This window comes from Cajanus cajan, chromosome 7 (genome assembly GCF_000230855.2).
Source record: "Cajanus cajan strain Asha chromosome 7, NIPB_CcT2T_4, whole genome shotgun sequence".
Taxonomy (NCBI): Eukaryota; Viridiplantae; Streptophyta; class Magnoliopsida; order Fabales; family Fabaceae; genus Cajanus; species Cajanus cajan.
The window spans coordinates 54,798,449-54,942,490 of NC_138523.1; the positions used below are offsets into that span (position 1 = coordinate 54,798,449).

The following is a 144,042-nucleotide window of genomic DNA, read 5'->3' on the forward strand; positions in this document are numbered from 1 at the left end:
TATCCCTACTCTTCTGTCTCTTGCTCTCTCAAGGTTATATATGATATAACCCTGGGCCTGCATTCTTCTTTCAATCACTTTCTTCACAAATTTTAATAAATACATACTTGCTTTCTCAGTCCAATAACTGTATTTGTACGTACAATAGAAAAATAAGTGAGAAATTAAATGAAAATAAAAATATCTGGTTTAAGAAAATAAAAAAATAAGAAAAAAAAGATAAAAAAAACAGTATTTTTAAAATCAATTTTATGTTAAATAATTATTTTTTTCCTTTGATTTAATAAACAAAAATAAACTATTTAATGTGTAAGAAATGTTGATAATCGATCATCAATCATCGAGAATTGATTATTAACGAAAGAAAGCATGTATGTTGTATAATTTTTGTGCTAAATTGTGAAAAATAAAGAGGTGGGCGACCCGTATTTTATTTATTTTCTTCCTCTCCCATTTTCCCCTAATAAATACAACCATGTTTTTTTCAAAAAAATATTTCTTCTCCCTCAACCTTATTACTTCAACCGGGATAGAGAAAAAAAAAAAAGATGCAATATGATTAATGAGGTGATAAAAGAAATATATGGAAATGAGATAATTATAAGATGATATAACTCTTGTCAATGAGTATGGTCGGAAGTCTCAAGAGTCAAGCGGTGGAGTACAGTATTTCACTGTTTTGTGCATGACACCCACTTCCTAATTATTTGCTCTGATCATGTTAATTTCCCTCCTGGTATGTTATTCGTGTTCTTTGCCATTTCTCAACATGAACACGAGCTTCTTTCTTTTTGTTTCATACTCACTCACTGCAAAAGACTTGCACTATTCCATGTCTTTTGCATCATACGTTTCTGTAAAATTTCTGTAATAGCATAAATCAAGCATTTTTTTTTCCCGTTATAAGTTGGTTCTTTAAATTCCTGTACGAGTCACCTTCTTCATTCCTGAGAGCTATATTATATTGGGACATTTAAAGCTGGTGTTTAAAGAGGAACAACCTCTTAAAGAAAAAAAAAACTCTGGATCTATTTTGCTACTAAGAAAATTTCAAGCCTAGGTTTTCAATTTTCACATTAAGAGTGATGTACAAGTCATAAATTATTAGAAAAGGAATTAAGCGATTATGTATTTTAGCATCTACATATATATAAAGATCTATTTACTTCAAAATTAATCATCTAATCATCGAATTTAAAATTTAGGATTTAGGATTTAAACTTAAGTTGATCATGATTGCTGCTGCTAATTAATGTGTATCAAAAATAAATAAAAATCTCTGCAATAGTATAATCACGTTTCTTGATCTCTTTTGTTATAAATCAACGTAAAGATCTTGAATGAGCAGGCAACGAGATAGCAAGCCTAAGCCATGTAAGATTTAACGGCGCTTCTGTCTGGGTAAGAACCATTTACCATTTACCTTTAGTTTTTATTTTTATTTTTTTTTGGATTTTCTAAACTTTTTGATATCTCTTGATTGTAATTAACATTTATTTAATATTATTGTTTTAAATTTTAGTCACTTATTCTGAATGGTATAATCGTGGCCTCTGCTGCTGGCGATATACTACTCTGAAATCACATCTTGGTAAGTCTCATATCTGAAATCTTTCTTCGTTTCATTGTGATGTCTATAATATATATTTTTATTTGGTCGCAACTTGCAACTCTATTGTTATTAAATTTTTGCTTGAATAGTTATTTTGAATAAGCATTTGCAAATCATAAATGTAAGGACTGCAATCCATAGTTTCATTGCCTGGCCAACATAAAAAATGTTATTCAGTTGACCGAGTTCATTTTGCTAATAATGTCTTATCAAGATTCTAATTCAATTTTATAAAATTAATTTGTAAAGTAAAAATCTGGTTTAAGATGTCTAATATATCTCTCATGCCGATAATTGAATATCTTAATTGTAAAATTTGCAATATTGATTCATATCTACATGTACTTTGATAATGATTGATAATAAATAATATAATACACTTTTCAACAATTGTTAGAATAGACATGATATCATTTTAGAATGTAAATTTTGGATCTAACATTACCTACCTTATAAAATCGAGTTATAAAGTGACTATTATTTTTACACATTTACACTAATTTAATCATAATAATTACTAGTTATCATGGAAATCAACAATAAGACTCAAACTAATTTAAGTCACCCTCTATGTCTTGTAAAGACGAATTGTTTGATCAAAACATGGAGACACTTTAAATTTCTTGTTGTCTTGATATAAACATGAAAAATTTATTCAATCAGTTTGAATATATTACTTAACACTATAAATTTCTATATTGTCTTCATATAAACATGAAATGTTTATTCAAGTTTGAATAACTTTCTTAACAAGTACTCATAAGAAAATAAAAGCAAAATAAAAAAGTAAAAGAAATCATTTTTCTTGTATAAATTAAAATTAACTTGCACAAACTTTTGTAATAACTCTTTCATTCGTTTACTGTAACAAATATTATATTTTAGCTCTTACATTAAAAAAAATTCATTTCTATTGTTAAGGTTATTAGGAAATTACTAATTTATCTTACATGTATGACTTTTGGTGTGCACCTACAGTAAAAGAAAAATGACTAATTAGAATCCTTTATTAATCTTTGTTTGATAGAAGAGAATTAAAACAAGTTAGAAATAGATATACAACGTTAAAGTTTGAGTGAAAACAAATGAAGAGTATAAAAGTAGCAATAGAACTATTTTTTTCCACTCTAAATTACATATTTAGCATGATTTTATATTGAATATACTAATAATAGATATTTAACACTATTTGCATATTTATTTATCATTGCATTAAACAGGGCATAGATTTTTTAATATAAATAAACTATTTAATATAAATATACTTTTAAACCAAAGGGAAAAAAATATTTTATTCAAACACAAACAATACAAAAAATTCTGTATTTTCTCTCAACCTTTCAAGTAATGGCTAAGAAATTACATTTATTACAAGTGTCGTGAAAAATCAAACAAACAGTTGATAAGATAGGATTCGGAGGACGTATGACTTTAGGGTGGGATCCATGTAGCTGGTGATGATTACTCTGGCAATAGGCACCTGCCCATGCTGGGATATGATATCATTCCTACTCAATGTCTCCATGACCATGCCACTATATGCACATCACATGCATTTGAGGTTAATAATATTTACCAAAATGAAATTTCTCACACCTGATTTTAACTAAAAAAAATTTATAGGCAAACAAATAATTCTATTGTAAAAAAAGAGCGAGTAAAGTACAAGATGTACTCGATATAATGATTTTAACCGTAATATTTTTAACCTAAAAGTTAGTATACGAAAACAATATATTTCTATATAATCTTAAAAATGACAGCCACTAATGTCATTCTACAGTAACACTTCCTCTCCATACATTCTGCAAATTGCTCCAATCTAGCTTGCTTTTTACTCCCAAATTGGAGCTGATATTTTTCAATTTGTTCTCAAGTACCTATTTTAAGAGCCTATTGAGGCTAGTTCCAACCCATGCTTACACGAACTCTTCTTACGCTTTGTTTGGTTGTAAAGAAACGGTAAAAACATAGTAAGGAAAGAAAAGAGATAGACAAAAAATAAAATAAAATTGGACAGTAGCTACTATGAACCATCCTTTCATGTAGTTTATGCATGGTGCATCAATTTTGAACCCTCAGAATAATCTCATACTTGTACTATTATGGTGCACTTTCCGCAGCATATTCCTTCTTTCTTCCACATCTACCTGCCACCAAATTCCCTTTTGGAAGCCCTTCTGTTGTCTGACAACGATTGAAACCTCTCAACCAAATCTCATCGCTGCTAACAACGACAATGCTTCTCCACTAGATCCATTACTACCACAGAGCCCTTCCACCAAGTCTGTTGTAGAGCAGACATTCGTGTTTGGAATCTAACAAGAGTTAGATGAGGAGGTGGCGTGTGGAGGGAGAGATGAGAGATGGGAGGTTTAAGGCTTCTGAGGCGAGACAATAGGAAAAGGGGGAGTCAAGGTAGATGAACTGGCTGAGTTAGAGGTGATTGGACCACCTATTATGATTCACCTTAAAATCGTCTACAAAGTGAGGTATATCTTATTAAAAAAAAATGATAGAGGAAAGAAATAAAACATACGAGTCTCACATTTTTTTTTTTAATTTTATTTCTTTGCATGTTTGAAGGAAATGAATAGTGTTTCATGTGAGAATGTAAAAGTAATCAATAATTGAAATTTTATAATCCATTATATCGAATAAAAAACCAGCGCCAGTGTGTATATAACATATCATTTAAGTTTTTCATAATCGATTATAACTTTTAGATAATCAATTATGAACTTTTGAAAATCTATTATTTTAATTTAAATATATTTTTTTCTTTTTTATTTCTCACTTTCCCATTTTCTTTTACTATTTCTTTTAAACCAAATGGCCTTATTTTTATTCAATTTCTTATTTATTTTCATACACTTTATTTTTATCTATTTATTTCCTTCTTATCCAACACGCTTTAATGATTTGTTTGGTAAAGATGAAAGAAATAAAGAAAAAAGATGAGAAATAAAGAAAATAAAATATAAAAAAGTGTAAGGAAGTAGGTAAGAAATAAAAAGAAAATAAAAATTATTTGATAAAAGAGAATTAGTTTATGATAAAAAAAATATTTTAGTTTATGATAATATTTTAGCAATGGTCAGTTCACTTAACATTACAATTTGATTCCTTGAGCCAACAAATTTATTGGCGGAGCAATCTCAGGAAGAAATGTTTTTCTTACCCAGCCCAAGGAAGATATGAAGCCGGATATTCTATAATGAAAAAAAATAATGCATGAAGGTAGCAGGGTAGCCTAATATATTTGTTTTAGGTCCTAAAAATACTTTTATCTGCTAATAATATTTTTAAAAACCAAAAATTACTATTACTTAATAAATAATATTCTCTCTATTACAAATATATTAACTTTTTAGCACAAAAAATAATCATATATATATATATATAATTGTTGTTTTTCAATTTTCAACTCAATATTCATTTTTTTTATAATGATTAATTTCCATATCAAAAAATAATTTAACATCTTTAAAAGTTCTAATTACACGATTTTCATCTATAAGGCTTTGAACAAAAATAGAGTACTCTATAATTGAAGAAAGACATGCAAACATAAGGATGATGAGTAAATCCGTATTTATGTGTAATATTTGAATCCGTTCTAACTTTAACAGAGAATATTCAGTTTGACTAGGTATGGCAACAAGTAATATCCGATTTATTAAATCAAGTATGAGACGATAATTAATAAGTATACACATTTTCGTCCTATATTTGTATTCGCTTTAAATTTCTAAAAACTTAATTTTTTTAAATTTATTTGATATTTATGTAATTTTTAATATATTTTAAATTTATGTCAAGTGAAAACTTAATTATTGTAATTTTGTTATTATTACTATGTGTGAAATTCTTGCTTTTAATATTCTTTTAAAATATTTAAATTGACTTTTGGATAGATACGAGTATATCCAATACCCAATAAGGACAAGGATGGAGATACGAATCTCATACCTATCATATAGAGACAAGGATAAGTATAATGGAAATGAAAACAGTAAAACTCGTATCCATCTCGTTGTCATTCCTAGCAAGCAAGCAAGGCGTTTTAAGTTGCAAAAACATTTATTTGTTAATTACTTAAGAAGTAATATTTTCTCCTTTTCAAATTAATTAACATTTCATAACTAAAAAAATCAAACATATATATGGTGTGTTTTCATTTTTCAATGAAATTTAAATATTTTTATTTATAATATAATCTTCACTGTCATTAATTCCATATACAAAATTCAACTTATTGTCATTAATTCCATATATATAATCTTGACAGTGGTTATTGAAGTCCAGTTACATATAATTAATTAATAACTATATAAGAGTTAATAGATCTATTTGAACGTTGGTTGGGGAGCAAGTTTATAAAGATTGCAAGGAGAACTAGGGTGTGCCAAGTTGGCGAAAATGGCCCTATTTAATTTGTTCTATGTATTAAAAGCTAGGCAAGTGCTAGCTCTAGTCTCTTTCTTGATGGCAGATGCAATGTGCTTTAAGACATGTCATTTTGGATGAAGAGGGCTAACGGATCTATTGGTGTGATGTGAGATAAGCAAAATGTTGCTTAAACTCTTTGAAATATATTGTCGGCGTGATATTTTTCTCCTACTGAAAAAGGATTGAGCAAGTTTGATCTTTCCTTGTTGCCGACGGGTCCTTGTAAGTGGCCAATAAATCCTAGACTTTTTAACATTTTATTTCCATTAGTCTTTTTGTTATTTGGTTCCTTGTCGTGAAATAGGTGTTTTATTAACCAAATGATATGGGTTTAATTATTTTTTTCAACTTCCTGAAGACTTAAGAGATGATCTTCAATGTTAAATGCAAGTTATTGAATGTGGATCTTTCGGAAAAGAGGCCAGCAGACTTGTAATCTATGCCACACAAGTCAAGAAGTATTCTCTAAAATAATGTTATAAATCCAGCAAAGCTAACACTCCTGAGTTAAGTGAGAGCTCGAAATTAATTATAACGATATATATTATATCATTTTATGAAAACATTTTGTGCTTAAAACATGAAAGGGGTGAATATAAGAATCCAAACTTAGACCATATTTATTTGGGACAGTGAAATTTGCGATCATTTAGATAAAATAGTTTAGATAACATGAATCAATTCATGTGTAAGAGGAAATCCTAGGAGGGGTACTTTGATAAACAATTTTGCTTACTAAGGTTAAGATCTACAGAATGCATATAACTAGGATTTGGTTAATTCTCCTCGTTTTATGTAAGTATGAAAGTGAGTAATTAAGTCAAGCTAAATAAGCCTAGCTAATTTAGGTTTAACTTGATAAGCATAATTTTAGTGTAGGTTCGGCTCATTAAAAAAGAAAGCTTGTTTTTGTTGTTTTCTGAAGTTTAATTTGGTTTACTTATAACAGTTTTTTTATTTAATAAATCTTAGAAAATTATATTACGGTCATTTTGTTATTTGTTTTACAAAATTAATAGGAAACAAGCCTTTGTACGTTTTTACGTATTTAATTTATACATGCATGAATTTTGTTTTTATATAGCTAGAGTTAAGAAATCGACTACCTAATAGGATGTTAAACTTGTGAGGCTCCTGCTATATGTTATCCTAATTAAGCTAAATCCCTACCCTGGCTTTTTTCACTCAACCAACTTTCAAACATGTTGATTGTTGTACTTGATTATTTCCCTTTCGAGGTTTTCCCTTTTGTTAGGATGCTTATCCCGGTTAAGTAATTGAACTAGGTTATTAATTGCTGCTAGCTTTGCTCGTCAAATGAGTTTCTAGAATTTGTTTTGGCCAATTGATCATTTACTAAATATAATTTTTGTTTGCCACGAAAAGAGCAAAGAAACTGTCACACGAGGTATAGTATGGCTAGTTGTAACATCGAAGTGCAGTTGATTTTTACTATGGTTGGATCTTTTGGTTGTATGAAACATTTAGACCATGATAGTACGAATAGATGCTTGGGCTTTACAAAGCAATGGATAGGGTAGGTAAATTTGAACCACTCCACTCGGCATCTGTCCTATGACGAGTGGGTTAGTTAATGCTTGACTGTGTTTCGGGGACCAACTGTGAGACAAATTTAAAGAATTGAAAATGATATATGGACACTCCATACAAAGATATACGTATATATGATAAATTATATAATGCTATAAAAAAAGATGAAAAAATAATAATAAAAGTGTTAATATATAGGGTTTGCACTTTGCACCGTTGAAGAGGTGGGTTCTACATATCAATACCAGAATTGAAGCCACCCGTTGTTTCATACACAACTTATTAGTGTTTTAAAATGAAAATATAAAAAAGAATGAATATAATGTTTTGAATGTTGATATGATTGCTTTAACTAGATCGCGAGTGGTTGTTGGTACAATACGAGGACAGGGACGAACCAATTGAATCTGTGTGGGGTTGGAGATAAGGTAACAAAAGAAATTTCCTTTCGAATATGGGGCATGAATGGGGAAAAATTAATTTTGGACTTACGCTTCCAGTTGTGGAGGGGAAAACAAGTATAATTGGAAGAAAAGAAGGAATTGATATATATTTCAGGAAAAAAGCCATTTCTGTGCTAAGAGAACTCTCAGTCAATATTTGCGTAGCACGAGTTCACTATTGTCGTACTAGAGAACTTACTCTGCTGTTAAAGCATTTATATCTCATTTTTTCTTCCTGTCAAAACATTGCAGTGTTGAACATGACACATCCTTGGCAACTCCGGAATTAATTAAAGATCACTGCTAGGATAAAACCATATATGTGTAGAGATAAAACCCTAAACATATGTATATGTTATGCTTCATTTTGTTTGAACATGTCTTAACAAAACACTATTTTATTATTTTAATTACCTGGAAACACCTGATATTGTAATAAGATTTAGTCATTAGTAAATACTATTGAACTAAATACTTAACCTAAGAGATAGTTCATAATTGTAATAATATAACACTTGGTCTTTCTAGCTAGTCAATGAGTTCAATGACTTCTAACATCACAATGGACCGTTGTTGATACTTTGTAATAATATGTTCTGACTTTTGAATGTCATGACATTATTTTTAGTTTCTCTTTATAAAAATAATGTACAGTTCAATCATTACAACATCAATTTCTTATAAATATATTTTTTTTATGATAAATTCCACTAAACGTTTATACCTAAGGAAAACAAAACCCATTAAACAAGAATCGATAACAAAAAGGTTTAGATGTTTGTTACTTTTCATTTTTGGTATATATAAGAGAGGAAAAGTGGGTTCGATTCAAAAAATCTTGTTACTAGTCACAATGACTGTATGTTAATACCTATAAATGATCATAGGAATCAAAGCGAAATCTTTTTTTGGCATCAACCTTATTCTTTTCTTTGTTAGTTTAACCAACCTGATTCGTTAGTCGTTTTTAAGTTTAACTGAATATTTTGACCGTTAATTTATAACATGGGTTTAGAAAGAAAGTAAGAATACATTTGTCATTAATTTAATTCAAATTAACGTTAAACGTACTATTATATTTTATATATCTTCTTTTTTCAAATGACCTAAATTTCATATAGGAAATGCATAGAAAAACGATGGGATGTGAAAACTGAGGTTACAGCTTGCAGAAATGGGTAGCAACCTTTCCAATGTTCAAGACAGCAAGAAACCCTACATTAGCAGACATTAGCAGAGAACAAGAGAAAACATGCTCCAACAAAACAAGTCTCTAAAGCTTCAAATCTAAGAATAATTAATGGGTAAGTTCATTTCTAATTTATATTGGTGTAACCCTTGAAATAATCTTGATATACTTTCATTTTCAAGTATATGTGAAAAAAATTAATTTAAAAAATTCATTCCTTACATAATTAGGGCCTGTGAGATTGTCGAGCTCTCCATTGAAGATGACATCAAAATATGTAAAATTCCAAACGAATATCCTGTCAAAATGAAAGCTCAAATTAAACATATATATCCAATATTCTGTGTGCTTGCTTATGATCATAAACTTCATCACATCTGTTCCTTTTTCCCTAAAACCAGTTCATTGAGCTTTAGGTTCAAGAAGACATTGTTATATAGAATCAATTGAAGTTACTTGTTGACAACTTGTTACACTGGACAGCATGGTTAATTATTAACCCTGTAAGTTGTCACAATACAACTGTAGAACAGTGACCAGGTTCAAAACACAACAGGAGATATCTCTTGTAACAATATTATTGAGCATGTATATAATACCAGTTTGTAGGAAGGCGAAGAATAAAAATTATACAGGATTTCCACCTACCCTGGGACATAGCTCAAGACTCAAGTGATTGTGATGGGTATGGAATTTAGATAGATGTCATATGCAAATTCAAGTTGTGGTAACAACTCTTTGATACAACAAAATAATAATTGCACAGGATTTCAAAAAGCTTAAAACACTGTGAAAGATCATCAGGTCATGAACTATTACACCACCACACTTCTCAAGAGATTATGTTCGGAAAGATACAGTCATGTTCCAATCAGAACATCAGTAATCCGCTGATCCAAGTTCCATTTCTTGTAAAATAAACCTAATATAAAGAGATGACTAGAAATGAAAAGAAAAACAGAAACTAAATAGAGTAGAAGTGAACTGCCGTTGTAATATAGATTGTATACATAGTAATAACAATTTGGGTGCATGATTTCCTATGCCCTAAGCACCCATTTTAATTATGTTCAGAACATGAAAACATCCTAGTTATCCAATGGATTGTAGCCATTTATCAATTACCTCTGAAAAGAGATCAACAGATCTATCCCTTTGAATATCAAAGCAACTTAGCAGGGAAATATTATGGATAAGTTATTATTCATAATCTTCTAAAAGCTAAAACTTCAAGCATGCATGAATATTTAACAGGCTCAGAGGAATCAATGCTTGGCATGGTAACATTGGTACATGATTAATAGTGATCTCAGTGTTCGTTACCCATAATTTTGTATTATGATGTAAGGGTTAAAATTTTCAATAGCTATATATCAAATTACGCACCAAAAAAAAAAAAAAGAATCAAGTTAATATTCTTGACCATATATATGTTCTGTGGTTATTACTAAATTAACATATTACTCACCAAACCGTCAGTTATAATCAGTAATATTTATTTATCCATTGCTTCAATGAAACTACGAAAATAAGAAGCTTTTAACTTGAAATTGCCACAGAAATTAAATTTTCTGATTAAAACAAAATAACACCTAGTGAGATTCTTGGTATGATTCATCACAGGGCTTCTGTGAAATACGTGATTGACTATTCATCCATGCTTGAATTCGTGAGCTGAAATATTGTCAATTAGAAAATCCACAACATCTAAAAAGATAACTGGAGACCAAAGCTGAAATTTTATAGTTTTCTCCTGATTCTTGTAAACCCTTGCACCAAAAGTACATCACTGCTTTTCACAAAGAAGGCAAATCAATTACATAAATAAAAAACTAAAAGCATAAAGCTGCTAGCGAGTGACTTCATCACTTTTGATAATACTTGTTAAATCACACTTTAAATATTGGACAGATATAATGCACGCAGGACGCAGCAAACCTTTATGCGAACTTTGACATGCCATTGGGTGATTATCAACAAGAATCAGTACAAACATTGTAAATGGGAATATAGGGCAGAAAAAGTTGCTGATAGAGAGAAGAAACACAGAACTATGGGATGATGATTACAAGGCAAAGCACACTCGAGGATTTCATTCTGATCAGATTTTACCGAAAACTAGCACATTAGTGTCGACTCTGATTGATGCACTCCTCCCAAGAATTTCCAAAGATTTGAATGAACCTCTACAAATCTGGACGCAAAAATCACTAAAATCATTGCAAGTTCAAAATCTGAAGCAGTGATTTGAGAAGAAGAAGAAGAATTAAAAATTAAAAACATACCACGGGTTCATGAAACATGTTGATAGATTCATGGAGCCTATTCCACAAAAGTTAGAGCATCCATTAACAAGGCCACTAGTATCCCAGTTTGGAGTGGAATAGGGTAATAGGGGCGCGCAGTACTCATTATTGTTGAAACTTGCATCCCTAGGGATCACAAGGTTTTGGTTTTGGTTTTGGTGATGAGAAGCCATCAAAGATGACGGCCTCATGTTCCTTTTTATCATAATAGATTCTTCAATGACGTTAAAGCCATCTCTCGGTGCTTCGCTATCGATGACATAAGGGTTGTCATAAGGTTGAACCCATCTTGCGCAAGCATCATCAGGTTCAGGCTGAATGGATGACCTCAATTGGTGCAGCATTTGAGTGGTTGCAGTTGCAGGGCACCTCTCATCAAACTCTTGCTGCACCCTTCTACTGCTACACATCTTGTAACAAGTCCTTTCTCTTGCTCTTGCTCTTGCCCTTTCCCTTAACTCCTTTTTTGTTTGAACACAAACATCATCCCTCTGTGACCATTTCAACTTCCTCCCTTTAGAACCATGACCCCCACTTGCCACCAATGATTTGTTGTTATTTGAATCCACAGAAGGGTCGCACGAGCACTTGTCACCCCCACTACTACTGCCGCTATTCTTACTTTGAGCTAGTTCTTTGATTGCATTCTCAGACTTTGTGAAGAGCCACTCAAGGGTGTTACTCGGTTTGTCAAACTCTAACATGTCCTGAAGATCAAAGAACTTGCGGGCTATTTCGCTTGATAATCTCACCCTGCGGTCCCTCAAACCCTGAGATGTGTGAATCTTACTGTGCCTGTCTTTCTTGGCTACGGCTGGTTTCTGGGTGAGAAAATTGGAAATGCTACCATAGTGGGAACCATAGTTAGTGTTTGCATCATGTTCAAGCATGGCAGTGCAGTCTGCAACTGCAAAATTGGCAACAGTTTCTTCAGGGAATGGAGGATCATGCGTAGTGGGAACGAAGGGAACAAGAAAAGGGTCATCAAGAAAGGTGTTGCTTGCAAAATCATTTTCAGGATCAATGAGAAAAGGAAGGGAAGGGTAAGAAGACGAGGGAAAGGTTGGGAAAAGGTTGGAGTCATATGTGGAAGAGAACATCTGCAGATTGGAATTGGAACCAATTTCAGTGGGTGAAAACCCTAGCTATTGTGCAATGAGTAAAAAGATCACAATTATAACACAGAGGTTGCTTCTCTGCTCCTACTTAACGGTCCAAGTACAGTCCTACTCTTATATAATCATTTTCTGAGATTCCCCATCTCTATCTTTGAAAGGAGACTGGCTACTACTAAGTACTAAGTACTATCATGACCATTAAAGAATTATTATAATTTATTTTTAAAGGAGTACTGTATGCTGTTGAGGAAAGTGAGGACAACGGAAAGGGAGATTTAGTTTAGGCCAATGAAGTACTTTGATCATAGTTTCATTTATTTTGTGAATACAACTATATTACTACCAATCTGGGTTAGGGCAGAGGCAGAAAATACGGCCCAAGCATCACGGCAGCACATCGATCAAAAGGACACAAATAACTTTTTGGTTTGTGCCATATTCAGGGACATCAATGCTACACAAAATTTAATTGCCATGCATTGAATAAGGAAGTGAGAAAAACGAAGATCGGTAAATGGAAAAATCTAAAAGGTGCTTAGTTAGATTTAGCTTTTAAATTAGAAATGTAGTTAATTGAGAATTAGATTTGAAAAAGTGAATAGCCCTAACCTTGTGGATATAGTTTTGATGGGTTTTATCCGAAAGGTAATGAACTTTTGAAGTTGAGCCGTACAGGAAGTGTAAAAGGTAGGTGAGAGGCTGTAATAGCTCACCTGTTTCTTCTGTATAAACTCAACAGCAAATACACAAACTCGTCAGGCAAAAAATTACATTTTCATTTTCTCAAAAGCTGAAAATAGTACAAATTGACTAAAAACTTAGTGTTCTTTTTGAATGCGCCCACATAACTTCATTTCAATCCCGAAAAAAGCTCATTCATCTCTGACAGCGATTGCGCAGCTTCCCTGGGATCGATACAGTGATGTTAATGTACTCGTTATAGTATTTAGTATATGAATACGTAGGTGCTTAAAAAATGTGACATTGCATATCATAAGTTTATATATCACTTCAATTAATTTGTTTAAGTTATAATTGATTTAGTTGGCAAGACTTCTGAATGATCTAGAAGTATTTTATAGTACTTTGATTTTAATATGGAAAACCAAGTGATGTAAATAAAAAATAATATGCAAATTGAATACTTTGCCACAAAAAAATTAATTATAAGCCAGTACTATTTATATGTAACTTTTATATATAGTTATTCTACTGAAAACATACTTACTTTGTAATATATCAGAGTTAGATTGTTAGATATTTTATGCATGGTAAGAGGTTTTCCATAAACAAGGCATTGTCATTGGTTGATTTGGGGCCAAACATAAGTGCATGTGAAATTGCTGTATGGTGTAGACTCAACGGCAAAGCCTATAATACTATGCATTATTTAGTCAAGAGTTTGCATGTTTCGGTTGGTTGAAAATGAGAGCACGAAACAATGGCACTCTTATTCTCTACTTTTCTTTCCTGTCAAACTTCCTTCTAAAAACTAAGTGCGTTGGGAGTGTTCGTAGTACACAATGGAATGAATGAGTTTACTATCATTTCTATTTTAGACTTAATTTTTTTATAAAATCATTCATTTCAATTTAGTTTCTATTGATTAACATCCAACAATATTTAGATATAAGATTAGATCAATCTAATTGGTTGGCATACAATATTCATGTATAATTAAATTGTAAAATTTAAAAAGTATAAACTATAATTAAGATGTAAAATCATTGTGTTATATATATAAAATGTCTTATTCATTAAATCAAGAAATTTGTTGGAATTTTTTTTAATCTCTTATCTAATTTAATTTTTCTTTATCATAATCACTTATTAATTAAATTTTAGTATTCTAAAATAAATTATCAATAAATAAAAAATATTTTTTCTACGATGCAAATTATTTATCATAAATTAAAAATATAATTTATATGTTTAAAAATATTTATGTATTCTTATTTTAAATATAATTTATATATTCAAATATAATATTTTTATATATAATTTATCATAAAATTTAATTATATAATATATAATAAATATGTTTGTACATTACACATGCTAAAATACTAGTTTCTTTTTAAAATACATTAGGTTTAATTTTAAAAACCTAAACTCTTCAAAGTTAACTTATATTATTCTTATAAATTCATGAGACGAAATAGATCATGAACACTTCTAATGTGTCTATTTGTTTTATTATTGTAAAAAAAATTTAACAATCACTAGTAGAAAATCAGTCTTTTACGTTACCGTTTTCTCGTTGGTCATAAAAATACCTAACATAAAAATATATACGATGACATTTTTGAAATTAATCTAAACTTTTTTACGTTGGATCAAAGGGGGTCCGACGTAAAAATTAAAATCGACGTCGAATATGAAGTACAGTTCGACGTAGATTTCAATTTTTACGTTGGACCCCTTTTGGCCCGACGTAAATTGGTTGTTTTATTCCCCCCAGCACCTTTGTCTTCTTCGTGCACGCAAGTGTTTTCACATTGTTTTCCTCTAGCGATTTCCGACAACGGTGGTATGAGACCTTTGGATGTTTTTCGGTCATGGTGAGCAGCGATAATAACGGCGACAAGACCTTTTTTTTTAATTCTGAACCTATCTCTCCGATTAGGTCGAAGCATTTAGGCATTTTCACGGATTGAGGTTAGTGCTTTCATGCGTGTGTTGATCTTTCTGTGTAAAAATATTGTTTTATTCCTGCACGCGAGTGTTTTGACACTGTTTTCCTCTTCAGCGATTTTTGGCGACAGCGGTGCGAGACCTTTGTGCGTTTTCCGTTCACAGTCCACGGCAACAAGACCCATTTTTTATTCTAGACCTATCTCTTCGATTGGATTGAAGTATTTGGGTATTTTTTGGACGTGTTCACGAATTGAAGTTGTTTTTTTGTTTGTCTGTCAACCATTTTTCGTCGAACGTGGAGGATGTCTGAAGTAATTTTAGTCGGCTAAAACACCTTACGTAAGTTTACGTCTTCCGCATTGACGTCAGACTTTTTTCCGACATAAAAAGTCTAAAATAACATATGTAAAATGTCTCTTTTATACTAGTGAATTATCATGTGAATATATATATGAGCATTTGTAAATTTTAGTAAAATGCTGAACGTCTTAAATATAAATGTTCTAAATAAAATTTTTTAAAATTATAAAAGGCAAAGAAATAAAATCTAAAAAAAATTATTTAAAACTATTAAAATATAGAAAGTTAATTAAAAATTAAAATTGAAAATTAAAAATATTAAAAACTGGCATATATCATGATCTAAAAGAAAGAAAACTAATAGATTAATCTTCTCTTAAATGGATGTAGATAATATATAAGTAAGGTGTACAGCGAAAATAAAAAATCAAGATTAAGATATTTTGAATATTTTAAAATATATTTAGTTTTATTGTTACAATTGATATTATATTGTTAATTGTAATAATAAAATACATTGATTTTCTAGCATGAATGGAAGATAGGACACACTTCATGTATTTTTGTGGCATTGAAGAATTACTAGTTTATTTTAATTTTATCATATTCAAATAAATTATCAACTCGAGCTATGGAGGGAGTTGGGGAGGGATTGATGTGGAGGATGCATATATTACTACAATAATTAGATGAATCTAATAGTAAAAAATGATGCTACACCATAGCCTTTATCGTTGTTATAAATATGAATATATATTATTAAAAAATATAGATATAAATTACATGACACGTCAAATATGTTGTTACATCACATTCAAAATTAATATTAAAATTATGTATAGTTATATGTCAATATATATATATATATATATATATATATATATAAACTTTTTATATATTACTATATATAATTTTTTATAGTATATCATTGATGCTCCATAGACAAGCTGCTAGCATAACTAAATGGAATCTTATATAGAAAAGAAGAAAGAAATAGACACACTAAACAACCCACATTTTAATTTGACAAAACAATCATATATTAATAATTAATAATAACAAAAAAGGATAAAAGAAATGGATTTGAAGGGACTTACCAGTGTCACTAAAAAAGATTGTCTTTCAATGACATGCATCCTATCATAACACAATATTCATTATTAAAAATTATTTTTATTTATTTTATAGATATAATATATGTTTATATATTATTAAAAAATGTAAGAATAAATTATAGTAATACATGATAAATATTATTAAATCTCATTTAAAATTAATATTAAAATTATATATTACAAATATATATCAAATATAAATATATAAATATATATATATATATATATATATATATTTTATAACAATACTTTTTACATATTACTATGTGTAACATTTTTTTTTTAGTGTGTCAGATAATGCTTGTGAAAGCAAAAGAGAAGAGGTTTTAGTTAGATTCAAGAGTGATAGAGTTGGAGATGATGACTTCTACTCTTGAAACCATAATTATTGCGTTCTTATTGAGCATCCAATCGCATAACCCTAATCGACAAGGAAAAGAGTGTATAGATTTGAAAATGACGATGATAGAATTGGGGTTAATGTTGCCGCCTTTTCATGAACTCGCATGTCTCTACCTCTATTCCTGAAACCCTTAACTCTTGCATTCTCATTGAGCATCCATTGCATAACCCTAACTTGTGGGAAAGGGAGAGAGGTTTGGGTGATGGAAGTATACCAACACGTCTTCAACAACAATGCAAAGTGGTTGACACTACTCAATCAACAATGTATAGTAGTCCATAGCTAGAGACATGGTTGATTTTAATATTTCATGGGTTGTAACTGAAACCATTAATATCGACCATTATATATAAATAATTTGAAATAATAAATATTTATAATATAAAAATATATATATGTGATTTAATTATGACTTAATATATAAATTGATTTATAATTTTTTAAAAATATTTAATTAGGTATTAAACTATTTCTTTTTTATAATTTGACTTTTCATCTTTTTTATAATTTAGTCCCTACAATTAGAGGTTCATTTATAATTCGTGATATTTAATTTTACATGATATTTTTTTATTTTCTTATACTTAGACAATCATATAATATTACTATTTAATATCATCATTCATGTACATTAGGTTTTAAATTCTACTAGTTAAAATTTCTTACTATTCTATAATTGTTATCATTAAAGAGATTATGAAAATATAAGTAAATTAAAATCCACTAGACATGTAGGAATAATTTTACAGGTATAAAGATATTGAAAAAAATATATCATATTTCACAAAATGTAAATAGATATCTAATTTTGAAAACTACATTCAAAAATAAAAATGATGAATGACTCAATTATAAATATCTTTAATTTAGAGACCTAATTAAAAAAATTCAAAAAATTTATAGACCAAACAATGTATTAAATTTTTAATTAAAAATAACGTATGTTTTATTATATTAAAGAAATAAGAATGTTAACATATCTAAAATAGGTATAGTATATTTTTTTTTATTAAATTTACTTTTATACTATCGTTTATTGTAAAATATTATATAAATAATTTTAAAGATCAATAGTAATGTATCTACAAATTAGAAGGACAAAAATAAATTGAGAAATTAGAACTAGATTTAAAAAAATTAGGATAAAAAAAATATTTTACCCTTTTATAAATGTAATACATAAAAAATTAACAATAAAAATAAAGAAGACATTATAATTGTATCATTTTATATTTAAATATTAAAAAAAAAGGAAATATATAAAGGGCTATAATTTTTATTTATTTTTAAAAATAATATAAAATTATAACAAAATTATATAATTTAAAAAAAAATGAGTTCATCTTAATCATGAATCTGGACGGTTGCCCCTACGATCAAGACACAAGAATTGTCCATGATCGACCTTGATTTGGGAGACAAAGAAATAAGGCTAAAAACTTATTTTGGTCCCTTATAATATTTTTTTGTTTCAATTTAGTCCCTCATTAATTTTTGGTCTCAATTTGGTCTCAAACTAATTAATTGGTTTTAATTTACTCCCAAATTAATTAATTAGTTTCAATATGGGACTTCCGTCCAAATTATTTAAATGGAGTTAACTTTTGGCCACGTGGATGCCACGTAGATGCATACGTGGCATCCACGTGGATGAGAATTTTTTTGAAAACACCTGGACCCGGAACGGCTCGTTCTGAAACCGGAACGGGCCGTTCTGGTTGCAAAATTAAAACACCACCAATGAAGCAGAACGGGACGTTCTGAAACCAGAACAGCCCGTTCTGCTTTCAGAACGGCCCGTTCTGGATTCAGAACGGCTCATTCCAAGACTGTGAATAAAATATTCTTTACTTAATTGTGTTTTTGATATTATGATTATGCAATTTTGATCTCTAAAGCTTTAATTGAGTAATTTCAGTCCTTAAAAGATTATAGTTGTGTAATTTTAGTCTCACAATTTTTAATTGAACAATTTTAATCTCTCAAATATCATAATTGTGCAATTTTAGTCTTTCTCATTAAAAATTTAATAATTTTAAAATTTTAATATATATATATATATAATGTTTTAAAACTATATAATTGTTTGTTTATTTAAATTAACGTATATTTTTTTTTTAATGTATCAAATGATATATTTATTATTACTAAATAAATAAAATTTATATATTATTAGTATTTTAATATTACTGATAAATTAATATCAATAATATTTTTACTATATTTATAAATAAACTAATAATTTGATAAATATAACTTAATATATATTAATATACTTTTACAAAAATATAAATATATAAGATCAGATATATATTTCTAATTAATATACTTATATTTTTGTAAAAGTATATTAATATATAACAAGTTATATTTATCAAATTATTAGTTTATCTATAAATATATTAATAATATTATTGATATAATATCGAAAATTATAATATACGTTAATTTGAATAGATAAATAATTATTTAATTTTAAAACATTATATATATATATATATATTAAAATTATTAATTTTTAATGGGAGAAACAAAAATCATACTATAATGATATTCGAGGGACTAAAATTGTTCAATTAAAAATTGAAGGACCAAAATCGCGCAATTGTAATTCTTTAAGGACTAAAATTATGCAATTAAAATCTTGGAGATCACAAAACTGCACAATTGTAATACTTGAGAGATAAAAAATGCAACTAAACCAATATTCTTGATTAATTTTATTAAAAAATATAATAATTTTGAAAAATATTTTTTTATGGTAAAAATTTTAAAATTACTTATTTTTATAAAATATAATTGTCTTATAAATAAAGTAATAATTTTTTCTTTTTCTCTTTCTGTTTGAAAAAATATTTAAATATCACTTTATAATTTTTTGCAACTTATTTAAGATTAAAAGAATAAAATGATAAAAATTAATAAGATAAACATAATAAAATAAAATATAAAAAAATATTAATATATTTATTTTATTAGATATAATAACATAATTAAAATATAATTAATAATATATATTTTATAAAATTATTAATATTTTATATATAAATAAAATAAAATAAAACCGGAACGGTCCGTTCTGAAACCGAAACGGGCAGTTCTGGTTGTATTTTCGGTGTGTTAATTTTGTACCCGAAACGGGCCGTTCCGGATGCAAAATTAACACACCAAAAGTGCACCTAGAACGGTCCGTTCCGGTTTCAGAACGGGCCGTTCTGGGCCCAGGTGTTTTCAAAAAAATTCTCATCCACATGGCATCCAAGTATGCATCTACGTAGCGTCCACGTGGTTAAAAGTTAATACCGTTAAAGCAATTTGGACAGAAAGTCCCACATTGAAACTAATTAGTTAATTTGGGACTAAATTGAAACCAATTAATTAGTTTGGGACCAAATTGAGACAAAAAATTAATAAAAGATTAAATTAAAACAAAAAAAAATTATAAGGAACCAAAATAGATTTTTAGCCAAGAAATAATGGTGATATACTTTGAAAGGTACGTAGTAATAATATGAATCTTATATTAATTCAACAAATAGATATTTTGGTGCATGGTGATTGGTGAACTTGTTTCATCCTAAAACCATCGAGGAGAGTCAATATATTTACTATACATAATACATTTTGGTTGGATGACCGTGTATTTTTTTTTTTAGATAATCAATATGCAAGCTATTTTCTAATTATAAGAAATATAAATTATAACTTGTAAATTTTACACTTTAAAAATTATCAGAAAAATTATAACATACAACACACCAATTCAAAAAATCTGCCGGATCACCTATTGACTTGGACCAATTTGACCCGCCAAGTCAACCTAATTTCTTAACATTTTCAATTCAACAATTGTTATTTCACCCATTCCCCTGTCAAACTAGTTTACTCACTAATTTGTTTAAATATGTCTGAATTGCAATTCCAAGCATTCTCTAATTACTTATTTAAAAACTAAGGTAGCTCTATAGTCTATAATCAATTAATTTGGATTCTTTTCATGTTTGATTTTCAAGGTACAATTTTAATTAGAAATGAGAATTTGTTACTTGTACGCCAACAGTAATTTGAATGTTTATACTCAAACTGCTTTACTTTTGAGTTTATTAAACAATTTATTCAAACAATAAGTACTGGTATCTAAATGGCGATGAGGTCAAATCTTTTTAAAATTAGTACTAACAAGGAGTTCTAATGTTAACTATATTAATAGATGAAACTTAGATAGGGTATGTTTGGATGTCCATTTAAGATTTACATTCAAGTCAGAATTATATTAAATGATGGAAAAGTACTCTTTATTATTTGTGTTGGATGTAGAAAAAGACCGTTGATCCACATTTTTTTTAGTTCTAAAAACACATTTAATTAGAAGTCACTAGCTCATTTGAGTGCTTTCGCATCTTCCAAAAAAGATTACTAATCTTGAAGAAACAACTGAACTAAACCCTGCAAGAGTTTACTTTGGAGCGAACAGTTATTTCTCTCTCTGTTTTTGGTTTTAAGAAGAAGAAACTAGCACACCAGCTGAACTAAACCCTGCAAGAGTTTACTTCGGAGCGAACAGATATTGGACCACTTTTTGCGAAATTTGCACAGAATCTAGATTAATTATAATGGGTTTAAAATAAAATATTGTGAAGAGAAGTAAAAAAAAAAAAAAAAAAAAAAAGATTAGTCATTTAAGATTTTGCTAAGTTATCTAAAAAGGGAATGAAGGGAGCATGGATGTTGGGCGATACAAACCCCACAATGAGCTATATGCAGGCTAGGGTCTCATAGTGGACCGGCTATTTAGCATAGCAATAATTGCATTGATAGCTAAGCCACAGTTGGCATACAAGAAACTAATGTTTCATATCTTTACTACAACTCGATCATCCGCATCTTTTTTCCAACCCTCAATCACAATCCTCTCATATGTACTTCCTCTGTTTTTTTATTTTTTATTTATTTTTATTTTTTATTTAAGATTTATGCATAGAAATTAAAAATGATTAATATTTTAATTTTTTAAAATATTTCTTAATTATTTTTTTTTTTATATTTTTTAGGTGATTGAAAAAAAAAATAGGTATATCAAAAATGAATAAACACATTATTCAGTAAATACACATTAATTATCAAGAATAAAAAAATTTAATAAGTTATTAATTTTAAAAAAATAATAATAATAAAAAATGTCAAAAAATGACTATAAATAAAAAATAGAAGAAGTATTAACATATCAGTCCCAACTCCCAAGTAATAATTAATTATTATTTTACTTTATAAATAAAATACATGTTTGAAGCCACAATTTACTTTTATTGCATGTGATCATCTTACTGATATATATTAAGCACAACCGATCATCATTAGAAAGAAAATTGATTTTCCATTGAAAGAGGTCCATATATTTGGTGTTTACATGCCTTCGAAACAAGATATTTATAGGGAAAGAAACATACATTATATTTTATAAATGATTAATATTTGTTATATTACATAAATGTAAAATATACTTTTGGTAGTTTGAAAATCTTTAATATTGTGTTTGGATAGGATATTTTAAAAATTTATAAAGGATTTAAATTTTTTAAATAAATTATTTTGATTTCAATTTTCATCATTTATTAAATGTTTTGTTTAAATAAATTAATTCAAATTCTTCAAATTTTAAATTTTTAGTTTGGATAAGGTAATTCAATTTAAAGTATAGAAAAAATTGATTTCATATATATATATATATATATATATATATAAAGTTATTAAGCAGTATAATACTTAGTAAAAATTACACCGGTGTAATTATAACCCCTTTATATATATATATATATATATATATATATATATATATATTAGAATATAAAATTAAATTTTATAAAACAAATAAAATGTAATTTTTAAATATTTGATAAGTTTTTTAAAATTAGATAATATTAATTATTTATAAAAATTAAATATTAAATAAATAAGAAAAACAATTCATATTTTTTTTATAACATTAAAAGAGAGGTAAGAAAATAGAAGAAAAAAGAAGAAGAGAGAATAGGGAGATGAAATTTTAAAATTTTTACTTTTTTTATGAAAATTTGAAATTATATTATTTTAAAGAATTTATCAAATACTTGAATTTTAAATTTTTAAAAAAATCTCTCATTACATTTCGTTCCAAAATATTTGAAATTTCTCAAAAAAAAATTATTCTCTTAAATTCCTCATCTAAATACACTATAAATATATTATAAGTTTAATTCCTATGCATCTAATAGTTTAATTTTATTCTCCAAATTTTACGATATATTAAAGTTAGGTACATTTGTGAGTTTAATATTCAAATTTTAATAGAATTTATTCATTTCTTACTTAATTGAAAATTTGACGTGTAACTAATTATTAATCACGTAGAAAACATTTCACATATCAAAATATTTTTAAAAATCTAAATAAAATATAGATTATAATTTCACATATCAAAATAATTTTTTGTGTTTTAATTTGTTGAAATTGTGTATTATTTTAAAAATGTTTTGAAGTGCAAAATGTTTATTATCAACCTATCAATTAAGTAAGAGACGATTTATCTCGACAAATCGCACTAAATTTGCATGCCAAATTAATGTTTGAGCTCATTTTTAGATATCATAAATTTTATAAATTAAAATTATTCAATTAAAAACGTGGCACTAAAATTACATAAATATAAAAGTATGGGACCAAATGACCAATGTTGTATTTAAACCTGTATTTTTAATTTATATAATCTTAATTTAACGATCTTTCAACAGTATTTAAAAGTTATTCACCAAATAAAAAAGTTTATTTAAAAGATAAATATTAATCAAAATAATTAAAGAAAATAAAATTAATTATCTCATTTATAAAATTGAAGACTTAATTAAATTTATTATATAAAGATGTGTAATTTATACTCTCTTCTATTGAGAGATATTTAAATTTGACGGACCCAATTTGATTTTAAAAATTACATCTTCCCCCTAAAATATTAATATAACCTATTTTTGATTTATTTCTAACAAAATTAAACAAGCTTGTTAAGGAATATTTTTCAATTCTTGATATCATCGACAATAATAATTAATTTTAATTATGTTCTAATAATTTTATGATTCTTGAAGATGTAATAAGGATTTAGAATTAAGTGCCAAAGGCAATGGTAGGAGTACGTTTAAGCTCTATTTCATTTGTTGAATTTCTATAAAAGAAAATCAAAATTAGTTATTATTAATACTAAAAGAGTTAGTCGGGGAAGGAAAAATATCTTTAAGATCGATGTTCATTCATAATGTTCATCACTGTTAATTAAAAGTTGATTCAAATAAAAAGAGTACAGTCTAATAATTTATTTGTAAAAGAAAAAAGGAATGTAATTTTCAAACAATCATTATAAATATATACTTTTTTTAATAAGCTCATTTCACATTTTTTTTCTTTTCCGTTAGATTACATATAGGTGTTATTTTCTACAATTGTTTTGCAAATTAGCGTCAATGAATTTCCGTCGGCGTCAACACCAGCGATACAATACAATAGTATAGTGGAATCTATGGACGAATCATATTGGTATCAAGTTACAATGTTTCTCATAGTGATGATATATAAAAAATGTTATTATAAAAATAATATATATAAATATAAATTTATTTAATATATTATTATACGTAATTTTAGTAATTTTGAATGAAATTACATAATATATTATGTATTATTATCATATCTATATTTTTTTTAATAATATATTAACATATAATATAGGTAAAAAATATTTTTTAGTGATATATTATACATTAATATTTGTTGTAACCTGATTAATCATTGTGTAATTTTATAATTTTATTTGAGATTAAATTTTTTTTATAAAAATTATGATGTAGGTAAAATGTGATAACACTTATAATTAAAAATAAGATAAGTTTTATTAGTGAATTTTTAGATCCCAACCTTGATATAAATTTTTTAAAATAAATTATTAAGAAAATGTGAATTTTCTTAAATAACTTAGAAAATATTATTACTAATGCTTGTTGTAAATAACTTATAATTTTTTTTTTTTTTGCTTTCAAGAGACGTACTCAGTTGACAATACTAAGACAAACAGTCTATACACATGTCTAGCGTTCAACCTTTAACGAACCCCAAAAAACTATATTTTAAGGGGGCAAAACAATAATATAGAAACTAATGAATCATAATTTAAGGGGGGTGTATTGGTTTAGGATTTCGTAGGATTTTAAAAGATTTTTTTTGAGTAAAAAAGTCCATTGGTATTCAATCAGGATTTTATGTCACTTAAAACCAATCCAGTGGTATTCAATCTGGATTTTCAAGATTTTTTAAAGAGTCCATTAAAATCCACTGGTATTCATTTGAGATTTTTTACAACTTAAAAACAATCCATTGGTATTCAAAAATATAAGGATTTTAAAGGATTGTTGTGTGAGAGGGATTTTGAAGGACTTTCTAGTGTTATCTATAAATACCAGATTCATAAAACAATCCCATCCAAACCCAACGGATTTTGAAGGATTGTTTGAAGTGATTTTTCAAGTGTTACAATAATTTTCAAGTGGGTTTTTCATCTTTTTTTTCTATGCTCCTGTCTTCTCCATTTTTTCTCTACTAATAATACTATACTATTATTCATTGCTCATATATAATATTGTAGTACTGTTCTCATCCCATTCTCCTATTTTGTGAAACTCTGATATGTAAATGATAGTGTCATTGACTTGCTCTATTTTTCTGTTCGTTCTCTTTAATTGACTTGCTTTATTTTATTCTATGTAGTTGAATTTGTTCCTTTATATAACAAAAAAAATGCTTGAAATTTCAACTTTTAAGTGGTAATTTTTTTTATAACATACGTCAAGAAGAAAAAAAGGTGAAAGGTGAAATTGATATCATAATCTCTAAATATATATATATATATATATATATATATATATATATATATATAAGATGAATTTGTTAGGGTTTCTGTGAGTAGAATGAGATGAAAATGGATCTTAGTTGGGGGAAGAACCCTCTCAGCATAAAAACTGCGAACTCTCTCATTCCCTTGAATTTGTTACTCTTATCCCTCCTTTTATGACTCAACAATTATTTTATTTTTTTTACTATGAATTTTTCTTTTTATTTTTATATTGTGAATTTAAGATTTTTTTATATTTTTAAAAAAGAAAATTAACATAAGACATTGCAGTATCTAATTTTTTAGGATTTAGGATTTATGTCTTCATTAGCTTATTTTTAAAAAATAAAATATTGTTAAAATATTTGTTAGAATAATTTACATTTATAAATATCGTTAAAAATTATCATATAATATATAACTAAAATAAATAAAAATATATATATATATATATATATATATATATATATATATATTCTCTATATCTAAATACTCCCATTTATATAAAAAGATTATATATCTAAATATTTTCTCAGTATCGAATATACTAATTTTTTTTATATAAAAAATTATCTTTTGTTTCTATATTTTCGTTTTTACATTTTTATTTTATAATGATTGAGATATTTGATCCATTTGGATAGCCAAGATATATTCGATCTTGTATAATTGGTGTGCTTCTAAAAATAATAATATAATTTTATTGATTTTGTCTCTTATCCATAATTATTTATATAACTGGTTTTCAACATATATTATTTTAGTAATTCAAATGGGAGATTCACATGAAAATAATAAAGAAAAAGGAAAAGAGAAAGAAAACTATGAAGCTTAGACCAAGGAGGATTCCGATGAATTGTTACAATTGATAGTGGATGCTATAAAAAGATGATAGAATATTATGGAGAATTATTATTATTATTTATCTAGACATTATTGTTTTTTTTAATTATTTTATCTTTGACTCTTTTTAAATTTGAATGTATGAATTTTTTTTTAAATCTTATCAAATGTCAAAACTCCACAAAATCCCACAGAATCCATTAAAATCCTGATTTAAAAGTCTGGTAGAATCCATTAAAATCCTGATTTTAAATCTTGTAGAATCCTGCAAAATCTTAAAAGTCATGAAAATCCTGCAAAGTCTTTTAAAATCCGCAAGATTTTTTTTCACTAAAAAAGTCCTTTAAAATCCTAATCCAATACACCCCCCTAAATGTTGAGCGACCAATTTATTTATTTTTTCTGAAATAAAATACGGAGGTGATTCAATTCCTAGGCTGGGTGAGAAGCTGGATACATGTTAAATGTACCTAACAATAAAAGAGAAAATAGCGTCAAATTAGATACTATAATGATGATTTTTAACTTAAAAAACACCAATACTTAATGTTTTCATGAAATTTTTTAATGTGTGTCTGTAAGTAGAGAATACAAAATTTAAAAATAGTTATTATATTAAAATGAAAAAAAAGAGTATTTAATACATATTATTTAAGTAATTAAAATATATTTCTCGGTACACTAAATAAATAAATTAAAATATATTTAATAATTACATTTATCTATTTCTTTACTTTTTTTACCACATTGTTTAATACGTTTATATATTTTTAATCACATCATCTCTTTTTTCCTTTTTAATAATCAAGCATTATTCATGCAGTCGTACAGATATAGTATACATAGTATGAAGTCGATTCCATGATAGGCCTTCATTTGCAGCTTATTTAATAATTAGTTTGATGAGAACAGTTCGTAGTGATCAATTACGTATCCTTCCTCCGTCCTAATTATCTCAATCTATTTTGTTTTTCTTAGTACTCGGTTATCAAAACACTGTGGATGATGCGCCAGAAAAAGCCAAAGAAATTAAAAGGGAGACGAATAAAAAGACAAAACATAGAGTATCCTCTCCAAAAACTATGTCCACTGTTTCACTACCTTATGATTAGCGCCGCGTCCATGGACCCCAAATGCCATGCACAACAACACGTACTCACCAATGTGTCCACCATGCAGCCCAAAGCACTCACCAGCCCACACAGTTTATGGTTTCTATTTGCCACCTCATTTTTGTTGATTTCAACACTCGTCAACATGCATGCCACCCCGAGGCCAAATGTCCATGCATACGTTAATAAGAGCCATTTTTGCTAGACCCATAAATACCCGCAATCTCGCTCCAAGTTTTTCATCATCAAGAGCGAGTGTAACATTCTAGTGCCGTATTTATTTAAGGGATTAAGCAATAACTATGATGAGAGCGCGGTTCCCACTGTTGCTGTTGCTGGGACTTGTTTTCCTAGCATCAGTTTCTGTCTCATTTGGCATCGCTTACTGGGAACGGGACAACCTCGTTCACAGCAAATGCCTCCGCAGTTGCAATGCCGAGAATGACGCCTACAGGCACGAAGCATGTCACGCTCGTTGCAACCTCCTTAAGCATGACGGAGCTGAAGCCCATCAATCACACGAGGAGACGGGACATCGCGAAAGGGCACGCCAGGAGGGTGAGAAGGAGGAAAAGAAACACCACGAGGAAGAAGGACACCCTCATCCATTTCCACGACCTCATCAGCAAAAAGAGCATGAGCATGAGCATGAGCAAGAGGGACAATCTCGTCCATTTCCACGCCGACACCAACCTCATCAGGAGCATCAGCATCAGCATGAGCCTGAAGAAGAAGAAGGTCAAGGTTCGGAGTCAGAGTCACAAACACATCACAACCCTTTTCACTTCGACTCTAACATGTTCCACACGTTTTTCAAGAACCAATACGGTCACATTCGTGTCCTTCCCAGATTCGATCAACGCTCCTCAAAACTTCAGAACCTTAGAGACTACCGGGTTGTGGAGTTCCAGTCCAAACCCAACACCCTCCTTCTCCCCAACCACGCTGATGCTGAGTTCATCCTTCTTGTCCTTAACGGTAATTTTCTAACTAAACATCATCAGTTATATGATTCTGTTAATGCTAATGAACTTGTTAATACATTTACAGGTAGAGCCATACTTAACATCGTGAGCCCCGACGACAGAGAGTCCTACGACCTTCACCAGGGAGATGCTCAGAGAATCCCTGCAGGAACCACTTACTATTTGATCAATCCAGACGACAAGGAAACACTCAAAGTAGCAACACTCGCCATGCCCGTTAACGAACATGCCAATTTTGAGGTGCAGTTTTTTCTTATTCCTTAATTGAATGTTTCTTATAATTTGTTTCCAATGGGAACATCAATCTTTCTCTTTTCTCTGTAGAATTTCTACCTATCTAGCACTGAAAGCCAAAAATCCTACTTGCAAGCCTTCAGCAAGAATATTCTAGAGGCCTCCTTTGATGTAAGCAAGCATCTAATTTGCATTGCCAATAAGTGGTTTCTGTAAATGTCACACTAATTAAATATAATGATCTTATTTGATTGATTTTATAGACTGAATTTGAGGAGATCAACGAGGTTCTGTTTGGAGAGGAGAAACACAAGCATGGTGAGCAGAGCCAGCAAGAGGGAGTCATAGTGAAACTGTCAAAGGAACAAATTCGGGAACTGAGCAAACATGCCAAATCCAGTTCAAGGAAAACCATTTCCTCCGAAGATAAACCATTCAACTTGAGAAGCCGCGAGCCCATCTATTGCAACAAGTTTGGCAAGTTTTTTGAGATCACCCCAGAGAAAAACCCGCAGCTACGGGAGTTGGATCTCTTCCTCAGTTTTGTGGAATTGAACGAGGTAACCACAAAGAAAACCATGCGGACAGACTCAACTAGACAATTGATTTCTATTTACTTTCTTCATAGTTAGAGAACCTAATCATTGAGATTTGAGACTATAAATAATGACTTTTTTTTTCTTTCCAAATTTAGGGAGCGCTTTTTCTGCCACACTACAATTCAAAGGCCATAGTGATACTAGTGGTCAATGAAGGAGAAGCAAACATTGAACTTGTGGGCATAAGCGAACAACATCCACGGAGGTTTAGAGCTGAATTGTCTGAAAACGACATATTTGTAATCCCAGCAGCTTTTCCAGTTGTCCTCAACGCTACCTCAAATTTCAATTTCTATGCGTTTGGTGTCAATGCTGAGAACAACCAGAGGAACTTCCTTGCAGGTATATGTGTGTGTGATATAAAACATTAAAATTGAATATACAGTTGTTACATTTATGTCTTATGGCACGTGAAACATAACTGATTGGGTTATTTATTTCCAATTTGAAGGTGAGAAAGACAACGTGATAATGCAGATACAAAGACAAGTGAAGGAGCTTGCGTTCCCTGGGTCCGCTCAAGATGTTGAGAAGCTACTAAAGAACCAAAAGGATTCCTTCTTTGTGGATGCTCAGCCTCAGCAGAATGACGAGGGGAACAAGGGAAGAAAGGGTCCACTGTCTTCAATTTTGGGGGCTTTTTACTGAATAACTTTGTCGTAAAATGTATGTATGCTGTAATAGCTCATAGTGAGCGTGGAAAGTATCGGGCCATGTAACTACTACTTGAGCTCCACCGCTATGATTAAATAAATCGAGTATGATGCTTTTTTGTTTTGTGTCCTTCAACTGTCTGCTCTTTCTTTCTTAGCACGTCCTTTTATTAGCTGAAGAGAAATAGACATTAAAAATATATATAAATATTGACGTACAAATGATATACAATATATAATGACATACAAATTATGGTGTGTGTTAAAGTGAATGATCTTATGTGATAGAATAATAAGAGAAATAAGAAAAATGAGGGGAGCTTTGCTCATCTACCCAATTTTGACCGCATACGCTGTGACATAGGATACAAAATTGAGGTTCCCCTTAGCTAAATTATATTGTGACCCGGTACTGATATGGTTACCAACCATCGAAAGTCAGAAAATTAATAAACAAAGATAATGATACATTTATACCCTTTTATCCTAAGTAACTCATCAACACTCATTTCTCTATATTTTCTATTACATCATATTAGTCCGCGTATCTTCTATTCTCTTTCTTCTACCTCTTTCTCATGACAAAGGTTAAGTACTTTATCTTTTCTATTACATCGTAGTAGTCAGCATATCTTCTATTTTCTTTCTTCTACCTCTTTCTCATGACAAGTGTTAAGTACACTACTTTCATATTATGGTTTACCACCATTAGGTTCATCTACTTTTTACAATAATATTGTGCATCACCACCCCCAACTCCCTCCAACAATTTTATTTTCCAAGGCTAGCTGGCTGGAATCGGTAATCTTGCGGATTAAAAGGCCCAACAATATTGAAATAATTAACTAGCAGGGGAAGTACTATCTGCACATCCCCCACTTGTGTGGGTGTCAGTGTTTTTTGGCTCACCAAGATAACAAATGTTAAAACACCTTGATCCCTATTTGGTTCTTGATTCCTATCCAGGCACAAAAATTGAAATCATATAAGCAAAATCAATTGAACAAGTAAAAATACAAATACACTGTGGATATTATATCAACTCATCCGTTTAAGTTTTTGGAAAATCACAAACTTCATCCTACAATTATCAATCTTAAAATAATAAACATAGACACAAACTTCATGCTACAATTATCAGTCTTAAAATAATAAACAGACACCTATCAGTTTCACGCTTTTTTTTTAATTAGAGTTAATTACTAATTAATAGACATCAATAATGTTTAAGATAAAATTATCTTTAAGTAAAAGCTCAAGAAATATTAAAAGAGAATAACACCTGATCAAAAAGCATAAAAACAAAAAATAAAAGAAAATCTGGCCTTCCAAACTAGGTTTGTTAGTCTCCAAAGTCAATTGCCTATGTTACATAAGCTGCATAACTCTAACTCTAAAGACGAATCAATAATATTTTTTTATTTTTATATATCTATTTTTTTTTGCTTAAACTAACAACATGCCTTGCTCAAGCAAAGGATTTCAAAAACCTTTTCTTCTTTTAACTAAATCACTAAGCAAGGAACTAAAAGAATCCTTATTGGAGAAATTAAATTCAGAAATTTAAAGCCTAAAATATCATCAAATTATAATTAATCAATTATAGGATGCAAGTTTCTAACACTATTAAATTATTAGACATTTAGCAAATGTAAAAATTGTCCTAAGTAATAAATGAACAAAAGTTCAAAATATCTAATTCACATAGATTTATTCTACAATAGATTAATCTAATTTTAACATTAATTAGGTGACTTCGGAAAATTGTCTCTTTAGAGGATAATAAAAATTTAAGAAATTTAAAAATTTTGAACAAGAAAATAAATTTAAATGATGATTGAAAATTCTATAATAAGAAATATTAAAGATTGATTAATCTTTTTCAGACGTTATTCAATTTCAATATTTATGTAGTTAATTCAATAATCAATAAATTTATTTAAATCCTAATTCCTTAATGAAAAATTCTAAAATCATTAATAAAAAAATTCAATTATTTCATAAAGTTTATTAAGACCTGCATTATCTAATGCCTCCATATTTTATTTAAGTTAGGTAATTATTGATATATATATATATATATATATATATATATATATTATATTTTTAAATCTTGTTTTTGACTACAAAATACTTAGTCAAGAGATAATTTCAATTTTAGTCTAATTTTGTAAACATTAGGTATTTTTTTATATTATTATTTTCTTTGTTGAAATGGAACATAGGAGAAAATAATTGAAAAAGTTACAAGTTTCAAAAGGAAAATATCACTCCAAGTTGCACATAATTGCAGCTCTAAATTATAGAAATTCGCTTAGAACTACCACAAATTCACTATAAACTACCACAAATTCATTGAGCGAATCAAGATAAAGAGCAACACTAAAAGACTATATCAACTCATTTAGAGTGAGTAACGTGGATGCTCTAAGCAACTACAATTTGCTTAGAACTATCATAAATTTGCTTTAAGCGAGTCAAGATAGAGAGCAACACTGGAAAATAATATCTGATTGATCAGAGCACACACCCTAGGCACTTAAGCGAGGGAATTCACTTAGAGCTTCCACAAATTCACTCTGAGATGGTGAGATAAAGGACACCCCTGGATGTATAACATGGACATTTTGAGCAATTGGACTCAACCTGAATGTCCATAAAAAATATATTATAAAATTAGAATTTCTAGAAGACTCTTCATTGATTCAGTTTGTAATACAATTTTTCTTAGTACAATTCTAGAGATATTAGAGATATTTCTATGAGATCAATACGGGAATCACAAATTATTCAAAGATTCATTTGATGTTGTAATTCTTAGTCATGAATAGTTAAATTTTCTATTGTTGGAGATCTTGAGGTAACTACTAGAATTATGTAAATTCTTCCTATTTTTTATTCAATAAAAATATTATTCAATTAATTATTTTTCTTTTGCTCTTAATGTTTGTTTTAATTTGATCACCCAACACATGATTTATTATAATTAATTAAGGTTGGGAATCATTTTTGAAACTACAATTTGAAAAAACATTAATAACATTTATTATCAAGGAATTAAGATAAACCTCATCAATTGACTTTTAGTCTCAAATCTTAATGCAAAATTATTTAACAAAAATTAAGAAATTGAGATTTTTCTTAAAAAAAACAGAATTTTTCACCTAAAAAAATAAGTTCTAAATACATATGTGAACTGTTAGATTAACTATTTAGTTACAAACCGAATAAAAATTTATAAAATTTTACATAAAAAAAGTTAATGAATCAATCTTCAACTATTTTTATTAAATATTAATTTTATCCAAATTATTGTTCTCGTTCAATTTTAGTGATCAAATATTTATTTACGTAATTCAATCTAAACACTTTTTAATTTATGCATTTAGTATCATAATTATATTTAATAATTATAAATAAAAATCTTTGTGAATCGATAACTTGAATTTTTATCTGTTCCATCAGTTGATATACTTCCTAAATACATATCATTAGTCTACATCGTAACGTCCAGTATAATAATATATGATATCCACTCCATCTGTGATCTTTAAGAGGCCTCCATAACTCCATAAACAACTTATATTTAGTTTGATGATAAACGATAATAGTCGGATAGTCCATACTGATCAATTACTAATATATCTGTTTATGTAATTTTGTATTTTCTGCGTACTCTCATTTCATCCAAGCAAGACAAAAAGACAATGAACTGAGATCGAGGAAGAGACGAAACATAAGGTATCTTGTCCGAAACAATGTCCAAGTTAATAAAATTGAGACAAAACGCAACCACACCCCACTTCACTCCATCTATACCTAAATAAGACGCAGCACTACACGTACTCACCATTCATTAAGGTGTCAACCATGCAGCAGAAATCGCTCACCATCGGAATCCGGAGGCCACAGTATCGTTGTTTCTAAGTGCATGCCAATGCGACCCAGCTATATTCTCTTCCGCCACCTCAATTTTGTTCAATTCAACACACGTCAACCTGCATGCCATCCTGTGGCCAAATGTCCATGCAAGTTAACAAGAACCTCCTCTTCTATAAACTATAAATACCCGTATTCTCAATCCCTGTTGTCATCATCGATCGAAGAGCGAGTGCAATATTCGATCGAATAGTGTAATAAGTTAAGAGATCCCTACTATTACTATAGTATATCATGATGAGGGCGCGGTTTCCACTGCTGCTGTTGCTGGGAATTGTTTTCCTGGCATCAGTTTCTGTCTCATTTGCCATTGTTTACAGGGAGAGAGAAGGTCAAGGTTCGGAGTCAGAGCCACAATTACCTAACCCTTTTCACTTCGGCTCTAACATGTTCCACACTCTCTTCAAGAACCAATTCGGTCACATTCGTCTCCTCGAGAGGTTCGACCACTACTCCAGTAAACTTGAGAAACTTCGAGGCTACCAGATTTTGGAGTTCAAGTCCAAACCCAACACCCTCCTTCTCCCCCACCATGTTGACTCTGAGCTCTTCCTCTTTGTTCTTGAGGGTAATTAATAATTAATTAAACACATCATCAGTTATTTGCTTCTGTTAATGCTAATGAATCTGTTAATACATTTAAAGGGAGAGCCATACTTAACATCGCGAGGCCCGACGACAGAGATTCCTACAACCTACAGAAGGGGGATGCTCAGAGAATCCCTGCAGGAACCACTTTCTATTTGGCTAATCCAAGCGACAAGGAAACTCTCAGAGTAGCAACACTCTCCATGCCCGTCAACGAAGCTACTGAATTTGACGTACTGTTTTTCCTAATTCCTAATAATTGATTCTTCGTCAAATTTGTTTCCGAATGGGAGCATCAATCTTTCTCTTTTCTCTGTAGAGTTTCTTCCTATCTAGCACCGAAAGCCAACAATCCTACTTGCAAGGTTTCAGCAAGAATATTCTAGAGGCCTCCTTTGACGTAAGCAAGCAAGCAACACATCATCTAATTTGCTTTGCCATTTAGTTGTTTCTCTAAATGTCACACTTATGATTTTATTTGCTTGATTTTATAGACCGAATTTGAGGAGATCAACAAGGTTCTGTTTGGAGAAGAGGAAGAGAAGCAAGAGGGAGTTATAGTGAAACTGTCAAGGGAACAGATTCGGGAACTCAGCAAACATACCAAATCTAGTTCAAGGAAAACCATTTCTTCCGAAGATAAACCATTCAACTTGAGAAACCGCAGTCCTTCCCATTCCAACAAGTTTGGCAAGTTGTTTGAGATCACCCCAGAAAAAAACCCGCAGCTACAGGAGTTGGATCTCTCCCTCAGTTTTGTGGAATTGAACGAGGTAACCACAAAGAAAAACCATGTGAACAGACTCAACTAGACAATTCACTTTCTTCTTAGTTATTCAGAACCTAATCACTGAGACTATAAATAACGACTTTCTTTTTTTCTTTTCTTTCCAAATATAGGGAGCACTGTTTCTGCCACACTACAATTCAAAGGCCGCAGTGATACTAGTGGTTAATGAAGGAGAAGCAAACATTGAACTTGTGGGCATAAGACAGAAACAACCGGTGAGGTTTAGAGCTGAATTGTCTGAAGACGATATATTTGTAATCCCAGCAGCTTTTCCATTTGCCCTCAACGCTACCTCAAATTTCAATTTCCTTGCGTTTGGTATTAATGCTGAGAACAACGAGAGGAACTTCCTTGCAGGTATATATATAACAATTAAATTGAATACATTGTTGTTACTTTTTTGTTTTATGTATGTCATGTGAAACCTGACTGATTGTGTTATTTATTTCAATTTCTTGGTGCGTGATTGAAAATTTGAAGGTGAGAAAGACAACGTGATAAGCCAGATACAAAGACAAGTGATGGAGCTTGCGTTCCCTGGGTCTGCTCAAGATGTTGAGAATCTACTAAAGAACCAAAAGGAATCCTTCTTTGTGGATGCTCAGCCTCAGCAAAAGGACGAGGGGAGAAAGGGTAAAAATGGTCCTTTGTCTTCAATTTTGGGCACTTTCTGAATAACTACGTTCTAAAATGTATGCAATAAGAGCTCAAGTGAGCGTCAAATGTATCTGGCCATGTAACTATAACTTGAGCTCTACAGAGCTTCTACTATGAATTAATAAATCGAGCAGCCTATAGTGCTTTTGTTTTAGATCCTTCAACTGTCTGCTTATCTAATTTGATATGGTTCCAACGTACAAATATGCTAAAGTAATTTACTCTGAAGCTAAATTATCAGAATTATGATGGGTATATTAAATGAAGGACATTAAATCAGATATATCTTAGGCAAAGTGTTATGGTCTAGCACAAAAGCATTTTATTTTGCTATCAAAAGCTCTGCCACCATACAAGTGTGAATGGGAGGAAAGATCAATAAAGCATTGCAAATTACATTTGAAGTAATCGTTTATTCAAAAGTATCAATGAATATGTATATGTAACTCCAGAACTAATATTATCACTAACATAAAAGACTAATTGAAGTTAACTAACAAACTGTTATAATTGAAACCGAAGAAAGAGCTTGAATTGCTTCATGGGACAAATAGTTGTTTACCGTAGAATGCATGGACATGTGAATTATAATTAGGACTCGTTAGGACATCGATCCAAAATTTACAACCATTAATCCATGTATGTAAAAAGTCAATAGGTGAATTTTAAGAGATAAAACTCTTGAAAAATCTCACAATGTAAGTGAAATGCTGAGACAAATATGAATGTAGTCTTGAACTTCTACTATAAAAGGGAACTTTGTAATAAGAGTAGACTCCACCCAGATAACAAATATTTATTAAAATATTTTTATAAATATAAACAAGAGATGTCAAACCACGTTAAATCTATATTTTTACTATTTATATTTGTGTTGTTATTTATGTTCATACCCTTTTGTCTTCTTTCTGTGAAAGAAATTTTTTTAATAATATAAACTCTTTCAATCTAATTAAGTACTTAATTAACACCTAATATTTTCCTTTCTATTACACCATATCACTTATTATACTTACAATAATTTCACTTTATCTCTCTTAATAGGCGTAAAATTGATTTGTAGTGTCTACAAATCTTTTTTGATAAACAAAATAGCCAATCCAACGCACATAACACATACATAGGTAAGCTTCTTGAGAGAACCTCCACGATTCACCTGAACTACTGTTATTGTCTTTTCAATCGTGCTAGCTACTTTCTAGTCTATGATCAAGGATGACAACAGGTTAGGAGTTAGGCATGAGCATTAATTTAGCTTATTATCACCTATCTCACTAATAAAATTTCACTTCATACTTCTCCCATATCAATACAAGTTGTAAAGTGAACGCAACAAATTTTATCAATATGTACAAGTATATACGGATATCCTATGTACTTACTAAAATATAAAAAATTAGCAACTATTCAACAATTTTTTTGTAATACTTTCAAATACATCTATTGTTGAACACAAAGAATGAAGTGCAAACAATTACATATTTACCTAAATCAATAATTTATGCAAATATCAATTGAAGTTCGTCAACACACTAATAGAAATGTTATCTCAACTTTAAAAGCTAAATTTAAATAAACTTTAATTCCAAAACTCCAAATAAAAATAAATATGCTAAAATGCTTCAATTCTATAAGTCCAAACCAAAGTTAATAAGTTAAGAACTTAAATTGTATAAGATCAAACGATAATTAATAAATCACAATACTTCAATCTCATGATTAAAAAAAATAAAGTTGAAAAGTTGTAATATTTCAATGTCGTAAATAATATATATATATATATATATATATATATATATATATATATATATCATTCAATTATTGTATTAGTCCAAACTACAAAAAATTATATAAAATCACACTTCACTCACCACACTAAAATAAAAAAGCATCCAAATATGAAAATCCTAAAATTTGATATTATTATTTAGTTTGGAATGAAATAGTAAAAAAAGAAAAACATCAATGTCCAAATCATATAATATATAATGCTGTATTAATTTTCACGTTGGCCACGTTGAACTTTAAGAGTCTGAAAAAGGAAAATAAGTTGATTAAAAGTTTGTAACAACAAATCAATATAAAATGTTGGTTGACAACCAATCTTAAACATAAATTTAGTCACGTGGGAAAGCTCCGGTGCTTGGGCCATGCATAATATCAAATTCCATGAGCAAAAGAGAGCTAGTTTTGATTTCTAATAGCTCAATTGATTTTGTATTTAGTCTTGGCAAAGGAGGCTCTTGTATTTTTTTTTTCCATGTGAAGCATGATAACATAAAATGTTGCTCTTTTCAAGTTTGCAACACAAATTGTGAAATCGTGGAGTTCCAGGCCACGAGTTCCTTCTCCACGCAAGTATATGAGGAGCAAATATTAACAAATAATTATCATCCTTTCAATTTCATAATAATATTCCTATGCAAAAAATTGAGGCAAAAAATTAATCTAATAAGTTAATTTTGTACTTAGAAACCCATTTTCGCACCTCAAATACTTGTCAAATTTGATAATCATGATTGTAACTTTTTGACGAATACCAAAAGTACATCTGCCAAATCAACTTAATTTCACTTATTCTCAAAAAATAAATTATTTACTATAAACCTAAAATATTGTATCAATCTTAAGCAAGGTCAGGGGTTCGAATCCTGCCTTGTGTATGCAGCCGCGTTAAATCTTGGGGCCAGCTATCCCACCCTTTGAGGTGTCTCCAACGTAGCGAGGAAATTAGTCACTATTGTCGGCGGTGGATACTCCAGGAACGAACCTAAAAAAAAAATATTGTATCAATCTGACTTAAAGCCGAGTTTAACTGAACTTATAATGTAATTTGCCTGAGGTGATAGCTTGGTTAAACTAAGGTGAATATATGAAATGCTGAGGTGATGTGAAGATTAAATATGTTACATTAAACATAGGACATTGGCAATATATCTCGGCATGTTGACATCAGATACAACTCAACCGCTAATAATCCTTAGAAAATAACCATATAACAGTTACACAGTTACCTTGAGAGCAACCACATGGAACAGGTAATAATATAATGGAGACATGGAATCTAAGGAGATAACTAACTTGATCGTCGGAGTCCTTTTTGCAGGTACCTCGAAGACGCTTGAGGAGAGGACCGATCTTGGAGACCGACCTCGTAGGCCAACTTCGTACGATCTCTTACGAGACCAAGATAAAGGAGGTAACCTACAAGAATTGAAGGATCGACCTGATTTTGGTAAGAACAAATATAATTAAAAATTTAAAAATATCTATTTATACAAATTATATATTCCAACATAATATTTATTTATATATATATAATTTATTTAAATTTTAATTATATAATAAATATTTGACATGTATAATTAATTTTATAATAAAGAACTAATTTTATACTATATTAAATTAAATGTTAACTTAACCATATGTCTCCATGAATTTCTCCCCTAGGTGATGCTATCAAAAAATTAATACTTTCCCGAATCTTTGATTGACATTAAAGCTTGATGTCAAGTAGTTCAATAAATGATAATTGATCAGGACACAAGGTCATTGATGCAACGCTATCAATCTTCAGCAAATTTAGATGTCCTACTGAGAAGCCCCAATACCACTGGGTAAAAAATAAATAGTGAAACTTTGCTCATGTATACATCCTTATCAGTTGCAATGAGATTAAACTATTTCATCAGTAAGTAATGCATCCTCTGTCTCAATTATGTTCCTTTTGTTGTAAGTACAATATATTGACCAAAACAACATGATTCATTTAGATAATAACATCACTGCAACTCAACAAAGATCCATGTGCAGCTTGTCTTGTGTTAAATTACTTAATTAAAATCAAAAAAGGAAAAACATTGGATACATAAGCCGAGCAAGTAATTGACGAGAAGGGTGACAGTAGTGGATTAAAGAGAACATTTATTTTAACAAAATGACAAGAATAATTAAATAGGTAGTTAAGAAACTAAATAAATTTCATAATATCTGTTTGACAGTTTTTCATATGTACACAAGTACAAATTTTAGAAAAATGCTTTTTAGATTTCAATAATTAATTAGATATCTTTTATATCTACATGCTTTATAGAAAGAATGCAACAACTCTCATGCAAGCGAAAAAAAAAACGCAAAGAACAGAAACAGATGAAAAACACAACAGAGGGTATCATTTCTGAAACAATGTCTAAGTTCATAAAATTGAGACAAAACGCAACCACACCCCACTTCACTCCATCTATTCCTAAACTAATTTGTTATGGGAGTTATTTTGATAGCCTGTATAATATATGATATTTTTTTCTCATTACATAAAAGTTTTATGATAAAGTGAGTAATTTCTGAAATATTATTTTTTTAATTAATAACAACATTATATTATTTTTTATATAGTATGATTTAATAAAATTATACTTAAATTATGATATGTATTTTAAAAAATTAATTTCACTTAATTAAAAATTTGTTTCAAAAGTAAAATGTATTTATTTAATAACAATATCATAACTCAATTTATTATAATAAAAACTCATAAAATATCATGTTAATTATAGAGGTGGTAAAAATATTCAATATTTTTTACAAAACAAAAGTATTAGCTAACTCTAATTTGGAATGAAAGAAAAAAAAATTTGAATTCAATTTTACATAAATATTGATGTTTGTTTATAATTAATAATTAATATAATTATATGATTAAACCCTAAAATATTAGCCAATCCTAATTTGAAATGAAAAGAAAAAAAAACTTTTTTAGATCCAATTTTACATAAATATTGATGTTTGTCTATAATTAAAAATTAATATAATTATATATTTTTTATGATTAATATTTTATTATAATTTTATGATTTCCTATATTAATATTAATAAGCCACAAATAATAACATATTGAATTTTTACATAATTAGTGAGTAATATTATTAATGTTTTTTGTTATGTTTTTATATTAATAATAAGATCACCAACAAATACAATAAAATAAATAAATAAATAAATGAAAATTTATAATATTGTGAATAAAATGTAATATATATGCGAAGTAAAAAAATGATATTTCTTATATTATTTTATTTTAAAAACATAATAAAATAGGAATTATGTGATAAAGAAGAGAAAATAAGAATAAACATATGTGAGACTATAAAAATATTTCTATAATTGTGTTTTGACAACTATAGAAATATTATACACAGATTAAGTCTTCATTCAATTTTTCAACAATAATATTAGCTATAAAATTTGTCCTTGTCGTTGTATAAAATATTTTGATTCATGATCTATCTAATTGTAAGACTTTCATAATTTCATATAACATGAATCAATTTCATTAAAAATGTAAAAAGAAAAAAAAAAATAACCTTATTTTTTTCTGCATCGAAGCAAATGAAAAATAAAAATAAACATAATATAAGTAATAATGAAATGCAAAATATAACAACTTAATAAAATAAGAATTTTGTGAGAAACTTTTCTTTTCTAAGCCACCGAGTCTATTTGTCTCTTTCATACTTATTTTATTATATTTGTTGGACATGTTTAAAGGAGGAGGGAGATAATCACCATCAGACAAAGGAGAACAAAACGAGAAGTAGAAAAGGAAATTTGAAGAGTCATCTAGAAATCGAGATTTTGGGTTTCATCTTCTTCTTATATAATGAGCGAATTCAAGATTTAAAAAAAATTAATAAAAAAAGAAACAAGGAAAGGAATAAATAATTCCTTCTTCTTCCCATACTTAACATTTAAGTAAGAGAACCAAAGTCAAAAAATGGAAACCAAGTGGAAGTCAAGAATGTCGTTCAGCCTCCATCCACCATTCATTGCACAAGTTGAACCACTGTCTTCAACAACCAAAACCACTGATGAAACAATTTTTATACTCTATTATTTTTATGTCACTGTTTTTTTTTTTTTCATTTTTTCAATTAATTATAGAACATGAAACCGGTGTGTGATACTTTATTACTTTTGTATTTCTTTATTCATTTATTTTATAATTATATAGTTGATAATCTCTTTTATTGTAGATTATAATATTTTTCAGGATTGATCCAAACATAAAGGTAGCCGGAGCCTTAGTTCTAAGCCTCTAAAATATTTTTTTATTTATAAGACTTAATAAATTAATTGTATTAATATTGATTTTGATTTGTTGATTATTGTCTTAGTCTAATATTGTAAGAATTGAGATTCGATTTTAATATTGTAATATTTTTATTAAAAATTTCTTTTTATGAGTGATTCTTGATTTTTTTGCTATTCTTTCATCTTTAAAAAAGTTTAACTTCAAAATTTATTTTAAACTTTAAAATATGCTGGATTGGTCTTAATATCTCTTAATAATTTATTTTTAAAACTTAATAAATTATTATTATATTAATATTTTTTATACTATTCAAAATATATATATATCATGTTCACATCTCTTATATTTTTTTATTTTACTATATCTTCATGTCTATGTCTATATCATGTCCCCTGTCATATGTAAATCTGAATTACATTAATGCACTTTCTTAAGAGTATCACGTCTTAAAATAATTCTAACTTTTTTTACCTCTCAATCATATTTGTTAGGAAAATTTTATATTGATTTTCGTGCTGTGACAATTCATCAAACATATTTGTATTGTGTGGCACTTAAAGCTATAAAATTCTAGAATTTCACCTTGTTTCACAATAAGAACCAACTATATACTATATTAAATGTTCACTTCGCCATATGTATCCGTAAATTTCTCCTCGTTTCCAAAAATTAACAATTCCCCGAATCCTTCAATGAAATTAAAGCTTGTTGCAAATTACAAGTTCAAGAAGGAACAATCATTGATCAGGACACGAGGACATTGATGCAACGGAATCGATCTTCAGCAAATTTGAACATCTAATGTGAAGCCCTAAAACCACTGGTGAATAAGTAAATAGTGGAACTAACAAACTGGATTATCACCGATATAATAAGACTAATCGAAGTTAACTAACACAAAAAAATAAAATAAAACAAAATAATATATATATATATATATATATATATATATATATATATATATATATATATATGTTTATGGGAAGGAACTTACTAATTCTGTTGAGAGTAAGTAGATTTATTTTATTTAATAATTTATCATCTATATTAAAATTAATGATTTAATCATTAAATTCAAAGTTCTTAATATATAGATTAGATATATAAATTTTTTAAAAAATTAAAAATTATATGATTTTTATTTTATTAATTAAATTGATGAAGAAAATATTTTTATAATTATCCATCAACTTAAATTATTAAAACAAAGTATCAAAAAAATTTTAGTTTTTTATTAAAATGTGCATATTTGATCTATATATTAAAATTTTTTAATTTAACAGTTAAATTATTAAAACTCAATGTAAATGACGAGTTATTGAGTTAAGTAAGTCTATCAAAACCTACTTTTAGAATAAATGAATTTCTCATATATCTAACAATGTTAATAATACAAAATATTTATCGACTTTATTTAACTAACCGATCACCTATAATTAAGTTTCTCATCTCAATCATTTTTTTTCATAATAAGAATATAAAAAAAAATATAAAAAAAACAGAATATTTATTATATCAAATAACAAGAATAATTACATACGTATTAGTTAAGTTATTAAAAATAAATTTTATAATATATCTTTGTTTTTTTTTCATATGATTTCACGTGTCAATTTTAGAATATTTTACATTTTCTGATCTGTTTCTTTAATTTTATTACTTTGCGAGTTATATATGAAGACATTTCCAACGATAATTGTTTTCTTTAATAATAAATCATTAGTCTTGCATCGTACACACAAAGTATAAAAATGTATGATGCCCACTCCATGTGTGTTCTTTAATAGGCCTCCATAACTCCATGAGCAACTTATTTAGTTTGATGATAAATGATAGGTTAAATATCTCTTTTGGTCCTTTATAATTTTTTTTGTTTCAATTTAGTCTCACTTTAATTTTTGGTCTTAATTTGGTCCCCAATAATTTAAATCGTTCCAATTTGGGACTTCCGTCTAAATGATTTAAATGGAGTTAACTGGTGACCACATGGATGTCAGGCGCATCCCACGTAGATGCCACGTAGGTAGATCCAAAAATACTTGAATACTCCTGGAACCAGAACGGCCCGTTCTGAAACCAGAACGGCCCGTTCTGGTTACATTATTGGTGTGTAAAATTTGCACCTGGAACGGGCTGTTCCAGTCCAAAATTAACACATCAACAGTATAACCAGAACGGGCCGTTCTGGTTTCAGAACGGGCCGTTCTGGTCCAGAATTTCGTTCACAAAAAAATCAAAATACAAAGCATTTTTTTTAGGGAAAATACAAAGCATTTCAAACACTAGATTTAGTAATATTGTTAATGAGGATTAATAACTTCAATCGCTAAACATTTGGGCTATACAGTATATCATTAAGGATGATGCAGTGTATCACTAAGGACAATGATAACAAGTTTTATTTCATTGTTAGTCAAACTAGAGTGAACCACTTACTACCAAATTGACATTATACAGTCAAGGATAAAATGAAACAGTGTTTTTCCTTAAAGTCATTGACGATGTACCCCAATAATAACAACCTGTTCTTGAAGAGGTATCCCTAAATTCTGAATTTTATTTTCAATTTTTGAAATACATTGCGGCATTTTAGTCAAGATTTTGAACTAGATAAATTTAAATCAAAGAAATATTTTGGAAGGTCTTATCTTATTTGATTTTTTTTAGTTTTATTCATAAATGAATATTAATTTATTGTATTTTATATTTATTATATATTTATTAATATAGATATAATAAAAAAATATAATAAAAAGCATGGCGTTCTGGAACGGGCCGTTCTGAATTCAGAACCGTCCGTTCTAAAAGCAGAACGGGTCGTTCTAAAACTAGAACGGCCCATTCTAAAATCAGAACGGCCTGTTCTGGTTTCAGAACGGGCCGTTCTGGTTTCAGGTTTTTTTCAAGAATTTTTGCGTCCACGTGCGCATTCACATGGCATCCACGTAGATGCCACGTGGCCAACAGTTAACTCCATCTAAATCATTTGGATGGAAGTCCAAATTGTACTAATTTAAGTTATTGAGGACCAAATTGAGACAAAAGATTAAAGTAGGACTAAATTGAAACAAAAAAAGATTGTAAGGGACCAAAAGAGGTATTTAACCTAAATGATAATAGTCCGTACTGATCAATTACTAATATATCTGTTTATGTAATTTTGTATTTTCTGCGTACTCTCATTTCATCCAAGCAAGACAAAAAGACAATGAACTGAGATCGAGGAAGAGACGAAACATAAGGTATCTTGTCCGAAACAATGTCCAAGTTAATAAAATTGAGACAAAACGCAACCACACCCCACTTCACTCCATCTATACCTAAATAAGACGCAGCACTACACGTACTCACCATTCATTAAGGTGTCAACCATGCAGCAGAAATCGCTCACCATCGGAATCCGGAGGCCACAGTATCGTTGTTTCTAAGTGCATGCCAATGCGACCCAGCTATATTCTCTTCCGCCACCTCAATTTTGTTCAATTCAACACACGTCAACCTGCATGCCATCCTGTGGCCAAATGTCCATGCAAGTTAACAAGAACCTCCTCTTCTATAAACTATAAATACCCGTATTCTCAATCCCTGTTGTCATCATCGATCGAAGAGCGAGTGCAATATTCGATCGAATAGTGTAATAAGTTAAGAGATCCCTACTATTACTATAGTATATCATGATGAGGGCGCGGTTTCCACTGCTGCTGTTGCTGGGAATTGTTTTCCTGGCATCAGTTTCTGTCTCATTTGCCATTGTTTACAGGGAGAGAGAAGGTCAAGGTTCGGAGTCAGAGCCACAATTACCTAACCCTTTTCACTTCGGCTCTAACATGTTCCACACTCTCTTCAAGAACCAATTCGGTCACATTCGTCTCCTCGAGAGGTTCGACCACTACTCCAGTAAACTTGAGAAACTTCGAGGCTACCAGATTTTGGAGTTCAAGTCCAAACCCAACACCCTCCTTCTCCCCCACCATGTTGACTCTGAGCTCTTCCTCTTTGTTCTTGAGGGTAATTAATAATTAATTAAACACATCATCAGTTATTTGCTTCTGTTAATGCTAATGAATCTGTTAATACATTTAAAGGGAGAGCCATACTTAACATCGCGAGGCCCGACGACAGAGATTCCTACAACCTACAGAAGGGGGATGCTCAGAGAATCCCTGCAGGAACCACTTTCTATTTGGCTAATCCAAGCGACAAGGAAACTCTCAGAGTAGCAACACTCTCCATGCCCGTCAACGAAGCTACTGAATTTGACGTACTGTTTTTCCTAATTCCTAATAATTGATTCTTCGTCAAATTTGTTTCCGAATGGGAGCATCAATCTTTCTCTTTTCTCTGTAGAGTTTCTTCCTATCTAGCACCGAAAGCCAACAATCCTACTTGCAAGGTTTCAGCAAGAATATTCTAGAGGCCTCCTTTGACGTAAGCAAGCAAGCAACACATCATCTAATTTGCTTTGCCATTTAGTTGTTTCTCTAAATGTCACACTTATGATTTTATTTGCTTGATTTTATAGACCGAATTTGAGGAGATCAACAAGGTTCTGTTTGGAGAAGAGGAAGAGAAGCAAGAGGGAGTTATAGTGAAACTGTCAAGGGAACAGATTCGGGAACTCAGCAAACATACCAAATCTAGTTCAAGGAAAACCATTTCTTCCGAAGATAAACCATTCAACTTGAGAAACCGCAGTCCTTCCCATTCCAACAAGTTTGGCAAGTTGTTTGAGATCACCCCAGAAAAAAACCCGCAGCTACAGGAGTTGGATCTCTCCCTCAGTTTTGTGGAATTGAACGAGGTAACCACAAAGAAAAACCATGTGAACAGACTCAACTAGACAATTCACTTTCTTCTTAGTTATTCAGAACCTAATCACTGAGACTATAAATAACGACTTTCTTTTTTTCTTTTCTTTCCAAATATAGGGAGCACTGTTTCTGCCACACTACAATTCAAAGGCCGCAGTGATACTAGTGGTTAATGAAGGAGAAGCAAACATTGAACTTGTGGGCATAAGACAGAAACAACCGGTGAGGTTTAGAGCTGAATTGTCTGAAGACGATATATTTGTAATCCCAGCAGCTTTTCCATTTGCCCTCAACGCTACCTCAAATTTCAATTTCCTTGCGTTTGGTATTAATGCTGAGAACAACGAGAGGAACTTCCTTGCAGGTATATATATAACAATTAAATTGAATACATTGTTGTTACTTTTTTGTTTTATGTATGTCATGTGAAACCTGACTGATTGTGTTATTTATTTCAATTTCTTGGTGCGTGATTGAAAATTTGAAGGTGAGAAAGACAACGTGATAAGCCAGATACAAAGACAAGTGATGGAGCTTGCGTTCCCTGGGTCTGCTCAAGATGTTGAGAATCTACTAAAGAACCAAAAGGAATCCTTCTTTGTGGATGCTCAGCCTCAGCAAAAGGACGAGGGGAGAAAGGGTAAAAATGGTCCTTTGTCTTCAATTTTGGGCACTTTCTGAATAACTACGTTCTAAAATGTATGCAATAAGAGCTCAAGTGAGCGTCAAATGTATCTGGCCATGTAACTATAACTTGAGCTCTACAGAGCTTCTACTATGAATTAATAAATCGAGCAGCCTATAATGCTTTTGTTTTGGATCCTTCAACTGTTTGCTCATCTAATTTGATATGGTTCCAACGTACAAATATGCTAATATGCAGCTAAATTATCTAAATTATGACAAGTCACGAGTGTATTAAATGGAAAAAGACATTGAATTAAACACATGATCCTCGACACTGTTACAGTCCACCATTTTTCAAGTCTTCCGGACGGAAAGATCTCAAGTCTATTTTAAATATATTCTTACAGAGTGAATGACAGGAAAGATCAATTGAGCATTTGCAAAGTGATCGTTTATTAAGAAGCTTCAATGAATTTGTAGATCACGGTTCTATATATACTGTGTATAAAAAACTAACATCAGAACAAAATTACTCAATACTATTTGTAAGTAAATAACAACAAAATTTCGATTTAATCACTGACAGACTAATTGGAGGTATCTAAATGTTGGTGTCCAAGCCTAAATGAGAATCTTAGTGGATAAAGTTGAGTGTGCTAAGTATCATATAAGTGAGAAGATTAATAAATCTAATACTTTAAGATTGTTGAGTATGTTCCTTATCATATAAGTGAGAAGATTAATAAATCTAATACTTTAAGATTGTTGACAATCATATAAGTGAAAAGACTAATATATTTAATACTTTAAGATTTTGGATTAAGATGTGGAGTGAATTATGTAACAAATAGTGCATGCTATGAAAGCAAAAATTATGCAGCTGACTTATCTGTTTGAATTAATTGGAATTTCCTTGATTTATGCAATTAGAATAAGTTGATTTTGCTACATATTAGGAGAATCCTGTCATTTAAATTCAATCATTGATTTAAGAGTAAGCTGCTTATTTTCAGCATTACTATTCATGTATAAAACAAGAATGTCTCTATTGCATTTCTCTGTGATCTATATTTTCAAATTTTCGCATATTTGTTTTATGATCACTAGAGCTTGGACGTTGATTTGGGCATTTCTCTTTCGTTCAATTCTTGGCTCTAAGAATTGAAGGCAAACTCAACTGGTTAACATGGATTCACAAATGGGAGGAAACGGATCAAACACAATTTGGTGTTGAGAAATTTGTATGATCAAACTACGAGTATGGAAGCAGTTCTCCAGGGGCAGGATCTATGGGATCTCGTGGCAGGAGATGATACTAGAATGCTACCAGATAAACTGGACACAGCAGATGCTTGACGAAAGTGGAAGGCTAAATGCGGGAAGGCGCTGTTTGTTTTGGGAACGGCTGTTGGCAAGGAACTACTTGATCACATTGTTAAGAATAAAAAATATAAATTTGGGAGCAAATAATCTCTCTGTATTCTCATTCATGTTGCAAATGAAATATTACACTTATTTGTAGCTAAAAGTAAAAACCAACGTTTGCATCTTTAAATGCCACTCATAATTATCCCCATTAATATTATTCTAGGAATACAAAGCAAAACAAAACTCCTAATTTAAGTTTCATAACAAATCTCCCCCTTAAACTTAAATACTTTTCCCATCTCTCATTCCAATTAGCTTTTTGCAATTCTCCAACAGTGTAGTTGGCAGTGGCTTGGTAAATATGTCCGCAGCTTGAACTCGGCTTCTGCATGCTCTAACTCGACCTTTCCTTCTCTGATCTGCTCTCGGATGAAATGAAATCGGACGTCAATGTGCTTGCTCCTTCCGTGATTAACCGGGTTCTTTGCCAACTCGATTGCCGACTTGTTATCAACTCAGATCACAACTGCTTCATCTCGGATTACTCCCATATGCCTCAATAAATTTGAAAGCCAAACTGCATGACATACGCTCCAAGATGCCGCTACGTACTCGGCCTCGCAGGTCGACAGAGTTACAATGGGCTGCTTCTTTGACAGCCAAGTAAAGGCCGTATTCCCGAGTAGGAATACATAACCCGAAGTACTTTTCCGATCATCAACATCTCCACACCAATCACTATCCGAGTAACCTACTAATCGGTAGTCATCTGATTTTGAATAGAAAAGACCAAGTGATAGGCTTCCCCGAACATATCTCAGAATTCTCTTCAAGGCTTTCCAATGTGTGTAGCTTGGATCCTCCATGAATCTGCTCGTTATCCCAACACTCAACATTAAGTCGGGTCTCGTGCATGTAAGGTATCTGAGACTTCCGACTAAGCTACGATATCTCCCAGAATCAGCTCGTTCTCCTCCATCAAACTTTGAGAGTTTCGTGCCTGGTTCCATTGGAGTAGAAACCGGGTTGCAATCCTCCATTTTAAACTTCTTTAGGATTTCAAGCGCATACCTTTCTTGGGATATAAAAATCCCTTCATCCGATTGCTTCACTTCTAGGCCAAGAAAATATTTCATTAGACCTAAGTCTGTCATCTCGAACTCTTTCATCATTATCTTCTTGAACTCCTTAATCAGTTTTACATTGCTTCCAGTGAATATGAGGTCGTCGACATAGAGAGCAACTACCATCATATCCTTTCCTGATTTCTTTATGTACAAGGCATGCTCGTATGGACATTGCTCATACCCGTTTTTCTTGAAATACCCATCAATTCTTTCATTCCAAGCACGAGGAGCTTGCTTCAGCCCGTAGAGGGCTTTTCTCAATCTCAGCACCTTCTTTTCATCCCCTCTCTTCATGTAACCTAGTGGTTGCTCGACGTACACCTCCTCCTTCAGCACTCCATTTAGAAAGGCTGACTTCACATCCATCTGTAGAATTTTCCATTGTCTCTGAGCAGCTAACGAGATCAGAAGTCGGATTGACTCCATTCTCGTGACAGGAGCAAATACTTCATCATAGTCAATCCCTTCCTTTTGTTTATAGCCCTTTACAACAAGCCGAGCTTTATAACGCTCAACCTCTCCCTCAGCATTCATCTTCTTTTTGTACACCCATTTTACTCCAATGGGTCGAGCTCCTTCAGGAAGGTTGGTTAGTTCCCAAGTTTTATTACGTTCATCGCCTCATACTCCTCATCCATAGTTGTTCTCCACTTCTCATCTTGGACAGCTTTCTCAAAACTCAAGTCTTCAGAGTCGGCCAGAAGACATACAGCATGAACTTCACTTGTAGTGTCGTAAATTTCCCGCAGACTTCTCATCCTGGGCTGTTGTGGCTCGGATTCTTCATCAGAGAACTCGGTCATAGTTGTTGTTGATGGTACAACAATGTCCGAGTTGGTTTCGACTTCGGCCGAGTTACTCCAACATCATTGCTTTGTTTCCTCTACGTGAACATCTCGGCTTACCACCACTTTTTTGTTATCAGGATCATACAACTTATATGCTTTGGATTTTTCATCATATCCAATGAATATGTACTTCTTGCTCCGATCTTCTAATTTTGTCCTGTGCTCTCTTGGTACTTGCCCATAGGCCAAGCTACCGAACACCCTAAGATGAGAAACACTCGGCTTCATGCCACTCCAGATCTCCTTAGGCGTCTTCTCTCCTAGCTTTGCATGTGGACATCTATTTTGCACATAGACTGCACACTGCACCGCCTCTGCCCAAAACTTCTTCGGCATGTTCTTCCCTTTCAACATAGATCGAACCATATCAAGAATAGTTCGATTCTTCCGTTCTGCTACACCGTTTTGCTGCGGAGAATATGGGGCAGTTAAGAAGCGCTTGATCCCATGTTCCTCGCAGTATTTGTTGAACTCAACAGAAGTGAACTCGCCTCCTCTGTCAGATCGGACTGCTTTGATGAATTTACTCGTCTCTTTCTCTACCATCACTTTGAATTTCTTGAAGGTTTCAAACACTTCTAATTTCTCCTTCAAAAAATAAACCCATGTCTTTCTTGAGAAATCATCAATGAAAGAGACGAAATATTTCTTACCACTAAATGATTCTGGAGTTATCGGCCCACACAGATCGGTATGGATCAGTCCGAGTTGCTCTTTTGCTCGGTACTCAGAACTCCTTGGGAAAGAAGTCCTCGCATGCTTCCCGATCACACATTCTTCACAGAACTTCTTTTCAAATTCCATTTTAGGCAATCCAAACACCATCTCCTTTTTCACCAGCTCGGTCAACCCCCCAAAGTGAAGATGACCGAACCGCAGATGCCACTTCATGGCCTCATCCTCCAAATCAAGTTGCATACATTCATCTTGAACTATTTTCAGCTCAAGTTTGTACATGCGATTTTTCTTCATTTCTACTTGGGCAATGAGTCTCCCGAGTTTATCCTTCAGTTGTAGTTCTCGGTCCTTCATCAGAACCGAGTACCCTTTCTCCATTAACTGTCCCATGCTCAATATATTGCTTTTGAGATCAGGTACGTAGTATACATCTCCGATCTCTCCGATTTTCCCATTTCTCTGTTGATACCAGATCGTTCCTCGGCCTTTGACAGCTACTTTTGAAGCATCGCCGAAAGAAACGGATCCGAACTCCTCCTTTGAAAGCATTTTGAATAAATGCTCGTCACCACACATGTGATTACTTGCGCCGGTGTCCAAGTACCAAACTGAGTTATCAGAACAACTCGGTTTGATCTCGGAAGAACAACTCGGTTTGATCTCGACTTCTGGAATAGTTGTCACCAGCAGCAATCCTTCATCTTCTTCCTCGGCAAGGAAGTTGGTTGGTTCCTCCCTTTTCTTCTCGGACCTACAATCTTTGGAAATATGACCCAGATTTCCACAATTGTAGCATTTGATCGAGTAACACTCCTTGGCAACATGTCCATACTTCCCACAATTATAACATTCAATATTGTTATTTGTGTTTGATCGGCCACCCCAGGTCTGACCTCGGCCTCCCCGAGCTTGACCTCGGCCACCCCGAGCCTGACCTCGGCCACGCCAGTTCTGTTGGCCGACATACTCATTACCTCGTCCTCCTCTTCCTCCACCACCTAGGCCTCTGCCTCTTCCTCGGCCTCTATTATTCTGAGCATAGAGCACCTTCTCCTCCTTTATTGTCGCCTTTGCCTGGAGAGCTTGTTCAAGGGACTCCCCCTTCTCCTTCTTATTCTTCTTTCTCTGCTCATACGCCTCCAGGGACCCAGTAAGCTCTTCGACAGTGAGCGTTGACAGATCCTTGGACTCTTCAATTGCACACACTATATTCTCAAAGTCATCTGTCAATGACCTTAAGATCTTCTCCACAACTCGGCTTGAGGGAAGATTCTCTCCGTTCCTGTTCAGCTTGTTCACCACGGTCTCCACCCGAGTAATGAACTCGGATACTCCTTCGGATTCCTTCATTCTCATGTTTTCCAGTTCGCCCCTAAGGGTTTGAAGCCGAACTTGCTTCACGCGTTCATCTCCCTTTTTTGCTTTCTCAAGTATATCCCATGCCTCTTTTGAAGATTTAGCATTAGCTATCTTCTCAAAACCCGACTCGTCAACAGCTCGGTACAGCAAATACAGTGCTGCCTTGTCCTTTGCCCGAGCAACCTTCAATGCATTCAGTTGGGCATTTGTATACCCCTCAGTGGTCACTGGTTCCTCGTACCCATTCTCAACCACATCCCAGTTATCTTGGGAGCCGAGAAGGGCCTTCATCTGCAGCTTCCAGTTGTCGTAGTTGACATCTTTAGTCAACTTGGGTAGTGGAATGCCATTAGTTAAACCTGCCATTTCTCTTGAGTGTATACGCTCCACTCACACACCTCACAAGACTTTTTGACACTCTTCTCTCGGGCTGGGTACACCACAACACTTTTGCAGGTCGGCTCACACACTCACCTCACGCACACAGCTCTGATGCCAATTTGTTAAAAATAAAAAACATAAATTTGGGAGCAAATAATCTCTCTGTATTCTCATTCATGTTGCAAATGAAATATTACACTTATTTGTAGCTAAAAGTAAAAACCAACGTTTGCATCTTTAAATGCCACTCATAATTATCACCATTAATATTATTCTAGGAATACAAAGCAAAACAAAACTCCTAATTTAAGTTTCATAACACACATCAGAGACCTTGACATAAAAGCCGTATGGGAGATGCATGAAAAACTCTTCTCCAAGAAAAATGTTGCTCGATTGCAATTGCAGGAAAATGAACTTGCATCAACAATGCAAGGAAATCTTTCAATTGATGAATATTTCTTAAAGATTAAAAATTTTTGTGCAGAAATTTTTATTTTTATCAAGATCCAAGCGAGAAAATCAGTGAGTTCGTGTCACGATGTAGGGGACTCGTTATCAGGGAATTGAAGAAAGAGCATTGGAAGTGGTTACTGGTTTTTTTTTGGGGATCATTGCAGATTTGTTGGAATGAAGTTCTATTATTTAGGATCGTTAGTTTTTTAATTCCTTACGTAGATGTTATCACAATTATGTTTAGTTGGCTGATTTTTCTCTATTTAGTTTTTTGTAAGGCTATATAGCCACCAGCAATTATCAATAAAATACACACTTCCAATCAAATTATTGGAGCTCTCTTTATAATTTAGTATTCGAGCTCAGTTCAGGGGCCTGATCGTGAGAGTTTGATTCTGAAGCTAGGATCTGCAATATCTTAGCATGAGAAACGAGGGTAAAACACTCGTGAGAAAAACCCTTATATCACTGTAGGTCAAATAAAATAGGAACGACTTTGAATATGTAGATTAAATATATTTTATAAAATTAAAGAATAAATTTAATCTATTATTTATCATAAATTTTTTTATAGATCTAATTTAATTTTTTTAAAGTCTGACATAATCTTTTAATTTATTTAAAAGTTTATTTTACAATTAATTTATTTAAAAATTTATTTTATATTAATAATATTAAATAAACTAATAAATTTAATTTTAAATAAGTTAATAATTATGTTTTTAAATATACTTGCAAGTCTTCCTTTAACTTGCATGATAAAAAATAATTTACTCAATTATTATTAAATTTAGTTTAAATAAAAAATAAAAAGCTAATTGAGGGACAACTCATATCCATGTACACATTTGAAGTATTCTAAATAATCAACCATGAAGATGAGAAAAAAATAGGCAAAAACGTAGCCACTACATTTTTATTTTTGATATCTTGATTTCATACGAATAAGGAGTGTAAAACTTTTAAGTATAGTAGAAACGTAAAAAAATATTGATAATTTGAATTTTGTATTACAAATTTATTTATTTCACGCCATCACATGGATTGTGCCAAGGCGATCCTTCATCCCCCTACTTGTTTATTTTATGCATGGAGCGACTAGCTCTACGAGTGAATGAGTTAACAAATGAAGGTAGCTGGAAACAAATTCACTTATCAAAAAAAGGTCCACCTCTTTCCCACCTTCTTTTTGCAGATGACGTGGTTTTGTTTTGTGAAGCTTCGGAATTGCAAGCCCATGTGATGACCTTAGCTCTTGAAGAGTTTTGTTTGGCATCTGGGATGAAGGTGAATTTAGATAAGTCAAAGTTTGTCATTTCCAAAGGCGTCTCTAGCTCTCGGGTTGAAGACATTTCACATATACTGGGAATTGAGCATTCAACTAGGATAAAGAGTTATCTTGGGGTAACTATGCTTCAAGGGAAGACCAAAATTGTTGACTTTAATCAATTGTTGGATAGAGTCAATAATCAGGTAGCTTCTTGGAAAAACAAACTCTTGAATAAGGCAGGGCGTTTGTGTTTAATAAAATCAACTCTCACTTCCATACTAGTTTACATTTTGCAATCTCTTTGGATTCCATAGGCTATTTGTGATAGGATTAATCAAGCCTGTTGTCAGATGTTATGGGCTAAACTAGGAGCTTCTTACTGGTTGCTGGTTGGGTAGAATACGATTTCAAAACCTATAGAGATGGGAGGACTAGGGGTACGAGAGGCTCAACATATGAATATCTCGCTCCTTGGGAAGTTGATCTGGGATCTCATCCACTCCCACTACAAACCTTGGGTTAGTTTTATTCGTGCCAAATATTTGAATGGTGAGTCAGTTCTCCATGCAAGCAGTAAATCAGGAGCTTTACCAGTTTGGAGGATTTTAGTTAAGGCTCTTCCTTTCCTCCGTGAGGGGTTTCGTCCAAACTTTGGGCCCGGTCACTCATCATTGTGGTTTGACGACCGGTCTGAAATGGGTAAACTCGGAGCTCAAGTTCAAGTGATCCACATCAGTGATTCTACTGCTACAGTGGTAGATTGTTGGCAACTTGCAACATGGGATTTTGGCTTCCTTCACACTACTATCCCGAATGAGCGGTTGATGTTTTTTCAACAACTTGATATACCTTCGTCTAGAGTTGGGGTAGACTCATTCACTTGGATGGAAGACCCTTCGGGATGTTATTCAGCTGCATCGGGATTTAGATTTCTTAGTGCAGCGGGCACCAGATTGAATAATCCTATTTGGAAGAAAGTGCAGCGGCTACACATTCCGTTAAAAGTGAAATTTTTTCTCTGGTTAGGATTGCATTCAGCCTTACCTATGAACATGTTTCGCTTCTCGAGACAATTGGGGGAGACTGACCTTTGTGCACGTTGTTCAGGTGGGAAAGAGATAACCCTTCATGCACTTCGAGATTGCCCACATTCCCGTGAAATCTAGTTTCGGTTAGGATATACTTCACCTTATCTATTCACCAGCTTAGAGAGCGTTGTATGGTTCAAAGACATCATTATGCATTTTGAGGCTGTCAAGTTGGCCATGGCCAGTTGGTGGATATGGAGGTATAGAAACAATATGGTTTTCAAGGTTCGCGTTGGTCAATGCTTTCGGTGCTAAAGAAGGTGCATGTTTTCCTTGCTGAAGTGAATTGGTGGCTTAATTCTAGGAAAACATGGTTGGAAAACACACGTTGGTCCCCACCAGATTATCCAGGGACTAAAGTAAATATTGATGGTAGCTGGTTGGAGGGTCAGAATAGGATGGGATTTGGAGGGGTTATTCGAGATAGCATGGGGAGATGGCTGGGTGGTTTTGCCAGTTCAGAGATAGGGGTGATCCTTTGCTAGCTGAACTTTTGGCTATAAAGGAAGGATTATCTTTTTGCTGGAATTTTGGTTACAAACAAGTGGTGTGCGAGTTAAATTGTATTGGTGCGATATTTGTGATTGAACGCGCTATTTGAGAGAGGAATCTTGTTCATAAACATAAAGATATAATCAATAATATCAAAGATTTGGTGGAGAAATTGACGAGTTATATTTACTGAGATCCCAAGAGAGATTAATCAAGTAGCTCATGTTCTTGCAAGTTGGGAAACTAGACTAGGGACTCAACATGTAACATGGAAGAGTCCTCCAAATTTTGTGTTTCAAGTGTACAGGAAAGATCTTTGTTCCCTACACTAATTTCATTTCTTTATAGTTTTTTGTTTTTTATTTTTTCCACAACACCAAAAAAATTATATTGTTAATAATGTTATATATATATATGTGTGTGTGTGTGTATTATTTTCTATATCATAGATAAATAGATTAGTTTAACAAATTTTTTTGTAAGTCTAAGCTCAGTCTTTTTAAATAAATAAATTTTCTTAAAAGTCTAAATCTAACATTTTATTAAATAGATCAGGTCAGGTTATAGGCTCTATTTAAAGTTTAGTCTATTCTCATCCTTATATACCATTCAAACCCGTCAGATTGAACTGACTTTCTCTTGCTTGTCCATGTCGGGCCCCTAGTTTATTATCACAAAGTGGAATTTTAGGTAGTTAACTCTTAGTGACTAACAAAATATATTTGCATGAATATCTCCCAAAGATCTTGAATTATCGTAATCGGGCACATTATCTTTGCCTAATGAATAGAACATTTTCTCATTCAAGCAACCAAAATTCTAGTCTTAATGATAGGAATTAAGCATCTATCTAAGAGGAACTAAGTATCATTCTAAGCCTAATCACATTCTAAACCTAAACTCTCCCTCCAATTTGAGCATTCGAGTGTCTTTCCAAGTGTCCCCTACTTTGATGGAGCACTTGCAAAATTAGGTAACAACAACTTAAAGAGTGATTGTGTCATGGCAACAAAAGGAAACACTAGTTTTGTTTTGTCGACATTCCCAAGTTTGATGGAGATTATGATCATTGAGTATGCTAATGGAAAATTTTTTAGGGTGTAGGAGTATTGGAATCTTATTGAAAATGGGTACTCTAAGCCTGAAATTGGAGAGGTATTAAATGTTGCACAAACAAAGATCTTAGAGGAGTTAAAGCTTAAAGCTAAAATACATTAAGGTAAAAAAATCATCCTTTTCAGTCCATTGACAAATTAATCTTAAAGACCATTCTTCAGAAAGATACATCCAAACAAATATGGGAGTCAATGAAGAGAAAGTTTCAAGAGAATGCATAGGTTAAACAAGCATAACTCCAAGCACTTCATCGAAATTTTGAGGTTTTGGAAATGGAGGTTGGGGAGTTTATTTCTAATTACTTCTCAAGTGTGACATTAATTGTTAATGACATGCAAAACAATGGAGAGGACATGCTAGATGTTAAAGTGGTTAAAAAATCCTATGCTCCTTAACAAAAAAGTTCAACTACATTGTTTGTTCTATTGAGGAGTCAAAGGACATTGATTCTCTCACCGTTGATAAGTTGCGGAGCTCTTTAAATGGTGCATGAACAGAAGTTTCGGAAGAAAGATAGTGAAGAACATACTTTGAAAGTGAGTTTAGACGAGAAACCTGCAACCTGAGGAAGAGGTAGAGACACCTTTAAAGGACATGGTAGAGGAAAAGGAAGACAATGCTTCAATAAACCCACAATTCAATGTTATAAATGTCATAAACTCTATCATTATCAATATGAGTGTCGATCATGGGACAAAGAGGAAAGTTTTGTTGAGTTTGATGAAAAGAAGAGCTCTTGTTGGTCTCATATGTGGAGATGCACAATTAGGCATGACAATCTAACCCGTCCCGTGAGTACCCACCCGAACCCACTCGAGTTGGACGGGGAAAACCCGTGTTTATTGGGTTCGGGTTCGGGTTTTCCCCGATTGATAAAATCGGAGGCGAGGGCGGGGACGAGGATGTCAATACCCACCTCGTCCCTGCCCCCGTACCCGCCCCTACCCCCGCCCCCGATTTATCAATCGGGGAAAACCCAAACCCGCCCCCGCCCCTCTCCCGCCCCGCTTAATAATATAATTAAAAAAATATTTATATATATAAACCAAAATTAGAAATATTTATATGTAAAAATTTGTATTATCTTACTTTTATTTTATTTTTAAAAAAAAAATTTCTCATATTTATTAGGAAAAAAAAGAAAAAAATAAAGGAAAAAATAAAAATAAAAAGGTAGTAGCGTGGGCGGTGCGGGGAAACCCGAACCCCGCTGGAGACGGAGATGGGTACCTAGATTTTACCCCTAGAGGATATTGGGAGCGAGGGTGGGGGCGGTTTAAATATGCGTGAGTGGGGGCGGGGAACATAAAACCCGCCCCCGCCCCATTGTCATGCCTATGCACAATGCAAAAGGAGAAGAGATATGTTTTAGACTCTAGATTTCAAATCATATGTGTGGGAATGAGCTATTATCTTTCAAATCAATGAGATGGATGAAGCCTTGATAATTGTCGATAATATCTTTTATTTAATTTAGACAATTATTTAACATTTTATGCCATAGAGTTTTGTTTTTGTTAAAAATTTAATATTTTAATTTTATTCAGTTAATTAGTTAAGTTCTTTTAGTTTTATGTGTTTTTTATGATTTTTTTTTTAGTTTTGAGAAAAGGGAGGAAGGAGTTAATGCTAAAGAAGCTAAATATTGGGAGCATTTGCTCATAATGAGAAGGAAGCAATTAAGTCATCTCAATGCTCCAAGCAAGTCCACTCAAAAGATACCCTTAGAACACCATGAAAAACTTGCTCATGCAAGCCCTCCAAGTGCACTAATTGAGTGGACATCACAAGTCCAATTAGAAAAAAAAACACATTTAAAATCATATAAAAATAAGGTTTGGAGATAATAAAAAAAATAATCCACATATTGTTTATTTTAAATAGGTTTGAGAGAATAAAGGAAATCGTTGTTGGAGATTGACATAACTATCCTACTCCATGTAATTCTTCTATCTTTATTCACTTGATGTTTTTATTCTATTAATTATTTTTATTTTTCTCTTAATTTGTGTTTTAGATTGGTCACCCTCTACATGATCTCATAGATTTAATTGGAATTGGCAAACCCTTTTAAAATTATTATCGAGAGAATAACATTATTACTTATTACTAGGAATAGGGTAAGTCTTATTGTGACATTTTAGACCTCCAATCTTAATGTAAGTTACTTAACAAACTTCATCAAGAAATTGAAATTTTTCTTAAGTAACCTAAAATCTCTCACCTAAGGAATTAAAATTAAAATACGTCCATCAATTTTTGAATTAACCTAATAATTATTGAAATTGAATAATAATTGAAAATAATACATGTGAGAAAAGTCAATGAAAACAATCCCTGACATATTTTATTTTAAAATTTTAATTATCTTATAATTATTCTAAATCCCTAAAAATATGTTCTTTATCTTTATTGTGTTCTTTAAATAAATCTATCTTTTTCTTTTCCTTAATTAATATTAAATTAGATTAATTAGTTGTTATATAAATCCCTATGCATTCATTACTTGAACATATGTTCATTTTACTATTTGTGACAATTGGTACACTTACCAAAAGTCTAACAAGCCATCAAATATGTGGTATAGCTCGAAAACAATACTAAGATGAAAGTAATTGAAAAGGGGAATATGACGCTAACTACAAATGGAATAGCATGTGATAACTGAAGTTTTTTATATACCTGAATGCAAGAATAATCTTGAGTTTAGGCCAATTACAAGAGCAAGGTTTGGCCATTATAATTCAATCAGGGATGTGTCGAATATATTATCATCCTCACATAGGTTTGCTTATTCAAACAAATATGACAACAAACATAATATTTGTGTTATTAGCTCATGTTCAAGTTCAAAGGGAATTATGCTTCAACATTACTACACAAAACATCATTTAGCTATGGCACAAACATTATTAGCTCATGTTCAAGTTCAAAGGGAATTATGCTTCAACATTACTACACAAAACATCATTTAGCTATGGCATTTTAGATATGCCCATCTTAGCCACAAAGGGATAAAGACACTGCTGTCAAAAGGAATGGTTAAGGGCCTACCGAAATTACTAGATTCTACAATAATGTGTACCAATTGCATGAAAGGCGAGCAACACGTGATTCAATTCCCAAGAAAAGTCAATGGAGAGCAACTCAAAGACTACAATTAGTCCATGCAGACATTTGTGGCTCCATTGCTCCAACTTCTAATAGTAATAAGAGGTATATACTATGTTTCATAGATGATTATTCTAGAAAGGTATGAACATATTTTTTATCTGAAAAATCAAAAGCATTGTATTTTCTCAGGTTTTTCAAGGTGCTTGTAGAAAAGGAAGTTAGTTTGTTGGTTAGGTGCTTGCATACAGATAGAGGCAGGGAGTTTAATTCCATGGAATTCAATGATTTTTTGCAAACTTAAAAGAAGCTAACTACGACATACACCCCCAACAAAATGGAGTATTCGAGCACAAAAACATGATTGTGATGAATCTTGTGAGATCAATCCTGTCAGAAAAAGGGATGCCCAAGACTTTTTGGCTTGAGGCAGTGAGATGGGTAGTGCATGTTTTGAATCAATCACCAACACTATACTCTGGAGAAGGCCTAGAAGGCCTAGAGTGGTAAAGCCATTTGTGGAGCATTTTAGAGCACTTGAATGTGTTGGGTATGTTCATATACTAGATACTAAGAGGATAAAGCTCGAAGACAAAAGTATGAGGTGTGTGCTTCTCAGTGCTAGCGATGAGTTCATTGGATACAAATTGTATGATCCCATTGTTAAAAACATCATTGTGAGTCGAGATGTAATTTTTTAGAAACAAAGTCGATGGAATTGGGATGCAAGCTACGAAAAGGTAGTGTTAATGGACATAGAATGGGATGATAGTGAAAATGAAGAAGAATACATGAGAAGAATCTGGAACAAATGAAACTGAAGTTGAAGTTGAACATGTCTCTTTGAGTACCACTAATCAAGAAGGCATGAGTGGCAATGAGGGAAGAGATAGACATTCCCCATTGTGGATGAATGATTATGTTTTAGGTGATGGTTTATTAGAAGAAGAGATGAATATGGCATTTATTACATCTTCAGATCCCACAAGTTTTGAGGAAGCAATAAATTGCTCGAAATGGCATATGGCCATGGGAAAAGAGATCAAATCCATCAAGAGAAATCAAAACTGGAAATTAGAAGAGTGGCCAGTTGGGGTAAAGAAAATAGGAGTCAAATGGGTTTACAAGACTAAACTGAATGAGCTTGGAGAAGTCGACAAATACAAAGCCAAGCTAATGGTTAAATGTTATTAGCAGCAACATGGAGTGAATTAGAAAGAAGAGTTTGCACCTATTGCTAGAATGGATACTTTGAGGATGATTATAGTACTTGTTGCAAATAAGGGTTGGAAACTTTATCAACTAAATGTTAACTTTGTTTTTTTACATGGAGAGTTAAGTGAAGAAGTTTATTTGGAGCAACTAAAAGAGTACAAAAAGAAAGGAAATGAACAGAAAATGTATAAAATGCATAAGGCATTTTATGGACTAAAACAAGCTCCAATAATTTGGTTTAGTAAAATTGAGTCTTATTCCATGAAGGAAGGATTTTAAAAAAGTCATAGTGAACAAACCTTATTTATAAAATGGAGCAAGGAAGATAAACTTGTATCATCAATATTTATGTTGAAGATCTTTTATTCATTGATGATGATGAAAATATGATGTTTTAATTTAAGTTTTCTATAGGCCTGCCTTATTTATTTATAGAGGATAGATAGGAGCAATTACTATTGTATTAATCTAACGTTATATGTATAACTATCCCATATTACACGATGTAGGTAATCTCGTTCTTAACTTCTTGCAACTGCTTGGTTAATTCTCGAATAATCTTTTCGAGATTCTTCACTTTTAATTTCAAAAAAGAGTTAATATTTATCAACTCCTCATGCTTTATAACTGCCCTGTCAATCATGCATTTGTGAGTAACCTTTTTTAACTATCCATAACTGTTTGTAACTACTGATATGTACACAAAATGTGCTAGATAAGTGTCTCAAATGGTTGTGTTAAGATTTTTAAATAGGCAAGCGCACCCAAGTCTCTGTAGTAAAAATAAAAGGTTGTCGAACCTCAGGGACTTGTGAGATAACTTAGATTTCTATTATATTAGTTGATGCTTATAAATTTAAAACTGGAATAGTTACACATATTCAAATTTGAGATATATGATTTTCCAACTTCAAGAAACCAAAGAGTAATTTGATTTAAAGAAAACAGATATAAGAAACAGTTGGGATTTGATTTCATCAATCTCCCTCCTATGTATTCCTATTGATTCTTTCTAAAATTTCCATTACTCATTGTTATTGCATTCTCTATTTTCATTCAAACCCAATCCCTTGGCATAAGAAATTCTGGGATATTCAACTCAATGAATGATTCCTCACTTCATTTAGTTCAATATTCCGCATTACGAATCAGAACTTGTTACAACTATTAAGATCAAGACCATCCCTGGCTCTTAAAAATAATAGGTGATTTGATTCAAGTCTAGATCCAGAAAATGTTTTCCAACTAAATTCTAAATCCAAAATCAAAGATAAGTGATCAGTTTATCTAAGCATTAAGAATGGAATACAAATCACTAACAAAGGGTAATAGATCACATATATATATGAATCAAAGAGAAATACATAGGAGTTTGATGACTACATCAATCCCAAACTTAGAGATTAGCTCTCCATATTACAAGAAATCACCAAGTTACAAGTTGAGAGGTAGAAGAAGAAGATCCTTTGAAGATTCGCGTTCCCACGAGCTCCAGAGTACTCTATTTTTTTCTTCCTTTTTTGTCTGTCCCTTTTCTCTCTCTTTCTTTCCTTATATATGAAAACAGAGTAAGCAAGAGAGATATGAATCCGCTCAGCGCCTTGAAACGGCTGAGCGGATTGAGAGTTCTTCACCATGAAGAAACCTGAATTCTTCACCATGAAGGAAACTAGGCGCTGAGCGCCTTAAATCCGCTCAGCGCCTTGGAGGCAGTAAACATACTGGGACCAATCCGCTGAGCGCCTTGTATCCGCTGAGCGGATTGGAGGCAGAGAGTATCATTTGTTTCTGGATGCACATCCGCTGAGCGCCTTGTATCCGCTGAGCGGATTGGAGGCAGAGAGCACCTTCACATTTCTGGATGAAATCCGCTGAGCGGATTGGAAACGGCTGAGCCATTTTTCTCCAGGTTTCAACTCCTACAAAATAAGCACAAAATTAGATTAAAGGCTTCCTATTCTATGTGCTAACATTGATCAAGAGTATCTCTTTGATTCCATGCCTATATAAATCAAAATAACATTAATAACAACACAAAAACTATTAGATAAGTGTCTCAAATGAATGTTAAATTAAGCTAATTAGACACTTATCAGGTTGTTAAATCAAGCTTAATTAGACACTTATCAAGCTACCCTCAACTTGGAAATTTGTTTGTCCTCAAACAAAAGGTCTTAATTGAGAGTATAATATCCCTAACTTATCTCTATCCGGTGAATCACTAAAAGTTTCACCCAAAAAATATATGTTAATGCACTTACATGATTTCAAAGAGTCCAATGAAAATTTGTTTACAAATCCAGTGAGTACATGCTACAACAAATGGTGCCCACATGATAACAAAAATTATAAACCTCAAGCACACTCAAGGGCAATATTCACTCATCTTCCATTGTTTTCAGTCAAGAGCACTAAAATTCCTCACCAAAGTGTATCTCTCAATGATATATTGTGAAGGGTGAGTGTTTCTCTCATTTCATGCACTAAAACATGCTAAGTCTGTTTTGTTATTCGTCTCCCACAAATCTATTGTTAAGACTACACATGGATCACTAAGGACTTAAGAGGGTTGTAGTGTGGCCTGGCTATCAGAGATTTGGTTTTTCTTTGGGAATCTGAAGGCCTGTTTGACAAGAGACATTCTCACTCATATGGGTTAATTCCAAATTCCTGCACTAGTTTAAACTCTCTTGACTCTTTTTTTTGTTTCATCCCTCTTTTGATTAAGTTTGTTAGTTCCTTCCCTTTTAGACTATTTACAATTTGATGAACTGGTAACAAGGAACTTTGAGCATAAAATTAACTCTTGAAATTTTTATCTCTTTTTTTTTTTTTTTTTTTTTTTTTTTTTTCAAGTAATTGATTCACCCAAGAAACAAACTTTGCCTGTACAACTCAGCTCCAACCAATGATTTCTTCATGCAAGCTACCCCCAACTTGGTTCAAATCCCACTTGTTTCATGAGAATGTCTCTTACCAAAAAGGCTAGGGACAATCATGGTTTTTCTTCTTAAGCTTAGGGGTTCTGTTTAGGCTCACATTTGCTGATTAAAGATCAAATATAATTCAAGGGTTGGCTATTTGGTTCCTGGCTAAGTAAAACAATTGCCTTAATGCATTCCAGGCTAGCTTAACTACAACTCATGGGAGACTCAAACAAAACTGACCGCATGAACCAGTGATGACTCTCAGAGATTAGATTTCAACTGTTTGGCTCACTCACTCACACGGCTTGGTTAAGTGCCCTAGACATCAACAACTTAAGACTCGTTTCAACTTCACTTGAACAAACTTGAGGCACACAATTAAAATCAACCATGTACAACCACTTGTGCAACAATGTAAATTTCCAGATCAGAAAACACTGCTCATTGAAAGCTTGAATCATGAAATTGCTTCATCCAGAAAAATTTTTCAGTTAAGTTCCCAAAAAGAATTTTGTGTGTGTGTTTTTTTTTTTTTTTTTATATATATATATATATATATTAATAGACAAGTATGAGCTTAAGTAATTGAAACGTGCAATTAAGATAAAACAAAGCAACCATACTTATACTGTTGTCCCAAAAAGTACTTACCAACCAACTGAAGAACCACAAAAGAGTAATTAAACCAAAGACAAGAAATTAAAGTCTAAGCAACTACTGTACCCAAAATAACTGCAACTTAAAGTACTGAAAGTAAATGAACAACTACTAAAGCTATTGCAAAATAACAAATTAAAGTGCTAAAGAACCCTCAAGTGTCCTCCTCATCATGGTCTTCCCCTTCTTCTTCTCTTTCAACTCCACCTTCTCCTTCTTCATCCTCAGCTCCACCTTCTCCTACATGCTGCTTCTCCTCTCCTCCTTCAAAGTTAGGACTGTCCCCAGGCCAATAGAATTGTTGCTGGAAAGTCTCTGGAGATGGCCACTGAAAGGGAGGTCCTCCATGAAACTGTTGTTGATGAGCATGATACATGCTTGTGTTGAGAGACATCAACGCCAGATGATTAGCCAAATTTTGCTGCTCTATATGGTGAAAATGGGCAACCATGAACTCTTGGCCAGGTAATTGGGAGGAAGAAGATCCTTGCCATTGCCTTGGAGGCCTAGGTTGAGAGGCATCACCGTGCGGCTCACTTTTACAATGAATTTTAATATATGCAGCATTGATGGGAGGTCTAAGAGATTTATTTAAATTACCAGGCAGACGAGAACCATTAACTAAACATAAACCAATAATTAAACCTGGAAAACCCAAAGGTTTAGAAACACCTGTTGAAGAAGAAGAGGATAGCACAATCTTATGTATTTCATCTGAAATAACAGTGGCTATATCTATCTCAGTCTTTTGCAAAATGGAGTAAAGAAGTGTGGCTCTGGGCATGTTCAAATCAGATATGTGGGTGATGCAGTACACATTGCAGTATAAAAAATTTTGCCAGATACGTGCAATGGTAGTCAGGTTCTTCCGTAAGAATGAAACAGGGTTACCTGTGATTCCCACTGTATATGTACAGCCCGGTAGACACAACACTTTGGCCATTTTATCAGCATTAAAAGCTTGGGCCTTCTTCAACCGGCCATATTCATCCAAACCATCACCTCCCATAACATCACGAGTGCTCAAATATTGCTGAATGGCATCTCTAGAATAACTGACCACGGCTCCTCTAACCCAGCTAGTTCTGTTCTTATCAGTCCTCTGAAGTGGGAGAGCATTGGCATAAAACTCCTTGATAATCTCTTCATTATATTTCTTCTCAGGAGTAGCCAGTTTATTCCATTTCCTGTGAGTCAGTTCTCTTTGAAATTCCATATATTCTCCAGCTTCCAACTCCACCCGTCTTTCAGCAACTATTTGGCGGGGCTCCAACTCAGTATATCGATGCTGCTTAGTTTTGGTCATGAATCTGCTTCTATCCAGACGGATTGAAGCCACAGGTGACTGAGTAGGTTCCTCAGTTTCAGACTCATGTGGAGGATGATTTGAAGAAGCAGTCTCCTTCCTCTTCTTACTAGCTGGGATCTCATGAGTGGGTCTCGATTTTCCCATCTGCAATTCATTGAAAAACAATGGCAAACCACAAGTGTTAGGTAAAAGTTAAATAATCCATTTAACACAAGGAACTATGACTCTCTGTTGTCCATCCGCTCAGCGCCTCAAAATCGCTGAGCGCCTTTGAAAAGGATGTGTTTCTGACCTCTTTCCGCTCAGCGCTTTGAAAGCGCTGAGCGCCTTGAGCACTGGGTGTCTGCCCCTAATCCGCTCAGCGCCTCAAAAGCGCTGAGCGCCTTACTCCAGGTTTGAAAAATTAGGGTTCTCTGTATTTGAAAAAATCTGGAATTTTCTGGGTTGCTTGAAATCCTAGAGCATGCATTGTACAATTATCAAACAGCCACACAACTATACACAAGATGTGAACCCTAACACAAACTTTAACCCCAAACATGTATTGTTGAACGAGACCACTGGGATAACAAAATTTAACCCCAAAATGGTGAGAGCAGAACAAGAATCAAACCCTAAACCTATCAAAGCTGAGGGCTATTGCCCATAGAGGGGTGAGAGTGGACATACCTTGAACCAGAGTAGTCTCGTTGTACACAGGGAAAATCAACCACAAAATCGAAAAAAATTAGAGAGCAAATGCGTGAAGGGGAATAATAAGAACGCGTGCCAAGAGCAGTTACAAGTAGTGGGATGTAGAAGTGGAAGAATGGGAATAGGCAGTTCTTACTCCTTGGGCCATTGGGTTTATGTTTTAATACCTTTTAAGTAAGGCCCATGCCCGACACTCATCCGCTCAGCGCTTGGGAAGCGCTGGGCTGTTTAGCTCCAAAGAGCTCATCTTCCCCAAGGCGCTGAGCGCCTAAAATCCGCTGAGCCATTTGGCTCCAGAGAGCTCCAGGTTTTTTTTTTTTTTTTTTTTTTTTTTCAGGCGCTGAGCGCCTTCTAAGAGCTGAGCGCTTTACCTCCAGAGGCCAATTCAAATCTAAGGCGCTGAGCCACTCCAAGGCGCTGAGCGCCTGTCCTCCAGGGACTCATCTGGTTTACTTACTGATATAAGGGGCTGAGCGCCTCTGAGTGGCTGAGCCACTGAGTCCTGGATCAGAAATTCTGGTTTCTAAATTTAACTAAGTGTTGATCCAGGATTCCTAAAATTCTTCTTCTACATAATTTTGTAGCAAACAAACATCAAACATCAAGGGAGAATGTATGATATCAAACAAGCATACAAGCAAGTTACTAAGTTTTAAATCCTACTTACTCCTAAGTACTAACATAAAATCAAATCAACATGCAAAAAGTGAATAATCAAAGCCAAAATCAAAACATATTCACTGGGTTGCCTCCCAGAAAGCGCTTCTTTATTGTCATTAGCTTGACACTCCTTCAAGTCATGGATCATTTAAATGAGCAACTGTGATGAGTTTCTCAACCTCACCACCCAAGTATGGCTTAATTCTCTGACCATTCACCATCCAAGACCTTCCAGAATTTGGCTCTTCCAACTCCACTGCCCCATATGGTTTGACTGATTTGATCACAAAGGGGCCTGACCATTTGGATTTGAGCTTTCCAGGGAATAATCTCAACCTGGAATTGAACAATAACACCTGTTGGCCTGGTTGGAAATTTCTCTGGACAATCTTCCTGTCATGGTAAGACTTGACTTTGTTCTTATAAATCCGGGAAGATTCATATGCTTGTAACCTCATTTCTTCAAGCTCATGTAGCTGGAGCTTCCTTTTTTCACCTGAGGCCTTCAAATCAAAATTCAAAGTTTTCAAGGCCCAATAGGCCTTATGTTCCAACTCAACTGGTAGATGGCAGGCCTTCCCATACACAAGCTGGAATGGAGATAGTCCAATTGGAGTCTTGTATGCTGTCCTGTAGGCCCACAATGTATCATCCAATTTCACAGCCCAATCCTTCCTTGAGCTGGCTACAGTTTTTTCTAAGATCCTCTTTAACTCCCTATTGGAAACCTCTGCCTGTCCATTTGTCTGAGGATGGTAAGGTGTAGCTACTTTGTGCCTCACACCATAGTGCTCTAACAACTTCTTCAACTGTGTGTTGCAGAAATGAGAACCACCATCACTTATGAGCACTCTCGGTGTTCCAAATCTGGTAAAGATGTTCTTTTTCAAAAACTTGATCACCGTTCGTGCATCAGCTTTCTGAGTCGCTACAGCTTCCACCCACTTGGAAACATAATCCACAGCAACCAGAATGTACTCATTGGAATAAGATGATGGAAGGGGTCCTACAAAGTCAATTCCCCAGCAGTCAAAAACCTCAACTTCAAGGATATTCTGCAATGGTAATTCATGTCTTTTGGAAATTCCTCCAGTTCTCTGACACTTATCACAATTCTTGCAGTGTTCATGAGAATCCTTAAAGATAGAAGGCCAGTAAAATCCAGACTGAAGAATCTTTGCTGCTGTGCGATCTCCATTGTAATGACCTCCATAAGGTGAATTGTGGCAGTGCCACAAAATATCCCTGATCTCTGCACCTGAAACACATCTTCTCAACAAACCATCAGCACCAATCTTAAATAAATAAGGATCATCCCATACATAGTAAGTGGAATCCTTGAAGAATTTCTTTCTCTGCTGCCAATTAAGATCTTCTGGAATGACCCCGGCTGCTTTAAAATTTACCATATCAGCAAACCAAGGTCTTTCCTGCACAGAGAATAACTTTTCATCTGGAAATTCTTCATGGATAGCACTCTCTAGTATGGTCACCTCTTCATTTTCTAATCTTGATAGGTGATCTGCGATGTGATTCTCACAGCCTTTCTTATCCTTTATCTCTAAATCAAATTCCTGTAACAACAAAATCCATCTTATCAACCTGGGCTTGGAATCAGATTTAGTTAGCAAATACTTAATAGCTGCATGGTCAGTGAATATAGTAATTTTTGAACCAATCAAATAAGAACGAAATTTCTCAAGTGCATATACTATTGCAAGTAACTCTTTCTCTGTGGTTGCATAATTCATTTGAGTCTCATTTAAAACTTTACTTGCATAGTGTATGACATGAAAAATTTTGTTTTTTCTTTGACCCAGCACAGCACCCACTGCATAATCACTAGCATCACACATTAACTCAAAATCAAAATTCCAATCTGGGCTAGTAATTATGGGTGCTGAACACAACTTTTGCTTTAAGAGTGAAAAGGCAGACAAGCAATTATCATCAAATTTAAACTTAACATCCTTCACAAGGAGATTGCTGAGCGGTTTAGCGATCTTTGAGAAATCTTTGATGAACCGCCTATAAAATCCAGCATGTCCAAGAAAACTTCTAATTCCTTTCACATTTGATGGTGGAGGAAGCTTAGAAATGACCTCAACCTTAGCTGGATCCACCTCAATACCTTTCTCAGAAACTTTGTGGCCAAGCACTATTCCTTCAGTCACCATAAAATGACACTTCTCCCAATTAAGAACCAGATTTGTTTCTACGCACCTCCTCAGTACCATGTTGAGATTCTCCAAACATGAATCAAATGATGATCCAAACACTGAGAAATCATCCATGAAAATCTCAATACATTTTTCAACAAGATCAGAGAATATGGCCAACATGCACCTCTGAAACGTGGCTGGTGCGTTACATAATCCAAATGGCATCTTTCTATATGCAAAAACGCCAAAAGGACATGTGAATGCTGTCTTTTCCTGGTCCTTCGGGTCAACTGCTATCTAATTATACCCAGAATAACCGTCCAAGAAGCAATAGAAAGCCTGACCCGCCAACCTCTCTAGCATCTGGTCCATGAAGGGCAATGGAAAGTGATCCTTCCTTGTGGCCTGGTTCAGCTTCCGATAATCAATACACATCCGCCAACCAGTGACTGTCCTTGTAGGAATTAATTCGTTCCTGTCATTCATCACCACCGTCATGCCTCCCTTCTTAGGTACCACCTGAACAGGACTAACCCATGCACTGTCAGAAATAGGGTAAATCATTCCAGCTTCAAGTAACTTAATCACTTCCTTTCTGACAACCTCCTTCATTGTTGGATTGAGGCGCCTTTGAGGTTGTGCTACAGGTCTATAATCCTGTTCCATCAAGATTCTGTGCATGCAGTATGAAGGACTAATACCTTTAAGATCAGACAATGTCCATCCAATAGCCCCTTCATTTGCTTTTAAAACCTCAACTAACTTCCTTTCCTCCTCCGAAGATAAAGAATTGCTAATTATAACTGGTTTTCCACCATTTGCCTCTAAAAACACATATTTGAGATGGCTTGGCAATTGCTTCAATTCTAGCTGCTGAGGTTGAGACTTGTCCCCTTTGTTTAACTCTTGTACACTTGCAGGATTAGTAGAAACCTCCTTGGCTTTGTCTAACTCCTCCAGACATTTCTGAATTTCTCTTTCTTCTTCATCATTAACTTCACTGACCACACTCATCAATGCCTTCTCCAATGGTGTAGCTACTGAGAAATTCCTTTGAGCCTCCAAACACAGCTCATCAATCACATCCACTCTGAAACAACCTGCCTTATCACTTGGATGCTTCATGGCCTCAAAGACATCAAAGTTCACTTCATCATCCTGAACTCTAACCTTGAGTTTCCCATCATCAACATCAATAATAACTTTGGCTGTCTTCATGAATGGTCGTCCCAAAATAAGAGGAACCTCAGAATCTTCCTCCATATCCATGACAACAAAATCTACTGGGAACCAAAACTTATCAACTTTTACTAAGAGGTCTTCAACAACACCATGAGGATACTTGATGGACCTGTCAGCCAACTGCAGAGTCATTCTAGTAGGTCTCACCTCCACCTCACCTATCCTCTGTAGCATTGACAAAGGCATCAGATTGATACTAGCTCCTAAGTCCAACAATGCCTTCCCCACAGAAACATTTCCAATAGTGACTGGCAGAGTAAAACTCCCTGGATCTCTAGACTTTTGTGGAAGTGACTTCTGAATTATAGCACTGCAACCTGCCTCTAACTCCACTGTTCCATCTTCACTCAACTTTCTCTTCTTTGTCAAAAGATCTTTCATAAATCTTGCATAAGATGGCATCTGTTCCAAGGCCTCTGCAAAAGGTATGTTGATCTGTAACCTCTTGATTATATCAAGGAACCTTGCAAACTGGCGTTCCTTGTCTTTCTTTGACGGAGCATGTGGGTAAGGTAGATTCTGCACTGGAGGAGGCCTAATGACTTCTTTCCCTTTCTTCTTTCTCTCCTCCCTCACATCTCCATCTCTCCTCTCATTTTTTTCACTCTCTTTTTTATTATTTTCTTTTTTTTCTTCCTCTTTATTCAACTCCACCTCTTTCTCACTTTCTAACTCAACTACACTCTTTTTCTCTTCTTCCCCAACACTACTGTCTCTCAAATTGTCACCAATCCCCTTACCTATCACAGTGCCTCTCCTTGTTGTAATTGACTGACACTGCTCCTTCGGATTGGCGGATGTGTATTGATTATCGGAAGCTGAACCAGGCCACAAGGAAGGATCACTTTCCATTGCCCTTCATGGACCAGATGCTAGAGAGGTTGGCGGGTCAGGCTTTCTATTGCTTCTTGGACGGTTATTCTGGGTATAATCAGATAGCAGTTGACCCGAAGGACCAGGAAAAGACAGCATTCACATGTCCTTTTGGCGTTTTTGCATATAGAAAGATGCCATTTGGATTATGTAACGCACCAGCCACGTTTCAGAGGTGCATGTTGGCCATATTCTCTGATCTTGTTGAAAAATGTATTGAGATTTTCATGGATGATTTCTCAGTGTTTGGATCATCATTTGATTCATGTTTGGAGAATCTCAACATGGTACTGAGGAGGTGCGTAGAAACAAATCTGGTTCTTAATTGGGAGAAGTGTCATTTTATGGTGACTGAAGGAATAGTGCTTGGCCACAAAGTTTCTGAGAAAGGTATTGAGGTGGATCCAGCTAAGGTTGAGGTCATTTCTAAGCTTCCTCCACCATCAAATGTGAAAGGAATTAGAAGTTTTCTTGGACATGCTGGATTTTATAGGCGGTTCATCAAAGATTTCTCAAAGATCGCTAAACCGCTCAGCAATCTCCTTGTGAAGGATGTTAAGTTTAAATTTGATGATAATTGCTTGTCTGCCTTTTCACTCTTAAAGCAAAAGTTGTGTTCAGCACCCATAATTACTAGCCCAGATTGGAATTTTGATTTTGAGTTAATGTGTGATGCTAGTGATTATGCAGTGGGTGCTGTGCTGGGTCAAAGAAAAAACAAAATTTTTCATGTCATACACTATGCAAGTAAAGTTTTAAATGAGACTCAAATGAATTATGCAACCACAGAGAAAGAGTTACTTGCAATAGTATATGCACTTGAGAAATTTCGTTCTTATTTGATTGGTTCAAAAATTACTATATTCACTGACCATGCAGCTATTAAGTATTTGCTAACTAAATCTGATTCCAAGCCCAGGTTGATAAGATGGATTTTGTTGTTACAGGAATTTGATTTAGAGATAAAGGATAAGAAAGGCTGTGAGAATCACATCGCAGATCACCTATCAAGATTAGAAAATGAAGAGGTGACCATACTAGAGAGTGCTATCCATGAAGAATTTCCAGATGAAAAGTTATTCTCTGTGCAGGAAAGACCTTGGTTTGCTGATATGGCAAATTTTAAAGCAGCCGGGGTCATTCCAGAAGATCTTAATTGGCAGCAGAGAAAGAAATTCTTCAAGGATTCCACTTACTATGTATGGGATGATCCTTATTTATTTAAGATTGGTGCTGATGGTTTGTTGAGAAGATGTGTTTCAGGTGCAGAGATCAGGGATATTTTGTGGCACTGCCACAATTCACCTTATGGAGGTCATTACAATGGAGATCGCACAGCAGCAAAGATTCTTCAGTCTGGATTTTACTGGCCTTCTATCTTTAAGGATTCTCATGAACACTGCAAGAATTGTGATAAGTGTCAGAGAACTGGAGGAATTTCCAAAAGACATGAATTACCATTGCAGAATATCCTTGAAGTTGAGGTTTTTGACTGCTGGGGAATTGACTTTGTAGGACCCCTTCCATCATCTTATTCCAATGAGTACATTCTGGTTGCTGTGGATTATGTTTCCAAGTGGGTGGAAGCTGTAGCGACTCAGAAAGCTGATGCACGAACGGTGATCAAGTTTTTGAAAAAGAACATCTTTACCAGATTTGGAACACCGAGAGTGCTCATAAGTGATGGTGGTTCTCATTTCTGCAACACACAGTTGAAGAAGTTGTTAGAGCACTATGGTGTGAGGCACAAAGTAGCTACACCTTACCATCCTCAGACAAATGGACAGGCAGAGGTTTCCAATAGGGAGTTAAAGAGGATCTTAGAAAAAACTGTAGCCAGCTCAAGGAAGGATTGGGCTGTGAAATTGGATGATACATTGTGGGCCTACAGGACAGCATACAAGACTCCAATTGGACTATCTCCATTCCAGCTTGTGTATGGGAAGGCCTGCCATCTACCAGTTGAGTTGGAACATAAGGCCTATTGGGCCTTGAAAACTTTGAATTTTGATTTGAAGGCCTCAGGTGAAAAAAGGAAGCTCCAGCTACATGAGCTTGAAGAAATGAGGTTACAAGCATATGAATCTTCCCGGATTTATAAGAACAAAGTCAAGTCTTACCATGACAGGAAGATTGTCCAGAGAAATTTCCAACCAGGCCAACAGGTGTTATTGTTCAATTCCAGGTTGAGATTATTCCCTGGAAAGCTCAAATCCAAATGGTCAGGCCCCTTTGTGATCAAATCAGTCAAACCATATGGGGCAGTGGAGTTGGAAGAGCCAAATTCTGGAAGGTCTTGGATGGTGAATGGTCAGAGAATTAAGCCATACTTGGGTGGTGAGGTTGAGAAACTCATCACAGTTGCTCATTTAAATGATCCATGACTTGAAGGAGTGTCAAGCTAATGACAATAAAGAAGCGCTTTCTGGGAGGCAACCCAGTGAATATGTTTTGATTTTGGCTTTGATTATTCACTTTTTGCATGTTGATTTGATTTTATGTTAGTACTTAGGAGTAAGTAGGATTTAAAACTTAGTAACTTGCTTGTATGCTTGTTTGATATCATACATTCTCCCTTGATGTTTGATGTTTGTTTGCTACAAAATTATGTAGAAGAAGAATTTTAGGAATCCTGGATCAACACTTAGTTAAATTTAGAAACCAGAATTTCTGATCCAGGACTCAGTGGCTCAGCCACTCAGAGGTGCTCAGCCCCTTATATCAGTAAGTAAACCAGATGAGTCCCTGGAGGACAGGCGCTCAGCGCCTTGGAGTGGCTCAGCGCCTTAGATTTGAATTGGCCTCTGGAGGTAAAGCGCTCAGCTCTTAGAAGGCGCTCAGCGCCTGAAAAAAAAAAAAAAAAAAAAAAAAAAAAAACCTGGAGCTCTCTGGAGCCAAATGGCTCAGCGGATTTTAGGCGCTCAGCGCCTTGGGGAAGATGAGCTCTCTGGAGCTAAACAGCCCAGCGCTTCCCAAGCGCTGAGCGGATGAGTGTCGGGCATGGGCCTTACTTAAAAGGTATTAAAACATAAACCCAATGGCCCAAGGAGTAAGAACTGCCTATTCCCATTCTTCCACTTCTACATCCCACTACTTGTAACTGCTCTTGGCACGCGTTCTTATTATTCCCCTTCACGCATTTGCTCTCTAATTTTTTTCGATTTTGTGGTTGATTTTCCCTGTGTACAACGAGACTACTCTGGTTCAAGGTATGTCCACTCTCACCCCTCTATGGGCAATAGCCCTCAGCTTTGATAGGTTTAGGGTTTGATTCTTGTTCTGCTCTCACCATTTTGGGGTTAAATTTTGTTATCCCAGTGGTCTCGTTCAACAATACATGTTTGGGGTTAAAGTTTGTGTTAGGGTTCACATCTTGTGTATAGTTGTGTGGCTGTTTGATAATTGTACAATGCATGCTCTAGGATTTCAAGCAACCCAGAAAATTCCAGATTTTTTCAAATACAGAGAACCCTAATTTTTCAAACCTGGAGTAAGGCGCTCAGCGCTTTTGAGGCGCTGAGCGGATTAGGGGCAGACACCCAGTGCTCAAGGCGCTCAGCGCTTTCAAAGCGCTGAGCGGAAAGAGGTCAGAAACACATCCTTTTCAAAGGCGCTCAGCGATTTTGAGGCGCTGAGCGGATGGACAACAGAGAGTCATAGTTCCTTGTGTTAAATGGATTATTTAACTTTTACCTAACACTTGTGGTTTGCCATTGTTTTTCAATGAATTGCAGATGGGAAAATCGAGACCCACTCATGAGATCCCAGCTAGTAAGAAGAGGAAGGAGGCTGCTTCTTCAAATCATCCTCCACATGAGTCTGAAACTGAGGAACCTACTCAGTCACCTGTGGCTTCAATCCGTCTGGATAGAAGCAGATTCATGACCAAAACTAAGCAGCATCGATATACTGAGTTGGAGCCCCGCCAAATAGTTGCTGAAAGACGGGTGGAGTTGGAAGCTGGAGAATATATGGAATTTCAAAGAGAACTGACTCACAGGAAATGGAATAAACTGGCTACTCCTGAGAAGAAATATAATGAAGAGATTATCAAGGAGTTTTATGCCAATGCTCTCCCACTTCAGAGGACTGATAAGAACAGAACTAGCTGGGTTAGAGGAGCCGTGGTCAGTTATTCTAGAGATGCCATTCAGCAATATTTGAGCACTCGTGATGTTATGGGAGGTGATGGTTTGGATGAATATGGCCGGTTGAAGAAGGCCCAAGCTTTTAATGCTGATAAAATGGCCAAAGTGTTGTGTCTACCGGGCTGTACATATACAGTGGGAATCACAGGTAACCCTGTTTCATTCTTACGGAAGAACCTGACTACCATTGCACGTATCTGGCAAAATTTTTTATACTGCAATGTGTACTGCATCACCCACATATCTGATTTGAACATGCCCAGAGCCACACTTCTTTACTCCATTTTGCAAAAGACTGAGATAGATATAGCCACTGTTATTTCAGATGAAATACATAAGATTGTGCTATCCTCTTCTTCTTCAACAGGTGTTTCTAAACCTTTGGGTTTTCCAGGTTTAATTATTGGTTTATGTTTAGTTAATGGTTCTCGTCTGCCTGGTAATTTAAATAAATCTCTTAGACCTCCCATCAATGCTGCATATATTAAAATTCATTGTAAAAGTGAGCCGCACGGTGATGCCTCTCAACCTAGGCCTCCAAGGCAATGGCAAGGATCTTCTTCCTCCCAATTACCTGGCCAAGAGTTCATGGTTGCCCATTTTCACCATATAGAGCAGCAAAATTTGGCTAATCATCTGGCGTTGATGTCTCTCAACACAAGCATGTATCATGCTCATCAACAACAGTTTCATGGAGGACCTCCCTTTCAGTGGCCATCTCCAGAGACTTTCCAGCAACAATTCTATTGGCCTGGGGACAGTCCTAACTTTGAAGGAGGAGAGGAGAAGCAGCATGTAGGAGAAGGTGGAGCTGAGGATGAAGAAGGAGAAGGTGGAGTTGAAAGAGAAGAAGAAGGGGAAGACCATGATGAGGAGGACACTTGAGGGTTCTTTAGCACTTTAATTTGTTATTTTGCAATAGCTTTAGTAGTTGTTCATTTACTTTCAGTACTTTAAGTTGCAGTTATTTTGGGTACAGTAGTTGCTTAGACTTTAATTTCTTGTCTTTGGTTTAATTACTCTTTTGTGGTTCTTCAGTTGGTTGGTAAGTACTTTTTGGGACAACAGTATAAGTATGGTTGCTTTGTTTTATCTTAATTGCACGTTTCAATTACTTAAGCTCATACTTGTCTATTAATATATATATATATATAAAAAAAAAAAAAAAACACACACACACAAAATTCTTTTTGGGAACTTAACTGAAAAATTTTTCTGGATGAAGCAATTTCATGATTCAAGCTTTCAATGAGCAATGTTTTCTGATCTGGAAATTTACATTGTTGCACAAGTGGTTGTACATGGTTGATTTTAATTGTGTGCCTCAAGTTTGTTCAAGTGAAGTTGAAACGAGTCTTAAGTTGTTGATGTCTAGGGCACTTAACCAAGCCGTGTGAGTGAGTGAGCCAAACAGTTGAAATCTAATCTCTGAGAGTCATCACTGTTTCATGCGGTCAGTTTTGTTTGAGTCTCCCATGAGTTGTAGTTAAGCTAGCCTGGAATGCATTAAGGCAATTGTTTTACTTAGCCAGGAACCAAATAGCCAACCCTTGAATTATATTTGATCTTTAATCAGCAAATGTGAGCCTAAACAGAACCCCTAAGCTTAAGAAGAAAAACCATGATTGTCCCTAGCCTTTTTGGTAAGAGACATTCTCATGAAACAAGTGGGATTTGAACCAAGTTGGGGGTAGCTTGCATGAAGAAATCATTGGTTGGAGCTGAGTTGTACAGGCAAAGTTTGTTTCTTGGGTGAATCAATTACTTGAAAAAAAAAAAAAAAAAAAAAAAAAAAAAAAAAGAGATAAAAATTTCAAGAGTTAATTTTATGCTCAAAGTTCCTTGTTACCAGTTCATCAAATTGTAAATAGTCTAAAAGGGAAGGAACTAACAAACTTAATCAAAAGAGGGATGAAACAAAAAAAAAGAGTCAAGAGAGTTTAAACTAGTGCAGGAATTTGGAATTAACCCATATGAGTGAGAATGTCTCTTGTCAAACAGGCCTTCAGATTCCCAAAGAAAAACCAAATCTCTGATAGCCAGGCCACACTACAACCCTCTTAAGTCCTTAGTGATCCATGTGTAGTCTTAACAATAGATTTGTGGGAGACGAATAACAAAACAGACTTAGCATGTTTTAGTGCATGAAATGAGAGAAACACTCACCCTTCACAATATATCATTGAGAGATACACTTTGGTGAGGAATTTTAGTGCTCTTGACTGAAAACAATGGAAGATGAGTGAATATTGCCCTTGAGTGTGCTTGAGGTTTATAATTTTTGTTATCATGTGGGCACCATTTGTTGTAGCATGTACTCACTGGATTTGTAAACAAGTTTTCATTGGACTCTTTGAAATCATGTAAGTGCATTAACATATATTTTTTGGGTGAAACTTTTAGTGATTCACCGGATAGAGATAAGTTAGTGATATTATACTCTCAATTAAGACCTTTTGTTTGAGGACAAACAAATTTCCAAGTTGGGGGTAGCTTGATAAGTGTCTAATTAAGCTTGATTTAACAACCATTTGAGACACTTATCTAGCACATTTTGTGTACATATCAACATTATTTTGATCTATATATGCTTAGAATCAAAGAGGTATTTTGATTGTGCAAGTACATGGAATGATGAAGCTTTTGATCCATTTTGGTGTGCATTTTGTAGGTTTTGGAACCTGGAGAAGACTGGCTCAGCCATTCTAAAGCGCCCAGCGGATTAGCTTGTGCTGGAGAAGGAGTGCTCTCTGCCTCAAATCCGCTCAGCCACTCAAATCCGCTCAGCGGATTTCATCCAGGAACAAGGGGTGCTCTCTGCCTCTAAAGCGCTCAGCGGATCTAAGGCGCTCAGCCATTGAGATTTCTTCAGGGTGAAGAATTCCCAATCCGCTCAGCCGTTCCAAGGCGCTGAGCGGATTTATCTTTTTAGTGTTACCCTGTTTTCATATATATTAAAAGGAGGAGAGAGAAAACAGAGGGAGGCTGCACGAAAGAAAAGAAACAGAGGGGGGAGAGAAACAGAGTGCTCTGGAGCTCGTGGGAACGCGAATCTTCAAGGGATCTTCTTCTTCTTCTACCTCTCAACCTGGGTTTTGGTGATTTCTTGTAATATGGAGAGCTAATCTCCAGGGTTGGGATAGATGTAATCATCAAACTCCTATGTATTCTCTTTGATTCATATATATATATCATCCATTACTTGATGTTAGTGATTTCTTCCTGTTCTTAATGCTTTGATAAACTGATCACTTATCCATGCTTTTGGGGTTTGGGATTCGGTCGGAAGACGTTTTGCAAGCCTAGACTTGGAACGAATCACCTGTTAGTTTTGAGATCCAGGAATGGTCTTGAGATTAATAGTTATTTCAAGTTCTAGTTCTTAACGCGGGATGTTTAACTAAATGAAGTGAGGGATCATTCATTAAGTTAGATATCTAAGAATTTCTTATGCCAAGGGATTGGGTTGGAATGAATTTAGTGAACTTAATGACAATGAGTAATGGAACTTTTGAAAAGAATCAATAGGAATGCATAGGAGGGAGATTGATGAAGTCAAATCCCAACTGTTTCTTATATCTGTTTTCTTTAAATCAAATTACTCTTTGGTTTCTTGAAGTTGGAAAATCATATATCTCAAATTTGAATATGTGTAACTATTCCAGTTTTAAATTTATAAGCATCAACTAATATAATAGAAATCTAAGTTATCTCACAAGTCCCTGAGGTTCGACAACCTTTTATTTTTACTACAGAGACTTGGGTGCGCTTGCCTATTAAAAATCTTATCAAACTATCCTTCGAGAATCTTTTTTATTACTTCGAGATTTTCCAATTCTATCCCAACACCTTTATTATAGAGTTTCTTCTTTATAATTATCCCATGCTCCATTATCATATAATATTTATCTTTTTTTTAAAATAGGATTGTTTGATTCTCCTGCTTCAAACTTTACTTTAACTCCTTCATTTTCCGATTCAGAAGTAGAATAATTTATAATTACTTCCTCATTTTCTTTATCTTCTATACTTTTTACTTCTTGAATTTGTTTATTTTCTTCTTCTATAATTTTTAATCGTTCAAGTAATTGTTGAATTTTTTTTATATATGTAAGATTTTTAATATCTTCCATAAAATCTTCTTTTAACCTCTCCATAATACATTTTTATTAAACTTGTTTCGAAATTCATTTTTATAATTTCTTTTGGTGTAGATATAATTATTTCTTCTCATTCATTTTTTGTAATACATTATTTATCTTTTCTGATTTTTAAAAGTTCTTCTAATTGTTTTAATACTTCACGTATTTTATTTATTTTATCACTTTCATTTGTATCTTTCTCTTGATTAATAATATTATAATATTTGCTCTAATTTATATTATGAATTTATTTTAGTTCTATATTAATATTATTAGAAGTAAATTCTGCTATTTTATTTACTACATCTAAATTGATATTGTATTTTTATCAATTTTTTCTATCATTATTTTTAATTTTTTTATTTATGTTTTCAAATTTTTCTGTAATTGTCATAATGCAATTACTAATTCTTTAGGTTTTCAGTCAATTTTTGTCTTATTAGTGCCTACTTGTCTTAGTGTTATTGGTTAAATGTACCACACCCCTTCAAAGAGAGGAGTGCCGGAGAACTTATTACCCCAAAACAATGTCCAAGTCCATAAAACCCTACTTCACATCTGACATCACTTATCCACTAGCTGTTATAGGTCGCCGCGTCCATCTATATCTAAAAGGTCTGGACCCCGAATGCCATGCACAACAACACGTATTCACCAACGTGTCCACCTTGCCGCCCAAATCACTCACCATCTCAATTCTAAATTCTCAACCCATGAGCCCGCACCACACATTTTTGTTTCTAAATCACTGCCAATGCGACCCGGCCTCAAAGCTCGTGTTACAGTGATACAGTTAGTTAATTTTTTTTTTTTTTATTAATTAAAATTTGAAATTAAATATAATTTTTCTTATACTTCATATTTTTTAATATAAACTTGCGATAAAGAAGGATAAGCAATCCTAAATTCTACTGAAAATTTAGAAAGAGGTTGACCGATCTTGTACTAATTTAAACTTCTTTAATTTTAATAAAAAAATTAAAAAATTAGAAGAAGAAAAAAAGTGTTCCTTTCCGCCACCACAATTTTTTTCGATTCAACACATGTCAACCAGCATGTCATTCCGTACGCGTGGCCAAATGTCCATGCAAGTTGTTAGAGAAAAGACCGATATTAGTTCTCCTTTTGAGAAAACAAGATGAAAATAAAAAAAACTTTTTAAAGATATTATTAAAGGAAAATTTATTATAAAGAGAGAGAGTTTATATAAACATACGTAATAAATCTGTATTATACTAAAATATGCTTTTTAGATATTGGTTCTCCTTTTGAGAGAACAAGATGATGAGAAAAAAACTTTTAAAAATATTATTGAAAGAAAATTTATTATAAAGAGAAAGAATTTATATAAACATACATAATAAATTTATATTATACTAAAATATCCTATCTAGATATTGATTCTCCTTTTGAGAGAAACAAGATGAAGAGAAAAAAAATTTTCAAAAATATTGTTAAAAGAAAATTTATTATAAAGAGAAAGAGTCTACGTTATATATATAGATAGACATACATGGACATACGTAATAAAAGTGTATTATACTAAAATATCCTATCTTAGTATATATATATAATAACAACTCAACTAATTTTTCTAAAATGCTATATCAGTCTTTAAGACAAGTTAACAAGAGCCTTCTTCTCTCCTATAACTAAAAATAAATAGCCGCAACATCGTCCGTGTGTTTCATTATCGAGTAGAGTGTGCAACATTCCAGTAGTGAAACAATTTATATTCTAGAATGAGAGCGCGGTTGGCACTGCTGCTGTTGCTGGGAATTGTTTTCCTAGCATCAGTTTCTGTCTCACTAGAGGAGAAGCCGAGTCGAAAGAAGTGCCTGCAGCGTTGCGAGAGAGAGAGAGATCTATACAGGCGGCAAAGATGCCAGGATCGTTGTAAGCTCGTTCCTGAGCGCGAGGAGCAAGAAGAAGAAGAAAGAGAATATCCACGTCCACACCCACGACCCGAGGAGAGGGAGGAAGAAGAGTGGAGAGGGCAGCATCGCCGTGAAGATCCCGAAGAGAGAGAGCGGATGAGGCAGAGGGAGAGGGAGAGGGAGAGGGAGAGGGCCAAGGAAGAAAAACGCCGGCGACGTGAAAAGGAGGAGCAACAAGAAGAGAGAGGTGTTAGTTACCCTTTTCATTTGAGCTCTAGGAGATTCCACACTCTCTTCAAGAACCAATACGGTCACATTCGTGTCCTTCAGAGGTTCGACCAACGCTCCACACAACTTCAGAATCTTCGTGATTACCGGGTTTCGGAGTTCACGTCCAAACCCAACACCCTCCTTCTCCCCCACCACGTGGACGCTGATTCCCTCCTAGTTGTCCTTAGCGGTTAGTATTTAACTATAATTGTCCATTGACTACTACTAAGTGAACATCATCACTTGCTTCTGCTTGTATTAATTAATGGAAAATGGAAATCAATTCCCTAATAATGACAGGGAGAGCCATAATTATCTTCGTGAACCCTGACAACAGAGAGTCCTACTACCTTGACCGTGGTTATGCCCAAAGAATCCCTGCAGGAACCACTTTCTATTTGGTTAACCCAGACGACAAGGAAAATCTCAGAGTAATAAAACTGGTCATATCCGTCAACAAACCTGGAAATTTCGTGGTACAGCTTTTTCTTATTATAACATTAATTAATTCTTCTAATTTATTTCCAAATATGATGACCAATCTAAGTCCTTTCTGTCTCTAGAATTTCTTCCTATCTAGCAGTGAAGACCAACAATCCTACTTGCAAGAGTTCAGCGAGAATATTCTAGAGGCCTCCTTCGATGTAAACATGCAACACACCATCTAATTTGCATTCCCATTTAGTGGTTTCTCTAAATCTCTAACTAATTAAATATTATGATTTTATTTGCTTGTGTAAATAGACCGAATTCGAGGAGATAAACAGGGTTCTATTTGGAGAGAAGGAGCAGAAGCAAGGAGAAGAAAGCCAGCAAGAGGGAGTAATAGTGAAACTGTCAAAGGAACAAATTCGGGAACTTAGCGTTAGCGAGCATGCTAAATCTAGTTCAAGGAAAACCAAATCCTTCGAATATGAACCATTCAACTTGAGAAGCCGCAACCCAGTCTGTTCCAACAAGTTTGGCAAGTTGTTCGAGATCACCCCAGAGAAAAACCTGCAGCTACGGGACTTGGACATCTTCCTCAATTCTGTTGATATAAACGAGGTAAGCGGAAAAACCTGAGGACAAACTCAACTGGACAGTTGAGTTCTATTCACTCTCTTCTTAGTTGGAGAACCTAATCATTGAGACTTTAATAATTTAGGGAGCGCTTTTTCTACCATACTACAATTCAAGGGCCACAAGTATACTAGTGATTAATGAAGGAAAAGCCCACGTTGAACTGGTGGGCCTAAGCGAACAACAGATGCAGCAAGAAAAAACTTTGGAAGTGCATAGGTATGTAGCTGAATTGTCAGAAAACGATATATTTGTTATCCCAGCAGCTTATCCAGTTGTCATCAACGCTACCTCAAATCTCAATTTCCTTGCGTTTGGTATCAATGCCAAGAACAACCAGAGGAACTTTCTCGCAGGTATATATACTATATATCAGAATCAAATTGAATATACCATTGTTACTTTTTTTGTTTTATGGCATGAGAAATGTAGCTGATTAAGTAATTTCCTATCCTTGGTGATTGAAATTTTGAAGGAGCGAAAGACAATATCATAAGCCAGATACATAGACAAGTAAAGGATCTTGCATTCCAAGGATCTGCTCAAGATGTTGAGAAGCTACTAGAGAATCAGAGGGAATCCTGCTTTGTGAATGCTCAGCCTCATCAAAAGGAGGAGGGGAAACGGGGAAGAAAAGGTCCGTTGTCTCCAATTTTGGGCGCTCTATACTGAATAACTATATACTAAAATGTATGCTATGCGAGGAAAGTATCGGGCTATGTAACTAAAATAACTTGAGCTCTACCTTCAACTAAGAATAAATAAATCGAGCATGATGGTTCTGTTTTGGGCCCTTAACTATCTGCTTAGCTAATTTGATAGTTGGCACGTATATTAAATAAGGTACATGTTCCACAAAGCGTGCAGCAGGAAAAGCGATTTGGGAAATGAAATATAAATACTCATCATATATTATATTATTTCTTTTTATCCTTCTTTTTATTATACTAATATAATATTATACCATCTATTATATTACATTATCATCTATCGTATTTTTACTTTTGTCTCTTTACTCGAATGTCCAAGCAAAGAAAGTTTTTCACTTTAAAAAATAAGAGATATAATGGATATGTGATAGGTGATAAGAAATGAAGAGAGATTTAATGATAAAAGATTATATATATATATATATATAAGTGAAAGTAATGTGAGAATATTGATCAAACTGTTGTTTATACTTTTTGTAAGATCTTAATATCCTTAATCGCTAAGAAAGCAATTGGGACGATTTTTATATACTGAATATAAAACAAAAAATAAAGAATGGAGATATTAAAAAATATGTTGGATTAGAATTAGAGTCTCTTTTTTTTTCCTAAAGAGGATTCTTCTTTTGGTTGAAATGTAAAATTTTAATTTGATTAAATCTTGAAAGAGATTAATATAATTGAATGAAAATTCAGATAAATTTTATTAAGATTTTTCTTTTAATGGAGAAGTTTAAACTTCGTTATATATATATATATAGAGCATTTCAAGTGAGAGAGAATTTATTATAAGAGAGTTAAAATATAATATTTAGATTAATTTCTTCTCACTTAATTAAACCTTATTTTTTTCTCATTTGATTAATTTAAGGTTATATTTTAACCCGCTCATCTCTCATAATAAATTTTCTCTCATTTTCATATATACATATATATATATATATATAATCATAGAACAATAATTTTGGAGGAAAAGAGTTACAAGAATTTTATGAAAAGAAAATGAAGATACAGACTCCAATTTAAAGCCACGTCCCGCGGCAAATTAAAGTTTAATTATCAGTTTAGAGATACTAAAAATTTGACTGTCAGCACTGGGATACTGATTAATTGTTGTCAATTTTGAAATAATGATTAATTTTTAGTTATCAAATTGAAAAATTACGTGAATTATCATTATAAATAAAAATAAAAATAAAAAGCTTTCGGACACTGATTAATTGTTGTCAATTTGAAAAATTGTGTGGGAAACAACTAGTGTTTAATGTCAGTTTAGTGTTTAGTAGTCAACTTTGGAATGTTGGTTTATTAGTTCTTTTTTATCAAACGATTAGTATATAGTTGGCAGCTTTAAAATACTGATTAGTTTTGGGATACTTTTTTTTGAAAGGCAAATAAATCTTCTATATACAAGGTACAAGGGGTACCTTAACCCTTTTACAATAGATAGGAAACATGGTATTAGCAACATATTCTTCTTGAAAGAAAAAGAAAACTACATGGACCATTGAAGAAAAAAAAAATCCAATTGAAAGGAGGTTGACTTGGAGAGCTAGAATTGTATAATTTGTGTATCGAACAAAAGCAGAACTGTATTGTGTATCGAACTAAAGCTACAAAACTAATGTAATAAATGTAACAAAATTTCTTGAAAGCATGGATGATGATGATGATGCATGTGCACTTTATTCACAACTCTTTTAAGACCACAAGAATCCCCTACAACGGTCACATGAATGAGGCAATATTCGAGAGTAGGATGAGGCTATCGATTGCAAAGTTTTTCTTTTAAATATTCGAGACATCTCTTATTGGAGAGTAGGATGAGAGTATTATAGATGGCAAAGTTTTTCCTTTAAATATTCGAGACATCGACACATCTGTATACTCCGATCTGGACTTGGACTGATGAAACAATTCCTTACCACTTCATATATAGAAGTGATGTGTGTACGTTCTTATTATTATAAGACAAATTATACACACCAGTTAACCAACAGACACTTGCAGCAAATTCAGCTGCATTATGTTCAGATCTTATAACTACATATCCAGGGTGCACCAAGTCAAGTTGTCTAATTAAATTAGAACAACTACTTGTCAATACACACCAGCTAATGAAAAGCCACTCGCAGCAAATCCAGCTGCAGTAAGTTCAGGCATTACAACTACATATCTGGAGGATTTATTCTTAACATGCAATTTAGGAATAACAGTTGCTGCAGTAAGTTCGAATCTTACAACTACATAAATGGGGAATTCATTCTTAACATGCAATTTAGGAATAACAGATAGCTAAAACACATTTTTTGTGCTTGTTAGCTATTCCTACCCAGCTAGATTGAGGTGCTATAAAGGAAAAAGGAAATCAAGATAAATAACAGATACATAAATAAATTACGATCAGAGATTTACTAGAGATAAATTTACCAAACAAGAAGAAACAAACAAAATAACACCAGATTAATAAAGCATCTCTTGTAATGCAAGATATTTATATTATTAAGATTGCATAATGAGAGAAGAGCACACACTTACCGTCGTTCCTCTGTGAGTACGCAACTGCAGTATGAATGGGATTCAATCAAACAAAGCCAAAATGACGCACACTACAAACACATGATTAAAAAAAATAATATAAAAAAAAATTATAAAAAAAAAAAAGACGACAAAAATGATGAGGATTACTGATGAGTGGAGGAGAATCTAACCGATAATCTCGCTTGAAAAGAAATTCTCCCTTCGATAGTTAATGTAAATCAAATTAATAACTAAATACTTTGAAGAATCTGAATTTTAATCGCTTCACGTAGGTAATCTGATTTTTCAAATGCATAAAACAGAGAAGATTCAAATCGAAATCGAAAATGCACAAAATGAACTTTGAATAAAACCCTAAATCATACTTCGAGGGTGAGGATTACCTGGCTGAAGAATGCTCAAGCGGAGCAAAACGGTGGTTGATGACAACTGAAACTCGGTAAACAAATTTGGGAGTAGGCAACATTGTAGAAACGTTGTGTTTTTATTACGTGAAATGCATTTTTAATTTTATACTCGTAAACGATTATTATTAGCAAGGAATTTGTACAAACGTTTGAGAAATAGTCTCAAGAAGTGATTGGATAAATAGGACATGCAAGTGGCATAAGACATGGGACAATTTCGATCATCTTACCAACCAATTTCGATAGTTGAGCAGAGTTATAAGACGGTCCAAAGGTATCCATGAAATGCGGATCAGTTAGAAATCAAGTAGGACCTATACAGTAACTACCTCCCGACACTATGCGCGTTTGTTTTAGCGTTTTATAACATATTTTCACGTTAATTCTGTCTGAAACAAGAAAGTTAAAACTATTTACTTCACATTTGACGTGATTTTGAAAAATTACATTATTGACACCGAATCAAACACACTATATATCTAAAGGCCTAAAAAATAAGTTTTTTTAATAAATCGAATGGAGGTTACAAACAATTCCACATTACATAAACAACGGAATAGTTATATATCATAGGGGTTAATAATGATTGAGAGAGGTTACTCATGTCGCATAGTTGCATAGTATAGAGTGGTGATATGTTTCACGTTGAACTAATGCAAAAATAATCACTCTTCTCCTATCCTTTATAAATAAACGAGACAGACCCATTCATAAGAGTCAAAAAGTTGATACTTATGTGTTCCCTTACATTCAATGCCCACATTCATGGCTTCCTTGCGCACGAGATGATTGAGTATGGTTTTTACGTCAACTTTTTGTTTTTTAGTTTTTTTTTTCTTATTTCTACATAGTTAGGATAGTTTTAGTCCAGTTTATTATTTTTGTACTACATGGCAAACATTGTGTATTGTAATTAATGACTCATTTTCAAATTTAAGGATACGATCGTTGCAAATATATGCGTTGCTCATTCAATTTGTTTAACCATTTATATCCATGATTCTATTTGTATGATATTTATTGAAGAATACATAGAGATTCTGGTGTGTTAAACAACTTCATAATTCAACCTTAACTAATTTGATCAAATAGATGTTATTAGAACTAAAATCTGGGAAAAAAAATACATTTCGTATTCCAACAATGCTTAAACTATGCATATGTCTACGTAGTTAACATATCTAAATTGAAAATTTTGGCTAATTCAAATAAAATGAATCCATAAACGGTTTTTCCCAGAAATAGTTATATAATGCTTGTTGAATTTTATCTATACATGTTATAAAGAGTTTATACATTTTACAAATGAGATACAAAAATTTATACTTTTTTCACCTTTTAATAAGTTATGCTTTTCATTTTTAGGAATTTTAACAATATATTTATTTATAAAATTATTAATTATATATTAAAATAATTAATATAATTCATTGTTTGAAGTTTTTTCAAAAATATAAAAAATTATTCAAGTTGGATATAATTTTATGTATATTACCTCTGTCTCTTATTATAAGACTCCTTCAACTAAATTACATCCCTTAAAAAATTTAGCTCATTTATAGTTAAGAGTAATAAATTTCTCAATTTAAATTACTTTTTCAAAATTAATCTTATTTCTTTTCACTTAATCATTTTCTACTAACTAATTACTTAATGTTTGTAATTTTTAAATATGAAATGATAAATATATTTAATTATTTTATAATTATATTTTAATTAAAATTTATTACATTTATAATATCTATAAACAATATTTTGAATATTTTCTATGAATTAATAAAAGGTTATTAGAAGTTGGAGTAACAAAATGTCTTGAGTCACTCCATCTTATCTCTTCTCATCCCGTCTTATCTTATCACGTTTCACTCGTCTAAGTTAACAAATTGAATCAAAAAAATTTAACTCACTCCATTTAATAATTAAAAAATTATATATGCATAATATTTATCAAATATTAATTCAACAATAATTAATTTAGACACAATAAATAGAATACAAAAGGTGAAACATTATAAAAATAAAAATAAAAATTTAAAATTATTAACAAGTAAGATTTTTTAAATTATCTAGCTTAAAAGAAAAAAATTATTATAAAATAATTTTAAATTTTAAATTTTTAGCTTAAAAAAGCTCATTTTTAAAATAATTTTTTGTATAAATTTAACATGTCTCAAAACTCATATTACTTTGACAATGGTTATGATTAAAATCATTATATAGTAATAAGATTATTTAAAAATAATAATTTTATATAATAAAATTATTATTACAACAATAAATTTTAGCAAGTTCTTAAATAATAATAAATTAATTAACATTAGAATAATGTTAAATATCAAACTATCTGAAATAGAAAAATAATTATCTTAATATGAGAATATATGGGTATAAATATATTTTTTTGTAAATATTTTAAATATTTTTAAAATGAAGATAATAAATTAAATTTTAATAATGTTGTTGTTGGTTTATTAAGAGATAGATTTTTAATATTGGAATTCCAATTTAAAATTGAAGATAATAAAGTAAATTAATAACAGAAATAATAAAATGAAGAAGAAAAAAAAAGTTATTTTTTTGAGCGGGAAAATTTTTAACATGAATGTGACACATGACCAGAAAAACTTTCTTTTATTGTATCTAATATGTAATATGCAATAGATAGACAAAAGCTTCCTTTATTAATTGTAATGATTTCAAATGTAAACAATTACATATTGTATTAAATAAAAGTATTCTAAAAAATATTAAAATCATACTCACACTTTGTATAAAAACTCATAAATTAAAAATACTAAATTTTCAAACGAGTTTTTATAATTTTAAAATTATTCCAAGAAATTACAAATAAAAAATTATTTCTTAAAATAAAAGAAACTCATTAATAAATATTTTTTAAAAAGAATTGTTATAGTTATTCTTCAGTTCATGATCATAAGCTTTTGCCGTGTTTGGAAAAATTAACAATTAAGTCGGTTAAAACTTTAAAATATTAACTTCAAGATAAAATTGATGATAATCTAATTGATTAAAATTATAAAACTGTTAATTAACTGTTAAATTAGTTTATAAATGTGAAATGACAAAAAAAATATTAACTATAATATTAATACAAAATATTTATCACTAAAATTAGTAATTAATTTTACTGAAAAATATAAATACACAAAATTAATATTTATTTTCTAATATAACTTATTTCGTATTTAAGATTAAGATTTAAATTTTGAATAACTTTTCAAGAAACACAAATCCTATTATTTATGTGCAATTAAGATAAAAAAAAAAGTGAGAATAGAAATATAAAAAAAAATAGTTAGAAATTAGAAGCTTATATAAACTGAAAAATTATATAAAATAGCTATTAAAAGAATTACAAAGACGGTACAAGCGACTAAAATGAAATTCTTTATCAAATAGATCTATTTGGATCAAACAAAATTTTAAGGTGCATATTGAAATCTAACTTAAAAAGCTTGTCAAACACACACTAGCGTGTTGATTTGACTATAGAAATGCACATCCACAAGTAAATTGTGGTGAAATGAATACAAAAATAATTATTTAATTTATTGGTTGAGAGAAGCACGTACGGTGAGTCCAAATCACGGTGTTAAATGCATTCTATCAATCAAGCTATATATGAATTGACTCCTTTATTTCTTAATGGAATTTATACTTCTTCATGGGATGATGATGGAGGATGTGCCGATTTATAGGCCGAGTAGTCTTTTTCAGTTGGAACAGGATGCTTTTTTGATGCATCATCATCTAAGCTGTCTGCAACGTACAAAGATATTTCATCAAGGAGCATAGTTAGAGATAAACATTAAACTCTAAACTTTATCATGTCAATTTCTTAAACAGTTACAATGCCAATAGAAGTACCCACACAAATTTTTTTCAATTGGAGTTAATGTTTTATTTAAATAATTGGCATGATAAAAATTTACATTAAAACTGAACTTGATTTATAGTTTTTTTTTTTATTAGGTTCGTTCCTGTTCTGGAGTATCCACCGCTGACAGCAGTGACTAATCTTCTCGTTACGTTGGAAGCACCTCAAAGGGTGGCCCCAAGATTTAACGCGGCTGCATACACAAGGCAGGATTCGAACTCCTGACCTTGCTTAAGCGTGGATCAACCCCTACCGCTACTTGATTTATAGTTTGAAGTAAAATAAAATAATTTTGTTTAAAATTGAACGTGTTGAAAGTGAAATAAAAATAGAAACGTAAGTTGATTTGTTATTTGAAAATGGGATGGAAAGAAATGTAGTTACCCCATAATATGGGGTTTTCGCAGCGGCCTCCGCACCACCATCTGCAGAATTTAGCGGGGTAAATGCACATATCGTAGCAATATTCATTGCACTCTTTTCGTTTTCTGGCGGTATCGTCAGCATCAACAGCTACAGCGAATAGGAGGCATAGCAACAAAAATGCAGCGTGTTTCTTTCCCATTTCACCTTCTACCTTTCTTTCTTTGATTTATTTTACTTAGTTCCCTGTCCTAGTGTTCCAAGAATGATGCCCATATATAGCTCCATAAATGAATCCTCAACCACAAATAATGTCGTGGTTCCTTCCTAAAATTAGGGTCCTCGCTACCAAGTGTCGTAACTTCAATCTTGCATACAAATAGGTTTCGTCTTGCGTTATCCAACATTGATTTAATTTGTCACACATGGAGTACTAATTTATATATACTACAATATCTATAATTAACATGCTGGCAAATTGTCTTCTACACAAAGGAAATGGTTCAGAACTCAACAAATAGGAGCTCCGTTGTTTAAAAGAAAAACCCTAGTTCATTGGGTAAAATGAAAATAGCTTACAAATGCATTTTTGTATAATTTTGTTCCAAGTAATTGTAGATATCTGTTACTTAATAAAAATAAAATTAATTTTAAATAAGATGAAATTTAGGTGAACATGATTATTTAACACATTAATCACTAATAAACATGTTAATTATACAATTCAATATAATAATTTATATAGCATGTTTTTAAATTAAAATTATATATATTTAATTATATATTAATTTATACAATTTAACCTATTAATAAGTTAGCTACTCTATCATTATTATATTAATTAATTTTTTTAAGACTTCTTTAAGATATAATATTAATTTTATTAAAATTTATAAGTATAAAATATATATTATATGAATATTTTTTTTAAAAATTAATAAAAATCAAGTTAAACGAGATTTAATTAGTGACTTACTAATTCAATAACTAACTTAACATTCTAATTAATTTGATGACCGGCTCAATTTTTAAATTTGTGAAAAATTATTTTTAATCATTTACGAAATTACTCTGAGTACTGTACAAATTTTACATTTTATTTTTCCAATCAAATACATGGTTAATACACGTGAAGTAGTTATATGATAGGAGGTGGTTGTCCCGATGAGAACTAGGGGTGGGCAAATTAAACTGCACTAAACTGAATTGTTAAAGACTATATTAAACTAAAAAGTAGTTCAATTAAACTGAACTGAACTGAAAATTAGATTACATAAACTGAACTGAACTGTTTTTTATTCTATTAAATTGTACTGTACTGAACTATACTGAACTATACTGAACTATAATATAAATTAAACTGAACTGCTCTGCACCTTAATCTATTTTTGAACTGCACTATTTTCGAACTGAACTATTTATGAACTGCTTCTAAACTGTGCCGACCTGTTTATGAACTATATCAAAATCTGATTATTCAGCTGCCTTGTTGCCCTTGTACGTGTTTATCAATTGCGTTTGTACATCATGAGAAACTGGTAAATGTTCCTTATATTCCATAGTGAATTCGCCTTTGCCCTGCAGTTATTAAGGAACCACAGACCCAATGGCCCAACTCAATTTTTCCATATATTTTCTCCTAAACTGTAGCAAGCCATCGGCATGAATCATGAATGTCATTTTCTAAGGGCCAAGAGGTATGTGATATTTTCAACTAGCATTAGTCTTTAACGTAACTAAAAAACTCCAAGAGCTAGTTCACCAAATCAATCAAGGAAAACATATAACTCTGAGAAATCGAAGACTCTAGCTACATCTAGACTTTGATCGCATTTTATTGATCAAAGGTTTCTGCATAGTCTGCATAGACAGAACATTTTTATTCCTTTAACCGTGGTAATTTAAAAACTAAGGCCATCAATTTTCAACGTAAGGTTTATATTTTTTATATATAAAAAGGAATAAAGTTGTGTATATTTAATTGAATCCGAAGACAGAGACCCGTGTGAGTTAGGGATTCCGGATTCGCGTACAAGAGCCAAGTGTCGTGCCCGAGCCTACGTGCTTTTATTTTTTTAATTGTAGTTATTTATAGTTAACCAAACTGTAACTTAAATAAGTTCAGTTTTTTAAAACTGAATTAAAAAATAGTTTAATTCAGTTTTATTTTAAATAGTTTTAGTTTTTTAGTTTAAAATAATTCAGTTATTTAATAGTTTTAGTTAAGTTTAGTTAATTTTGCCCAGCCCTAATGAGAACCAATGCATAGAAACGTGTTATGAATCTCTAGGCTAATCTAGAAAAAAAAAATAGTAGAAAAAAAGTCTATAATATTTTAAACAAACAAAATGTAATAAATTTTTATAAAATATATTATTTCATGAAAAAAAAATCTAAAAAATCTATTTTTCTATAAATTACAATTATCTTGTAAATAGATGAACAATTTTCCTTTTGTCAAATTATATTAAGATTTATATTTGTGATTTTGTATGATTTGTTTAATATTATATAAATTTTTCCTTTTTGTCAAATTGTATTAAGATTTATATTTGTGATTTTGTATGACTTGTTTAATATTAGAGAAACTATATAGTAAAAATTAGAAGGATAAAAGTGATAAAGTGGATAATAATTTTTTGTATCTCGTATAATTTTGTATGTTTATCAATTAAAAAAAACTATATGGATAATACTTTTTTTTTTGAGGAATTCTTTTTTATATTAAATGTGGACAGTTACTCCCGCATAACTTTAATTAACATGGGTCCACCCTTTACCTAATTATCAAATATGGATCGGTTTAAAAAAACTTATAAATAACTTATTTGATTTTTTTTTAATATTATAAGCATTTATAAAGGTGTTTTGTAAAATTTATAAAAATATCTTTATGATTAATTCATAAGATATTTTTAACTTATTTTCATAAGTTCTCCAAGATAACTTATAATAATAAGTGTTATCAAATTCAGATTGATTTTTAACTAATTGGTAGATTACTTGTAAAACCCGTGGTTCATTGATCGAATATCAAGAATATGTTTGTATAACATAATATTTAAAAATATTATACATTATTGGTGTCACATTATGAATAAATCTTACATTTTATGCTTTCATGCTCACCTTGGGGTCACGAATGCTACTTGGGTCATATCCAAACATACTCAAAAGCACCTTACTTTGGGCAATCTCATCAATTAGAATTAAGCCTCGAGATAAAGTAACTGCACGCTTGTTCCATGACACTTACTGTGGTCGGACCGGATTTTACATGTAGAAACCGGTCTAAAGGTCTATGTCACAGTCAATAGCATGATCAATTCTATTTTCAAGGATACAAAATACAATTGAATGTATACACTTTACATAATAATATTTTATTTAATTTTTTATTAATCAAAATTATTTATTGATCAAAATTCTTTGTGATAAACTATTTTAAGATGTTTGTCCATCTTTAAGAATAATAACTATTTCTACAAATTTATATATCTTTTAAATGTGTTTTTATCTTTACTTATATATTTTATAACATGTCTGCATATCACTAAGAGTAATGACTATTTTCACAAATTAATATAAAACTTTTTAGTATGTTTTATCTCATTTTTATTAATTCTCTAGGAAATTTCCTTAAATATAATATTAATGGTTAAATTACTCAAAGTCAAACACATTTAATTATAAAGTTCTTAAGTGATAAATTATTGAAAAATAAATATATCTTGATAGTATAAATAATATTAATTAATTATTTTAAATCATCTTGTATAACTTTTTGGATCTTTACCATTTTAGTGTATTTAAGATATTAAATTTTTGACTAATTTGAGCTAGATTTAATAACATGAACGAACCTTATAAAAATGTTACTTTCAATTCTCGACAAAACCAAATAGATAGTGTGCATATTTTTCCCCCTCAAATTAAATATATATTTATTATTTACCACCCAAATTAATATAAATATTAATTTTTATACAATATAAATTATAATTATTCATTTATAGTATTTTTAAAAAAAAATCCTTCTTTTTCACTAACAAATATATAATTTAATTAAATAAACTTATATTTTATATGTTAATTATTACTAACAATTTATTTTATTGCCCCCTAATTATATATATATATATATATATATATATATATATATATATTAATCATTAAAAATATATTGATCAGTGCCCCATTTTTTTTTATGTGTATGACTCACGTATTTCTTTTAAGTTATTCTACTTAAATTTTTTGTTTTTTAAAACTAAAAATAAGTAAATGGTGCGAATTTATTTTAATTTTAACCTTTTGTCATATATAATGTTAGCATATTCATTGTTTTGATGATTTTTTTTAGCTCATGTAATATATTGCATTTTTGTCTTGATATTTATAATGTTATTATTTTTTTTAATATGGTATGCTTATATCTAGCGCCATGTTGAATGAATACACACCTCTCTCAAAACTTTCTTTATATTGTTCAGTTTTCTTTGACAGTAATAGATCTCACTTTATATGTGAATGTATTTTTTTAATTGATAATCAAAAATTCAATTCTTTTTAATCAAAAAAAAAATTCAATTCTTTCCTAAACATAAAAATCATCGAAAAATTGTCCACTATATTTATTGAACCACAATCCCTCATACCAAGGTCACCCACACGAACTACTTAATTGTTGCGAGTCACGCACAACGAAACTCTGTTAAGTGTTGATACGATGCTAGTTAAGCAATGTAAGTGGATGAAGAGAGAAAGTAACCCACTTTTGGAAATAATTTTTTGTAACACACTTTTAATTATTAATTAAGTTTTATTAAAAATAAAAAATCATGAATGAGACTTATTAAAACAGAATGATCATAAAATTTTATAATTTCATTTTTTTAATAAATTTAAACTAATAGTAAAGTCTATTGAAAAAAAGTGTTGAAAAATATTACTAGTATTTATCGTCTTAATGAATGTCTAATTTTTTAATTAACCCCTTTTAAAATGGTTAAAATAGTTTAGAAAGTAAAAATGTAATAATGAGGATCGATTTAAAATTTAATTACATATACATTATGATGATGTTATTTTATCATCATTATTGTTGACTTCAAAATCAATAACTATAATTGAATTTAGTTATCTAAAATATATTTTAATTAGACAGTGTTTAATTAATTTAATTTTTTACCTTCTCTTTAAAAATGAGAAGTTGGGTAAATACAACTTTACCAACTAGTCGTTGAGTTGAATCCTATTTCTTTAAATTTAAATGGTTTGATATGGCAAAGTCCATATATAATATATAATTGGTATATAACCAAATGAGCTACATACTTACGTTTTATTTTTGCAGTTTTTAGTCTTTTTATAATTAAGAAAGAAAAAATGAAATGAATAATAATAATAAAAGGAGAAGAAAAAAAATTGATGGTATTATTGTGAGAATGAGAAATGGAGGGAAGGAGGAGAATTAAGAAGACAAGTATAATGCAGTGGCCTAATTGATAAGAAAGCCTTGTGCCTGGTTCAATATTTTTTTCTGAGGCCGGAGGGGCGGTTTAAGTAATCTTGCTCCGTTGGTACGGGATACTTTATTTCACCAATACTCTCTGTGCCTACTGCAACGTACACAGAAATTTAAAAGATATCAACATATATATGCATAAACAAATTAACAAGGTTCATTAACTAGTTCATGAATATATAATAGAGAGATGAGATGAATAAAGTTACCCGAGTCTATTGGGTATTTGCAGCCGACATTGCACCACCATTTGCAGAATGCTGCCGGGTAATAGCAAGCTTGGTAGCAATAATCGTAGCACTGTGCTGAGGTGCTTGGTACATCTTGATCTGCCTCAACAGTTGCAGCCACCACAAGGCACACCAACAACAATGCTAAGAATTTGTTTGCCATTATCTCGGCTTTCTTCCTTTTGCTCTTGTTGTTGGTTTATTTCTTTTTTCCTCCTTCCCTGCCTTACTCTTTCATCAACCATTCCTATATATACCTGCATAAATGCTTTCTTTCCTAGCTATAATTTGGGATCCTTGCTACCAAGTGTCATAAATTTAATATGGAATTTATAAATTAACTAGTTAATTATAGTCATATTTAAAAAACGGTTTCTTAATTTCCATGGTCGCGGTTTGTTAGACCCGCTTATAGCGGTGATGAATGAAATCGACGAGTAGCTGAAGAAGGGATGACTATTCTTATGGGTACCTACCAAAAATATCCAATGATCTGGAATTCGATATTTATTTGCAAAATTTAACAAAGATGAGTGTGTAGATAGTAGTGTTAAGATACAAATAAAGGATTGTTAGAACAAGAGAAAAAAAATAAGAATTTATAATGTGTAGGGCCGACCTCGACTATTTTCTTACTTTCTTGTATTCACATGTTATTTGAGTTAGTGGGGCTTAATTTTTTCTCATTATGATTCATAATTAATTATTTTACATTTTACATTTTTTTTATATTCTTACATATTATACGCATGTAACTAATTTTATATTTATTTATTTAATATAACCCATCTTTAATTGTACGAGCACTTATTTTGGCCTGATCAAGTATGTTATGTAAACTTTTACGTGTTTATAAGTTTTAATTTTGTTGGAGTTCAAGTGTGAAGTGAAGTCCCACATTGGTTAGCGTTGGGCATGTTGAGTAATATATAAGTGAGAAAGACCCACCTACCTAATGCCTTAAGGTTTTAGGTTATGTTGTGGTGTCAAGCTCACTTGTATGACTTACTCACTACTCACTATGTGGAATGCTTTCCAGTGTTCTAAATTCCCCAACATTGGTATCAGAGCCGATGGTTCGACCAAGTGACTGGTGATCGGCTCAGACGAGTATTAGTTGGATCTAAGAGTGAGATCCTAAATGGAATTGGCAGGAGATCCAAGAGTAGGATCATCCCTTGTACTGAAAGTCTCCCTAGAGGTGTGGAGGAGTAGGATCATCCCTTGTACTGAAAGTCTCCCTAGAGGTGTGGAGGACGTGTGTCGTTGAAGTGCAACGATATTGCAAGTAAGGCCACCATTGAATACTCGTGGACGAAAGAAAAAAAAGCTTCCGCTTGAGGCATAGTTTTAAAAATCGGACCGGTCATCGAACCGGTTAAGGTACTGGGTCAGTGGGTCAAAGGTTGAACCGGTGGGTCACTAGTTGAACCGCATGACTCGATTTTTATTTATTTTTATTAAAAAGTATTCATACTAAATATATTTTATACTTATAAATTTTAATAAATTCATATCTTATTTTAAATTTCAATTTTTCTATCTTATTTAAATTTATTTTTATTTTTATTTTGTAAAAAAATACATAAAAAAATTACATGTTAAACGGTATATTAATACAAATTAAAAATATAAATAATATGTACATATATAATATACTTGCAATTAATATCAGAAAATAATATATGTAATATTTACATAGATATTACATTATTAAATATATAATTTAAAATTAATAATATACTATAAAAGTTATTTAAGTTGTATATATTGCAAACAAATATATTAGAACAAGTAGTCATTGTTATATTTAATAAGACTCCTTGCTTTTTCATTAAGAGATTCAATTTTCATTATTATTTTTGTGATTTATGGTCCCTTAAAAAAAAAAAAAAAAAGTGGTTGAACCGGTTTGACCCACCGGTTCACCGGTTGAACCGGAAAATTGACCGGTTCAATCCGGTTTGAAACGGGTCGACTGCATAACCGATCCAACTTCAGATTCAGACCGGCTGGACCACCGGTTCCCGGTCCAACCGATCCGACCGGCCGGGTCGATCCGGGTTTTAAAACACTGGCTTGAGGAGGAGCGTGACCATATGGAAGGGATTCACACTTGAGGGGGAGTGTTGGAGTTCAAGTGTGAAGTGAAGTCCCACATTGGTTAGAGTTGGGCATGTTGAGTAATATATAAGTGAGAAAGACCCACCTACCTAATGCCTTAAGGTTTTAGGTTATGTTGTGGTGTCAAGCTCACTTGTATGACTTACTTACTACCCATTGTGTGGAATGCTCCCTAGTGTTCTAAACTCCCCAACAAATTTTTGTGTGTTGTCGTAGTAAAACTATTAGCCATTAATGGATAAATATTAAATAAATCTTTAAAAAATTTGGCCATCAATTAGCCATAAAACTATTTATTAATTATTACTGTTCCGGCCAAGGGGTGCGCTAGGGTTTCTGCCTAGGTCAAGCCTCAAAGCCAGAGCATTCAAAAGTGTAATCTGTCGTCCTAGCCCTAGGGTTTTGGGTTTTATACTTTTGTGTTATGGGCTTCGTGGGCCTCGCGATTATCGAGATCCCCCTTAACCGTTCTTATCTCGAAGCCCTGGGGGTGAGTGGTGGTTAGTCAAGTCAGGATTTTACCGACAAGGCCGCTACAAGGTGACCTGTCGGGAAAACGGCGAATGCCCTCGTGGGTGCATGTAATTGGGTTAGAGCCGAGTTGCTGCACGCTATGACGGTCCAGACGGGTATTAGGCGAGCGGGGGGTCTAATCGGAATTTTACCGGGAAGGTACACTTGCCTTCCAGCCCTGAGCCGATAAGGCGAGAGGGCTTGTGGCCTGGAAGACTAGTCAGATATTAGACGAGTGGGGGGTCTAGTCGGAATTTTACCGGGAAGGTACACTTGCCTTCCAGCCCTGAGCCGATAAGGCGAGAGGGCTTGTGGACCGGAAGACATTGATCTTCGGACGATATCGGCGGATAGCCGAGGTCATCATCGGGTAAAATCCGTAAGGGTACATGCGTCATCCCTTGGGGTCGTGGTTTCTCGAATCCTGGTAAGACATGTCTCTTCCCCTTCCCCAGGGAGGGACACGCATTTAATGGAAAGCCGGCGTTGCAGGGGTATCAAACGCCGACTCAAAATAGTGAATGAAAATTTTTCCAAGTTCAAGCGAAATTTAACCATGCAATCGGCCAAACGCCGACTCAAAATAGTAAATGAAAATTTTTCCAAGTTCTAGTGCAATTTTACCATGCAATCGGTCAAATGCCGACTCAAAATAGTGAATGAAAATTTTTTCCAAGTTCAAGCGAAATTTAACCATGCAATCGGCCAAACGCCGACTCAAAATAGTGAATGAAAATTTTTCCAAGTTCTAGTGCAATTTAACCATGCAATCGACCAAACGCCGACTCAAAATAGTGAATGAAAATTTTTCCAAGTTCAAGCGAAATTTAACCATGCAATCGGTCAAACGCCGACTCAAAATAGTGAATGAAAATTTTTTCCAAGTTCAAGCGAAATTTAACCATGCAATCGGCCAAACGCCGACTCAAAATAGTGAATGAAAATTTTTCCAAGTTCTAGTGCAATTTAACCATGCAATCGGCCCAACGCCGACTCAAAAACAATAAGTGAACCTTTCTTTATATTTAAAATGAACTAGTAGAATTCAAATAATGGAATAGAACTGTCAGATCAGCATTGAGCTGCAATTATATGCACGGGTCGTCCAAACTCCGACTTGTGTGTTTGGAATCGTCAAAATTCTGATTAACAAGGGTGAATAAGATGTGCTAAGTTAAAGAAACTACTTGTATCGTAATCTATGTCTTCGAGTTATTTATACTCGTCCAGCCGGACTTTTGCCGACAATCACGAGTTTGGTCTTCGAGTTATTTATACTCGCCCAGCCGGACTTTTGCCGACAATCACGAGTTTGGTCTTCGAGTTATTTATACTCGCCCAGCCAGACTTTTGCCGACAATTACGAGTTTGGTCTTCGAGTTATTTATACTCGCCCAGCCAGACTTTTGCCGACAATCACGAGTTTGGTCTTCGAGTTATTTATACTCGCCCAACCGGACTTTTGCCGACAATCACGAGTTTGGTCTTCGAGTTATTTATACTCGCCCAGCCGGACTTTTGCCGACAATCACGAGTTTGGTCTTCGAGTTATTTATACTCGCCCAGCCGACATTTTGCCGACAATCACGAGTTTGGTCTTCGAGTTATTTATACTCGCCCAGCCAGACTTTTGCCGACAATCACGAGTTTGGTCTTCGAGTTATTTATACTCGCCCAGCCGGACTTTTGCCGACAATCACGAGTTTGGTCTTCGAGTTATTTATACTCGCCCAGACGTTCTTTTGCCGACAATCACGAGTTTTCCTGCGAGTCAATCAATTTGAAAATAACGATTTTTATTATTTGATGTTACCTCGTTAAAAACCTTTGTAGCATAAAACCCTCGCAGTAGACTCCCATGCTTCCTCCACGAATTAACATCTGAGCACGAAAGTCCATTAGATGTTGACTAGGATCCTGTTTTCCGTCAAATGGTTCCACCTGCTGATACGAAGCTGTTCTTTGACAAACCAGACCTCATATTGACGATCCGAACGGTCAGAATGAAGAAACTCACTTCCTGAACCTATAGTCCAAAAATTAGCCCGATCCAACGGTGAACGACTTAACACCGATTAAAACACAGTACCAGCTCTGTTTTGTGCTGGAACACTTTCACCTACTGATATGAAGCTGTTTTCTCCCAAACCAGGCCTCTGGTTAATAATCCGAACGGTCAGAATGAAGAACCACATTTCTGGAACCTACAGTCCAAAAATCAGCTCGATCCAACGGTGCAAGACCTTACACCGACGAAAACACAGAGCCCACTCTGTTTTTGTGCGGGAAACTTCCTCTCCTTCTCTCTCTCTAGGTCGCGCTCCTCTTTCAAGCCATTGATCAACGCCATCATCTCCTCCATGGTAGGGTGTTGTTGTCGTGGTTGGATGTGCCGCCTCTCGCCATAGTAGAGTGTAGGTTTTTTGTATTTCTTGGGGCGTAGGAAAAGTTTTACCGTAGCCCCACGGTGGGCGCCAAAATGTTCCGGCCAAGGGGTGCGCTAGGGTTTCTGCCTAGGTCAAGCCTCAAAGCCAGAGCATTCAAAAGTGTAATCTGTCGTCCTAGTCCTAGGGTTTTGGGTTTTATACTTTTGTGTTATGGGCTTCGTGGGCCCCGCGATTATCGAGATCCCCCTTAACCGTTCTTATCTCGAAGCCCTGGGGGTGAGCGGTGGTTAGTCAAGTCGGGATTTTACCGACAAGGCCGCTACAAGGAGACCTGTCGGGAAAACGGCGAATGCCCTCGTGGGTGCATGTAATTGGGTTAGAGCCGAGTTGTTGCATGTTGTGACGGTCCAGACGGGTATTAGGCGAGTGGGGGGTCTAATCGGAATTTTACCGGGAAGGTACACTTGCCTTCCAGCCCTGAGCCGATAAGGCGAGAGGGCTTGTGGCCTGGAAGACCAGTCAGATATTAGACGAGTGGGGGGTCTAGTCGGAATTTTACCGGGAAGGTACAATTACCAACGACTTTTGTTTCACAACGGCCAATATATTCAAGTTTCTTGTAGCAAGTAAACAAGGTCGATTGATTTTATATATATAAATTATTTTTTAAGAAATTATTTTGCCAACTTTGACATTCGGTGTTATTTGATCATGTCCATGTATCTAAAGTTACTCACAAGTGAAAATGTTTGATTAATTTGTAAAAATAAAAACAATAAATATAGACTATATTAATTTTTTTATTTTATTTAACTGTAAAAAATAAAAGCAAAGTGAGCACGTACTTTGTTAAGTAATTATATTAGTATTGATTAGCTTTTAATTTTGACTATTTATATGATTTTATGTTAAACAATTAATTTAGTAGTGTTTACCGTTCATATATACGTTCTTAAAATAAGAATTGTAAATTGTTGTCGTTATCTCTTTCTCACATGAACATGTATATAAATTATCTTCCAAGCTAAGTAGTAAAATGTAACTTAACATGATAACATAAATTCTATAAGTATGCAGACTAAGCAACATATAACCTTGTTAAGAAAAACAAAAAAGAAAGAAATGAAGGGAAATTGCTGAGAAATAATAGAAGAGAATATGTAGAATAATAACACGAATATATAAATTAAATTTTAATGGTATTATTATCAAGGTAACTAATGAGAAGAAGAGGGAAAGAGGGTAAAATGTGCTAGCTATACTATACAATGCAATGTGTCCTAGTTCAAAAGAAAGCCTTTGCACTAAACTTCATTGCATTCTGCCAATCCTGGTTTGCCCCGTCTTTCAATTCCTTTTCTGATCGACTTATGCTCTAAAGTCTGAGGTGATAGTCTGATAGACCAAAGCTCATGCGCAGCTAGCTTTTTACGGTTGGTGCAAGGAACATACTTAATGCGTCATGATCTAGTCCTTTGTATCATAGATAAAAATTTCAAAGTTATAATCTAAGATAATAAACATTTATAAAGTCTTAGACATAGCCATAGCAGAGGAGGAGACATAAAGAGAAAAAAAAAAAAACCCTTACATCCGTCGTTTTCCATTTTTATTTCTTCTCTGTTGCTGCTGTTGTTGGTGGTTTGCTTTTCCCTCTTCCCTGCCCTTACATTTGGAACCGTCATAAGTATATATAGCTCAGCATAAATGATTCATGGGCGCCAAAATAATGCAACGCTTCGTTGCTAAAATTCTAGTTTTAAGATAAACAACAATTGAGATTTGACATTGTTTAAAAATGGTAGGTTTAATTATGTTTTTCATTTTTTATATTTTTGAGATATTTAATTTTTTGTTTGTAAATTTAAAACTCGTATTTTAATTTTTAAAATATAAAAAAATTATTATTTAGTCTCTTTAATTTTAAATTTATATTTTTAGTTCATATATTTTGAAAAAAAAAAATTTTAATCTCTCAAAGTCACAAATAATAATATAACAAATAATGTTTAATTAAAATAATTATGTAGTAATATTTAATTTAATACTTTAATGTGATATTTTCACTAATAAAAATACTAGTAAAAAAATTCTGTGACAAATTTGATAGTATGTGAATTTTTTTTTACATATTTATTAATGATATTCAAACAGAAGAACTAAAATAATAGTTTTTTATATTTTGGTAATTAAAAAAATTTAATTTGAAGATGAAAAATATATTTAAAATAACTAAAACAATATTTTTTTAAATTAAAGATTAAAAATATGAATTTTAAATATAAAAAATATTTTCTTTACAAATCAATAAACAACCAAACAACTCACCTGAAAATCAACGATCCAACTCCCCTTACCCCTTATAGAACCAAACTTGCAAAAGGAGAAGTGGAAGAAAATGACTGCTTTCAACTCTAAACCAAGCCCTTTGAGGCACTGAATCCTCAATCCAGTAACTTCAATTGAGTACAAGAGAGAAGAAAAATAGTTCTTAGTCAAAGAAGAAAGAAAGAAGATTTGTTCACTTGGAGAATTTCTCATTAGACTTTCTCTCTAAATTTTTAAAAACTTGAGTTATCAACCCAAAACTTAAAAGAACCCCTTTTATACCTTTCTTTTGTCGACCAAACCTAACACACAACACAACTCACATAAACACAAACACCTTAAACACACACACACCACATCAAAATTAGAAGAACATGTACGAAAACATGGGTGGGGCAAACACTTATATACCCAAACCTATATTCGAACTTGATTATTGAAGTTGAAAAAAATCCACATCCAGTAAAATCGAGTCAGAGTCAAATAGATACTCATAAGAACGAATTTAGTTTTCATACCTACATGTGTGTTTCTTGTATTGTATTTAAACCCGTTAAAACATATTAATCTTATAAATTAAAATATAATTTAATATATGGAATAACTTTAACACATTTTGAGAGACAATAAATGTAAGTAAAAAATTTATATTAAATTAAACCAATAATAATACAAATTAATATTACAATTTAATATGTATATATATATACACACATAATAGCTTTAATGTGAAAAAAAAATACACACATTAGAAGGGGGATGAATAGTGTGTATCAAAAACTCACACTTTTGAACGGTGAAAAAAAATAAGAACTTAATAGACAAAATGTTGGAAAAGAGTTAGATGAAACACTAAAATTTTATATTAGTTCGTCTCAACAACCAAGACTACGTCTAGTTCTCAAGCTAACCAAATTGAGTTTCACTATCTTTTAAACAAGATACAAATATTCTTTCAACAAGTCACTTATAACTCAATCCTAAGTAGTATTTGACTTGCCTCTTCAAATAACTACCAAAGTATTTTTTGAACAACAAGTCTCTTCAGGCTTAATAACAAGTATTCTTTCAAACAATTTTTTTCAAATTCAACCCTTACGACAAAGGTTACAAGAGATTACAAGGTTGTTTCATCTTTTATATGAATCTCTGTAATTGTTTGAATGCTTGATCCTTATATAGTAATTTCAGAGGAAATGACCGTTGCGACAATTTTGAATTGAACTCATGAGTTGTTTTGCTTGTCTTCATTGTTGATATTAGGAAAGAGATTATCATTGCTTCATTTAATGTGAGTATTAAATATTTTTCAATGAAGTGTGTATCTCTTATTTGATCTAGGAAATTACTTATCATCATTTCTTTCTAAAATGGACAAAGTAGAAGCAATGTCAACGTAAAGCAGTTAATATCAATTTAGAACAGTTATTGTAGAGCCTTTTTTTTCTTTTTCCATGATATTCAGGATTTTGTTTTTTGTTTCCGACAAATAATTTGACTTTTCTTTCTTTAACAAGTTTTGATAATTTCAAGACATTTTTCTTGTTCAATTTGTTAAGGAATAAAACATTTAATGAAATTTATTATCAATCTCAATTAAATAATATACAATGAGACAACTATATGTTTCGTTTGTTTCTCTTCATCTTATAGATTATATAAACTTTACACTTTGTCTGATATACAATATTTTGTAGAAAATTCATTTATTTTTTAATAATGAAATCTTTTGTGTATTATCATTAAAACATGAGAGATCTAACATCGACTTAACATTTAACATATATTGAAATAATTGATTAGTTAAATTTAATCGATCCATTCGATTAAATCAAAATACTTAATTGATTTAACTTTGTGATTTAAATAATTATTTAAGAAAATTCTTAATAAATTAATTTCTTTTACATATTTCCCTAACAAATAGTAAAACATATATAACTTAAATCAAATAATCTTATGAATATGGTAAAAAAAAATTAGATATTAAGATATTATAAATCTCAAGTTAATTAATTATATATGTTATTTTTAAAAGCTAACAAAGGAAAAAGTAATAGCTCAAAAAGAAAAGAAGAGAATCAGAAGAACATGGAGAATATTTATATTAATTATAATGGTAGTTAATGGCAAGCAGAGAAAAGGAGGACAATATATCTCAATTCAACTGATGCTATAGGGTCTTTCAATTCTTTGGCCCTGTTTGTGGAAGAACCTTATTCTCTGCCGCTTTTGGTAGGGCTTGTTTCCCACTTTCTGGGTTAACTCCTTGGTAGACTTTCAGTTTGAGCATCTGCATCATAGAGAGATATTTCAAAATTACAAAGTAAATAAACTATATATATTGTAACAAATGTTTATATAGATACAATACAAGCATAAGTAATTGATAATAAATATTAAATGTCGATATACCATGTTGTGTTACTATCTTGATTATGCCAAAATTAAGTTTTTTTCTTATATATATATATATTTTAACTTACTCCTACTAGCTTTTACTCCTCCCAATCTCATGTAGGCGCACTTCATACCACAAGCCATTGCGCACCAGCTTCTGTAGTCTTTGTCGCAATGATTATCGACACAATCTCTTACGCAGGGTGGAGGGAGGGCATTGACATCAGAGATTATGAGGCACATCACCAACAACAATGCAACGTATTTGCTTGCCATTTTTCCTTTCTTTTTCTTCTCTTCTGTTGTGTTGTTGGTGGTTTGGTTTTCCTCTTCTTCGCCCTACTTAGTTTCGGAAGATAGCTAGGTATATATATACAGCTGCGTAAATGCTTCATCAACCACAAACAGGGTCTTACTTTCTTCCTAAAATTTGGCCTTCTTGTTAGTTACATTATCCTAATTTTAACAAAACCAAATATGAATTTTAACTAATTAACTATTTTTATAAAATAAAATAAAAAAATAGGTGTGAAACTCTTCCACCCTTTGCGGTCCAGGGCTCATTTGCAGTGTAGGGCTAATTTTGATATGTTTTATTTAAATTAATTAATTATTTTAACATAGGGTATTGATTATTTTGAGGCACTTGCTCCTATTACACGATTAGATATAATTAGTTTCATTATTTCTCTCTCAACTAAGAAAATGGAAAATGCAGCAAATGAAAATTAAACTTGTCTATTTTGAATGACACTTTGAAATAATTCATTATAATAATTTAAGTCACTATTTTTATAGAAAAGAAACTATTATTTTCATTACCTCATCATTTGATATTATTTTTATGGTTATGCACATAACTTTAGTTAATTTGCTACTTGAAAATTGTTATAAATGATTCATAACCCTGATATATGTTTTATTAATTTATTTGTATCTTATTGGAAAACATATTTCAGAAATCACGATTGTATCTTATTAATTTATTTGTATCTTATTAATTATATATATATATATATATACGATTGATTTAACTTTCTAATATAATCATTTATAAAAAAAATTATTAACATTAATTTTTTACATTTTTTTCATGATAAATAGTAATTAAAATGTATGTAAAAACCTTAATTTTGATGTTTTACTGTAGTTAATAATTATTTTGACTTAGGTGTTGATTACGAATATATAGAGTACTTTTTTTTTTACACAATATATAGAGTACTTATAAATTATAATCATTAAAAATGTACTTATACTAGTTTTGAGGCAATTGCTCCTACTACAAGATTAGATATAATTAGCCTGATGATTTTTCTCTTAACTCAAAATAATTAGAAAATATATTAAATGAATATTAAGTATTTTGAATGGCTCTTTTGGAATATACATGGAGTAATTTATAGGGGGTGGATTCGATTGATATTTCAAAAAATAATTTTAGCATGAAATTTTTTTATAAATTTTAATAAATTTAAAAGGCAGGAATGTCATAACTTATAGAATTTTTTTTTATAAAAAAAGACTTTTAAAATTGAATTTTAATAAAGACTTTGTAATTCAGATTTTAATAAATATTATAAATTTTACAAGAAAACATGAATTTGTAATAATACAAGATTTAATATAAAAAAATATAACATAAGTAATAAAGAAAATAAAACTAACACAATTTTCTTATTTTTTGACAAATATTTGTCTTTATCTTTTAATAAATAATTGACTTTAATATCTTTCTAATTAACATTTCTTCATCTAAAGTTATACTAGTCTTCCATACATTGATATATTTTCTTTTATGCACTTAAGTATGAACAATATTTTCAAAATTATGATCTTTATTAACCAATAATATTGAAGATGAAGATTCATTCAATTGAAAATCCATTAAAACGACATTTTTTGTGCAGAAAGTCATATAGTATTATATACTAATAGAAGTTCAGTTTATGTCTTAAATAGAAATATAGATCTTGACTTAAAAATTATGAAAAGTGATTTAAAAATATTAAATATTTTTTCAATCACATTTTTTAATATACATATATGACATAAATTGAAAACTTTATTTTCATTTTGAGGGTTATTACTATCACTTACAAAGTCTTTTTAATATATGTTTCAAAATTTTATATTTCAATATTAAATTTTATTAAAAATAATTAGTTAAATTTTAATAATTTAAAAATTTTAACAATGAATAATATTTAATAACATAAAATTATTTTAAATATTTAATAATTAAAATAAATAAATATTGATAAATTATATATCAATTGATGGATAAAAAAAGATAGGAAAAGAAGAAAATGATATAAATGATAAAGATGGATAAAAAGAGAAAGGGAAAAGAGATATAGAAAGAGAAATAGAAGCAATAAAGGTAAGAAAGAAGGAGAGAGAGAGAAAAAAAAAAAGAATATAAGAGAAAGGAGAAGAAGAAGAGATAAATGAGAGGGGTGAATAAAAAGAAGAAGAAAAAATGAGATGGAGAATAAAAGAAAATAGGGAATCAAGAATGGTTAGAGAGAAGGAGAGAGAAAAAATATGAGAGAAAAGTAAAAAATGTGAGAAAAAAGATTTAAGAGAGAGAAAAGAAAGAAATAGTATAAATAGAAAAGGGAAAAAAAAATCATGTGTAAAATCTAAAAACAAAATTGTGAGATTATTTTATTAATAAATTACATGTAAATTATACTAAAAAAAATCTCACTAAATTCAGTTTTTTAAATAATTCATTGAAATTTTTATATTTTTTTTAATATTAACAAACCCTTTTAAAGTAAAAAAAAAAGTACATTTTAATTGAACATCATTAAACTTTAATAGACTATTCAAAAAAAGCTTAATTGTCTTAATTAAATATCATTAGATTTTAACTAATTTTTTTTAAAATATATTATTTTAATTAAATATCATATAATTTTGGCTAAAAACCTATTTTGGTCCCTTATAATAATTGTTTGTTTCAATTTAGTCCCACTTTTATTTTTTGTCTCAATTTGGTCCCTAATATATTAATTGGTCCCTTATAGCTGGATGTCACTTGGATGCCAAATGTCATGAAAACACCTGAAATCAGAACGGCCCGTTCTGAAACCATAACGGGCTGTTCTAGGTGCACTATTGGTGTGTTAAATTTACATCTAAAACGGGTCGTTCCAGATGCAAAATTAACACATCACTAGTACATCAGAATGGGCCGTTCCAGAACTTCAGTTAACTTAAGACAATAGAATATTCTATATTAATTTTATTAAAAAATATAATAATTTTTGAAAAATATTTTTTTATGGTAAAAATTTTAAAATTACTTATTTTTATAAAATACAATTATTTTATAAATAGAGTGATAACTTTTTCTTTTTCTCTTTCTGTCTGAAGAAATATTTAAGTGTTACTTTATAATTTTTTTGCAACTTATTTAAAATTAGAGGAATAAAATGATAAAAATTAATAGGATAAACATAATAAAATTATTAATTTGTTTTCTTTTAGTGTCTTCTAAGTTTTTATACTCATTTAAAATAAAAATATTTTATATGTTAATTTGAATTAATTTAATGAAATATCATATGATTTTTAATTTTTTAAAATTTTTTATAAATTTGATCTATATATGAAAAGCTTTTTAATTTAATAATTAAATTTTTAAAAATTTGATATAGAACATTAATTATTAAGTATAATAAATCTATCAAGACTTACTCTTGAAGTAAGTAAATTTTTTCTTCATTAAAAATGAAGATAATTTTACCACAAAATAAAAAATAATTAAACAATAAAATAAAATATAAAAAATATTAATATATTTATTATATTAAATATAACAACATAATTAAAATATAATTAATAATATATATTTTATAAAAGTATTAATATTTTATATATATATAAAAAATAATGAAAAAAATTTTAGTGGGGTCAAGTGCCCCCACTATGATTAACTTAGATCCGTCTCTACATGTAGTTGTGTGGTAAAATGTTAGTCTTGTGTATCATCTTCCTTTACTTCAGGTTCTACCTCTTCAAGAACATGTTCTTGTTGTTGGGGTACATCGTTAATGACTTCAAGAAAAAATACCATGTCATTTCATCCTTTACTCCAGTTTGACTAACAATAAAATAAAATTTGCTATCATTGTCTTTAGTGATACACTATATTGTCCTTAATGATACACTATATAGCCCAACTGTTTAGCAATTGAAGTTATCAATTTTCATTGACAATATTATCAAATCCAGTGTTTGAAATGCTTTGTACCAAATCCACGTGGATGCCGATTTTTTTAAGACACCTGGAACCAAAACGGTCTGTTCTGAAACCAGAACGGCCCGTTCTGGTTGCACTCTTAGTGTGTTAATTTTGCACCTGGAACGGACCGTTCTGGATGCAAAATTAACACACCAAGAGTGCGCCCAGAACGGCCCGTTCTGGTTCCAGGTTTTTTCAAAAAAAATCAACATCTACGTGGCATCCACCTATGCATCTACGTGGCATCCATGTAGTCAACAGTTAACTCCGTTTAAATTATTTAGACGAAAGTCCTACATTGAAATCAATTAATTTATTAGGGACCAAATTGAGACCAAAATAAAAGTGAGACTAAATTGAAACAAATAATTATTATAAGGGATTAAAATAAGTTTTTAGCCTATAATTTTTTTGACTTAAAATATGTTCGAACTACCTCTAATTATGTCAAATTTTCATATTATTACCTATTAATTTTTTTTTAATTACCTAGCTAATTTTTTTTTAATTTATTATTTAGCATTAGTCTCATTCTATTATGTGATGACGTGACTGACGGACTGTCACGTTATCACTCAATAATATCTGCCATATCATTTAAATGTCCACCTTACTCTCCATGTCATTGGTCACGTCAGATTTTAAATTTTTTTTTAAATTTCATTGCCTTTCCAACCTCTTCTAGGTCGAACACTTCGGGAAATAGCCACACCGGAAGCTTCAAGGATCTCGGCATGACGGTTCTCGTCAGCCAGGTCAACCGTCTCCGGAAAATGAACCAGCTGGTGGTTGGGGTCGACTGCACCTCCACCGGCAACACCTCCGCGGGGATTCCTTCGATTATTTGACGAATTCGTTGAACAATTTAAGGTTGGAGGGGCAGAAGACAGTGGCGATTGAGATTTTGCAGCAATTTAATTGGGAGGTTCCGGATTGGGTGATAGTGTTGGGAGAATTTAGGGAATATCTTAGCATTTTACAAAGGGTTTAAGATGTGTAGGGATTTGGGGCTGGTGTAGGCGACGGAGGAGGAGCTGATGGATGCGATGGTGTAGGCGGATTCTACTGGCGACGACCGTAGAGGGTGAAGGAAGGAGGAGAACAAGTCTCTCACTGCCTACACGCAGACGCAACTGAACAAATCCAACCAAAACGACTCCTCTACTCACTCCTCACTCTCGTGGTTTCTGTAATTTTTTCCTTTGGGTTTTGTTTTCCTTAGTGCAAGATGACTCGTTCTAAAGCCAGCTCCAAGAAACAACGTGCCGTTGATTTTAAGGTTTCGCATATGGCCCTGATACTAAATTAATAAAAAAAAATTAATAGATAAAAATCTCAAAACTGACTTAATTAAAAGTAGTTTAAACATATTTAAATCAATTTTTTTATATTAAAGTTTTAATTAAATATTACAAAAAAATTATAATAAAAATATCTTTTAAAATCTATTAAAATTTCTAATCCAATATATTCCAATCTTTTGTAATTAAGGAAAAACAATAAAGTTTATAGAAAGAAACACGTACCAAGAATATGATACAAGTAGATTAGTACTTTTTTTGTGTAGCATGAATTTCGAAGATGTTATTTTGAACACATTTTAGTTATTAAATTTGTTGGGCCTTGAAATTAGCCAACTTTATTAATTCAATCAATTAAATCATTTAATTTATTAACAATATTCTGATTACAATTGTTCATATTAAATAGCAATTAAAGTGTATGTAATAATCTTAATTTGTACATGTTTCATTGTAATGAATTAACTATTTAATTTAAATTAATTAAATTATTTGGGCTAATTATTTTTTATTGTTTATTTATTTATTTATTTATTTGCAACAATGATCTTCTCACAAATTATTAATAGGTTATTTATTTTTTATAAATATTTTCAATATTAAAAAGTAAAAATTAATATATAATTTTTTGTTGATAAATTTTGACATATTTTATGCTAATTAAACATTTTTATTTTTAATCACTCGATTATTTTATTTAAGTTAATTTAGCAATAATTATTTACTGTTTGTTAATAAAGTTATTACAATTATTTAGTAATAAATAGTAAAAAAGAACTATTACTATTTTATGTAAACAATAAATAATTATTGCAAATTAATTTTATAATAATTTATGTAAATAGTTGATGAAAAAAGTAATCAATTAACTTGAATGATTTAATTGAACAATTTATAAAATTAATTAATTAATTTCAATAACAATTTCAAAATTAATGTAATTATATATTTTTTATTATTTATTGTGAAAAATTGTTAAAGAAATTAATAAGTTTATAATTTCAATATATAATTAAATAAAAATAAAACAAGTAAATAAATTAAATAAATAATTTAGAAATCGTATGATTAACCTATATTAACAATTTCAATTGAATATAAATTTTAATAATTATAATGAACCGTGTCTAAACCCTAAATTCTAAACTCTAAACTTTATCTATATACTTTAGGACTATAATATAAGGACTAGAATGTGTTCCTATGGGCAAACCACTCCTTAATTATTAAAAATATATATATAAATATAAAAAAAAAGCTAATAGAAAGAAAGAAAATGTAATTGGTGGGAAAGAAAAGCAGATGGATAATATTTGAATGGTATTAATAATAATATTGATGACAGGCAGGGAAAAAGAGGATAAGGACGTGTATAAATAAATAGTAAGTTATAGAATATCATCATGTCCTTGTTCTTTGGAAAGCCTTATAATAAGCTTCAGTGCTGTATTCTGCCGATCTCTAATTAAGTGCCATCTCTCAGCCTAAGCCCTTCAGCTTTCACTTTTGCCGCTTGCATCTTCCTTCCTGTTTTTTCTTCCTTATCCATCACTATACATATTTCAAAATTACGAAGTCAAGAAATTAATGTTTATAAATCATTGCATTAATATTTTGTTATTCCTTAGGGAAACAAATAAAATGAATGAACTTACTGGCTGATTCGTTTATGCACCATAAAGCACAAGCGTTCTTGCATAATTTCATGGGTATGGTACAACTATCAGCGAGGCAATCAGCTATGCACTTCTTTTTGGCTTCGGATGCTTCGGCATCAGCACTACTAGCCACTATAAAGCACACCACCAACAACAATGCAACGTATTTGTTTCCCATTCTTTTCTTTTGCCCTTGTTCGTGGCTTAATTTTCCTCTTTCCCTGTCGTGCTTACTTCTCCAACATACTTGCTATATATAGCTGCATGGAATGCTTCATCAACCACAAACAGGGCCATGTTTTGTTGCTAAAATTCGGCCTTCTTGTTAGTTATACTGTCCAAGACTTTTGAAAATTTATAAAGGTTAACTAGACTATTAAAAACTGTAATTACTCTTAGAAACAGTCACGTCATTCATTCAAATTAAATTAAACTTAGATTTCTAAAACAATCATAACACATAACATAATATCTCATTAAAAGTGGTTGTTAGTCGCACCAATAACGTCATAGAAAATATAATAAAAATTAAAAAGAAGGTGAATGGTATTTTATTGGTATTATTATTATTATTATGATAGTTAAGAGGACAAGCAGGGGACAAGAGGATAAGCTCCGTTTCCGTCCATCTCAATTCAATTTATGCTATAAGCTATGAATCTTCCTTGATATGCCAGGATCGCCACCTTCAACATAGAGAGAATTTTCAAAATCACCAAGTCAAGAAACAATAATAAATGTATATAAAGTTTATATAATTAAGCAGAAAAGTTAATAATAAATGTGAAAATATAATTAAAACAATCATGTGAATAGAGTGTTTTATGTTACTACTTTAATAAAAGAGAATAAGATGGGAAGTTACCCGTTCCTGGTAATGGTAATGGGCTAATACAGCGGAGCTGACAAAGGAAATTGCAGAGGTAGCCGCGTGGCCTGCAACTATTATTGTAGCAAAAATCCAAGCAAATCCTTTTGGCTTCTTTGAAGGTTAAGGCATCAGCACTTCCAGCGACTATAAGGCACACCAACAACAACATAACAACGTTTTTGTTTCCCATTTCCTTATTAATTTGTTTTCTTCTCCGGTTGGTCTTGGAAGACATGTATATATGGATGCCCAAATAGTTCATGATGAACCACAAACCGTCTCATGCTTCGTTTCTGAAACGACGGTTTCTTGTTAGTTATAGTATTGTAATTTTAACAAAACAACATGAAAATTAATTAATTCATTAATTACATTATTATAAAAGAAGATCTTATCAACACCACATGTAGCTTATTTCATCCAAATGTAGCTTAAATTATTTTATTTTTCTAATTCATAAAATATATAATTATAAAAACACTATTACATATTTAACCGCTACTAACATGTGAAAAAATGTTGCTGGTTTATTTGAGTTATATATATATATATATATATATATATATATATATATATATATATATATATATATATATATATTTTGCAACATTTTTAACAATAGATGTTACTAATTTTTTGAGTTACATTTTTCTCGTAACATTTTTAGTGCTTAATATTATTCCCTCCAATCTCAATAAGGAAAAAAAATTTAATCCGTACTAACTTAAATTTTTTTTGTTAACATCATTTAATTTTATTATTTTCATTTAAAAATTAACTAATTTTTTAAATAACTTTTCATTAAAATACATCTCAATTAAATGATGTAAACCCACCCTAGGCCGTCACATCAATAACCAACCAAAATAAAATAATATAAAATAAATAAAATAGAACAAAAGCCAGCTACGCTAGAGTGTAAATATACAATAACATATAAATTGTTTCCAAAATATATAATATAATCTTCTATAGCAGAGTCATCATCCTCAGTAAAGTTATACAGTAATCCAAAAAGATAATATAATTACAATGTCATGAAAACATCATCATGAAATATAAGTTAGACACCCTAGGTGCTGGTCAAGCTCTAAACCTAGCCACTTCTCAAAGCAGCTATCCAAAAGACTCCTTGCTATCCCAAGGCCTCACACCTGATCTGCTCCCCCACATAGTGAGATCATCACAGTCCAAACCACATGGAAACATAAGGGTTAGCACATATAAAACCAACCATAATATATCATAATAAAATATCATTAAACAGATATTTATCCACATTATTTATCCATGCCAAAAAGTCATTTCCATTCTAAATTTAAACCAATATATTGTATACACATCCATGTCAATGCATACATATTTTATGATAATAAGAAAATCCATAACCAACGTATACAATCCATACCCTATGTATACATATTCCACATCCAAAACAAAGTCACACAACTGTATAATCCATGATGTAACCAACACATCCAAACCAAATGTTGGCCTCGACACCATCCAGACCAAGTGTCAAATACGGTGAAACAGGTGATCAACCCATGTCCCACTCCGAACCTCTCATGGAAAATATACAGTTGGATTGCGTCGTCACGTAACCCTGGTGATCATGGCCACTTCATCCATCGGTATGACTCGGCCTTGCCCCCATACCGGTAGCAAATAGAATACTTAAAGGAGTACTTCAGAATCCACCTAACATCTGAAGTGGTTTATTATATAACCTTTGGAAAAGTTCCACATTGGAATCCTCACCATGGGATTCCCAAATTCCATATTTTTCCAAAGATTATATCCTGATCTCACCAAGAGATCTAATCCATACCATAACCTTACTCCTTTAAGTCCTATTTACTTTTCCAAACCACATACACATAGCATATTCCATAATTAAACATAACCATAACCATGCCAATTTGTCAATATAATAATAATATAAATAATTAAATATCCAAAACAACCATCAATTGATCCAAATTATACTATATGAAATGAAAATCTCCACATAAAATAGCATATTAAAATTATACTATTCCTATCATGCTCATATATACTAGATTAATTTTATAAGCACTACCCTTACTTGTATAAACCTGAACTGAAACTCGGGCAGAACCTCCTCCTCTCTCTTGCTTAAACAAGAACCGAAACTCGGGCAGAACCTCCACCTCTCTCCTTAAACAAGGACCGAAACTCGGACAGAATCTCCTCTTCTCCCTCCTCTTTTCTCTCCCCTGGCAGAACCTCCTCTACTAGATTCCTCTTTCTCTCTCCTCTTTTCTTTTCTTTTCTTTCTCTCTCTCTCTCTTCTCTTTCTCTCTCTCTAAGATTTTCACTTCCCTCAGTATATTTTTTTTTCACCCTCCCCTGCCCCTATTTATAGGCATTCTGGGGCACCCGGAACGGCCGTACTGAATTCGGAACGGCCCGTTCCGAATCCTTTAAATGTACGCAATTTTTTGAACTGGAACGGCCGTTCTAAAATCGGAACGGCCCGTTCCCAAAAAGCAGAACGGCCCGTTCCAGAATCGGAACGGCCCGTTCCGAGACTCATCCAGAACGGCCCGTTCTCCCTCCGGAACGGCCCGTTCTCCCTCCAGAACGGCTCGTTCCAAAACCAGAACGGGCTGTTCTCCTTTTGGAACGGCCCGTTCTGGGCCCGTTCTCACTAAAAAATATTAGTATAATTTTTAAGCTTGGAACGGCCCGTTTTGCTTTTGGAACGGCCCGTTCCAAGTTACCAAAACACCCCTTAAATTTTTTGAAAATTGCGAAAATGCCATCAGTAATAAAATTACAAGAATACCCCTATACCTTTATAAAATTTACGAAAATGCCATTGATAATTAATAATAAAAAAAATGGGTATTACAAATGAAGAATATTTTAAAAATGACATCATTATATAGAGTAAAATTAGTTAAAATTTATAATCTCAATGAAATAAAGGTATTTTTAATGATAGCATTATTAAATAGAATGAAATAGTTGAAATTTATTTATATTTGAGACTAACATACATATTATTTAACTTTTATTTGAGATCTGAGAGGGTACTATTTTATGAGTTACATTTTTTTTTTGTAACATTTGTAACTAACAATAGATGTTACTAATTTACTTTAGTCATGTTTTTTTTTTTTTTTGTAACATTTCAAATAATAAATGTTAATTGCAAATGGAATTTTGAAATTATGTTACCAATTTTAAGAAATAAAAAATGGTGTGAAAAAACAAATAAAAAACTAGTGGCTAATTTCAAACTAATTATTAGTTATTTATATACATTATATATAATTTCTAAGTAACTAAAAATGTTTTATTTTATGATAAACTACGGATTCGTGTATTTATTACAATACAATTTATTTTCCCTCATCTCTCAAACTATATCTGAGTGGAAAAAAAATGTGAGATGTGAGTCAGTTTTTTTTTTTTTTTCCTTCTGGAGACATAAGAGGCGTGAGGGAAATAAAAATCAGAGTGAGACCTCGAGGCCCAAATATACCATAAAATTGAAATGGTTAGAAAGATCACGGGGTCAGTTTATTTTGAATTAAATAATATTCTTATAAAAGTGATTATTTTAAGAGTAGATAAAAAAATTAAAATAAAAAACTGTTTTTATAGACAAACATATTAAAAAGAATTAGTTATTTTATTACAAAATGTTTTTTGTAAGAAATAATCTTAAACAAAAATGCCCAATATTAGATGAGGTTGAATATTTATGCTATATATTATATATTTTATTTTATTTTATTCCTATTAGATTAATAGGATGCTGACGTAGATACTTTTTTAAATGAATTTTAAAAATATAAAATAAAAGAAAAGATAATGGGTAGAAACTTATATAAAAGTAAATAAATAAAGCGTGTTACCTCCCATTAGATATTTTGAATTTCTTTTTTCCAGATATTATCAATTTTGTATAAAAAAAATCATATTTTTGTTATCTAAAAATATTATAGATTATTTGTTGTGCCCACTAATTTATTTATTTTTTGGATTTGCCACTATATAACAAATTAAATACAAATAAGTGGTTAATACGGTACTAATAAAATAACAAGAACTTCAATCTCCAACTTTTTTTCATATATACATAATTACATATACATTACAATACAAAAGCTTTTTGAATCGATAAATACTCCCCAAGTAAAGGGTCTGAAACAATCTAAAATGTAACACAATAGCCACACGGCAAAGAATATATAGAAACATATATATAAAGTAGGTGTTGATAAGATATGCGAAGGGCAAACAGAGAAGCTAGCTAGTAGTATTTGAGAAGAGCAAATCCGAAAGCAATGAAGAGAAAAGAAGGTGGGAGAGAGTAAGATGTGATGGCAGATGATGGGGTGAGATTAGTGCGGCCACTCCCCGTTGATACAGAAGGGTTGCCAGAATCCGCCGATGGAGACGGTGGACTCAAAAGTGGAGTTGTTGTGTCAGATTGTGGTGCCACAGAAGGTGAAGTCGGTGAGGGGAAAACAGTTGAAGCTGTTCAAAGATAAATTAGAGTCTCATATTAGTTCTTGCCACTCAATTGTCACTAACTATATAATTAATATATAATATGCATGCTGTACTGAAATGAAATAATAAACCTTGAGGACTAGGGGTTGGTGTAAATCCAGATGGAGCTGATCCAGGAGAAGGAGATGGCCCAAGAGACACTGGTCCTGTATTATTCGCATGTTTAATAAAATCATTCAAAAGCTTAGTTACAGCGGAAAAATATTTACGTACACAACACATATTGAAATTGAAATGGAAGTTTGTCATTACCAGGAGCAGGAAGTGGGGAACCCGAGGCTGCAAAATATAAGTAAAACAATTAGACTCATTGATAAAAAAATTATGATGAATTGTGCTTTATTTTTCTACGATTCTAATGTTTTTTCTATTTACCTTTGCATTGAAGCGGGACACCGGGCATGTTGCAGGCACGAGGGAGAGAGATGGCTAAGGTTCTGTTGACGGGGATTCTGAAGGGAACGCTGCCAGTCACAATGAGACACAAACAATCCATGCCACCGCTTGTGAGGGACTTAAGGGCACTGCAGCACTCCGTTGTTGGTGAGGAACCATTGCCACTGCTATTTGTGAGAAAATTCACACAAGGTGTGAACGAAGTGCTTAGCATTGAGGCGTTACATGGCGTGTTGATTTGAGCGTACGATGGTGATGCTGCACCCATCACCATAGCCATGACTAGCACTAGAGCTATGCGGCATAGAGACCCAAAACTTGCCATCACTAGGAATTTTTGGATGTACAAAGAAAATTGTGTTTGTAAGTTTAGAATTTTGATGGTTGGGTTGGAGCAGGGTGAGGGAATTTATAGATGGGAGGCATGAAGAAGAGAAGTGAAGATTGGGAAGGTCAAAGTTGTTTTAGAAGCTCAACTACCATAACCTATCAATGCGAAATGAAAGAGTTTGAAGTAGGTAGCTAGGATTGGCGTTTTTATGACCTCTGGGGAACCCACTTTGGCTAAGCGTTTTAAACTCACCAAGTGGCATCCTAAACTTCCTACCCTGATTTGGAGTCACAATCTTATGTTGTGTGCTTTCTTAAATTATTATAGCTACCCTAGCGTATAATGTTTGCCTGTTTGATCATCTGCCAACTCATATAATGCTTTATTAGTTCAGCTGCTTAGGTTGTTGATAACTGAATATTACACCATCTTGGACTTCTTTCTTTATCTTTGCTTCTTTTATGTTTTAATTGCCCTTTCATTGTATTTTAATTTTAGCAGCACCAATATAATATATCAACCCCTCTACCACAGGACATAGGTCACATTCTTCTAATACAACTAGTAAACCTATTTCATCATAGATTGTTTGATACGGGTGAGTAGAGAATCTCGGCAAAAATATGTTCGATCTTAATTTGTTTCTAAATTTTGATCGGAATGGTTTTATATCTCAACTCATTTCTAGATTTGAATAAACTCTATAATTTACGGGTTAAATTAAGATCAAGTTTATTTAAGACAAAATTGAGTGTTTATCAATATATCTGAGACTTAAAATAATTTCTATCTTATCATTATGTATAATAATAAGTAAATAAAATAATAATCACTTATATTAATCCTTTAAAAAAATTGGTTTTGACATTAATATGAAAAATATAAACAAAAGATGATAATAAGCTATAGTTTTTCACTAAAACGCAAAAAATAAAATGCAATGCAAAGCAAAGTAATAATATATTACTTTTCGCTCATTTTAGCTAATTGTAATTTAATTTACTTATTTTTATTATTTTACAAGCAATGATTTTGTTTTTAAAAGCAAAAATAACATATTGAAAATAAATTATGAGTGTCGAAGTAAATGATAATTTTTTAAAATACAATGCTAAAAGTAAATTAGTTAATTGAAATGTAAGAATGTTAAAATTTATAAAAAATAAAAATAAAAAAAAACTATTGAAAATAATATAGAATTAAAATAAATTTTAGAAATAAATTATATCTATTACCTTATTTATATAAATAATAAAAAATATTGTTTAATTAAATTAGGCACTTAAAAGTAATCTAGTCATCATAATTCAAATTTTTTTATTACATTAATTATTTTAATCAATATTCTTTATTTTATTGAACATATCAACACTAAATTAACTAGAGTTAATAAAACAAAACTAAAAAAAGTTAAGAAACTAAAAGTAATAAAAAAAGAATTTGCAAAGACTAAAAGTAAGGATCTAAAAATTAAAAAAAAATTATAAAGACTAAAAATCATACAGGACGATATTTATATGGACTTAAAAATATATTTTTAAGTTGTTGTTTTTTTTTTTAATCTAATCTTTCCGTATGATCTTGCATCTGTTTGGTCCGTTTAGTTTTTGTGTTTGTTTCCAGTCTTGGGCCCTTTATTTTCATATTCTGTTGACGGTTCATGATATATTCACCCCTATTTTTTGTGTTTGTTTCTAATCTTGGGCCCTTTATTTCTAAAATATATTTAAGTTTTATTTTTTAGTTTTTAAGAACATTTCAGGAATTCTCTTAGGAAAAAGGCATAGAAAGTCTATTTATTAAAAATAGGAGGTGTATTTATAAAAGATAAGAGATGTATATATCATGGCCTATGTTAAAATCCAACTAAAAATTAGCTAAGCCCAAGCCTGGCTGCTATCCAATGATCGAACGCGTCAAATGGCCTTAGATCCAAACCTGCCTTTTGGGAAGAAAGTGAAAACAACACTAAAAGCAAAAAATCCAAAAAAGAAAAAGAAAAATTGGATAAGCAAAAATATATTTAAACAAAAAAGGAAAATATATCAAATAGTAGTATTATAGTTCATGTAATTTATTAAACTCTTCATTGTAAGTTACATTTATTTATTTTATTTTTTAAAACATGTTTAATTAAGTAATTTTATAGTGTCTAAATTAAATGACTAAAATTGTGTCATACTATAAAGGAAAAAGTTTATTAAATAAATACTACATGAATATTTCTTTTCGGTTATAGTTTACTTTTCCATTTAATAAAATTTTGAAATTTATTTTATATAGTATTTTTTAAAAAATATATAACAATTTTGTGTCGTACTACATAAAATATTTCTCTTTTTTTTTTACTTATATAAAAACTTTCTATCTATGTGTATAGATATTACATAAAAAGAATTGAATGTCTTATTAATATTTTTTTCCCTCAAGTTTAATATTTATATATAAAGATTACATTAAATGTCTCACTAAAAAATAAACATTACTTTAAAAGTTCTCTATTAAGATATTTAACGCAGATACGTATTTAAATTCAAATCCTATCAATTATAAAAGTAGCAAATGATTAAAAGTAGCTCTATTTTTTTAGAGAATGTTTAAAAGTAGCTATTAATCATGTCAAGAATGATCACGAGGAAGAAAAAAAAACACATTTAAAAATTTATTCATATTAAAATAATTTAAAACTGAACACTTGTTCATCATCTTTTAAAAGAAAGGGCATATGCTTTAAATAAAAAGGGGTGGAAAAAAAAAACACATCTCTTAAAAATGAAAAACGTACTTTACTTTTTATTATTTAACGATAAGAATTGCATTTAAAATATACATCACACGTGGTTGAAATTAATTTAGTCACGTCATTTTTTTAATTACACATTTTGAATTTCTTTATAATATTAAATTTATAATATTTAACTTGAATATTCTTAAATATGAATTATTATATCTTCTACTTAATATTAAATTATAATTAACGAATTGACAAAAAAAATATAATTAACGTTAATAGATGAATAAAAAAACCAAAATTACAAATTTAATATTATAGAAAAATCCAAAGTGTAATTTAAATTTTTTTAATATTTTTTCTATATACGTCATAACATGGTGATTTTGATACAACTTATAAGAGACGCTTAAACATGGTAATTGAAAGAGAATGTATTTGGTATGGCCATTTGGTTGAAATGGTTAGTTACGTAACGCTGTTATCATCCCACAAATTTCTTCTGTTGATATTAATTTGGGATTCCCAAAGAGAAACGATAAGAACAAAATTGAATAGACGAAGAAGCGTAAGAAAGACGTAGTTGGTTTTATTCAAAGTCCCGTGGTTGTATCTTGAAACATAACAATTTCGTCAACAAAATTTCCTCATGCTCACGTTAATTATAACGTATAACGGACTCATATTGGAACGTTGTATACAAGGTAAAAGTGATTTGAATGAGAATCTAAAATTCAATGGCACTTAATAGCGAATGGAGGGTTCTTAGTTCTTCCACCTAACCTCTCGTGTATTGTATAAAAGGGCGTCCTAGTCGTACCCGAAGACAGCAGAAATTAAGTATCAGTGGCAGAAGGGAAAATGGAGATGGGTGTGGTTCTGGTGGTAATGAGCATGGTGTGCGCAGTTGGTGTGGCACAAACACAATCAAGTTGCACAAGTGTGTTATTGAACCTATCACCGTGCCTGGACTACATCTCCGGGAACTCCTCCACCCCATCTTCATCATGCTGCACACAGCTTGCCACTGTGGTGAGGTCCCAACCCCAGTGGCAGTGCCTGTGTCAGGTTCTTAACGGAGGAGGATCTTCACTCGGACTCAACATCAATCAAACCCAAGCTCTCGCTTTGCCTTCTGCTTGCAACATCCAAACCCCACCCATCTCTCTCTGTAATGGTAAGTACTAAGTGGTAACTAAGATACCAATGAAGTCCCACATGCCCACATTCATTATATTTAATTAAATCTAATTAATTTGCATCATGTGTTTGTTTCAGGTGCTTCGCCAGCGGAATCTCCTAATTGGAATCCCTCAGGTAAAACACAACGAGTTTAGGAAATCGTATTTAATTACTTATGGTCCACCGTTAACTATTCAATTGCAGGAAACGTGCCAACCACAGATAATGCCTCCTCCTCCTCCACTCTCAACCTATCCATTCCTCTGCTGTTATTGCTTCTTGCAGTTGCACCAACATATGCTTCAACCTTCGGAACACTCCTTCTTTAATCCCTCTACGATCCTCTCTTTGCCTTATTACTTATTACCACTTCAACACATTCATTTGTTTTCTTTACCTGTATTTCGTTACATTATTTTTTATTGCATTTACAGCCACATATTCTTTTCTCGCCTTCACCAATAAATATATATATATATATATATATATATATAATAAATAAGTTGTACACAGTCTTATGTTCCATCCTTTTGATTTAAGCAGGAGCTTACGATCTTGCCTTATTTTACTCGCCTGTTCCTTGATTGGTGCTTTGACTTCTACACTGGTCTTATTTATCTTTGCTGTGTTTAAGCCTATTGCGATAGTTTGTTGGGGAAATATCGATTTCAATTCTTCATAATTCATAGCACTCCCAGTTGACATGTATAACTATGCCTTTGTCACATAAAACAACCTTATAAATTGGTAGCCACGATTACGATGTTATATTTTGAATAGATATGAAGTGGTATGCTTCATTAATTGGTCATTGCCTAAGCGAAAGTGTGTGTTTAAAATATGTAAGTATCCATATATTGTTGATTACATTATTGGTTTTCTGCTTCAGATTATTTATTGAATTGGGCCTCAATTTGGGCTGCTAGTATTCACGTTACCACTCTATGGTATTGGTGGTCTTTTTTGTTCTTGGTGCTTTTTATTTGGCAAACATGCTGCTTCAGGCTCAATTGTATGTGAAAAACTGAACCACCATCATACATATAAAAATAATCTTATAAATGAAAAAAGCAGCAATGTAAACAAAGGATAAAACAATATATATAAATATAAAGATGGATCTATTTATTTCAGAAATAAATTTATATAATTTTATTTCATTTAATATTTTATTTTGTATTAAGTTTTAACGTTTAAATCATTAATTTCAAATTTTTTAATGCATAGATTAAGTTTGTAAAAAATTTTAAAATTAAAACTGTTTGATATTTTGTTTCAACTGTGTCTCAGAAAATGATACCGCCAACATGGCATTCTTTCCTTCTTCTTTCTTTCTTTTTTTCTATTAATTGAATTACTAATTGGTCCTACTTGATTTGCTTTTGTCTTTCAACTTCTTTATCCTATCGTTTTCCAGTTCAATTTATGAATGGACCCAAGCAGTTAAATATGGTGCAAATTATTTTTTTGTATGGCCCACGTCTACATGGGTTTTCAGAGCTACATACAAGTGAGCTTCGATTATAATTTAAATATCGAAAACAACAATTTCTTCAATTAACAGAGAAAGAAATAGTGAAATTTAAAATATAACAAATGATGTAATCAAAAATTAAACAAACATAAAATCTGATATTTTATAAATTATTACGTACTCTTCAAATATTTGGTCGAAATCAAGCTTTTGTTATGGCATGCAACCTTTCCTTCTTTTATTTTTATTTTTTCCAGCAACCATCCCTCTCAAATTTGATGTTTTAAGCATCTCACGGCTATATGATTTGAACTTTATTTTAGATATTGTTTGCCAAAATATTAGAAGTTGGATTTTAATTCCGTGTCTTAAACTCTACCTAACATTTAAATTCTAAGTTAATTAATTTTATTAATAAATAAATCAAAATGCGCGTATGTATATATATAAGTTCACCAAAATATATATATATATATATATATAAAGTGATTCTTTATTTTAGACCATTTTAATTCTTTAAAAAAAACAGTATAATAATTATTAACAAAGGTTAAAAAAAAGCTTTTTAGTATATTAATTTTTTTTCTTTGGATCTCTTAATAACTACCCACTATCGCTATTAATGTATGTGTGTTAAATAAAGTACGAAATACCTTTTATCCATTAGTAATTTAATAATAATGATTTATAAATATTCTTATTATATATAATTAAATAAACCAATAATTTAATAGATATAAATATAAAAAAGGAGATATTAAAAGAATGTTAATTAAAAACACATAATATAAATATTTAACATCTAATTTACATATTTTAGTCATCAAAAGTTATATTTATACCATATATTTCTGACTATTTTTTCTTCTAATATATAATATATAATATACATAGTATATTATTGATATATAGATAATATTGTTGATATTAATAGTATAAATTACGAATAATTTTATTAAAACTAATAACATTTATAGTAAAAAAAATGTATTTAGTAATAATTTATATATATATATATAGATTATTAATTTTTATTTAAGGTTTATATTTTAACTTCCATTCTATGTATTGAAAAAACATATATTATCCCGGTTATTAACTGTTTATGCGAGAGTTAAAGGTTTAAATTTCATTGATATCTCAGCAATTGTGTCGGTTGTCATGATTATGTCAATGTTTTCATTTGTGTCACTTAATCTGTCAATGCCAGTTCGACAAAAAAATATTAATTTTCTTATGAAAAATTAATAGATAATCAAAATTACATATATCGTAATATTTGAGAATCTAAATACACTGTTGAAATTTTAAGGATTGAAACAGCCCAATTACATTATATGAAAAAAATCATTCGAGTCAAATAAATAAAACAGTATCAATCAGTTCACATATTATCCAATTTGTAATCATGGATCAAAAGGTTCAAAGCTCAGAAGCCTGTGAAATGTTAGACCCATGATAATCATTTCAACTCATGAAGAAAAACTTGCACATATCTAAGAATGAAAATGATGCATCTAATCTCAATTTGGATTCCAACTAAGTCTCGCACTATAGATAGAAGGAAGGGTGCAATCCACATCGGTTCTTTCCGAGTATTGCTAAAGAAGGCATGTTTTTGTATTAAGCCACGCATAATCATATATTCACATGATTTTTTTAATATATAAATTCAAGTAGGGGTTTTTGCAGCACAATTTAATTTAAATTTTGTCTTAAGAGTTATTTGGACTAAACAAACAAATTAAGCGTATTTTTGGTTTAGTATAAATGAATTATAAATTTGTCTAAGAAAAAATTCGAGAATATTATTCTTTAGGTTAAAAACCTCTTTTCGTCCCTTACATTATTTAATATTTTCAATTTAGTCCCACTTTAATTTTTAGTCTCAATTTGGTCTTCAATAATTTAAATCGTTCCAATTTGGGACTTCCGTCTAAAAGATTTAGACGGAGTTAACTGGTGGCCACGTGGATGCCAGGTAGATGCCACGTAGGTGGATCAAAAAATACTTGAATACACCTGGAACTAGAATGGCCCGTTCTGAAACCAGAACGGCCCGTTATGGTTATATAAATGGTGTGTAAAATTTTCACCTGGAACGGGCCGTTCCAGATCCAAAATTAACACATCAACAGTGTAACCAGAATGGGCCGTTCTGGCTTCAGAACGGACCGTTCTAGTCCAGAATTTCGTGACCAAAATACAAAGCATTTTTTTTAGGAAAAATACAAAGCATTTCAAACACTAGATTTAGTCATATTATTAATGAGGATTAATAACTTCAATCGCTAAACATTTGGGCTATACAGTATATTATTAAGGATGATCCAGTGTATCACTAAGGACAATGGTAACAAGTTTTATTTCATTGTTAGTCAAACTGAAGTGAACCACTTACTATCAAATTGACACTATACAGTCAAGGATAAAACGAAACAGTATTTTTTCTTAAAGTCATTAACGATGTACCCCAACAATAACCTGTTCTTGAGGAGGTACCCCTAAACCCTGAATTTTATTTTCAATTTTTGAAATACATTGTGACATTTTAGTCAAGATTTTGAACTGGATAAATTCAAATCAAAGAAATATTTTAGAAGGTCTTATTTTATTTGATTTTTTTTTTAGTTTTATTCATAAACGAATATTAATTTATTTTATTTTTCATTTATTATATATTTATTAATATAGATATAATAAAAAAATATATAATAAAAAAAGCATGGCGTTCTGGAACGAGCCGTTCTGAATTCAGAATGGGCCGTTCTAGAACGGCCCGTTCTGGTCGTTCTAGTTTCAGATTTTTTCAAAAATTTTGGCGTCCACGTGCGCATCCACGTAGATGTCACGTGGCCAACAGTTAACTCCGTCTAAATCATTTGAACGGAAGTCCCAAATTGAAACGATTTAAGTTATTGAGGACCAAATTGAGACCAAAAATTAAAGTGAGACTAAATTGAAAATATTAAATAATGTAAGGGACGAAAATAAGTTTTTAACCTATTCTTTATATGCATTTAGAATATTGATTTTAAATTATCCACTTGTTGAAAACATAATTGGATGAACATCAATGCGTTCTTTATGTATTGCATAAACCTTTGAATATGTTCAAATATATATAACTATACGAGTGTCTCTCCAAGTAGATATGTCCCACTTCAAAATTCTTTTTTAGTATTTTATTTTTTTAAAAACAATCCATAATAGTTAAATGAATATGTCCATCTCACAAACATAAATTAATTTTAATAGGTTAATATATTCATTCAAATGAAATTAGCAATTATAGAAGCACATAATAATTAACAATTAATATCATCAATTCAAAACTTAAAAATTATTGCAAAAATTATATCTAAATATTAAGTATCACCATAGTGCACATGTGTTCAACCTTATAGCAATGAAATTTGCTACCCTGACAACTAAGGTTAACATCACATGTTTTTCAATTGCAAATGTAAAACTATTAATGTAACTAAGAATAGATAATTACAATCAAAATTCACATCTTAAGTCTATTAGTATCACATTGGCCAAACAACTCAATTGTGTAAAGCTTATCTCTAATTTTTTTTAATTATAATTCTACAAGCTCAACCATAGAAAATCATTACCAACACCATGAATAACAATATTCTCAATAAAATTGAGTTAGGGCAAACGTGGATAATAATTAAAATTTTAATATGATTAACAGTGATATAATGAATATCCATTAAGTAATTCAAAATATGTGTAATAATTAACAAAAATACATAATAACACAAATTCAATCTATGTGCATAACGTATTGAATATATGATTGAATTAATCAATTAATCACCCAACATAAATTTACCAACAATATGAATGCAATTAACAATTTAAAATAATCCAACACTCATTCACCTTAATCCAACATCATAACAATCCATTAAGAATTAATGAACTAATAATAACTGACAACCAGGTCCAAAAACATATAAAATATACTTTGATACCAAATGTGAGAAAAACATGCCAAGAAGATCACACTTTATATGCACTTAGAACATTGATTTATATTATAGATTTACATGTTGAGGACATAAATGAATATACTTTCAATATGTTCTTTGTGCTTGCTCGAACCTTTGAAACCGAGAAACCAATTTGAATAATTGTTTGTTATGGTGATGGCAAAAGAGAACTAGTCACACTATTTAATAATTAATCCTAGGCACCTTCCATCATGGACTTTGAAGTTAGGCACACAATGTTTTCCACAATATTATAATTAGTGTCCAAGACCTATTATATTTGATCACATTATTAATGGATTTAAGTATCATCAGATGAATTATAATGAGTTAATCATTCATACACTATCAATGTAAAGTTTTTTACACAGGCAATCAATCATATCTTTTAAATTATTTTATTTTACTTTTATTTGATTAAATGAACAAATAACATAACACTATTAAGAGGTATGATTGGTTGCTAATGTAAAAAAACTTTACACAGACAATATATAGGTGATTAACTCTTATAATATTAGTTCATTTTGACAAAATAATTCACGATTGATTGTAACTCACAAGAATTTAAAAGAAATTCCAACAATTTGAACAAAATTAAATCAATTTTTTACGATTTGGTTTTGTTCAATTTTTTTTTTTTTTTTTTAAATTTATGATTAAAAATATGTAATATTATGTTATTTGTTTAAGACCATACGTAAATAGAAAAACTAAAAATATATAAATATTAAAATATTTCACTCACTTAATATATTTAACATCAATTTTTTTCTTATTATTCTAGTAAAAACATTTCTTTAATACAATTTTAGTTATCATATTAAATATTATATATATTTTTTGTTTGTTACTTAAAACTATTCTCAAATGTTATAAGTAATTTATAATTTTTTATTTTAAGATTTAATTTAGTAACTTATAATTTTATAAAATACTTTTTAAATAGTATAACATATATTTAAAGAGAAAAAATATATATTTTAATTAGTAGCTTACAATTTTATAAAAACATCTATTATGTTATGTGTCATATATATACATTCTACATTTGTAAAAAGGAAAATATTTATAAACAGGCATAATTTGATTTGGTTTGTAACAATTTCATATTTCAATATGAAAATCAAATCAAGCAACACAATTTTGTAAAATTAAAAATATTTTCTATTAATTTTCAATTTTTAGATCAGTTTGTAATTTTACGTTTATACTAATTCGATTTTAAACACTCCGAATCTAAGAACTTGAAGATATATATATCGTCCTTTTCTACACATAAGAAATTATTCTACCACTTCTTTTTATTTTATTCTTCTTGCTTTCAAAAGAAGGAAAGAAGGTGATAAAGTCATTGATGCTCTAATATCCATGTTGAATTAAGATAGTTGAGATGTAAAGTTATTTCTTTTTCTTTAATCATTGGGTTTATTTGGTTATAATTATTATTTGTGTGTCCTAATGTGCCTCTAAATTAACTCACATATGAAATATATAATGGCTAGCTGCAAAATTGGTCAAGATGACGTAACGAAATGGGAGAAAGCATATCGCAATATTATAATTCTCAAATGAGATTACCTCAATGAAAGATACATGTTGATCAATAGAAGAAAAAAAATTATATTAAGAATATCTTCATATGGTTTTGTTTTACCTGTGTATTACTTTTTTTCTTTTTAGAGTATTAATACAAAACATTCCAAACAGGATATCATGTTCAGCAAGATAGTGTCACAAGGATGTGAATTTTTTCCATTATAAGAATTACTTCCAATATTCTTCTTCGGTATTTTGTTCAAGAATACACAAGTAATTAACAACTTGCAGGAATAATGAATGGATTATACATGCTGACCATCCTCTCAAGTTTAATTTGAAATTAATTTATAAAACAGTTTTAGTTTTATATAAAAATTTAAGAGTTTAATTTTTATATATTGTCATCTTAAATATTTTTATATTATTAATTAGTTAAAAATCATTACAGATATATAACTTTTAAACTTTTGTATTAGAAAAGAAAACAATCATATATAATCTATGATAATATGATATTATATTATTGGTGTATCATAATTAAATTTAATTTTGTTTTTTTATCTTGGTTAAATGTTTCATTATAATTCTAATATCTTTAAAAAATTAAAGATTCATAAAGATGGACCGGATTGAGGATTTGAGGTAATTGGAAAAGTCAAAAGGAAAGGGACATTAGACCTAACCAGGGAAAGGAGAGCAATTATTAGGAGTATGTTGATAAACTATACGTATAAAAAAATTATCGCATCTATAAATTTTAATGAATAAAAATATTAATTTGGGGAAAAATATTTATTACTCATAATAACTTTATAGAATTTAATTTAGATTAGTCAATATTTAATGAAATATTTGGACACAGATGATTCCAAATTGGAAAATTAATAATAGATGCGTTATGGCTTGTTATTATTTGGGGAAGATATATGAAAGGATCTGATCTACACTCATGCATGATCATTTCATAGTTTTGCCTCGCCATTATTATGATTGACGAAAGATGCCAAGAGATAGAAATACGGACGAAAAATAAAAACTTAATTGCACTTTTTTTTCTCAACTTTTATATTTTAATGAATTTTTTTTATCAATTTTTTAAAATTATACAAAATACTTCTTACTTTCAAAATTTATACATTTTATTGCTCAACTAATTAATTGTTTGATATTGTAAATTAATGATCGACACGATACGTTGATAATTAATATATTATGTGAATATAATTATACATTATGATGACTTAGTATAATATATTAATCATTAATATATTACGTTAATAGTTAATATGTCATATTAATAGTTAAAATATTATATAAAAGTTTTTATAATTAATTAATAAAATGAAAATATTATAATTTTTTTTAAATTTAATGGTAAAGTGTGTAATTTTAAAAATTAGATGACAAAATTCTTTAAAAAATATAAAATGAGTATCAAAAAGTATAATTAAGTCAAACAAAAAAGTCTATGATGAGATGAGGTCTCTTAGATATAGCTCCATAGTGAAAACATGATAATTATGATAAAATGAGACAAATTTGGTTTGACTAAATTTATGATGTTTGGTTGATAAATAAAAAAATAATTTGTTTGAAATTGTTTAAAATAATATTTTAAGATGTAGATAAAAAAAATTGTTTAGAAAAAAACAGAAATTGTTTTTTAAACTAATTTAGAAAATTATATAAAAAAAATTTACTTGAGAAAGAAAGGTTTAACAATCATACTAAAAGGCTAAAAACCTATTTTGGTCCCTTATAATAATTGTTTGTTTCAATTTAGTCTCATTTTTATTTTTGGTCTCAATTTGGTCCCTCATAAGTTAATTGGTTTCAATTTGGGACTTCCGTCCAAATTATTTAAACAGAGTTAACTGTTGGCCACGTGGATGCCACGTAAATGCATACGTGAATACCACGTGAACGCCAAATCTTGTGAAAACACCTGGAACCAGAACGGCTCGTTCTGAAACCAGAACGGACCGTTCTGGATGCACTCTTGGTGTGTTAATTTTGCATCTGAAACAGACCGTTTTAGATGCAAAATTAACACACCACCAGTACATCAGAACGGTCCGTTCTGAAACCAGAACGGGCCATTCTGGTTTCAGAACGGGCCGTTCTGGATTCATAACGTCCCGTTCCAAGACTGAGAATAGAATATTCTTTATTAATTTTATTAAAAAATATAATAATTTTGAAAAATATTTTTTTATGGTAAAACTTTTAAAATTATTTATTTTTATAAAATACAATTGTCTTATAAATAGAGTAATAACTTTTACTTTTTCTCTTTCTGTCCGAAGAAATATTTAAGTGACACTTTATAATTTTTTGCAACTTATTTAAAATTAGATGAATAAAATGATAAAAATTAATAGGATAAACATAATAAAGTTATTAATTTATTTTCTTTTAGTGTCCTCTAAATTTTTACATTCATTTAAAATAAAAATATTTTATATGTTAATTTGAATTAATTTAACGAAGTATCATATGATTTTTAATTTTTTAAAAAATTTTATAAATTTGATCTATACATGAAAAAAATTTTAATTTAACAATTAAATTCTTAAAAATTTGATATAGAACATTAATTATTAAATAGAATAAATCTATCAAGACTTACTCTTGAAGTAAGTAAATTTTTTCTTCATTAAAAATAAAGATAATTTTACCAGAAAATAAAAAACAATTAAACAATAAAATAAAATATAAAAAAATATTAATATATTTATTATATTAGATATAACAACATAATTAAAATATAATTAATAATATATTTTTTATAAAATTATTAATTTTATATATAAAAAAAAGAATGGAAAAAATTTTAGTGGGGGCAAGTGCCCCCACTATGAATAACTTAGATCTGTCCCTGCATATGGTTGTGGTGAAATGTTAGTCCTGTGTATCCTCTTCCTTTACTTCAGGTTCTACCTCTTCAAGAACAGGTTGTTGTTGTTGGGGTACATCATTAATGACTTTAAGAAAAAATACTATGTCATTTCATCCTTTACTGTATAGTGTCAATTTGGTAGTAAGTGGTTCACTCCAGTTTGAAATGAAATAAAATCTGCTACCATTGTCTTTAGTGATACATTGCATTGTCCTTAATAATACACTGTATAGCCTAACTGTTTAGCAATTGAAGTTATCAATTTCCATTGACAATATTACCAAATTCAGTGTTTGAAATGCTTTGTACCTTGGGTCTTTTTCCTTCCATGATTCACAACCGTGAACTATAATCATTGATCGTTTATGCTTAGCAGTCTGGAACCAGAACGTCACGTTCTGAAAGCAGAACGGCCCGTTCTGGTTGCACTTTTAGTGTGTAAATTTTGCACCTGGAATGGGCCGTTTCGGATGCAAAATTAACATACCAAAAGTGTAACCAGAACGACCCGTTCTGGTTTCAGAACAGCCAGAACGGGCCGTTCTGGTTCCAGGTGTTTTCAAAAAACTTGGCATCCACGTGGCATCCACCTATGCATCTACGTGGCATCCACGTGACCACACAGTTAACTTCGTTTAAATAATTTAGATGGAAGTCCCAAATTGAAACCAATTAATTTGTTAGGGACCAAATTGAGACCAATTAATTTATTAGGCACCAAATTGAGACAAAAAATAAAAGTGGAACTAAATTGAAACAAACAATTATTATAAGGGAGCAAAATAGGTTTTTAGCCTATCTAAAATCATGGCAGGTTGAAAAAATCATGATAAAGTTGAAGTAATTAGTTGTTTTTATTTCATTGAAAATCAATTTCAAATTTTTAATTTTATTTTTAAAATGTTAAACTGGAACAATCTTTTGCTAATCATGCGAACCGAGTAAATTCTTTATTAACTTGTCAAATGCGACACATTATAAGACTTGGTTGACTCCCGAAGCGTTCCCTTTATAATTAGTTGAGAACGAGGCGTTGTGATTTTTGGAATAGATTAACATCTATAAATATTAATATTTGTAGGTCTATTAATGTTAATAAGGATACAACATGATTTGTGAGATTATGACAAAAAAAAAAAGATTTATGTTTAAATATCACCCCAATTTATATATAAAAACTTCTAAGTCTCATAAAAATATCAATTTTACATTTATCGAATATTTTATATTAAAATAATCATCTTCTTAGAAAGGATTTCATACTGGAACATAAATATACATAACATAAAAACTTATTTTTTGATGATTATATGTTCAAAATTAATTTTCAATTAAAGTATTTAAACAAATTTTTATTAAAAAGCCATTTTTCTAATATTAACTATTATAAAAAAAATTTATGTTACTCTAAACTCGATTTTAACTATAATTAATTTTAAAACAAACACATTAATCTAAAATCAATTCAATCAACACCATTTCAAACAAACACATTAAGAAATATAAGTTTATTTCTAAAGAGAAAGTGGATTGTAATTACCATGAATGCTGATAATGGTAATCAAGAACAATTATATAGGTTTAGCCAAATGTCACGTCGAAACAAGTGTTTAAGCATGAATTACTTGCACCAAACCCTTAAATCGATGGAGGTGCCTATGAAAAATAGTAGCATATAAGACTTCTAGTACAAACCAAGGACACTGTAACAAGGTGGTGTCTACTCGTAGTCTCATCAAATATCGTGTGCGAAATGCTATTCAAGAGAAATGATAGATAGAGATGCAAAATTTAGTCTATATTGCATAATTTTGGAACGATCCAACATTATTATTTCACTTACGAGTCACTACTAATAATAGAAAAATTATCACTATTTAAAATCAACATATAAATAGTTTCTGCACCTATAATAAATATATATATATATATAATAAAAATTACATCGCTTACTACATAATATTAAATTACACATACATACTTCCTTAATTACATAATATAAAACTACATATATATCTATTAGCATGGTCTTACAACGTCTCAACCTATTTAAGTGTAACCCTATTATTTTCTTATGAAAATTATGATTATCAAAATCTAAAAAAAACACATACACATATATAAAAACTACACTTATGGTGTAGTTAATTTTTTTTTTCCATTTAAAAGTCATTTGAATAAAAAAAAAATTACATGTTAGTGTGTTTATGGTGCAGATAATTTTTTTTCATTTAAAATTCATTTGAATAAAAAAATTACATGTAAGTGTGTTTATGGTGCAGTTAATTTTTTTTTCATTTAAAAGTCATTTGAATAAAAAAAATTAGTGTGGTACAATTTGATTTGATTTAAATATATTTTGAAATCCAAGTTAGACAAAACTAATTTTTACAATTTAGTTTGATCCAACTTTTTTAATTTTAAAAAATATTATCAAATATTAAAAGTTTAAAGTATATTTAACAATTTGATGTAATACTTCCACTAATAGAAATTTGCTTAATTATTTTTTTTTTACGAGTCATTTATAACCTGAACCTCTATTTTGTGTATACCAAAATTCATAAATGACTATAACATAAATGGCTCAAACTTTGATCATACATAATACATAATTACTACTTTCATAAAGTAATTAAACGTTTAATAAACTTAAAGTAAAACAATTGAACTTAAGTAAAAATAATAAATGAACTTAGTCTTTAAACTTAAAATAAAAGTTACTAAATTTTGGAGAGAAAAAAGCTTACTAATATATAATTAATGCTTTGGTTAAGGTCGATTTGACATTTAAAAGAACAAATTTCAAAATTCTCATCATTTTTTTTTGGGTCAAATTTCGATTCTCCATTTAATGTGGTTCCATTTTGAACACCCATAAGTACATGTACATTGTTTCATCACTAAGGTATGGTTACATGTTCAATGTTTCATCTCTAAAAATAATATTAAGAAAATGTTAAGAATTTAAAAATAAAAAAAATAACAAAAACTAAAATAAGATAAAACCATATTCAAATGTACTTAAAAACATATTTAAGTTATATATTCATGCGCATACACATGATTTTGGAGGGGGAGTTACCTTATATTTCATGAACCTAAAATCACCAAAAATGCATTATAAATTATCATTAGTTGTGCTAAATATTGAAAGAAAATTTTTATCAACCGCAGTGGATCTATCGGCTCAAAGATTATTGTCTCTTGTGTAGTATATGTGGTTTGTAAAAAACATTAGTAATTGTTTATAAATTGGGTTACATCATCATATTTGAGTTTGAATGTTGTTCCACTAACCTCAATCACGATTAAGGCTTTAGGTGACATAATGTCGACACTAAGTGCTCATCTTCTTACGCAAAATATTTCGAAAAGGATATTATATAGTACCCTCAAATCTGTTGTTACGAATTTTATGGGATTCGCGTGGTATAATTAAACAAATATATTATATATACTAGGCTAGCCGCATAATTCCATATCTTTAATTAATATTTTTTATCAATATATATTTAATTAATCAATTTTTATATTATAACTTGAGACCTAGTATTTTAAAATGAAATAACGTTATATCGAATTTTGTTTTTATGTAAGCTATCTAGTCATTAATTCCATTTTTTTTATAAGCAAAATAGAATTAACAAGAGTACAAAGGATATTCTAACCTATATATACAAAGTATTTTAAAAAATAAATAAAGAAAGTTAATACAATCCACATCAACCCAAAAGCTCACAAAATGAGCGACTTAATTAACCTATATCCAACAAGTTTCTCATATTCCAGAAAGTTAACAGTCAATGTACAGTATTAAGAAAGACAGACACCAGGAGAAATGGACCAAGAAAAGAAATCATAATTGAAAGAAGGGAATCTGACCCTTAACTATCTCCATGAGCGTAATTGCACCAAATTTAGCATTTCAAAAATAGGAATTATTTTATAGCTGAATATGAGATCGTTTCTAGCCAGCCAGATGGTTCAAATAACAAATAACTAGATAAGAATTCAACAATTATGATACTTCGCAGAACAATAACGAAGCTCATAAAGCTGTTCCAAGTTTTGCACACACCAATTATGCATAACAAAATTTAATCCTAACCAATTGAAGTAAGCCATTCAGAGCTGAAAATAAACCTCACACTCAAAAAACAAGTGAGAAGTAGTTTCTCCCTTATTCCTACATAAACCACGTTCCAACTGTGATGCTTGCAGAACACCTTTTCTAAACAAATTATCTTTAGTTGGGATTTTATTCAAAATAACCCTTCACGCGAAAGTTGAAACTTTTGTTGGGGTAATGCTAATCCATATCCATTGAAATATGACATTAGATGCAAATATTATGTCATTCCTTAAGACCTTATAAGCCGAGCTAACTGTATACACCCCTTCTGGTGCAGCAATCCAGGACCATTTATCTTCATCAGAAATAATGAATTTCGTAATTGATAAAATTAACAAGAGTATTCAGAAGTTGCTGCTCCCAGGCCAATAATCTTCTTCTCCAGCTCCACTTCCATTTAGCCACACCCCCCTCCCATTCAAACATTCCAGCAATAGAAGCATTTTTATTAACTACTATTTGATATAATCGACTAAACTTATGTGCTAGAATCCCATGACCCACTCATTTATCCAACCAAAATTTATTGTCTACCCCATTTCCAATGACTTTACAACAATTATTGGACAACCACTTATTACTCATCAAATCCCCATCTTCAATTCTATTTAAATCTACCCACCACCTTGAATCCTTTACACCACTCTCATTTGACAAATGTAATGTGATACCGTATAATGAACTAATAACTCTCATCCAAAGACTATTTTTCTCCACTAACATTCTCCAACGCCATTTTCCCAAAAGTGCTAAATTAAAAGCCAACAAATATTTAATCCCCAACCCACTATGATTTTTGTCTCTACACACAACATCCCAAGCCACCCAATTTATTTTTTTGTTATCTTGATCCCCACCCCATAAAAAAGATTTAAACAAAGATTCAATGGAAGAGATGATACCTTTGGGAGCCTTCAAGAAGGAAAGAAAATAAATTGGGATGGAGTGTAGGACGGAATTTAGGAGACCAATTCTACCACCAAAGGATAAAGTTGTGCACTTCCATCGAGAGAGACGTTTTTTAACCTTTTCAATAACCAGATGCCAAGTATAAATCATCATATTATCATATGATTTGCCCCAATAGGTAACCCAAGGTAGGAGAAAGGAGTGGAACCTACCTGACAATGTAAAATAGAAGCCATTATTAGCAACCATTGTGACTCTACATTATACTCCATGAGCGTGCTTTTGGAAAAGTTAACCTTCAACCATGATGCAAGTTCAAACAACCTTAAAATTGATTTGATGGTCCATATATTTGAATAAGAAGCTTGCCTCATAATAAGAGTATCATCAATATATTGCAAGATATCAACATGTACTTTATCCTTACCCACTAAACACCCCTTGAACCTTTCTAACTGGCTTGCTTTATTGAACAACATGAATATATAGGCCTTCTACTACAATTAGAAACAAGAAAGGGGCTAATGGATCTCCTTGACACAACCCCTTCGATACACCAAATTCTTTTGTTGGGCTACCATTTACTAATACAGAAATTCTAGATGTTTATAGGCATTCCGCAATCCAGGTACACCATAAAGTAGGAAATCCCATCTTACACATCACAAATTGTAGACAAGACCAACTCACAAAATCGTAGACCATTTCGAAATCAACCTTGAACATTATACATTTTCTTTTATTCCTCCTTACTTCCTCTACCACCTCATTAGCCACCAGAGCGCGATCCATTAATTTCATTTTATGAACTTGTATATATTAAATAAGTTTAATATACTTTAATTAATTATTTTAATAAAAATGTAGATATATTTAATTTTTTAATTAACATTAAGTATAATAGGATATTTCAAAATTAGAAATAAAATTAGATAAATTAAAATAAATTTTGAAAATTTAAATTGTTTATTAAAATTAATTTTTAAAAAAGAATATTTCATTAATTTTTCTTTTTTTATTTTATTATTAATATATATATATATATATATATATATATATATATATAGATATAGATATAGATATAAATATAGATATAGATAAAACGATAAACATACAAATAGAGAGATAGAGAAACATAGAGACTGATACTAACTTATACTTTATACGAAATCCATCTTACAATATCAGTACATTTGGATGCAAGTCATACGAGATTTTGAAAGTATAAGGATGACTTTATACATTTTTATTTTGGGCAGTTTACATTGATTGTATAATTGATGTTATTTCCATTAATATTAAAAGAAGAATATTTCTACTTTAGTTATTATATTGATGTAAAAAAAAAAAATTACATTTTTTTTATCAATCTCAGACCTGTAAACATTAAAAAAAATCTTTACAATATTTATCATCAATAACTCAACAAAAATTTATTAGAAATTTGTTACCAGTTTTATATCAAACGCCATGTTTCCATGCTATGGTTCTAATCTAATGCATAAGTGAGTACAAAGAATTTAAACTACATAATTAAAACATGTTTTCTATATACAGTGTAGTGTATATTTGATATGAAAAATTCCTCCTCACATAATAAAATTAGTCACACGTTAATGATTTTAAATGGAATATATCCGTATTTTATTTATTGGTTCTCTATATATATAACATAATTGTAATACAAAATTAAAATCATATAATTTTCTTAATTAAAAATCAAAAAATAAATCTCTAAAAAATATTAAAACTAATAAAAATTTATAAATCTAAATAATATCTGATTAAAAATTTCTAAAATATCTCCTTAATTAAATATTCACTCACTCAATTTATTTTTTCATCACTCAATTTTTTATTTTATATTTTACACAGCCTTATTTGGTATCCTTCAAGGCATCAACATTGCTCACAAGTACATAAAATGGAACGAGAAAAACAATCCCGTTAATTGTTTCTTTTTATGAGATAAGATTAAATCAAACCTAAATCCATTAAACTGGGGCCGAGTCTTCAAATAGAGTTGAACCATACAATCAAACACATTAACTGCGTACGTATCAAAGAATTTGATCCGCATTATCAAACTGAAAGTTACTCTTCGTAAAATTAACCTTTTTCTCTTGTTAAAGGTAAAAATTGAATGATACGTGTATTTCTAATCCCAATCCAAACACGCGCTACATATCTCTCCTAAACACATGCATGCACCAAGTTAAGCTGCAATGTCGTATTTAAGATAACTCGCATGGAGATGTCATGCCAGAAGGGAGCCAAAACTAGTAAAAACAACATAATATCATTTATAATAAAAAATAGGCTAGCTGGCTAGGTTTCCTAAGATTGGTAGCCATGCGTAGGTACATTATTTAGCAGAATCAATCAAACAAACCCACCAGTGAGCCAGTGACCAACCTTCGTAATTGATTATCAATCAATAATATCTTTTAATCCGGTTTAAATTAATCCATGAGCTATTGTAACTATATTCAAGTCTCACAGGTTACAACATTGGTTGCATCCTAATAATAACTTGTGATTAGTGTAGTCAGAATATAACTTATAAAGGATGCATTTAAATTAAAGCACCAAAAAGTCAGATCTAAATTGCTTTAAGTTGTAAAAGTATTTCGAGTTCGGTTAAATTATTAATGATTATTTATGAGATGTGTTATATTTATTGACATATAAAAGGTGTTATTATAAATATGTAAATATAAATATATTTGATATATACTTACATGTAATTTTAATATAAATAAAAGTAATTCTTAAGTAATAAATATTGTATTATTATAAAATTTGTGTGATTCTATTAACAATTTTTTTCTTAATCAAAGAACACATCCTACACCGATAAATTTAGCGAAATGTAGTCTCTTGAGAGTGTAGTAAAAGACTGTAATATATGTGGGGTGTATTGACTTTGTGAGTTTTATTTTCTTCTTGTAAAATGTAAATTATCACCATAAAGAATAATTTGCGAAGGTGTGTAAAACCAAAACGAAGGCACACGCGTCGTAGCTTTCATTGGACGTTGTATGCCCCCAAATGCATAAAAAAGAGTGAAGAAAACCGTGGCGCTGGCGCATGAGAAGAGTGACGCAAATTTGAACCAACCAATGGGTTAGCTGGGTCAGAGTGATGGGCTGGGTATGGTTCGCTGGCTTCGTGCTATCATGAACCATGATTCAGCCTCTGCTCGGTGGCTTATCCCAAAACGGGTCCCCCCCCCCCTCTTTATCTTTTTCTTGCATCTTGGGTAATGCTACAAAAGCATATTTAAATGCTATTTTATAGGGTGAAAGAAAAAATACACAAATAACACAAGATGACGTCTCTACTCTGGATTCAAAATTAGTAATTCGTAATTGTTATTAACTATTCTTTATAAAAACTTATTACTAAAATTGCTAAGCAATTTTTATTATTTATTAAAAGGATTATAAGTTGCTTTAATTTCTAGTTAAATAATTTTGTTTATAAAAAAAAAAAAAAGAGTCGATGTCTGATTGTCGTCGTCATTAAAAAAATTAGTAACTGTAAATGAGTGATGGGTCGGAGTGGGAGTTAAGTGACGTACATGAAGAGAGAGAGAGAGAGGGAAATAAATATGAATATGAATAGGAATAGTGTTGAGAAATGAGTGAGGTGGGACCCGTTATTATTAGGTTGACGTAGGACAATGATAAAGTATTTTATATATGATTTGATGCTCATGTACAGCTCTACTACAGACGGGTCCGTGAACTTCCCACTACCCTTTCTCTACTCATTTTCAGATTTTAAACAACGGGGACTGCGCAAATCACTATAAAAACTTCAACTCATGTCTTTTCTTTCTTTTATTCTACCCTACATCACACTTTTTTTTTTC

General features: G+C 31.3%; 6 protein-coding genes, 4 long non-coding RNA genes and 1 pseudogene across 25 annotated transcripts; 4 read left to right on the forward strand and 7 right to left on the reverse strand.

The window, feature by feature from the left end:
• Window positions 1-10,536: 10,536 nt before the first annotated feature.
• Window positions 10,537-13,484, reverse strand: LOC109812805 (transcription factor DICHOTOMA). Its single transcript, XM_029273037.2, has 2 exons — window positions 11,533-13,484; window positions 10,537-11,441 (listed from the first exon to the last, which is right to left on the reverse strand). Coding segments are annotated over exons 1-2 (1,122 nt in total). The 5' UTR covers window positions 12,654-13,484; the 3' UTR covers window positions 10,537-11,440.
• A 14,741-nt stretch (window positions 13,485-28,225) lies between these two features.
• LOC109804887 (beta-conglycinin alpha subunit 2) lies at window positions 28,226-36,592 on the forward strand. The gene is made up of 12 exons (XM_083061014.1): window positions 28,226-28,970; window positions 29,043-29,218; window positions 29,303-29,383; window positions 29,476-29,772; window positions 29,907-30,153; window positions 30,263-30,456; window positions 34,632-34,971; window positions 35,049-35,224; window positions 35,311-35,391; window positions 35,486-35,764; window positions 35,892-36,138; window positions 36,262-36,592. The coding sequence occupies exons 1-12, from the start codon at window positions 28,295-28,297 to the stop codon at window positions 36,453-36,455; spliced, it is 2,988 nt and encodes a 995-aa protein (XP_082917140.1). The 5' UTR covers window positions 28,226-28,294; the 3' UTR covers window positions 36,456-36,592.
• Window positions 36,593-38,442: 1,850 nt separating this feature from the next.
• Window positions 38,443-89,055, reverse strand: LOC109808170 (uncharacterized). 13 transcript variants are annotated; one of them, XR_014428001.1, is made up of 5 exons: window positions 88,133-88,380; window positions 87,920-88,026; window positions 87,747-87,770; window positions 39,520-39,642; window positions 38,443-39,208 (listed from the first exon to the last, which is right to left on the reverse strand). XR_014428001.1 is itself a non-coding variant. In XM_083060133.1 (5 exons), exons 1-5 carry the CDS (start codon window positions 88,436-88,438, stop codon window positions 39,169-39,171), a joined length of 285 nt encoding a protein of 94 aa, XP_082916259.1. In that variant the 5' UTR covers window positions 88,439-89,055; the 3' UTR covers window positions 38,443-39,168. The 13 variants fall into 13 exon arrangements, 2 of the variants coding, with proteins under 2 accessions (XP_082916259.1, XP_082916258.1); XR_014427997.1 differs by having other exon boundaries at window positions 87,747-87,817; XM_083060133.1 differs by lacking the exon at window positions 87,920-88,026 and adding an exon at window positions 88,387-89,055 and having other exon boundaries at window positions 88,133-88,178.
• LOC145949616 (beta-conglycinin beta subunit 1-like) lies at window positions 46,114-48,168 on the forward strand (annotated as a pseudogene). Its single transcript, XR_014427995.1, has 6 exons — window positions 46,114-46,537; window positions 46,615-46,790; window positions 46,877-46,957; window positions 47,052-47,330; window positions 47,458-47,704; window positions 47,828-48,168. The product of XR_014427995.1 is annotated as a beta-conglycinin beta subunit 1-like (transcript).
• On the forward strand, window positions 82,886-85,296 carry LOC109808163 (beta-conglycinin beta subunit 1). Its single transcript, XM_020371039.3, has 6 exons — window positions 82,886-83,626; window positions 83,737-83,912; window positions 84,000-84,080; window positions 84,181-84,483; window positions 84,584-84,854; window positions 84,974-85,296. The coding sequence occupies exons 1-6, from the start codon at window positions 83,032-83,034 to the stop codon at window positions 85,168-85,170; spliced, it is 1,623 nt and encodes a 540-aa protein (XP_020226628.1). The 5' UTR covers window positions 82,886-83,031; the 3' UTR covers window positions 85,171-85,296.
• Window positions 89,056-91,548: 2,493 nt separating the features above from the next.
• Window positions 91,549-93,557, reverse strand: LOC145949617 (uncharacterized). The gene is made up of 2 exons (XR_014428005.1): window positions 92,439-93,557; window positions 91,549-91,936 (listed from the first exon to the last, which is right to left on the reverse strand). It is a non-coding gene; the product is annotated as an uncharacterized LOC145949617 (long non-coding RNA).
• Window positions 93,558-104,356: 10,799 nt separating this feature from the next.
• LOC145949618 (uncharacterized) lies at window positions 104,357-106,223 on the reverse strand. Its single transcript, XR_014428006.1, has 2 exons — window positions 104,787-106,223; window positions 104,357-104,668 (listed from the first exon to the last, which is right to left on the reverse strand). It is a non-coding gene; the product is annotated as an uncharacterized LOC145949618 (long non-coding RNA).
• Window positions 106,224-107,601: 1,378 nt separating this feature from the next.
• LOC109805686 (uncharacterized) lies at window positions 107,602-108,395 on the reverse strand. Its single transcript, XR_002240331.3, has 2 exons — window positions 108,010-108,395; window positions 107,602-107,816 (listed from the first exon to the last, which is right to left on the reverse strand). It is a non-coding gene; the product is annotated as an uncharacterized LOC109805686 (long non-coding RNA).
• A 6,387-nt stretch (window positions 108,396-114,782) lies between these two features.
• LOC145949619 (uncharacterized) lies at window positions 114,783-115,608 on the reverse strand. The gene is made up of 2 exons (XR_014428007.1): window positions 115,135-115,608; window positions 114,783-115,030 (listed from the first exon to the last, which is right to left on the reverse strand). It is a non-coding gene; the product is annotated as an uncharacterized LOC145949619 (long non-coding RNA).
• A 4,475-nt stretch (window positions 115,609-120,083) lies between these two features.
• On the reverse strand, window positions 120,084-121,393 carry LOC109818818 (non-specific lipid transfer protein GPI-anchored 20). Its single transcript, XM_020384347.3, has 4 exons — window positions 120,935-121,393; window positions 120,812-120,838; window positions 120,631-120,705; window positions 120,084-120,523 (listed from the first exon to the last, which is right to left on the reverse strand). The coding sequence occupies exons 1-4, from the start codon at window positions 121,278-121,280 to the stop codon at window positions 120,297-120,299; spliced, it is 675 nt and encodes a 224-aa protein (XP_020239936.1). The 5' UTR covers window positions 121,281-121,393; the 3' UTR covers window positions 120,084-120,296.
• A 3,279-nt stretch (window positions 121,394-124,672) lies between these two features.
• On the forward strand, window positions 124,673-126,087 carry LOC109818827 (non-specific lipid transfer protein GPI-anchored 5). 3 transcript variants are annotated; one of them, XM_083060134.1, is made up of 3 exons: window positions 124,673-125,194; window positions 125,296-125,334; window positions 125,743-126,087. In XM_083060134.1, the coding sequence occupies exons 1-3, from the start codon at window positions 124,879-124,881 to the stop codon at window positions 125,781-125,783; spliced, it is 396 nt and encodes a 131-aa protein (XP_082916260.1). In that variant the 5' UTR covers window positions 124,673-124,878; the 3' UTR covers window positions 125,784-126,087. The 3 variants fall into 3 exon arrangements, with proteins under 3 accessions (XP_082916260.1, XP_020239951.1, XP_020239946.1); XM_020384362.3 differs by lacking the exon at window positions 125,743-126,087 and adding an exon at window positions 125,422-125,724 and having other exon boundaries at window positions 124,678-125,194; XM_020384357.3 differs by lacking the exon at window positions 125,743-126,087 and adding an exon at window positions 125,404-125,724 and having other exon boundaries at window positions 124,703-125,194.
• Window positions 126,088-144,042: the final 17,955 nt, after the last annotated feature.

Bases quoted from the DNA above. Each gene is read 5' to 3' on its own strand.
- LOC109818818 (XM_020384347.3), bottom strand. From the start codon at position 121,280: ATGGCAAGTTTTGGGTCTCTATGCCGCATAGCTCTAGTGCTAGTCATG. The intron at 120,839-120,934 runs GTAAATAGAAAA...TATATTTTGCAG, and splicing joins TGTCCCGCTTCAATGCAAAG to CCTCGGGTTCCCCACTTCCT. The intron at 120,706-120,811 runs GTAATGACAAAC...CGAATAATACAG, and splicing joins TTCCCCACTTCCTGCTCCTG to GACCAGTGTCTCTTGGGCCA.
- LOC109804887 (XM_083061014.1), top strand. From the start codon at position 28,295: ATGATGAGAGCGCGGTTCCCACTGTTGCTGTTGCTGGGACTTGTTTTC. The intron at 30,154-30,262 runs GTATATGTGTGT...TCCAATTTGAAG, and splicing joins CCAGAGGAACTTCCTTGCAG to GTGAGAAAGACAACGTGATA. The intron at 35,392-35,485 runs GTAAGCAAGCAA...TTGATTTTATAG, and splicing joins TTCTAGAGGCCTCCTTTGAC to ACCGAATTTGAGGAGATCAA.
- LOC109812805 (XM_029273037.2), bottom strand. From the start codon at position 12,653: ATGTTCTCTTCCACATATGACTCCAACCTTTTCCCAACCTTTCCCTCG.
- LOC109808163 (XM_020371039.3), top strand. From the start codon at position 83,032: ATGAGAGCGCGGTTGGCACTGCTGCTGTTGCTGGGAATTGTTTTCCTA. The intron at 83,913-83,999 runs GTACAGCTTTTT...TTCTGTCTCTAG, and splicing joins ACAAACCTGGAAATTTCGTG to AATTTCTTCCTATCTAGCAG. The intron at 84,081-84,180 runs GTAAACATGCAA...TTGTGTAAATAG, and splicing joins TTCTAGAGGCCTCCTTCGAT to ACCGAATTCGAGGAGATAAA.
- LOC109808170 (XM_083060132.1), bottom strand. From the start codon at position 88,438: ATGGATACCTTTGGACCGTCTTATAACTCTGCTCAACTATCGAAATTG. The intron at 88,179-88,386 runs GTAAGATGATCG...ACCGAGTTTCAG, and splicing joins TCAACTATCGAAATTGGTTG to TTGTCATCAACCACCGTTTT. The intron at 39,643-87,746 runs GTAAGTGTGTGC...CAATTCTTGTAG, and splicing joins GTACTCACAGAGGAACGACG to GTTACCTCCTTTATCTTGGT.
- LOC109818827 (XM_020384357.3), top strand. From the start codon at position 124,879: ATGGAGATGGGTGTGGTTCTGGTGGTAATGAGCATGGTGTGCGCAGTT. The intron at 125,195-125,295 runs GTAAGTACTAAG...TGTTTGTTTCAG, and splicing joins ACCCATCTCTCTCTGTAATG to GTGCTTCGCCAGCGGAATCT. The intron at 125,335-125,403 runs GTAAAACACAAC...ATTCAATTGCAG, and splicing joins TCCTAATTGGAATCCCTCAG to GAAACGTGCCAACCACAGAT.